The 144,179-nt window shown below is 38.0% G+C and overlaps 6 protein-coding genes across 13 annotated transcripts in view; 3 read left to right on the top strand and 3 right to left on the bottom strand.

Moving 5' to 3' along the window:
* Positions 1–13,441: 13,441 nt before the first annotated feature.
* dpm3 (dolichyl-phosphate mannosyltransferase subunit 3, regulatory) lies at positions 13,442–15,399 on the bottom strand. The gene is made up of 2 exons (XM_020932846.2): positions 15,358–15,399; positions 13,442–15,120 (listed from the first exon to the last, which is right to left on the bottom strand). The coding sequence occupies exon 2, from the start codon at positions 15,074–15,076 to the stop codon at positions 14,798–14,800; it is 279 nt and encodes a 92-aa protein (XP_020788505.1). The 5' UTR covers positions 15,077–15,120; positions 15,358–15,399; the 3' UTR covers positions 13,442–14,797.
* Positions 15,400–47,151: 31,752 nt separating this feature from the next.
* trim46b (tripartite motif containing 46b) lies at positions 47,152–87,322 on the bottom strand. 8 transcript variants are annotated; one of them, XM_055157311.1, is made up of 13 exons: positions 87,251–87,322; positions 86,690–86,749; positions 67,733–67,994; positions 66,934–67,111; positions 64,468–64,666; positions 63,960–64,106; positions 63,570–63,665; positions 62,362–62,615; positions 59,545–59,666; positions 57,649–57,987; positions 51,479–51,708; positions 49,598–49,665; positions 47,152–49,223 (listed from the first exon to the last, which is right to left on the bottom strand). In XM_055157311.1, exons 3-13 carry the CDS (start codon positions 67,986–67,988, stop codon positions 48,761–48,763), a joined length of 2,352 nt encoding a protein of 783 aa, XP_055013286.1. In that variant the 5' UTR covers positions 67,989–67,994; positions 86,690–86,749; positions 87,251–87,322; the 3' UTR covers positions 47,152–48,760. The 8 variants fall into 8 exon arrangements, with proteins under 8 accessions (XP_055013286.1, XP_055013287.1, XP_055013285.1 ...); XM_055157312.1 differs by lacking the exons at positions 86,690–86,749; positions 87,251–87,322 and adding an exon at positions 80,964–80,999; XM_055157310.1 differs by lacking the exons at positions 86,690–86,749; positions 87,251–87,322 and adding an exon at positions 80,742–80,946.
* Positions 73,681–76,502, top strand: LOC110167288 (protein S100-A10-like). The gene is made up of 3 exons (XM_020932621.2): positions 73,681–73,839; positions 75,108–75,249; positions 76,250–76,502. Exons 2-3 carry the CDS (start codon positions 75,121–75,123, stop codon positions 76,406–76,408), a joined length of 288 nt encoding a protein of 95 aa, XP_020788280.1. The 5' UTR covers positions 73,681–73,839; positions 75,108–75,120; the 3' UTR covers positions 76,409–76,502.
* Positions 87,297–88,632, top strand: LOC110167289 (ictacalcin-like). The gene is made up of 2 exons (XM_020932622.2): positions 87,297–87,434; positions 88,328–88,632. The coding sequence occupies exons 1-2, from the start codon at positions 87,297–87,299 to the stop codon at positions 88,469–88,471; spliced, it is 282 nt and encodes a 93-aa protein (XP_020788281.1). The 3' UTR covers positions 88,472–88,632.
* Positions 88,633–90,692: 2,060 nt separating this feature from the next.
* snx27a (sorting nexin 27a) lies at positions 90,693–115,546 on the top strand. The gene is made up of 13 exons (XM_020932592.2): positions 90,693–91,080; positions 94,528–94,753; positions 95,337–95,529; positions 95,829–95,893; positions 96,748–96,852; positions 96,988–97,066; positions 98,119–98,282; positions 101,776–101,865; positions 103,677–103,826; positions 104,384–104,512; positions 108,525–108,584; positions 108,727–108,775; positions 109,943–115,546. The coding sequence occupies exons 1-13, from the start codon at positions 90,794–90,796 to the stop codon at positions 110,011–110,013; spliced, it is 1,668 nt and encodes a 555-aa protein (XP_020788251.1). The 5' UTR covers positions 90,693–90,793; the 3' UTR covers positions 110,014–115,546.
* A 23,635-nt stretch (positions 115,547–139,181) lies between these two features.
* Positions 139,182–144,179, bottom strand: part of chrna11 (cholinergic receptor, nicotinic, alpha 11) — a 44,675-nt gene continuing 39,677 nt past the window's right edge. Inside the window, exon 11 of the mRNA XM_055157441.1 lies at positions 139,182–139,913. Within this exon, the coding sequence (XP_055013416.1) occupies positions 139,182–139,913 (732 nt within the window). The remainder of the gene's footprint in view (positions 139,914–144,179) is intronic.

Genomic DNA, 144,179 nt, shown 5'->3' with positions numbered 1-144,179 from the left:
TACCCACTCCACAAAACACCCGAAGCAAATCTATTATTACACCAGACTGTCCATTTAAATGTCTGTGTTGATAGAATAATGTTTGAAATAAAACTAACCTTGCATTGCATGAATCGTCGTATGTTGAGGGACTATTTTCTCATGTATCAGTCCGCCGCTGCTAAACTTTGTATCAGGAAGTACAACTCGCTGCTGCTGCACAGACATAAGTCCTTCAAATGCAAGGTTGGTTTTGCTTAAATTTACCTAAATTTATTCTATCAACACAGACATTCACATCAACAGTCTGGTGTAATAATGGATTTGCTTCGAGTGTTTTGTGGAGTGGGTAAGACTGTTTTTAGTGGCAGGATAACTATGGCCATTGACATGCACTAGCCTAGCTTGAAGATAGAAAGGTTTAATCCCATACTGTGAAATATTCCAGACAAAGCAATAACATGTTCACGGAGAAAAGCATTTGACGGACCCTATATCAGAAAAGTTACACAATGCACTTTTAAAGAACACTATAACAATCAAAATAATGGGTGAGTCGACATTTAAACAACACAAAACTAAACAACAGAGACACAGGTGTTTTGTTTTGTTGTTTTTTTTGTTTTTTTTGCTATTTAAAAACTGAAAAACACAAGATTTGCTGTTGAACACTGAAAGAAAAACTATCATCAGCATCATTATTCTTAACCAAAAAAAGTAGATGTAATAGGAACAAAACGACACAACACACGTATCAGGAAAATCAGATTGTAGTTTTTATAGTGGAATAAAATGTTCAGACAAAACAAAGAATTACCTTTTGAACAACATAGTATCAAGACTGTGGAGTCATTTTCCCATTAAACTTGAAACTTTACACTTTGGAGACAATGTAAACTTAACAAAGTCACAGTTGAAAAAAGGAAACAAGGCAGATTTTTCAAGGACCAAGAACATCACAGCAGAGTAAATTCATTACAAGAGACAACAGCTCCGACTCGGGCTGTGTCATGAAGAGATAAACGTGGGTTTGCTAACAAGCTGCAAAGTGTGAACTGTGACGAGACCACATTAAATTATAACAAGAAATAAACAAACTTGTGTTCTTAGTATTTCAGGTAAATATGGGTAATTAACTGTGCACCACATAACTTTTCTGGCTTTTCTGGCTTTTTCAGTCTAACTGTTGCAACCTTGTCTCCATAGAGATCTTATTTTGTGCCTGGAATGTTCCATAGTATATTAAACTACTGGTAGTTTTCAGATTTTAGAATGTGATGTGGTGTATATTCCCAAATGGGGGCAAGGGTCAGATTTCCCGATTGATTACATTGTGCTTTGCCATGAACTATCCAAAAGGTAAACTCACAAATGATGAACCTGGTATTTTCTATTATTATATACACCCCACATACAACATCATTTTACATTTTAAGAATTGTAATTTTAGCTGCTCTAAATCTGTATTAATTAAGGGCCTGTTTACATGAGAAAGCTTGCAGGTAAAAATGACAAAATATTTTATTGGAAGTGCTTTTCGTTTAGATGGTGGCAGCGTTTTTGGAGCTTAAAAACGCAAAAATTTTAAATCACCCTCCAGAGTGGAAAAGTTGAATGCACTCCGCTGTAGCATTTCCATCTATACTGCCCAAGACACAGAACTCTGGTCAGATATGCTCACATCGCGTACGCATTCACATCACACACATCACCGCCTAATGTCACCACCTAGCCACCTGGCATGCATACCCAATCAAATTCCATACACTTTTGCATCACCGTATGTACGCAGATTTCCTCCCGAAAACATTCATCTAAACTCAGAATAAAAAGTGAAGACGCGACGCCACTTTTGCGTCGTTTGTTCAGACCGTCATCATATAAACATAGCCTAATATTGTCCTATAGAATGTTGTTATGTCGCCTGAAACCCAGCAATTATCTATTTCCATGGAAAGAAACAGATGACACTGCCAGGCCATGTCAGGTGAGATCTGTGGAGAGGTGACACCACACACAGTAGGAATGCAAGTCAAGGTATTCTAGCAAAAGAAAACTGAAACTGAATAAATGCAAAATCGAAATGTTTAATGCCATACTGTGGACTAGAAATGCACAGATGCTGGTATCGGATATTTGCACCGATATTGACAATTGTGATGGATTAGATATCAGTTCCAAGATATCTGTTCAGCTGATATCTCATTTTGGTCTATGAAGTGGTGTAATAAGATGAAAGCCCTATTCACATGGGATAAATATACAACCTGAAAACGTCTGGTAATTTGCAAATTACCGCGGCCGCCCCACCTCTTTGTTACTTGCAGCGCGTTCGCACGGGATAAGCAAAGTCTGTAAATTACTCTATTTTACTGACACAGAGACTGAAAGAGAAAAGAACACAGAAAGAAAAGAAAGAGATAGAAAAGGCGTGCAATTACAACAACAAACTCTGAGATGCAGATTCGCCCGGGACTAGTATTATCACCAGACATCTGTGTTTGGCGAAATATAGTCGGTAATTTGCAGTGGAATTTTTACTTTAAAATTTACAGGCATGAAGCATTTGCACTGGATTAAGATCTCAGGCATTCTCAGCAATAATTACAAATCACCAAAGGTCCCCCGGTCATACTAATCCCCTGCGAATAGAGCTTTACTGACCAATCTTGCCCCAAAGCACCTTGTATTATTCAACTTGTATTTTTTTTAAAGCTGTTCTGTAGTTATTTTAAATGATAAATAACAATTACAAACACGTGTAGGTCATATTTAACCTTACACCTTTTGGGTTCAAAGAAAATAAATCATATTTTCAGTTTCTGCCGCAGTATTGGTTGAGGTATCAGGTATTCCAGACCTCTCATGGATTCTGACAACCCACCAGAAAAGTGACATTGTACAGTCCAGTAGATTCAAACTTTCCAAAAGATTCCCCACACCCTGCTTAGGACGTGAAACACTACTACTCAACAAATCATGCAACACAAACCTGTTTCTATGAGCCCCTGTTGCATCTGAATATGTTTTTTTATATCCTGTAAGATCGAGAATAATAAAAACTCTTCTCTAAAACACATTTGATTTGTGAGAGCATCTTTAGATTCGGAAAATGATCCAATAGCAAGACTCTATAAAGCACTAAAAATGAGGCATGTATGACCCATAGAGAGAATCCAGCGGGTGTGAGGGGGCCAGCTGGACTATCTCCACTACATCTGACTCAGCCCTCACTATCATCAGTACACATCATGCTGGTCCCTGTGCGCCTGTAGCATATGTTAACCCACTCCAGAGCACTGTTACTGATAGCGTCTGCCTTACAGGGCCGCTGGGAGCCACGCTAGCCTTATTGTAGCTATTTGTAGCATTTATAAGCTCCCAACAAGAGCTCTGAGTGCAGTAAGTATGAGAGCATGTGTTTACGAGAGATACCATGTCCTGACCTATGAGTGACATTTTACACTCATTACTTTTATGCGGCCATCGGATTAACAGTGATGTTGTATTCCTGTGGCTGAGTGCCTGTAAAGCTCAGGGTGAGACAGGGGGCAGAGGGGCAGGGGGCAGGGGGCACAGACGCACAGGGGGGCAGTGATGGGAAGAATACTTTGACATTGTAGTTACAGGTACTGAATACAGATACTGCAAATTTCTTTATTAAACTTAGATGTTAAAACTTATCAGGTTATTCATCTTGTTTTCAGATTTATTATCTACTTACTAGTTCTTAGATGGCTTAATTCTAGTCTAGAGGTAGTTTATTTTAAGATAACTTGTCAAGAAAGTAGTGAACTTATCTGCAAAGACAGATAATTTCACTACTTTCTGATAGATTTGATTGTTTATAGCTTCAATTTTGGCCAAGCTTTTTTACAGTGTGTATACTGAAGACTCAGAATACTTTTACATCAAGTTATATTAAAGATGCAACATAGTATTAAAAACTGTTTTTAAAGCAGTTCCTCATGCACACACATGCCTCGCCCTCAGAGCAGTGTTATTTACTTTCTCACTGATTCTGTGCAGTTTGAATCTGAAATTACCTGATCAAGCACCATAGTGGTATTGATTTTACAAAGTAAGAGAATACACGTGAATACAGCTACATGAAAAAGTAACTGTACCTGAATACATTTACTCTGAAAACATATTCTCGGTACATGTATTCAGTTACTTACAGTTACTATACAAATCAAAAATGGAGGGTTAAAATTTCAGGGTGAAACATTTCAGAGTTGTTTTTAAAACAAAAAGTGTTATTTTAACTCTTTGAAAGTTAAATGAATGTTCGAGTTGGGGTCGTTTGCCAAAGTTGACCTCCCACCCACCACTTAAAACTCCTGCAAAAGAAGACCAGTTTGAATCAGTTTTGTTCATAATTTCATCTTAAATTAACTAATATAAAGTGGAAAAATAAAACACCTCTGTGTGTTGTTTAGCAAATTCAGGATAAACATACAAAGTGTTGTATGTTTGAAATTTAGTACTGTGTTAGTTAATTAACATTTCCAAAAATGCTAAATTAACTCTTGAACAGATTGGACTCATATAAACCCTGAGAAAATGTTAAAATTGATTTTGTAAGAGCCAATTTTAACACTCCACTTTTTGCTGTGTACAGTGGGGCAGAGGGGAACAAGGGAACATTTCAGTTTTAGGGCCAGTGTCAAAGGTCGAGCTCCAGATAAAACTTAAAGCAATCTATGTTTGGACTTAAAATGATTAAAGATAAGCTTTTAACAAAATGAAATGCCCCCTCCCAAACTCTTTATTGTCCCTTTTTGTCCTCGATATGAAGCCTTATTCATGGCAGGTAAGTCATGGTTTGAACTCACTTGATTCAAGATCAAATAAAATTGTTAGACACATCCAAATGTTACTCAGTTAGACCCATGCACGTCTCCATTGGTGTTTAGTATTATTTATTCACTCTAACTTCTACTCAAGCTACTGTGCCTACTGGACAAAAAGGTTAAATCGCGTCATTTTCATTACCAAATTTGTTCTTGAAATTACTTTTACATTTTTGTGCATGAACTCAGACCCCAAAGGGAAAATGTATAGGCTATGATATTGGAACATTCAATTTGAAAACTACAACTAAACCCCAAATCTCTTAACAGTAACAGTAGCAGCAGTAGCAGTAAAATTGCATTGGCAGATGTTTATGCAGGAGTGGGCCGACGGCTAAAAAGGTTTGGCACAATATCTAAATGCACTGCACTTAAGTGTCTGTAGACCCGGGTGACGGAGGGGTCAGCAGGGGCATGTGGGGGGGTCACCTCTGTTTAGTGCATGTGTCAAAAGCCCAAAGTCTGCTGCTCCAAGTGCATTTTGGGACGCTGCCATCTAGACCTGGCCACAGCCAAAGAGGGGTCATCCGTCTCGGTCCAAGTCATGCTCCAGCTTCCTGTTTGTGTTTAGAACCTTTTGGCTCCTCGCCTCTGCTCCTGTTTGAAAAGTCTTCATTTGTCATCATCTCGTTCTGTTGTGTATCCGCTGTCTGAGCGTCTGCAGGGACGGAGAGTGGACTGAAAATGTGTACTCAAGTAAGACTGCAGGTATGCTTAATAATGTGCTCAGTCACAAGTACTGCTGCCATATTTGTGCTTAAATAAAGGTAAAAAAGTACATGTGCAAAATGCTAGTTACTTTAGCTACAGGTGATGCAGTATGAGGGCCTGTTTACACGAGAACGCTTGCGGGTAAAAACAGCAAAATATTTTATTGGAAGTGCCTTTCATTTAGACGGTGACGGAGTTTTAGGGGGCTTAAAAACACAAAAATCTGAAACCACCCTCCAGAGCGGAAAAGCTGAATATACTTCGCCATAGCGTTTTCATTTACACTGCCCAAGACGCAAAACTCTGGTCAGATCTGCTCACATCACGTACACATTTACGTCACATACATCACCACCTAACATCACCACCCACCGCCTGGCATGCATACCCAATCGAATTTTACACACTTTTGCCTCACCGCATGCACACAAATTTCCTCCCGAAAACACTTATGTAAACGTGGAATAAAAAGTGAAGACGCGACACCACTTTTGAGTCTTCTGTTCAAACCGTCATTATATAAGCCTTTGTAAGAAGCAGAGACAGTCCAGAGGCAATGTGGACAGGCATAACTCGGTAACTTAAAGGGCCATATATTCTGTTACACCTTCATGTGGTAATACAGGAAGAGCTCAGTTGTGTTTCTAAACTCCATACACCTTCACTAGAACCATATGGATAATTTCAGACCTAGAATTGCCAATCTCTACAGAACTAAAGCTAAAACTACCACCATATGACATCACAAGATGAAACAGAGCATTTTGAGTTCAGCTCAGATTTGTAGTAAATTTGCATAATATAGGAGGTTTAAATGAACTGGAGTTACTACAATTACAAGTACATGTTTAAAGATCACTTAAAAAATAAAATAACTCAAACGTGAAAGTACATGCAGTAAAGTTTTAGAACACCACACTTTTTCCAGGTTTTTACTGTTTACTGTTGACCAAAATGTATTCTAAACTTTTGATTCATGAAAGTGTCCACCTTCAGTAGATATAACAGCTGAACACACTCATGGCATTCTTTTTACAGAAGAAATTAAATATTCTTCAGAAAGTTCTGCCCAAGTCTGTTGCAAAAGTTCACATAAATGTGTGGCACTTGTAGGTCGCTTCGCTCTTCTGTCTCGTTTATCCCAAACCAGTTCGATGGAGACTGTGCTGGACACTCCATGTTTTCAAGTTTACCATCTTGTTCTTTTTTCCTGAGGTAGTTTTGGCAGCGCTTGGACTTGTGTTTTGTTATCGTTTATCTTTTTTTTTTAACCTCTGCCTGTTCAGTTTTTACCTTTGTACCGTTTCAAGCTCTTCACTAGACTTGCACAACTTGAATTGCAATAAGTAAATGGAAAAATGATGGTGTTCTAAAACTTTTGACCGGTAGTGTGTTTGTAATCGGTTACTTTCCCTTGTGCCATTCTGCATGTAGATGAGATGTGCGCTGGTCTGTTTCGTGTCTCGATGTGTTTTGAGGTTTCTCTGTGAATGGTGTGGGTGGGGAGAGGCCAGGGGGAAGTGTGTGTCTTTTCTGTCTTTGCTACAGAATCATAACCGCTCATTTGTCAGTCCGGCTCGGCTCTCGGTCTGCTGAGGTGGGGTTTGCTCCCAGCGGTGTCAGTGTACGTCCACCAAATGTTTTTTATAGTGTCCAGGGTTTTGAAAAAAGAGTGATAGAGAGGGAGGGAGAAAAAGGAGGGAGGCTGGGAGAGAGATGGAGAGGGAGGAGGGGAGAGAGAAAGGATGGAGAGAATGAGAGACAGAGAGAGAGAGAAAGAGTGAAAGGGAGAGGGAGGGGACAAAGAGAAAGAGAGAGAAAAAGAAGGGAGTGAGAGAGACAAAATGGTGAAAGAGGGAGAGAGAGAAAGAGAGACAAAGGAAAGAGAGAGGGAGACAGAACAAGAGAGAGAAAGAGAGAAAGGGAGAGAGGGGGAGAGAAAGAGAGGGCAGAGAAAGAGAGGGGAGAGAAAGAGAGGGATAGAGAAACAGGAGGGAGAGAGGGGGAATGGAGAGAGAAGGAGGGAGAGAGAGAGAAAGAGAGAAGAAGACAGAGGAAGGAAGAGAGAGGGAGACAGAGAGAGAAAAAGACGGAAAGGGAGGGAAAGAGAGATAGATGGGGGAAAGAGAGGGAGAGAGAAAAAAGAGGGAGGGAGGGAGAGAGAGAGAAGATGAGAGAGAGGGAGAGAGCAAAAGAGACAGAGGGAGGGAGAGAGATGGAGACAGAGAGGGATGGAGCTGGAGAGAGAGGGAGACAGAGAAAGAGAGACAGAGGGAGGGGGAGAGAGAGGGTGACAGAGAGAGAGAGAGACAGAGGGGACAGAGAGAGAGGGAGCGAGAAAGAGAGACAGAGGGAGAGAGAGGCAGACAGAGAGAGAGAAAGAGGGGACGGAGAGACAGAGGGTGAGAGAGAGGGAGACAGAGAATTAGAAAAGGGAAAGGGAGAGAGAGAGGGGAGAGAAAGAGAGAGGAAAAAGAGGGTCAAAGAAAGAAGGGGTGAGAGAAATTGGGAAGAGAAAGAGATAGATAGAGAGAGAGGGAGGGAGGGAGAGAGAGACACAGAAAGACACACAGAAAGAGAGAGAAAGAAAGAAGGTAGAGAAAGAAAGGGAGAGGCCGATTGATGGGACAACCTCTGCTCTCTCGCCCCCTCACTCTCACACTCCTCTCTCAGCAGGAGCAGCAGGTGAACACAAATGGACCCGTGTTTTCAAATCAAAAACAGACTTTCACTTTCTCTATCGTAAATTCTGCTGGTACATTTCCACTCATAAAACGATAAAGTCACACAAGGGAGAGCACAGTTGTTGATGTTAAAGAAACGTCTCCAAACATTTGTGGTGTTTGGTTGTCTGGTCAACAAACAATGTCACACAGTATAATTTCCTGCCTTTTTCAAAACAGGATAATGGTCAAAATACCAAAAGAAATGTCAAAGTTGGATTTTGTAAGTTGTAGTAAACAGAAGTAGTTATATTTCTGTAACTTTTTTTATTCATTCACTGGACAAACATCTGGACAAGTCTTAACAACTAGTTTATTGTAGATCTCTGAATAGGTTTTGACTTTTGGGGAGTGACGGCATCTTATTTAAATGAAGTACAAGCAGTATTTCTTAACATTTTACCAGTGGTGAAAGGTTACAAAGTACAAAAGTAAAAGTACAATACTTAAGTACAAATGTTGGGTATCTGTACTTTTTACTTCTACTTCTACTCTATAGATTGGACTGAAAAGTAAAAAGTACTTTTTTAAATATATTGAGACCTGCTGAAATGGCAGAGACTTTATTTTATTTTTTGAGTTAACGTCCCAAATTTTAGCAAACCAAATACACAAAAGCAGCTCGACAAATTAAGAAATCAATTGAATCACTTAAAATCTGCTGCAGTCTTTTTCAAAATCATTACATTTCATCCTTTAATTGTTCTAAAAATCTCTGCAAAATACTTTTACTTTTTACTCTTAAAGTACATTTTTAAACAGCTATACTTTTACTTTTACTTAAGCAACAAAATTGAGTTGTTCATTCACCGCTGTATTTGGCCAATCCGTTTTGTTTATGTGATTGTGAGAGATCTGGCTGTTGTGATCGGACTGTTAAATAAAACATAAATAATATCTCAAATACACTGTGGCTTTGACTTCTTTGTTAGTAAACACAAAGTGATTGTATTTTTCCCTTGAGAAAGTCACGACTCAGTGAAGTCGGATGTTTTCACATGAAAACAAATGAACATGACTTACCACTTTGTGAAACAAGAAAGAATAAATAATACAACAACAGAAAAACCAGTTTCTCTTTCAACTCTCTGTGACCTGCCAAGCTTCCTTAAATGGCCCATATCTCACTGTTTCCCGATCTATCTGTTATAATGTTGTTTCCTCATCAAAAAACATACATGGAGTCGTGTTTTGTTTCAGTCACACATGATTAACTCACAAGCTGAATATTAAGGCTGAGTTCTCCTCTCAAACAAAAACACTCTGTTCCACTTTGTGATGTCATGTGATAAGCTTAGTGAGTTTTTACACCCATACTGTACGTTTGGAAGATTTCAGCTCTGGAATTCGCAATCTGTACTGAACAAAAGTCAAAGGTAGTTGTTAACTTGAAAACTACTGCTTCATAACATCACAAGGTGGAACAGGGCCTTCTGAGCTTTGGAGATGTAGACAGACTAATAAACCAGGATTACCGTTCTCGAAAGTGTGAATGAAACAAAACACAACTCCAGGTATGTTTTTGACATGACTTAAAGCTCCTCAGAGTCAGTTTTGCTCGGTATTGGACCTTTAAATGACCTCCTGACACCATCATGAGTTTTGCAATCTCTGTGCAAAACTGACCACGATAAGCTGATAAGTTCTGTTCTGATAAATGAATGCAGTGTCACAGTGTAGCAGCTCTATAAAGTTGCACAAGTCCATTGAAATGCAGGGTGGGCTTCTCTCTGTTTGTGTCTCTGGAGAAGTGAAACCTCTCACCTTTGAGTTAAAAGTGTTGGCTGGCTCAGACGCTGAATTACTGAACGATCATTATTATGGATCTTGTGAGTGACTTAAGCTACTGTTCTGTCCTCAGAGCATCCTCTTCTACGCAAGATATAATATGAGATCGGAGCAACTGAAATAATGGTGGCGATTTTCTCTGCACTTTATGTGGTAAAGACTTTATTTCTTAGTGAGAATTTGTGAGGACATTTGATTGAACACACTTTTGAAGAATTATTGACTTGACAAAGCTGAATAGAAGTCCTTACTCTATGAGAAAATTCTTCTGTATTGTATAAAACCATCACAGAAAGATGATGAGAAATACAGGACTACATTCATACCATACTCTGTACAACTTTACCACAACTCACGCTTATGTAAATTTAACCCTATCAAGCCTATCAATCATTATATCATCTTTGCACTGTTTTTCCTAACGATATTTAATTTTAACCTGTACATATACACTACTGGTCAAAAGTTTTAGAACACCACACTTTTTCCATTTTTTTACTGTTTACTGTTTACTGTTGACCAAATCATATTCTAAACTTTTGATTCATGAAAGTGTTCACCTTTGGCAGATATAACAGCTGAACATACTCGTGGCATTGTTTTGTTTTGTTTTTTTTTTTGTTTTTTTTACAGCAGAAATCAAATATTATTCAGAAAGTTTTTCCCAAGTCTGTTGCAGAAGTTTCCATAAATGTGTGGCACTTGCAGGTTGCTCGGCTTTCACTCTTCTGTCCAGTTCATCCCAAATCAGCTCGCTGGGGTTTAAGTCTGTGCTGGACACTCCATGTTTTCAAGCTCACCATCTTGTTCTTTTTTCCTGAGGTAGTTTTGGCAGAGCTTGGACTTGTGTTTATTTATCTTTTATCTTTTTTTTTAACCTCTAGCTGTTCAGTTTTTACCTTTGGAAACTGGAAAAATTAGGGTGTTCTAAAACTTTTGAGCGGTAGTGTACATTTATATAATTGCGCCTTATTTGACACCAGTCTTTTGCTATTTTTGCTACCATTTATATTTCTGCTCTTTATTATAATATTGTGATGTGTGAGCTACTGTGTGTCTCTAAAGTCCTGTGGAAAGAACTGGAGTTATGTTTAGTTTCACTTTTTATTAGTTTTATTTTCCCCTGAAAAGTTATATTTAGGCTTTTTGGCTACATATTTATTGAAGTAGCATTTTCTGATTGATTTTATTAATTATAGGTGCACTGTGTAACTTTCATTGAATGCTTTTCTTCATAGAAATGTTATTGCTTTGTCTGGAATGTTTCACAGTATGGTATTAAACCTTTCTATCTTCATTGAGACCAAACTAGACCAAGTTAAAGGTCACATCTGTGGAGAGGCAACTCCTTTCACAGTCAGAATGTCTTTTTCTAGGTATTTTTGAGCTACAAAAACACCTGTAATTGTATAAATGTAAGGTAGAACTGTTGAATGTCATACTGTGGAATATTCCAGGCAGAGCAATGACATATCCATGGAGACAAACACATGGCAGACCCAACACCAGAAAAGTTGTGCAGAACACCTTTAAATTCATATTGTATTATTTTAACAGAACTTGTGTTGCCTCTGAGAAAAATGCACTGCAATAAAAAGGCATCTAATGTTTTGACGTCATTTCTGATATCAAAAGTATGTCACATTACATATTGTACTTATGTAAAAGCAGTGGGTTAAGTGCAGACTAGAGCCCACTTACAGTTATAGGTTTGACATAAAGGATTAAAACAGAACTCTATGTTTACTGTACGAGGTCTAAAAATACCACATGGCCTGAACTGACTCCTCTTTCGTCTGCTATAGACAAAGACTCATATTACACAATTTTCCTATTCCTATCTATGTTATAATGTTTTTTCCTCATCAAAAACGTACCTGGAGTTGTGTTTTGTTTCGTTCACAAATGTTTAACACATAAACCCTGCAGATTTAGGTTGAGTTCTTCTCTCAAACAGAAAATACTTCATGTTCCACCTTGTGATGTCAAGATAAAACGTAGTTGTTAACTTAAAAAATACCACTTCATGACTTCACAAGGTGGAACAGAGCATTTTGAGCTTTAAAGATGTAGACAGATAAACAAAATAAAGGGTTGTTCAAGCATGAGTGAAGGACACAAAACACAACTCCAGGTATGTTTTTGAGGACGTAACAACATTATAACATGGCTTAAAGCTCATAAGAATCCATTTTGTGTAATATGAGCCCTTTAATTTCAGAGATATCATTTTTTTGGGGTAGGATAATTACAAAGATGAATGATGAACTACTTCACATGTGGTTATACGAGCAGGAGCAGAGCAGCAGACAGAGGGAAGTCTTTGGTCTAAGTGCCAAAAGTAGAGCATTTTCTGGTAAATAACAGGTTGGCTTTCATCGGCTGCTCTTGTAACAGCTTGCAGACATTCGCGGGGGGCTGACGTCGCGAGGCTTGATACCAGACTCAACCAGAAGGCACAGAAAAGAAAGTGCCAGTTCGTGTGCGTTCAGAAACTACGTGGAGATTCTGAAACCATTTAATGATACCTTTGGTTGGGCTAAGCTTTGTTTGAAAGAGAATGAGAGCAGCTAGCCTTTTAAAACCAGTACAAAGGGACACAGTGAATAAACTCAAAAAAACATATTATCTCACCAGTGTTTACCTCTGAAGGGAGAAAATGGTGGAAAATTTTACATGTTAAATTAGATGTGAGATTTGTCTTTTTGAGCATAATAAATATCATATTTCATACCATACTCTATACAACTGTGCAACAACCCTTATGTAACAGAAAACCCTATGTTCTGTCAATCATTATATTATCTTCTTTATAACCTCATGTATACTGCTGAGATATTTGGATTACTTATTTTCTATTTTATTTTTAATTTTACATATACATTTATATAATTATGCCTTATTTGACACCAGTGTCTTGCTATTTTTTGCTACTTTTTTAGAATTTAATATTATCATTTACACTTTTTGCTCTTTGTTATTATAATTTCATGTGATGTGTGAGCTACTGTGTCCAAATCATTTCCCTTGTGGATCGTTAAAGTTTGTCTTTTCCAGTTTCAAAAACTCGAAGCTCTTTACATCTAGAAACCACTCAACCACTCACCCATTCGCACACACATTCATACACCAGTGCATACAGACACTGGGGTGAGGTGTGTCCATAGCAGCTTTCGCACAGACCGCTCAATTAATGATAGATATATTTTTTTATGTCAAGAGTGTTATTTGAACCACCAACCTTCAGATCAGTGGACAAATGCTCTCCCAACTGAGCTACAAAATCCTCAAGCAAAAATGTATCACATGAATTCCTCCATGTGCATCGCCTGACCTTGTGAAAATCTATATTTCTCCACATGCAACACAAAAAAGAGAATGAAGAAAATAGCCTTGAATTTAATAAGCATCCACAGAACAGCCACAGGGCACATGTCTGCAAGTGGACAAAGGAATGTACATGTTTGGAGATAAAAATCTTGAGACATCCATACATACAACAGACAACATCCCCAGTGTTACCCGTGTGAATCATGTCACAGCAAAGTACTGTAAGCCTAGACTGGTACAAGACTGAGAAATGTGCAATGTATCTGTGTGAAACTGATTATATCTTGGTTACACAACTACCAAAACTGACACTATTTTGTATGGATTTCGTTTGTCTTTTTTTTTTTAATCTGCAACTATTTCTTAACTAGCAATGACCTTGCTTTATTGTCTAACAAATGTATCAAACAGACAGTGTACAATATATTTCTTAATGATGCACTATGTATTTTACTGATAGAAGGTGGATTTACCAGAAATGCCCCACAGGATGGATTTTAACTCATTTGAACACCCAGGAGAGAAACAGGTAAAAAAAAAAACAACTGCAACTTAATGTTACAAATGTTTAGTGCACTACTGTGGAACATTTCAGGCAAAGCAATAACTCCATGGAGACAAGCTGGCTGCCTATCCTCTGAGAAGTTACATAGTACATCTTTAAAAAACCCCATATTACACTATATTCTGATCTATGTTATAATGTCATCCAAAACATACCTGTAGTTGTGTTTTATTTCATTTACACATGTTCAAATCCTGCATATTTAGGCTGTGTTCTTCTGTGATGTGGAAAACACCTTGTGACGTCATGTGGTAACTACAGGATGTGCTCTACTGTGTTTTTTTAAACTTTGTACACCTTTATTAGAATCATCTGAATAATTGCAGCCCTGGAATTGTCAATCTTTACTGAACTAAAGGTAAAATGTAGCTGAAAACTGTTGAAAACTACCTCTTCGTGGCATCACAAGATGGAACAGAGCATTTTGATCTTAGAGATGTAGACAGACTAATAATAAAGGGTTACTTAAACATGTGTGAATGAAGTAAAATACAACTCCAGGTATGTTTTTGATGAGGTAACATTGTAACATAGCTAAAAGCTCACAAGAGTGTAATACAGGACTTTTATAATGTTTGTAAAACTCATTTTCAGTCCATATCTACTGTGACTGCACATTTCATTTTAAGCCTAGCTATATACTGCATTGAATGCATTATGAATAATTGCAGTCTATCTGAACTGGATATCTGTAAACAAACGCTCATGGGCTTCAGGGTCACATTAGCTAGCTTTACAAAAATATTTCTATTGTTCCATCACATTCATATTTCGTAACAAACATTCTCTGCACAGCATTGGACAGGAGAATTTCCAGTTTTTGTCACTCAGTTCTGCAAAAGTTTTCACATCTTTAATCCCTTTTTCCTCAAGTCCTCTTTGGCTTCCTTGATCTGCTCCTGTAGCTCTCTCGCAGCCTCGTCACAGTCATTAAACGTGGCCACTCTGTACCCCACCGTGGCCAGGGAATAACAGCCGAAAGACACGAGCAGGTACAGGGGCATGGGCCAGGCCACCTCCCGGTACGTGTCCGGTAATCTGAGCTCCAACAGGTCGAAAGAAACCACCGCCCAGGCTACGAGGATCACCGTCACTCCAACCAGCCACTCCACCAGTTTAGTCATGGCGAGAGGTATGTCCCGGGACCCGATCCGAACCAAAAAACACCCTGTGACAAAAGTAAAACATGTAAACAGTGAATAAAGAGAAGAAATACTGAATGAATTATTGTCATGGACTAGCTCCACATCTTAGCATCGCGTTATAAACAGACTTAACACGAAAAAATAAGATTCATAATTGCGCATAAAGGGTGAGAGAAGTTAAGCAAAACGTACAAGCCCATAAAAGTCATAGATTTAGTTGTGGAAACATTAAATAATTTGATTGATATCCAGATATTTACCTTCTCTCAAACGCCAACTCAGCCTTGCGCCGGCTTATGACGTCACAACTAGCGGTGCATCATGGGAATCGTAGTTATTATATTTGGACATTCAAAAAGCGTATTTTTGCTATGGGTTTTTGCTCATATGCCACCACACACCGCAAGTAAAATATTTTAAACTTGTTTAATAGCTCTGAATGAGATGAAATCTTTTATAAAATACATTGTAGTGAATGAAGATCATTCTTGTAGGCCTATTTTTTATATACAATCTTCAAGCAATATTGTGTAAATTTGCTGCATTCTTGTGTATAATAGAATGTGTATACATGACCTGACACTCATTCTTCCTCCTCATGCAACACAAGCTAAAAAGAATCCAGAAAATAGCCAGAATTAACAAACAGAATTAACTTCTATGAAACAGCCACTATCACCTATAATGCATTTTAATATAGCTATTTCATTATAATAACATGACATTTTAGCAATTTGTTAAAAGTGGTCTGAGTGTGAGAACCTTTTTGTTCTAACATCTTAAATGGGGCTCCCAGCAGGGCAGTTAACCACAATGGACCTTTAAATGCCCCTCTGTGCCATCCTCTGTAATTAGAGAAAACAATTTTGATAATTGAATCACCATTAGCACTTGCTGAAAGCTATCCACGAAAACAAATGTTATTTCAAAGTGAGGAATTCGGCAGCAGATTCATTAGGGGCCGGTGTGGTGTGCTTTTTTTAGATCTCCTTGTTCCTTGAGGTGCAGATGGGGGCGCGCCTGTTCGCTCGGGGTGCTGAACTGTCCAGGTGCAGTGTTAACAGCCCTCCCCAGGGTGAAATCAGCAGAGACAGGGATGTAAACATGAGTCACTTTAGCTGCCAGGGAGAGGTCAGAGAAGAGACACTAGATATAAACACCATCACATCCAACAAACTGAAGATGGGACTATTTTTAGGACAGCGCAGTTCATGTTTGGTACATCAAGACAAGTGGTAGCTACTTTGTAAATATACTGTAAATAAATCTCCTGAGAGCATTTTATAACCTAAACAATTCGAGTGACCTTTGAGTATATAAATTGAGGGGTTTCGTGATGAAAAATGATGGTTGTAATGCATATGGTAGTGTGGATATACAGGCAAGGACAATTCTCTAAGGCCCTTGTTTGAGCTTTGAGGGATTGCCAGGTATACTTTTAATAATGTGCGATTTTAGTTCAAAGTGACAATATAAATCTACATCTGTTATAAAAACATGAGTACACTTTAGTACTTAGTTTGCAGCTGTAATGAGTTCCAGCTTTCATATATTGAACGGTAAGTCGATATATATTTGTCAAGACAGGTCTACTCTGACCAAGAAAAGAAACCAAAATCACCACTGTTGCAAAATCCAGTGAACCAGAAAGTTATAGCACCAAGGTAATTTCTAAACCATAATCTGGTTATTTTTTCGCTGGTTTCTGCCACAAAATTATTTCTCCAAAAAGTGTGCAGTGACTCATAAGAGGTTGAAAACACTGCTCTATTGCCATAGTAATAGAAGTAGAGCTTGACCGGGGTTAATTTGCTCCACTATAATGAAGATTCTGTATGCATGAGAGCTGCCTGGAGTGAGTTTTTGTTGTCAGGGAGCCAGGGTTAATGTTTTCCCAAAAAGATTTAAATATTTCTATTATGATACACATCTGAAAGGGTTTTGTTTCATTCACACATGTTTAACACACAAACCCTGCATATTTAAAGTTTTTTTTCTCAAATAGAAAACACTCTTCCACCTTGTGATGTCCTGTGGTAATGCAAGTGTTCCACTGTGTTTTTAAACTCAACAAACTTCACTAGGAATGTCCAATCTGTACTAATCAAAACGTAAATGGAGCTGTTAACTTGAACACTACCGCTTCAAGATAATTACATCACAAGGTGGATTTTGCGCTTTAGAGATGTAGACAGACTAAGGTGTACTCAAACAAAACACAACTCCAGGTATGTTTTTGATAAGGTAATAACATTTTAACATGGCTTAAAACTCACGAGAATCCATTTTGTGTAATAGGGGACGTCTAAAGCAGCACTGACTCTATGGTAGCGGCTCAGCTTTATCTATCAACATCATTAGAGGAAGACTAACATTAAATATTTAGAAACACAATAAAATATGATCATTATTCACAGATTTTGGCAAGAAGCATTTGTCATATATTCATTTTTCACAAATATATATACATACCCTGTGGTGTATAGGTTTTCAGTTTGCTTATGTAATGTTTAGGGTCATTTGTTAGCCTATATCTTGTAGGATTGTTGAAATACAGTATACGATCTACCATATGGGGTGCATTGTGGGATACCTGCAGATCTCCTTCATCAGAAGACAGAACAGATTGAGTCATTAATTTGCAAATAGACACCCCCCAGAATTACACTGTATCATCTCCTATACATCAGGGTGAGTGTGTGTCCTGGGCAGTGCAGCAGAAGTTAAGGATGTGGCCAAAAAAAATGCATATTGATATTTTGTGATACTTATCTAGTTGATACACTATCACGAGATGCTGTTTTGATTTATATCCCCATAAGTCCATAAGTATTCTTTTTTTTTTTTTTTTTGGTGGATTTAACAAAACTTTTGGCAGTTGTGAGAGTACTTTCTTTCTGTTGCTAATTTAGTGTCCCATATTAAACTATTTTCTGTGTTATTGTTAATGTTATTTCCTCTTCAAAAACATACCAGAGTTGTGTTTTGTTTCATTCACACCTGTTTAACACATACACCATGCACATTTAGGCTGGGTTCTGCTCTCAAACAGAAAACACTGATGTCATGTGGTAATACAGGAAGCGCTCCACTGTGTTTTTGAACTCCATAGACCTTCACAAGAGTCATTTGGATAATTTCAGGCCTGGCATTGCCAAACTCGACTTAACAAGAAGTAAAAGGAAGTGGTTAATGTTAGTTGTAATATAAAGTAGTACACTTGTGGTGTTGAGCTGAATGGGAACAGACAGTATTTCTCTGAGTATTCCAGTGCCAGATTATCCCAGCTCGTGTTCCCCTGCACGAGAGCGGAAACCTGCTCCAGCCGTGAGGGGCCTGGCAGACACAACACCACAGACTGGAGTGGGAGGAGGGAGGAGGGGGGAGAGAAGAGAGAGGAGAGAGGCACATGCACTATAAGTACAGGGGCGGGAGGAAAACTATTCATTTGGATTGGATGAGTGGATTTGTAATTCCTGGATTATTCCTGGTTTATGTCAGTTTAATTTAGTCCCAGATCGTTCTTTAGGTTTAGTGCAATTTATGGATTACATTTTACAACCCTCTCAAATTTGCCCTTATCAAATATTGTCTGGCTGCTCTAGTCGAAAATACATTCAAACAGACAGAGTGTGGGTGAGGTGTCTTGTTTAAAGGTGTATTGTGTAATTTGTCTGCAGGAAGGCCCCTCACCTGCTTGTCTCCATGGAGATGTGCCTAGAATGTTCCACAGTATGGCCATAACTCTATGAATCTCCACGGGAACTTGCAAGTCAAATTACAGGTTAGATTTTTGGAGAGGCGACCCACTCACAGAAAGAATGAATGTTTTGAAAGGTACTTTTGAGCAATAAATAACACCTGTAAGATCCATTCGTTTAATAGCATACTGTGGACAATATAAACCCAAATATTTCCACGGAGACAAACAGATTGCGGACCCTCTCCAGAAAAGTTACGCAATGCACCTTTATGGACACAACAGCAGTAAACAATTCCATGCATACAATAGTATATTGCCACATTTTATTCCGTTTGTCCTAATGAGTTTGTTGTCATTTACCTGCAACTGTGAAGGTCTGGCAGACTCTGTGAACAGACTGAGAGTGGGAGGGAGAGGGGAAAACATGTTAAAAAAAAAAAAAAACAACAAAAAATATTTTATTGTGATTGTACAAACAAATCCATACATTTAAAATCAAACACACACACATAAATCTACATCATGGCTCTTGAAATAGATCACATATTTTAATTATAGAGTTAAATGATATGCATACAGTAGGACCATGACAGTGTGGGTGGACTCGGCGTGCTTCCATGCTCTGGGCAAAGCATGAGAAAATTAATGAGCAAACACGGAGATACTGACAATGGAGAGAGTGTGAGGGCCCAGAGAGCTTTGGTCAATAAATCAATCTGTCTCCAATCTGCAGTCCAGTGAAGTGGTCTAGTTAAGGCACTGCAAAAACATATTCGGATAACCCCTTTTATTCTCAGAAGAAGTGAATGAAATGCTGCCTGCAAGACTCGCACAATAATTAACCAAAGATATGATCAACTGTTTATTGCACCTGTCTGACGGGTGGCCCCCACACAAACAAAGGGAAATGAGCTCCTGCATTCCCCTAACTCAACTGTCTGAAAACTTTCAGATAGAACTGGCCTCAAAGATGCACTGCGCAACTTTTCTGATGGAGGGTACGCTACCTACTTGTCTCCATGGAGATGTTGTTGCTTCCCTGAAATGTTCCATAGTATGGCATTAGATCTATTTATTTATTGCCTATTTATTTATTGCAAAAAAATGCCAAAACTTGCTTACAGAGAGTAGTTGTTTCTCTTTAAATGTAACCAGTAACTTGATAACATAACCTTTATTAAGATAGATAGAGGTCCATGGAGTGGACCATTACAGGCAAGGAAATAACATCTCCATGGAGACAAGCAGGTGTAAAAGGTCAAATTTATATTAGTGATGTTTATTTCTCTGTCCACGTCTGATCACTAATCAATAGGGGCAGATGGTCTGACCAGGCATTGTGTCATTATAACTCAATGGTAAATGGTCACATTCTGGCTTTTCCACCTTCAAGGTGCTCAAAGCACTTTATGTCAAAGAACCACACACCAATTCACACAGCAGCATACACAGACACTGGGGGTGAGGAGGGTTAAGTGTCTTGCTCAATGACACAACAACAGGGGAGGCAATAGATCAGTTGGTAGAGTGTTTGTCCACAGATTTGAAGGATGGCGGTTTGAATCTGGATCTCTACATGAACAAAAAACATCACTGGTTGAGCGGTCAGATCCACTGACTGACAGGTTGGCGGGGCGATTCTAGCTCTCACAGATGAATTCTGTTGTTGTGTCCTTGGGCAAGACGCTTAACCCACTTTGCGCATGCATGTCTGTGTATGAACGGGTGAGTAGTTCCTTGTTGTAAAGCAAAGGTGGAAGATGGAAAAGTGCTATATAAAAATGTGACCATTTACCATAACAGCATTCATCTGTGGAAGTTGGAATCTCACCAGCAACCTGTGGGTCAGTGGATCTGACCGCTCGGCCAATGATGTGATTTGAATGTGTCTTTTTTTCCTCTTTCAGTGCATTAAAAAAATGTTTAAACTATTAATACTTTTACTTAAGTAGATTTTTTTCATATGGTACTTTTACTTCTACTTGAGATTTTTTTTGCTCTGGTATCTGTATTGTAACAAGGACTTCTCTCACCACTGATTGTAAATGAAGGGCTATAACCATTGTTTTGTGAATGACATTTCAGCAGAGCCTGGGAATCTGAGGCGGTGGTGGTGGCCTCGGCTCACAGTGGAGGTGCAGACAGAAGCCAAAGGTTGAGCAGAGAGGAGGGGGGAGGCGGGGTCTGGGTCTGACTGGTGCGCAGGTGCAGTTTGAACAACCACTGACCTTAACGCTGCATTAAATCCAGCTGTTTCTTCTCTACCACTTCTCCCCAATTCCCCCAACACCTCGGACCCTGCAAGAGGCCACGCTTTGCACCTCTGTTCCCACCACAAGGGGCTCTCATTCAGGTTAGAGTGCGAAAGACAGTGAGGAGAGATGGAAACGCCAGATACTTGATATACGCCGGTTCACGAAAATACATGGACTCTGTGTGATTCCACCCGAAGAGAGGGAGATGGGAGTAGCAGATAAAACAGGAAAAGTGGTAATGGAGATTTGTGTTGACATTATCTTGTTGGTTTTGTCAATATTAGTCAAGTGAAAGGTCCAGATAAGAATGTGTGGAGCAGAGCTGTGAGCAAGAGGGGATCAAGATAATAGTGGAGAAAAGGCTACTTGAGAACTAAAGAGATAGAGAGCAGTTGTGTTAGTCTTGGTTTAGTTGTAGCTAAGTACTGGTTTAGTGGTTTAGTTCTGGTTTAGATCTTGTTAAAACTAATACAGTAATTGCTTGAATGGCCAATGTTATTTTCTGATCTATCTTATTAAGTTGCACCAGCAAAAAAAAAAAAAAAAAAAAAGCCTAATGAAGAAGAAAAAACATAACAAGTCGCACCCGACTATAACTCGGACTTTTTTGGGGAAATATATTTTATAAAAATTACCGAAGTCTCAATCTCACTCCAAATCTCTAAATCCATTGAATTCTTCATCCTCTGTGTCACTTTTGAGTGACTCACCAACCTCCAGAGTTTGTGAGAAGTCCAGGCTTTGTTGATCCATCCAATGACTTCCAGGAAAGTTGCATGGCGCACCCTCCCAGTTGTCACAAGTTTCTTGCTACAAACTTTCTTTCTGCTACTCATTTCACTACTTGCAACTTGTAATCTGCAAAATATAATTTTCTTTTTAGGGGCTTTTGTGTTCAGTCTTCTCAGTTGTATTTATTTGTTAAATTTTTTGATTTTCAGTGCTACACAAGTAATGGTGCGATCTACTGACATGATACCAGAGAGGACAGTGTCTCTTTCTGCAGGAGACATGTGCAGTAGGTCGCGAACTGACAGTGGTACAGGAGTAATAGTAGTAGCAGATACTGACACACAAGCCTAGAGCCTCTTGCAGGTGTCGGTATGAAAATTTTAATATATAAGTTCGCACCGGGTTATAAGTTGCAGGACCACCTAAACCATGAAAAATGTGGCGACTTATAGTCCGAAAAATACGGTATGTTATAATGTTGTTCCCCCATCACAAATATATCTGGAGTTGTGTTTTCATTCACTCAGTGAGTGTGTGTGAATGAAACCAAACAAAACTCTGGGTTTTGAGGAGGTAACAACATTACAACATGGCTAAAAGCTCATAAGAGTTGATTTTGTGTAATATGGGACCCTTAAATGAAACCAAAAGAGAACAGAGACTAGCCGATTTTTGTGCAATGAATAAGGTTAAGGTTATGGTCCCAATAGGGTAATTTTTCCTTTGCATTTGACACATTCTGCAGTACCACTGGGGCAGTCTGTCAGAGGCAGTCAGCCTATGGGGACCCATTTCCACATCTTGAGCTGGGTCTGGTCAAGACTGTATCAGCCAGAGGATTTTACCTATTGTGCACACTCTGGGTTAATGAAGCAAACCAGAGCACCCAGAGGAAACCCACACAGACACTGGAAGAAATATGCAAACTCCACACAGACCGGAGTCAAACCTGAAACCTTCTTGCTGTGAGAGTGCCACTCAGTCACAGTGAATACAGCAGGGGTTGATGAAGTACTTTCTCAGTAAAATTACAGATACAGGGGGAACAGTCACTCAAGTAAAAGTTAAAGTATCACATGAAAAAATCTACATGAGTAAAAGTATCAAAGTACCTGTTTAAAAATGTACTGAAAGAGTAAAAAGTAAAGTAAAGTGATTTTGATCATGAGTTTAGAAGATTTTAAGTGATTCAGTTGGCTTGTTAATTTTTCTAGCTATTTTGTTTTGTGTGTGTTTGGTTTGCTCAAAGTTGGAACATTAACTCAAATTAGTTAACAAGTTAATTTTGTGTAATATAGGACTCTTAAAGGTGCATTGTGTAACTTTGCCTGGAAAGTTTCACAATATGGTATTAAACCTTTCTATCGTCTTGGAGACCAAACCAGACCGTGTTACAGGTCAGATCTGTGGAGAGGCTACCCTTACTCATGGTCAGAATGCTTGTTTTTCTAGGTATTTTTGAGCTATAAAACCACCTGTAATTGAATAAATGTAAGGTAGAGCTGCTTAATGTCATACTGTGGAACATTTCAGGCAGAGAAATGACATATCCATAGAAAGAAGCAGGTGACGGACCCCCAACCAAAAAGTGACATAGTGCAACTTTAAGTAGTCCTGGTTTTACCCCAGTTACCCTGAATAAATCCTGGTTTAGACCTGGTATTGAGTAAGAAGTCCTTAAATCCCACATAGGAAGAGGAGAGAGGTCCTTAGCTGTAGTGGTGTTGTTTGAGATAACAATAAGCTGTGAGTCTGAACAACAGGAACACTCTGCTTCCTGGAGTCCAGACTGGGAAAGGGAAGCCGTGAGTAAAAGTTCGTCAGTTCGTTTCCAGGAATATTTTGGAGGAGAGAGAGAGAGAGACAGAGACAGACAGAGAGAGAGAAAGAAAGAGACAGCCAACATACTTCATACATTAGTGTTGGGAATAGATCTTGATTTCGGAAAAATTAACGGAGACAGTCTGGCCAGGTGACAGGTGAAGTCTGGTTCTCTAAAGATATCTGATGAGACGTAGCCCGGAGACACGTCAAGACTCATTATTGCTCACAAATGTAATTGGGTCATTTATCTCACGTGGATTAGATATTGGTTTGACATGTTCTCTTTTCATTTAAGAAATATCAAATTACAGAAAGTGAAAGGACATACTGTGTACTTCAATATGGCAATTGTCAATGTAAATGTAGAGATGTAAAAAGCCATGAGGCAAAAGAAGGTCTGCTTAGTTGTTTATTTTTCTTTTTTTTACAATAAAGCATGTTACATCATACAGTACTTTAAAGGTAGCCAGACTGGTGCCACCTAGTGCCTCCGCTGAATTTCATTTCTCTCCAGCAACTGTCAGGAACTGAAATACACTAGACGGTTTGCAAGAACCCCGGAAGTTGTAGACCGCACACCAGCCAATCAGCAAAGAGCTGTGAAGCCATGACTGGGTCCCTTTTGTGGCACAGCGCAACAGTTTACAAAGCGGTCAAGATGGATGTAGACAAAGCCATACATTCTGTGTTGGCAACAGTTCCTGAGATCTAGGATTTAAAGCCGGAACAAAGAGAATGTTTGGTGAATTTTATCAAGGGGAAAAACTTAATTATTCTTCTTCCTACGGGATTTGGCACATTACGTACATCACAACCAAATAGCAGCGATTGGTTAAATAAAAAAGGTCAGGCGGTTTCCACAAAGTGAAAGTGATGAATCAGGCTACTTGAAAGGTGCATTATGTAACTTTTCTGGTGGGTGATGTAATATCTTTGCCTAGGATATTCCAGAGTATGGCATTAAAAAAATATGTCTTGTATTTATTCATTCACATGTGTTTTTATTTCTCAAAACTACTGCATGTATTCTTATTGTGAGGGGGCCCACTTTTCCACAGATCTGACCTGTAAGTTGGCTCTTCAAGTTGGAAATATTTTACATAATTTTGATTTGAAAATTGATCTTGGTTGTGTTGTTCTCATTCACGAGACCATTGCCCATCTGTCTCCATTTTGTCCTCTTATGTGAATGAATGCCCCTGTGGTGTGGTGGGCCTTGTCTTGTTGACGTGAATGATTTTCCACACTAAACAGAGCAGGAATGCGTGCTAACTTGTGTGAGAGTGAGCCTTTGGGAGACAGCTGAGGTGACCCTATCTCAGTCAGGACACGGTGGATGCAGAGGGGCCCATCAGGGGTCCCAGCTCGGCACTTTAGAGGTTCTGACATTCGGACGCGCTCGTAAATATACTCAGGTCAAGATCACACAGGGAAAGCATGTGTGTCAAAGAGATTATACAGTATTAGTGCTTCTCAAAGTGTGGTATAGACGTGGAACTTTCAGCTCTTTTATGGGATCCAAATCATTTTGATCTGTTCATTTCAAAGAACCATTCAAAACACTGGCTCCTTTGGTATGTATTTATAGGACAGTCAATGTGAGAACTCATTTTATCTACAAACTAATCACAGAGAGAAATGCCCAAGGCTCAGATTTGTTTAAACTGGTTCAAACTGAGAGTGGGAGTGTGTTTACACTTTGGAATTATGCATAATCAAAATAAAACATTGCCCTACAATAATAACAAAATAGATAAATAAAAATGTTATTATGATGTCTTTTTTTTTGGCACAAAGCTCTTACTCATGTTGCGTGGTCCTGTGCTGTGTTGGTTCATCTTTAATCAGAATAAAAATGTGTAAAAATTGGAAAGAAAAATATTTGGTTCTTTTTAAAAAATAAGATCCAGTTCCAAACATTTTAAGTTTTAAATTCATATATCCTCTAGCCAATCTTGGATAGTTTAGCATTGTTTGACTTTGGGGGGAGAGAGTCCAGCACCTGCTTGTCTCCATGGAGATTACTTTGTCTGAAACGCTTCACAGTGTGGCATTAATTTTATCCATCTTCCATTCATTCAGTTATGGGTGTTTTTATTGCTCACAGAAGATGCACATCTACAGTCAGTGGATCATCCTCTGCACAGATCTGACTGGGATCTTGGTCTGGTGGCATCTCCTGCCTGATTCCATGGAGATGGTTTAATACAATACTGTGAAACTTTCCCAGTAAAGCAATTACATTGTCATGGAGACCAAAATGTAGGCAAACCTTACACCAGAAAAGTTACATAGAGCACATTTAGTAGTGTTGATTCAATGTTATTTCAGTTAAACCCTGATTTATTCCACTGAGACAGTTGGAAGGTTGAAGTGATACATAAAACATGCTAAAAGACAGGCATATGTTAGTAGTTATAGTGACTAAATGTAGTGAAATAATTGAAAAAATCTCAATTCAATCATTAATTTCACAAAGTATAGGCTACTTTATTCCACATATCCCACTTCAAACCCATCATCATTTTGTAAACCCAAAACTCAGTCGGTCCATTGCAGTCTAGAATTGTATCTCTTTACCGCCAAGCTACTTCGTGGACATCAACACATTTTAATCAATATTTAGCCCCTCTGGTCTTAGGAGAAATCAGATGTTAAAGGGAATAGTGCAGTCCAATTTAAAACAAGCACAAAATACCAAAACTGTAAGTTAAAATATTTAGTAGTAGTAGTGCTGGTTAAATTATAATTGTCATAGAAGTAGCGGTACAAGTAGCAGCAATTGAAAACAACTACAGTAGTAGTAGTAGTAGTAGTAGTAGTAGTAGTAGTAGTAGTAGTAGTAGTAGTAGTAGCAGCAGCAGATTTAGTAGTAGATGGTTTAGGATTTGGTGTTGGTGTAATAGGAGTACAAGTAGTAGTAGCAGTAGTAGTAATAGTAGTTTTAGTAGCAGTTATAGTAGTAGTAGCAGTAGTAGTAATAGTAGTTTTAGTAGTAGTTATAGTAGTAGTAGCAGTAGTAGGAGTAGTAATAGTAGTAATAGTAGCAGTTTTACTAGTATTTGTAGAATTAGTAGTGGCAGATTTAGTAGTAGTAGTAGCCTTTTTAATAGTTGGTGTTGGTGTAGAAGCAGTACAAATAGTAGTAGCAGTAGTAGCAATAGTAATTTAAGTAGCAGTTAGTAGTAGTAGTAGTAGTAGTAGTAGTAGTAGTAGCAGTAGTAGTAGCAGCAGTAATTTGACTAGTAGTTGTAGAAGTAGTAGTAGCAGATTTAGTAGTAGTAGCCGGCGTAGGAGTTGGTGTTGGTGTAGTAGCAGTACAAGTACTAGTAGCAATAGTAGTAAAAGTAGTTTTAGTAGTACTGTAGTAATAGTAGAAGTTTTACTAGTAGTTGTACAAGTAGTAGTAGCAGATTTAGTAGTTGTAGTAGCCGTTTTAGTAGCATTTATAGCAGTAGTATCAGTTAAAGTAGTAGTAATAGCAGTTTTAGTAGTAGTAGCAGTTATAATAGTAATATCAGCACCAGTAGTAGTAGTAGTATTAGTAGCAGTAGCAGTAATAGTAGCAGTAGTAGTAGTAGTAGCAGTAGTAGTAGCAGTAGTTCATTTTAATGACATCCTTTAACTCTTGAAGTAGGAGTAAGGTCACTGTGGGGTGAGTGTGTGACTACTGTAAACCACATGAGAAAAGAGCACTTGTTTTGCCCTTCTGCCCCATGTAAAAGACTACACCTGTTCAAGCTTCTGGGGTGACAGTTTAGGAATCTAACCCCCAACCCGCCAAACACCACCCAAACCGCCCTCCCACCCACACCTCCTTTTTAAAAATCTACATCTCTTTGCCTTCTACGCTGTCCCAACACATCTTGTCACAAGGCCCTGGTTCAGCATTGTTTAGTAGTAGCAGCAGCAGCAGAAGTAGCAATAGTAGTAGTAGTAATAGTTGTAGTAGTGGTAGTAGTAGTAGTAGTAGTAGTAGTAGCAGTAGTAGTAGTAGTAGTAGTAGTAGTAGTAGTAGTAGTAGTAGTAGTAGTAGCAGTAGTGGCTGTAGTAACAGTAGCAGTAGTAGTAGTCGTAGCAGCAGCAGTAGTAGTAATAGTTGTAGTAGTGGTAGTTGTTGTGGTAGTAGCAGTTTTAGTAGTAGCAGTAGTAGTAGTAGCAGCAGTACAAGTAGTAAAAGTAGCAGCTGTAGTAGCAGTTTTAGTAGTAGCAGAAGTAGTAGTAGCTGCAGTGCAAGTAGTAAAAGTAGTAGTAGTAGTAGTAGCAGCTGAAGTACAAGTAGCCACAGTTTTAGTAGTAAGTGCATTACAAATAGTAGAAGTAGCAGCAGTTCAGTAGCAGCAGCAGTAGTAGTAGTAGCAGCAGCAGCAGTAGTAGTAATAGTAATAGTTGTAGTAGTGGTAGTTGTTGTGGTAGTAGCAGTTTTAGTAGTAGCAGAAGCAGTAGCAGCTGCAGTACAAGTAGTAAAAGTAGCAGTAGTAGTAGCAGTTTTAGTAGTAGCAGTAGTAGTAGTAGCTGAAGTACAAGTAGTTGTAGTTTTAGTACTACTACTAGAAGTAGTAGTGATAGTTGTTTTAGTAGTAGTAGTAGTAGCAGTACAACTAGTAGTACCTCCCCCCCTCCCACACCCCCTTTTTGAAAATCTCCATGTCTTTGCCCTCAGTGCTGTCCCATAATGCATCTTGTCACATGGTCGTGGTTGGGCATTGTTTGCTGACCTTTTGAAGACGTCATTACTTATTATATTCACGCTTCGGATGTTTTGCCCCCTCCTCTCATAACACCTCCCCCTCTCCCCATGCACTGCAAAAACAAAATCTGAGCTACTAATGACGTTAATTGAGAACATTTGATTTTATTTGAGTAGATTCAACTTGACAAGGAAAAATAAATGTTTTTCTTTGGGGTTTTTTTGTGTAATTTTTCTGCTTTTCTCTATGGAGATGTTATTGTTTTGTCTGGAATGTTACACAGTATGGTATAAAACTTTCCCACCTTTATTTATTTATTTATTTATTTGCATGTTTGTTTATTTCATTCATACAATATAAAAAGACATGAATGAAAAGGAGTAAAAAGAAGAGAAATCATATGATTTCTGCCCCTTTTTCTCTTTTCAAGACAAAACATCAACATTGATGGTTACTTTAAAACATTTTAAAACAGTACATTTCAGTTCAGGCACAATTATTAATCAGTCGCAAACATAAATCTTCACTATTATGCACAACATCTAAGTTTCCTTTTTCATACATACACATTGCACACGATTTTATGTGGTTTTTTAATCTTTGTGGAGACCAAATCAGACCAAGTTACAGGTCAGATCTGTGGAGAGGCAACCCCGCTCACAGTCAGAATTCCAGTTTTTTAGGTATTTCTGAGCTATAAAACGACCTGTAATTGAATAAATGTAAGGTAGAGCTGTTTAATCTCATACTGTGGAACATTCCAGGCAGAGCAATAACACAATAACATTTCCATGGAGGAAAAGCAGTAGGGATGTAACGATATCCAAATCTCTCGGTACAATAATATCATGATATGTATCTCACGGTACGATATTTATTACGATATTTTGAAGAGGCTAATATAATTGTAGATAGGACTTTTTTGCTTTTAAAATACTTAGACAAGAATTTAGTGTGAGTTATTTCTGTCATAATCTCAAGAATTCTAGTAAAAAACATATTTCTGCATGTTGTCTGTGCTGAAATTAATCATGGGATATGTAGTTATGTATGTTTTTTAACTGTTGCTACTATAAAAAAAAATTACATTTAAGCAAAGGAACTTGTGATTCGATATATTGTGACAGCCCACGGTATTATTGTGAGATTTTTGACGATACAATATCACGATATTTTGGTTATTATTACATCCCTACAATGCACCTTCAAGTGTAGCCAGATGCATTTTTAAATTTCAAGTACAAAAAGTTCATTGGAAGAACATTTTTCTAAACTTTTTTAATTCAGGTAATCTTAACTTCACCAGATTTCTGTTTTTGCAGTGTAGCCCATGTCGCCCCAGTGTGTGATCCGATGCTTTGTGTCAGCCATATATAATGAGCAACGGCTAGTTTCTTCATCCATTCTAACCTACTGGACCAGAGCACACTGTCCTCTGTCGTTAACGTTATTGACAGTGGAACTAATTGGCACACAGAGGTTATGAGAGAGTCTCCCCCTTGGGCTGTTTTAAAATGGAACGCGCTATTTCCTCCAACATCTGATACAGAGCGCAAACCGTAGTATTGATTATGTATGTGTTAATGTAGGTCATGTAGCAGGGCTGGAAGCTGAATCGGTACATGTCTAGACCGCTGTGGATTGTATCGTCTCATTTTATGTTTTTATAGTGGTAATGATGATGGAAACAATACAGTTATGAGATAGTTATCCAAATCTCTAGGTACAATATTTTCTCTATATGCATCTCAGGATACAATATTGATTTTGACATTTTGTGGAGGGCAGCAAATTTGTGAACGCGCTACTCTTTCCTTTTAAAATGCCATGACAAGCCTTTGGTGCTGTTATAATACAAAGAATTAGGATTTTAAAATGCATCATAATAATAATACATTGTTTCTTCATGTAGTCTGCACTGAAACAGCAAAGGATCATGGTCTATGTAGTTCCGTCTGTTTGTTTTTTGTTTGTTTTTTAGCTAATACTGTAACACAACAATGAATTTAAGCAGACTTGTGATTTAATACATTGTGATTTTTGACGATAAGCTATCACAATATTTGATTATTGTGACATCCCTAGAAAGTACTTAAAATACTAAAACTGTTAGGCCTAATTCTACTATTACCTTAACCCTGGTTTATAGTACTGTAATAATACTGCTATGACTATTGCCCTTTTTCTGATACTTACTAATACTGATACTGCTTTCATACACTGCAAACATACTTCTCAGATCTGTTGCATATTTACACACAACTGCTACTATAATGAAACTATTATAACTGATTATTATATTAAGTGAAAATGCCTGCATATTAAAGGTACAGTATGGATACAGTATGGTGAGGGGTCAGGCTTGGCCTCAGATGCTTTGCCTGAAACATTCCACAGTATGGCATTAAACATAGCTGTCCTTATTCACTTACTGTATAGTACAGATCTGACCTGTGGCCTGGTGCTGTCAGAAGCTTGTCTCCACGGATCTAGATCTGGGCTACGTTTCTATGATGACGGTCTGAACTGAAGTGGCGCTGCGTCTTCCCTTTTTGTTACGCATTTAGACAAACTTTTTTGGGAGGAAATCTGCATTCATACAGTGATGCAAAAGTGTGTGGAATTTGATTGGATATGCCTGTCAGGCAGCTAGGTGGTGATGCTTGGTGGTGATGTATGTGACGTAAATGCGTCTGCGACTTGGGCAGATCTGACCAGAGTTTTGTGTCTTGGGCAGTGTAGACAGAAACGCTACGACGGAGCGTGTTCAACTTTTCTACTCTGGAGGATGGTTTCAGATTTTTGTGTTTTTAAGCCCCAAAAACACCATCACCATCTAAACAAAAAGCAATTCTGATAAAATATTTTGTCTTTTTTTTCCCCGCAAGCATTCTTGTGTAAACAGGCCCTTTGATTAAAGGTCATGTATTATGCAAAATGTACTCATGTCAGAATGTGGTTACCTCCTCGAAAACATACCCAGAGTTGTGTTTTGTTTCATTCACACATGTTTCAGCAACCCTTTATTTAGTCGGTCCATACATCGCCAAAGCTCAAAATGCTCTGTTCCACCTTGTGATGACATGAAAAACTGTAGTTTTCAAGTTAATGGATGTCTTTAACCTTTTGTTCAGTGACCAATTCCAGGGCTGAAGTTATCTAATGATTCTAGTGAAGGTGTCTGGAGTTTAAAAACACAATGGGGCACTTCCTGTATTACCATATGACATCACAAGGTGGAACAGCCGCTCTTGATCACGCTTTGCAGACACCCTGCTCCACGGGTTCGCGGTTCTCTTTCTTTCGCTCTCAAGCCCAAGATTAGTCCAGGTTTAGTTCTGCTTAAGACCTGGTTTAGACCTGGTTCAATCAATCAATCACTCTTTATTTATAGAGAGCTTTTCATACAAAAAATGCAACACAAAGGGAGGTTTAGTCCTGGTTTAGACCTGGTGTAGTCCTGGTGTAGCCCTGGTGTAGTCTTGTGTTTTGAGCTTGACAGAAGAACTCAGCCTATAACTATTGTGTGTTAAAGATGTGTGGATGAAACAAAACTCCAGATATGTTTGCGATGAAGAAACAACATTATAAAATAGATCAGGTAATAGCATAATATAGACCCTTTAATGCTATTTTGTGAAACATTGCACTGAAGCTAGCAGACCCTCCCCCAGAAAGGTTACACAGTCCTTTAAAGAGTATAGTTTCTTTACATAATTTTGAACATCCCATTGATTTCAGTACATGGACTCGTTGTTGTTCTTTTAATGAGCCCCTCTGTAAACATGCTTCAGACAGACAAACTACACAGCTACATTCTAAACTCATTAACTCTGCTCCATGCGTGTGTGCTTCACTGGCCGACCACGATGCCCCCTCCGGACCCTCATTATGCTCGCGATCGTCCCTCTGTTCCACTAGATTAGCCACAGTAGCGCTTCGGTCACATGACGCTGTGCTCCTCTGATGTCCATTGATTTTTGCAAACTAATTACAGCCCAGTTTGTGTGTAAACGTGCCACAGTTTAATTACTCAAAAAGTCGATATATGTCAAAAGCAAAAGCAACATTTATTTTAAGGAAGATATTTACAGTAGATATAGTATGACCTTTTGTTTTACTCCTCTTATTTTCACTGTTTTACATTTTGTAGCCTATATAATTAGTTTATTGGTGTAAATGGTTCATTAAAAAAAAAATCACTTTTCTGTTTTGAGATTATGATTTGATTGAAATATTAACATTGTAGCATTCACATTTGGGAGTAGACTGAAAAAACAAAAATTCAATGATTCTAGAGATTCATTGTTACAATATCGGCATAATCGATATTGATGGATTAGATATCGGTTCAGTCAATATCTCCTTTTGGTTGATAAATTGCTGTAAAAAGACGATTTACTAGTCGATGTTGTTCCAAAACACCTATTTTTCGGTCCGTATTTGCTTTAAAGGTGCATTGTTTAGCTTTTCTGGTGGAGGGTCCATCACCAGTTTGTTTCTATGGATACGTCAATGAGCTGCCTGGAATGTTCCACAGAATGACATTAAACAGCTCTGCCTTATGTTTATTCAATTACAGGTGGTTCTATAGCTCAAAAATACCTAAAAAAATTAAATTAAATTAAATAACAGACATTCTGACTGTGAGCGGAGTTGCCTCTCCACAGATCTGACCTGTAACTTAGCCTGTTTTGGTCTCCATGAAGATAGAAAGGTTTAAGACCACACGGTGAAACATTCCAGACAAAGCAATAACATTTCCATGGAAGCATTTGACAGATCCTCCACCAGAAAAGTTACACAATGCACCTTTAAAGTATTGGCACCGGTATCGGCACAGAAAACGCAGGATTGGTGCATCACTGGTCTAAACCAGGCTGGGTCACAAGATACAGGCCTACAGACTATTTTGTTCTAATATTGCTGGTTCAATTGAATGTTGAAAAGAAAAAGAAATGGGCTAAATTTTATGTCCAAATAGGCGACTTACAGAGATGTTTGGGGGTTTTTTTTGTTTTTTTTTTGGTGATTAATTTACGGTTTTTCATTGTTTAAAACTTGAGTAATACTAATTGTTCATAGAGACTAGATCACTCAGTCAACAATAAAATATCCTCATTAATGTTCAATAATGGTCAAATCCACCTTTATTTTGTGATTTATGAATAATGTCTACTGACTTTGGTTGTGAAGGTTTGTGGCTAAATGTGTTTGGGAAACACTGGTCTAAACAAATGACTTGAAAGACTTTATACATAATAAGATCCCATGACAAAACATTGAATCATTATTACCCAATTACATCTTTTGCAATTTATGTGTTGTGACATAAGATTTCAACGGTGATTTCTCTTGCGGTTGTGCTTGTATTTACTGTATTTAACCCAGAATGGAATAAACTTTGGGATGTTTATAGCGATCAAAGAGAAGGTTGCATTCACACACTGTACAATATAGAAAGGTCATAGCAGCACCTTTAGCCATCATTGACTTTGTGCTGAAAATGCAAAAGGTCAAGGATTCCCGGATTATGGATTTGTGGAGGAGACGTGGTAATACTCTGAAAGCTGATTGCGAGACGGGGCGGTTGGTCATTGCACATAAATGTAGATGATTAGGTCTGACTCTCCTGTCTACAGGCTACAGATCTCCCAAGTGCTGGATTAAGTACTCAGTTTTGTTAATCACAGATAGAGAGGCAAAAGATTACGCATGTAAAAGTAAAAGTATCACATGAAAAAATCTACTTAAGTAAAAGTATTGAAGTACTTGTTTAAAAATTGCACTTTAACCCTCTCAGGCTCAAATTAATTTTTAGTATCAGGAAAAATCTGATATTTAGGGAAAATTATAATATGGGGTAGTAATATACAATTCTGACTTTTTATGTAAGTATTTTGCACTTCTGGCAGGCCGTTTGTGTGTAGCCATTCTTGCACAGTCTGCATCGTCCATGTTTATCAGCATGGATGGGAAAAAAGGCTCCTGAGTAAAAAAAAAGCTCATATAATATGGATGTGGAGTAAGTAGGTACTTGGAATTTAGCTGTTGCAAATCTGCAACGCCTGCCTGGAGAGGGTTAAGAGTAAAAAGTAAGTATTTTGCTGAGATTTCTAGAATAATTAAAGTCTCAAATGTGGTGATTTAGATTTTTTTTAAAATAGCTTATTTCAAGTGATTCAATTGATTTCTAGTTGTTTATGTGTATTTGTGTATTTGGTTTGTTCAAACCTCAACTTAAATGTGTTAAAAATAAGTCTCACTCATTTCAGCAGGTCTCAAACCATAAGGAAAAGTACTTTTTACTTTTAAATTAAGAGCTAAAATGTAGTGGAGTAGAAAGTACAGATGCACATTTTCAAATGAAAGTAAAAGTAAAGTAAAAAAGTAAAAAGGTAAGTATCCACTGTAAAATGTACTTTACTTAAGTACAGATACCTAAAATTTGTACTTAAGTATTGTTTTACTTTTGTACTTCTTAACCTTCCACCACTGCATCACCCTCCTCCTCCTATAGCTGCTTTCCTGATCATGTATTTATATCATAGTACATTTGTAAATAATAAAATGCAATAAAAACACCCAGTATCTTTCTTTTTTTTTTTTTTTTTTTTTTTGTTCTTGTTGGAAAACTTGAGAAAAATTCTTGAAAAAGAAATAATAAATTCTGTGTGTGTGTGACTCAAATGTGTGTTGTCGGTATCTTGGGTCCCAATGCTTTTTAGGGACATTATTGACTTCATTCATTTCCAGGAGACTGATCTTATCCTATTGCTACTTGCCTCATCTAAACCCTGACCTTAAAGGTGCATTATGTAACTTTTTTGGTGGAGAGTCCATCAAATGCTTGTCTTGTTAAACCTGTCTTCAAGGAGACCAAACCAGACAAGTTACAGTTCAGATCTGTGGAGAGGCAATCACACTTACAGTCAGAATGCCTGTTTTGAGGGGGGGGGGGGTTTTGTTTTTTTTTTTTTTTTGTTTTTCTCTCTGTTCCACCTTGTGATGTCATGTGTTAATACAGGAAGTACTCCACTGTGTTTTTAAACTCCATATACCTTCACTAGAATCATGTGGATGCTTTCAGCCCTGGAATTGCTGATCTTCACTGAACTAAAGGTAAAAGGTGCTGTACACTTGATAACTACCACTACATGACATCACAAGGTGGAACAGAGAGTTTTAAGCTTTGGAGATGCAAACAGCTTAATAATGCAGGATTACTTAAACATGTGTGAGCAACAACAAACAAGGTCTACTCTACAAACTCTAGGTATGTTTTTGAGGAGATGCCATTGCTTAAATTTCTCAATTTTGTGTAAAACAGGACCTCTAAAACTGCACCCAAAAAAAAGGAAAAATCAACGAAAATAAAGTATAAGAGTGTCAATATCAGTTATGTTTGCCCCTCCCCCTCTGTCTCCTGTCTCTCAAACTTCAGACAGGACTTGACCTCTATGAAACAGGACCCTACCCCTGACCCCCCCAGGGTACCTGCCGACCCCTGCCCTGTCCTGTCAGAGCATCTGTGGCTCTCAAGGTTTGATGTGGTAACAGGAGTGGTCCGACTTCACAGCGTGTCCCCTTGACCCAGATCAAATCTCATGTTCCCACTTCATCCCTCAAACAGCCGTCAGGGATCACGATATGTTTAATACGTCTACAGGCTGATTGGGAAATTGTAATTATTGTTATTTGTTTATTATTGTTTATTATTATTGTTCTTTATTTTATTGGAGTATTTGAAATGCAAAAAGCCGAAGTCAGTGGAAGAGTATGAACTACCTAAATAAAAGTACATAAGTCATTATTACAAAATCACTACTCTCACAATTTATTTATTTATTTATTTATTTCAAAGTCTACCATTTTTATTAGTTGTACTGCAACTTATGATATTTATACACCTACTGTAAGGGTCTACAATGTTCCAGTTTTATGTTAGCAACTTCATGAGTTTCTACTTTATAGATCTGGCATTGGTTTATTTGCTCAGATGCCCTTCCTCACACATTCGCTCCAGACTGTGACCACTGTTTATTGGTTATATAAACAACTCTTTCAATTCCATCAACAAAACTGTGAATCAGGTTAGACCTCTATAACTGTATTCTATGTCCAACTTTATGTAAGCTCGTTACACTCAATCTTTCTCTCTTCTCTCCTCTCTTTGTTTCTCTCAACCCCCTCTTTCTCTAATCTTTTTACCCTTCCCCTCTCTCCTTCCCTCCATCTCCATTTCTCCCTCCCATTCTGTGCCCCCTTCTCTCTCCTCTCTCCCTTCACCTTTCCTTATCATCCCATTCTCTTTCTCTCCTCCCTCTCTCCTTCTTTCTCCCCTCCTGGCTTCCCCTGGCTCTCCCTCTTTCCCCCTTCTCCCCTCTCGCTCCCTCTGATGTGTGCACAGCTGCTCCAGACACCTCAGTCCAGGAAACGTGTGCTCCGCTGATTCCCTGTTGACATTCGGGTTAGACTTTTGCCTTTCCCTTTTTCGTACAGAGCAGGTATTTTAACTACACCGGGGCAGCTGCTGGTGGGGTCCGACTCAGCATGTTCTGGCCGGAGCTGAGCCAACTTAAAACAACTCTGCCTCCTGTCCCTCACTCTCCAAGTGTCAAAACTTAAAACTTTATCCCAATTTGTGGCTTGTACCCCATGTGCAGAGGCCCCACAGCTGTGCACCCCATTTATTTTCAAGAATTTTCTGTCCTACTTGCGCCAAAAATTTTAATTCCCACACCTCGCTTTTATGGGAACTATAATATTTCTGTTGTTAAGTTACAGTAAAGGAATGTACTTGTATCTTAAGCTATGCCAGACTATTTAAAGTAGTCGCACCTGAAAGCAGTGCATTGTGGTCTAGTCAGTTTTACACACTCAAAGCGAAATTGAGCGTTTTATTGGAGCAAACCTGTGAACCGTTTTATTCTGAAGTGTAAGGGACAGTTTGGAAAGATGTGGTATACAGACATTGTCGCTATGGGAACACTAAAAGAATATACTCATTTATTGTTTTTCATTGTGTGTGTGTGAATTTGTCATTTTTCAAGTAAGAATGAAGACAGTTTAATGATGTATTTATATAAAACTGAAAGTCTGTGTTTTTCAATGGAAAACCCACTTGGACTGAAGATGTGTGATATACTGTTCATCTGTGAAATAATGACTTAAAAGTACATCTGTGCTCATGAAGGTTTTATAATTGTTTTGCCTTGAATGTTCCAGTAGCCTTATGTATCTCCATGGAAACAAGCAGGTGGCATCACCAGGCCGTCAGATCCTTATCAGGTTAAGGGTCAGATCAGTTTCTTGCTCACATTAACAATGCATGGTTTTTGTGTGCGTGTATGTGTGTGTGTGTGTGTGTGTGTGTGTGTGTGTGCGCGCGTGTGTGTGTGTGTTTTTAAGGTTCTTAGGTTTAAAGCCATGTTGTGGAACATTTCTTGGTGTCTTGCCTTTTTGAGGAAAGGGGATAAGTGGACCCCAGCCTGATACTGAGTCCTTACAGATACAGAAATACAGACAATGTGTGAAAAATCCCTCAGTCGTCCTGGTAGAATCCATGGCAAAAGAGAAATTCTATTTGTCAACTGGACAAATGTTTATTTTTACCACATCTTTCCAAACTGTCCGTTATACCTCAGAATAAAACGGTTCACAGGTTTGCTCCAATAAAACGCTCAATTTCGCTTTGAGTGTGTAAAACTGACTGTACCTCAATGCACTGCTTTTAGGTGGAACTACTTTAAATAGTCTGGCACAGCATAAGATACAAGTACATTCCTTTACTGTAACTTAACAACAGAAATATTACCGTTTCCATAAAAGCGATGTGTGGGAATTAGAATTTTTGTGCCAAGTAGGACAGAAAATTCTTGAAAATAAAGGAGGAGCACAGCTGTGGGGCCTCTGCACGTGGGGTACAAGCCACAAATTGGGATAAAGCTTTAAGTTTATTCATTTATATTTATCAAATAAACTTTGTCCAGTTGACAAATTGAATTTCTCCATTGCCAAGTATAGACAATGTTCAAATTAGAGTAATCTTTTTATAGTTACACTATAACAGGGGTCTCCTGTAGCTCGGGAACTGCCAGTAGCTCTTCAGCCCCTTCCAATTAGCTTGCAAAGGGATTTATGAATTCTATATATTGTGGATAATAAGCAAAATCTGATTAATTACCACTGTATCATTTTATCGGTGCAACTTGGTGCACTGATAAATGGATAATAGTTTATGTTTTATAAGCATCTATCTGTTCCTCATCTAAGGCTTGCCGTGGCTCTTATATTTACTCAGTTTTTTTGCGACTGCTGATCTTGGTAGCTCTCTGGCGTTTTTGTTTCGTAAAGGTAGCTCACTGGAGAAAAAAGATTTCAGACCCCTATATACCTGTTATTGTTTTTCCTGTAATGTTCCTCAGTATGACAACAAACATATCATGCAATAATTCAGGTACTGCTCAAAAACACCTAAAATTACATTCTTACTGTGAGTGGCGTCTCCTCTCCACAGACCTGTCCTGTTACTTGACCTGGTGGCTTGCCTTCACGGAGATAGAAAAGGTCAATATCATACTGTGGGACATTCTAGGTAAACAATCTCACAAAAACAAGAGGATGAAATAAAGTCTTAGTGCACCTTTCAGTAGTTTTAAATCTAGTGGAAAACTCTTTGTGTTTGTCTCCTATTCAGTAAGCTGTCCTCCTCCGGCCACACCTGCTCGGACCAATGCCACCTCTCATTACAACAAAGCACTGATTTATTAGACAGTTATGCAATCCCCTGTGCTCCACCTATTACACAATATTATCACCGTTATAAGACGCTCATTCACAAATCCAATACAGGTGGAGATTCCATTGGCGTAAACAGTCCCAGTATTAGCCTGTACTCACACAGTGCACTGGGTTACTCCACAAGCCCATATGCAAATAGAATTACTGTCACCCCTCATTTATTGTGACCGGGCAAGATGGCCGCTCACTACCCCCTTGAAATCCTCTTAGCCAACATTTAGCTGATTGATTTTTTCCCCTTCTACCTCGATTCAGATTATCAATGTGATAAAAGTGGGAGGTGGTGTATTATTAATGGAATAGAGTCTCGGTGGTGGGATAGATGGAGCTGTATAAATCTTTTAGCAGTGGAGTCTGGAGGAGTAATATCACAGAGCTGTTATTGAATTTAAGGCAGGGCATCGTGAGTGAGGGAATAAACAGCCACTGATTCAATCCTGTCACACAAATAACTGGAGGGCATACGCAGACAGAGCTGGAGACTCCTGGGCTTATGACGTATTAATAATAAATACACGCTGACTAAAAATATGACACAATATTACACTGATGTGCTGGGAAAAGTAGTCCCAGAGTCACTTTTGAAATTTATGCGTTAACTTTTATTTTGGAGAGATGATTTCTATATTTCAGGAAATATTATATTAAATTTATTCATGTTAAGATTGATTTAAAATGCAAGCGATTTGGGTAATGGTTGGCAATATGAAAATTCTCGGGTTGGGGGTTCGCCAGCTGCTTGTTTCCATGGAGATGTTATTGCTTTGCGTTGTAGTGTTGCACCGAGCATCTGCACAGAACTGACCTGTAACTTGTGATGCTTCATCTGCTTGTCTCCATGGAGTTTAGGAGATTAGTACGTTGTTTCTCAGGACATGTTTTGTTTATTTTGTGCTTATCTCTTCCTGCAAAACCTTATCTAAAAATCAATTGTAATTATGATGCCAGCAAAAAATATTAAGTCAGAGGTCCTTCCATTATTAAATCATACAATACTGTCTGTGCAGAGGTTTTGAATCTAATGTCTTGCCATCTATTGATCCAATCTCATAAATATATTGTGTCCTTAGTGTTAAGTGTGCTGAGCTACAAAACTCTTAGCTCTGAACTTGTCCAAACTTCCTTGCCAAAGCCTGATCTTGTCGGATGTCAGAGGCTAAGCAGGGCTGGGCCTGGTTAGGACTTAGATTGGAGACCGCTGGGAAAATCAGGTGCCACAGTGGGGAGCCAGTGGCAAAGACTGTCAGTGTGTCCTTAGCTAAGACACTTCACCCACATTGCCCTACATGAAAAGTGGTGTGTATGAGCATGAGTGTTGGTGGTAGTCAGAGGGGTCGATGGCACAGATTGGCAGCCTCGCTTCCATCAGTCTGCACCAAGGCAGCTGTGGAGTGAATAAATAAGCCATGAAATTAAGACTAATTTAGGACTATATAGGACTAATGCATTGTTATTAATCATTTGAAGTTTTCGTAGCAAAAATTATGCTTTGTTTTTTCTATCTCACCAAATATTTTTCCATTTTTCTAGTCTAGTCACAACGAAACAGTCTATACCATACTTCTATACCACAATTTACACTTTAGTTTGATCAACAAAACTAACCCTTTTCCACATGTAGTTAAGATAAGACAGTGGCGCTCCAGATGGCTCTCCCCTGTGTCCCAAGCTTTCACTGTCTAAACTATGGCAAATGATGGAGATTATGGGTGATTCCAGAGTAGGTCTTTAACGGCTGCCCATGCTGTGTTCTTAATACTCAGGGCAGGATTACCCAGACCCTACATGTGGTGTTGTGGCTGCACACCCCCTAACAGACTGAGTCCAAGCTGTTACAGATTTAAAGAAGAGGTGGAGGTCTATACCATAAATTTACACTGGATATAGTGCATATGTATCTGCACTTTCTACTCCACTATATTTTTAAATCAGACTGAAAAGTTGTTTTTTTTTTTTGTTGTTTTTTTAATTGTTTTGAGGCCTGCTGAAAAGACTGAGATTTTATTTTTAACCAGTTCAAAGTTTGATATATACACAAAAAAACAGCTAAGGACAAAATATTGAATTGAATTGTTTGTATTGAACAAAATTCTGCACAAATCTGTATCAAAATCAGTACATTTGAAGCTTTATTATGCTAGTAGATCTCAAATGCTTTTACTTTTTACTATTTAAATACACTTTTGAATGAATACTTTAATATTTTTACTTAAGGAGATGTTTCATGTGATACTTTTACTTGAATATTTTTTGCTTCAGCATCTATAATTTAACAAAACTTCCACCAATTCAAAGATCTGAGGTACACAGTAATATTTTTATTTCTCTGTAAGAAAGACCCTTTGGCTTAACTTCTGTATTATTCTTCTGGTATTTTCCCGCTGTGGTTTGAGAAAGTCCCCCGGCAGTTTCGCCCTGAATGTGGGTCCAATTAAACACATATGTGGGTTTTTCATTTCGGAGCCTGTAAAAAGGTGAACTGTGGCGATTTACATTGCATTTACATAAGGAATGCTAAGAGGATACACGTGGTAGGTGTTAATGTTGAGATTAAAAGCAGATGGTGTACTACGCCATCAAAACCAGTTAGAGCTTTGATTTTGGAATTGACAAGTTTTTCAAACAGACAAGAGCAAACCTGTGCAGAGATACAAGTGGTCTTTTCAGTGTTGTTTTACATTTACCTGAACACAAAGCCTTGGTAATTAGGATTAAAGAGCCAATATTACACTATTTTCTGATCTATATTATAATGTTTCCTCATCAAAAACATTTCTGTGGTGTTTTGTTTCATTCATGTTTAACACACAAATCCTTGAGAGTTCTTCTCTCAAAGAGAAAACATTCTGTTCTACCTTGTGATGTCATGTGGTAATACAGGAAATGCACCACTGTGGTTCTTAAACTTTGTACACCTTAGAATCAATTGGATGACTTCACCCCTGGAACTGCCAATTTATACTCAATGAAAAGGAGCTGGAGCTGTTCACTTAAACCACAGCTTCATGACATCACAAGGTGGAATGAGCACAAGGAGCATTTTGAGCTTTGTGGGTGTAGACAGAAGAATAATTTTTAAATTTTAAAAATGTTCAGACATACTGAATGAAACAAAACACAACTCCAAGTAAGGCTGGGTATCATTAAGAAGTTGCCAATGCAATACATACGATACAGTAGTGTAGTGAGTGTGGTACACGGTTGTACACCGTCCACCCACTTCCCCCAACATGAGATGTAAAAAAATAACAAATATAAAATAGCCTACAACTGAAATGTCAAAGCAGAGCTACTGATAATGGTGAAACAACCTGCATAGGCTCATGATATCTGCAGTACTGTCCTATAGAGACCTGAGACATGAGGGACCAGGACTGAACCAGGAGGACTAAACTAGGACTGAACCAGGACTAAACCAGGACTAAAACAGGTCTAAATCAGGACTAAACCAGAACTAGACCTGGTTTAGACCTGGTTCAGTCTTGCTTCAGTCATGTTTAGTCCTCCTGGTTCAGTCACGAATCACATACCCCCACTTGAAAAATCCCCACTACACCACTGGTTAGGGTTGCCAAAAATGTTCCACAATATGGCATTAAACTTATCTATAAAACATTTCTTCAATTACAAGTGTTTTATTGCTCAAGAAATATACTGAAAAAGATGTATTCTATGTAAAAGGCAGAACTGTGACATATTCTTCCTTTAGGGTGGACTTGCCTCACCACAGACCCATAACTTGGCCTGGTGGCATTACCTGCTTGTCTCTATGGAGATTGAAAAGTTGAAATGCCAGACAGTGGAACATTCAGGCAAAGCAATAATATTCATCATGGAGGCAAACAGAAAAGTTTAGCAGAGCACCTTTAAATGATTTTCTGTGGCATTACTGAACAGGCCGGCCAAATGGACACAAGCGATCAAAACTACATTACTTCAAATGCATTCCACATTTAAATCTCTTTATGACCTATATATTTTGGCTGTGTCCAAGCATAGAACTTCTCATCTGTGTCCAAAACCTGTGCATGACAATTCTTTGACTGCAAACCTTGACAAATCATCCAATAAGACCACTCCCACAGAAACATCCATAAATATATTTTTTCATATCTCCTCTGCTCTTTAAATCCAGCTAAGTCACGGTTTGCATGACATACAGGGCCCATGTTTTATAGCGTGTGTCGAAGTGATTTAGTGCTTACACCTATGCAGCAAAAAGAAATGATATGAGAATCACCCTGTATTTGGCAGTGAATGTTTAAAAACTTGGCTGGTCCAGGCTTGTTTCAATATGGTTTTGTTGCCCATATGTAGTGCAACGCACGTTCTTGTTATGGTGATGTACGAGTTTAAGGCAACCGATTTCTGCATAAAAATATTTATAGTGAAATAAACGTCCAAGGAAATCAATGTTTTAATTTCACTTTTTCTGTTCTTAAAGTTTTGTCAGTTTGAGTAGTAGTAGTAGTAGCGGACATATTGTTTAGTAGCGACTGGAAATTTCAGGGCTGAAGTTACCAAAACGATTCTAGTGAAGAATTATGGAGTTTAAAAATGCAGTGGAGCTCTTTTTGTATTACCTGTGTGTTCTCAGCGTTTAAACTCAGCCTAAATATGCAGGATTTGTGTGTTAAACATGACTTCATCTGTTCATAAAGTTTTCCCGGGTCAAAAAGATATCCTTACTGCCCTTACGAACTGCTAATAAGGAAAAAGGAACATTTAAATCTATTCTGACATTGTGGGTAAATTTGAAGTTACAAAAGACAATATTTAACAAACCAGCCCAAACATGTCCAAACCAAGGCTTGGTTGGCAGCTCCAAGCCTGGGCCCTCATACATTTTAATGCGCTGGCCTCATTCAAACAAGGACAATGCAAAGAAATAGTGATGTATAAAAGGATACGCCACATTTTGTCCTTGGCCCTTTCCAATGTAATGAAAATGTAAATGAAATAGTACAAGCTCTAGTCTGGTCGTGTTATGACTGTGTTCCCCAGTATCATTAGTAGTAAGTATATGAAAAGTGATGATTCATACACAGACACAAAGCAGAAATTCACACTTCATGCAATCTTCAAATGATTTATCACTCAATTGTAAATATAAGAGCAGCCACATTCTATGGAAATTGGAGATGGAAACGTACAAGGACTATGTATTTTCATATAGCAATGAATAACTTAACTATAACTTACTATATTTGCAGATATATGTGTAGATATAGTCTGGTAGCAGTAGTGGTATTCGTGGTATTAGAAGTACTGTAATTTGGAGTGTCTTGATTTGTATTTTGTTGCAGTTTCATTCCTGTTTCCAAGATAACACTTCACTTATTTTTACTGATAAGAGCAGTTTGAACCACACAGTCACCTACTTTACTATAGTCGATTTTATTGCGGATATGTGTAGTAATAGTCTGGTATCAGTAGAGGTATTCGTGGTATTAGAAGTACTAGGGGTGTAACGATATTCAAGTCTCACAATACAATATCGTCACGGTATGAACCTCACGGTATGATATTTATTGCAATATGGTGGGAAAGCTCATGATTAGGGATGGAACAATATCCAAATCTCTCTGTACGATATTTTCACAATATACATCTCACAGTACGATATTTATTGCGATATTTTGTGGAGACTAACAAAACAGTTAATATGCTACTTTTTCCTCTTAAAATGCTCTGACAAGACTTAATCCAAAGAACTAAAGAGAACTACTTAAAAGTGCTTAGAACTGTTATTTCTTCTTGTAGTCTGCACTGAAATGGAGCCAAGGATCATGGTCTATGTAGTTCCCTCTGTCTTTTTTTAGCTATTGCTGCACCATAACTCTTAATTTAAGCAAAGGGACTTGTAATTAGATGTATTGTGATGGTCCACAATATTATTGTGAGAACTTTGACAAGACGATACCACGATATTTCTGTTATTGTTACATCCCGAAGAAATACTGTAATTTGGAGTGTCTTGGTTTGTATTATTTTGCCGTTTCATCCCTGTTTCCAAGATAACCCTTCACTAACCCCGTCACAATAATTACTATACCCACTTATTGCGGGAACAATATACAGTAATTTGGGGTTTATCGTAGATTTTCGTTCTGAAAGTGTGGAGGTTTGGGGTGTCTTTGTTGTAATACAATAAGATTTGAGCTGTAAAATGTTGTAAAAAACATCTTCTATGGTTTTCTGCGGGGACATTCAGTTCTTTATATGTAGCAGCTCAGGCCTTTTCATGACACTGTCTATTCAAAATGGTTTACTCGGATTATCTTGCATTATTGTTTTTGTGTCTGACGCATAAAGTAGTTTCAGTATTATCTTTCATTGCAGTATTTCTCTGTAACAACATATCGTGCTTAAAAATTTGTTATTGAGACAGGCCAACCCTTCACTTATTTTTACTGATAGGAGCAGTTTGAACAAAAGAGTCCTATTTTTTCTTTTGCTTCACATAGTTTCTGGAGAATAGTGGTAATAGGTGGTAGGGCTGGGAATCATTAAGAAGTTGCTGATACGGTACATATCCGAATACATAGGCCACGATACATATATATCACATATCTCGATAAAGTGAGCTTTCAATTCAATATATTTCAAACCGATTCGATACAGTTCAATTAAAAATAAAGCCTAACTCAAGTCTGTCTTTGTTAAACCATTTTTTTGTGCAAAGTTAATATGAAACAGTGAATATGTCAAATGTGTTTGATAAAAATGTTTCCTTCCTCCAAACAAGCAACAAAACAGTCGCGCTGTAACAAAATAATTTAGCAAAATATACCAAAAAAGTATTTCTAACATATTTTCTTTTTTCAATATATTTTAATAATAATTCAAATACTTTTTATTTATAAGTACAATACAATACAAAACTGGATGACGGCATGAGTGGTTATGTAGGGTAGGACTGTCTCATCATAGTCACAGTGATGTATAAGTACAGTATAGCTTACTTTCTGAGTAATGCCTCTGTCTGCTTTCCAGCCTCATGCCAGTTCACTTGTAATCGAGGTCTGTATTGTGTGCTGCTGCCCCCTAAAGGTCACACCTGGAACACTTTTCAAAACACATTGAAATAAATAATAAAACCAGACAAAGAGACAACAGCTTTTTAAATGTAACCACTGACATTTATTCAGTGTTAATTTTATTTTGCAAACATTCTGCCAGCAGGTGGAGTTTACATATCTGCTAATTATTTCATAGAAGCGTTAACTTAAAATCATTCAAGCCAGGCCAAAAAAACTGAAAAGTACTTACACTTTATAGGGAGACAACCTTTTAGCAACAGCCTGTGAGATGGTAGCATTTTCAGTCAAAATTCTCTCTCGCTCTCATGCCAAAACATACAAATCATGCTCACCCACTCGCACTAAATTAAAATTGCACAAAATAAACAGCGCAAAGCAGTGATTAGCAATTAGCAATTTTAATTACAGTATTGCCTCGTTGTTTCTTTCTACCACTAATTCACCACTTACAATCTGCGATAACAATAATAACTTTGGCTGGTTGGGTGACTGTTAGTACACACCACGAAATGTCATCTAAAGTCTGTTTCTGTTTCATAAAATTTGTGTATTTCATCACGTAATATATTTAAAATGAAAGGTCCTATATTACGCAAAACCGACTCTTTAAGCCATGTTTTAATGTTATTACCTCCTCAAAAACATATTTTTTTGTTGTTTTCTTTCATTCACCCATGTTTGAGTAATCCTTTATTATTAGATTGTCTAAATCCCAAAAGCTTAAATTGGTGCGTTCCACCTTGTGATGTCATGTGGTGGTAGTTTTCAAGTTGACAGCTACCTTTTACCTTTTGTTTAGTATACAGACAAAAATCCCACACACCGTCTTACTTGCAAATTGTGAGATTTATTAGGACAAACCGTGCAACGTTTTGGCACTAGGCACCTTCATCAGGCAAACAGGCAAAGACAAACCTGTTTGCTTGATGAAGGCCTAGTGCCGAAACGTTGCATGGTTTGTCCTAATAAATCTCACAATTTGCAAGTAAGACGGTGTGTGGGATTTTTCTCTATGTTCTTGGGCTGCTCCCTCTCTTCCAAAGCACCCATCTCAAGTAATTGATGTGAGAAGTTCTCATTCTTTTATACGTTTTGTTTAGTAGAAACTGGCAGTTAGAGGACTGAAATAATTCTAGTGAAGAAGCACAGAGTATCACTTCCTGTATTACCACATGACATCACCAGGTGGAACAAAGTATTTTCTGTTGGAGAAGAACCAAATACAGAAGCCCAAATATGCAGGGTTTGTGTGTTAAACATGTGTGAATGAAATAAAACACAACTTCAGGTCTGTTTGTGATGAGAAAACAACATTATAACATAGCTCAGACAACAGCGTAATATGGGCTCTTTAAGGTACAATAAGCTTTAAGCATCGGTAATGGCTTTCAACAAGCAGGGCACAGTGAATCTACAAGTACAACAGCTTTATAAACTTCTGCCATAAAGCGAAAACTACTAAACGGCCATATTAATTACATATCAAGTGTTGGTTGTATCACTTTAAGCAAAAAATCTGTGTTAACAAAACGTAAGAAACTTAATTACATTGCATATTGTTGCTATAGAAACAGTTCTCGTATAAATTAAATCAAATACAAACTAAATCGCTGAGATGTGTAACTTTCTCAAACTAGCGGATTATCAGGCATTACATTATAGCCAGTGAACATACCAGACTATAATCAGGGATGGGAAAAATGTATTTATCTGAGTGCTGTATTCTGAATACTAAATTGTAGAGTACAGATGTAGCATGGTATTAAAAACTGCTTTATATTTGTTTCACTGTTCTGCATTTATTTATCACTGATCAGAGAAGGAATTACACATGAACTCAACGATATCCATATTTCATGGTTTGATATTTTCTCGACATACATCTCAAGGTACGATATTGGCATTATTTTGTAGAGATGAACAAAATTGTGAATATACTCCTGTAGTATATGTATCCTCAGTATATGTATTCAATTACTTCATAACACTGACTACAATTTATGTAGCTATAACTTGGACTTTCGCACTTTTGCTGCAGTCAGAGCCAGTTATCTAGGTTTCAAAATGCCTTCCTTTGTCTTCGAGCACATAATTTCAGAGAAGAAATGTCCAATACTCTATATCTAGTATATCTAACCCACTTGAGACGCAGACTCTCGCATCAAAGCAAGAAGCAACTGGATTTTGATAGACTCTTTCTGTGTGGAGTGTGTCAGGATGACCTTTTGTACCAGTACTGCTATCCTACCATCATTTTACTGTGTACTTGAGTCACTTTTTAATAAAGTTGTAGTTCTTGCAAGTTTTTAGACGCCATACTTTTACTCATACGTGAACGATATATTTTACAGTAAGTTCTGATTACTGTTTCCACTGAGACTAAGTCTTGCACCACTCCTTTAGATATGACTGTATGACTAATTAGTATTTCTACTTGAGTAATATTATTTTATTTTTATTTGAGTTAAATATTTGGCTACTCTACTCTTATATACAATGTTAGATAAAGCACATAAACAAAGTAGAACCAGAATGAAGAGAGTAGTATTAGTAATTGTGACTATAATGTAATGCCTGATTGGAGCACACCTCATATTTAATCTATCTCTTTCTCAGTTGTTATTATTAATGCTGTTAATATTCGAGACGCGTGGTTGGATGGTCACCCTTCTCACCGGCGTCTGATCTGCGTTCCTATTGGCTACGAGCTCCTGAAGTTGCAGAGCCCCGCCCCCGATGAAACAAAAGGCGGGGCATACTGGACCGGAGCAGTCCACATGCCCCTCCCACAGCGGCCTCAGCGAGTGGGCATCGTAAAAGGTGACCCGCCCCTTCTCGAAATCTAGGCACACGCCCAGTCGGGGGGGAAGAGGGTAGGTGACTCCTGTGGGTGCTGAGGGGGCGTTGCCGTTGGCGATGGAGTCTCGGGTGCCGTTGCCATGGTTGTTGTTGCTGTGGTGATAGTTGTGCTGGGGCAGGTAGATCTTACCCATCCCCATTGTGAGGAAGCAGAAGGGAGGGGCAGAGTCAACGCCGTCTTCTGCACCGCTGTCATGCCCACTGTCTGGGTCATAGCTGGAGGAAAAAATATATACAGTTTAGTCAAATGTGTATGTATCTAAAGTTGAAATAATATAAAAACTTTCATTGCTACAGTCTTACAATCAGACAGAAGTGGTGTGAATAGTGAATGGGGTAATAAATATAGTATATGGGTAAGAGATTGCAGAGGATAAAGTGGCCAGAAAGGAAGAGAAGACCACAGAGGAGATTTATGCATTTACTAAAATATGTGAAGTTAGTTGGGGAGTAGTTTGGTTTGGCAAGATACAACAAGGGAACAGCCAAAATAAGAACAACTTTGTGTAGTTCATATTACCACTCTACTAATAAATCTGTTATTATGTTAGATTTACCAGTTAGTATTAGATCTTGTATTTGTCTCTTACCGTGGACTGGCCATGTCTTGTGGAAGGTGGAACCACTCCTGTAGTTTGGACTCCAGACCTACGCCCACCTGTTTACAAAGAAAGAAATTATATATAATATTTAAAATGAATTCTATAACCAAAAGTGGTTTAATCCATTCAGTGTAGTGAAGATTGCAGCCATTGGAGAAACAAAGCAGCCACTTCACAAGAGGATGTGCCAACACAGGTGAGAGCACAGCAGTGGACCTCAGTCTGCTGTTCATCTCCACCTAAAAGCCACGGGCCACTCTTTTGAGGATAGTGAGGTACAGATCTTAGCCAGACAAAAAAAATTGTTTTGAGAGGGGAGACAATGAGGTTATGTTTGTTAGGAAAGACAAAGAAACAGAAATGGAAGTCTCAGACATCATCTGTCTTCCATTTACAACTCCATCCTCAAACCTAAATCAAAACTAAGAAAACAATAGGGATAGCCAGGTCAAGTCCAGAGGTGTGAAAGACCCATTATGGCCCTGAATGATTCTGCTAACACAATCCCACACTCAGTGCAGTTCAATAGGCCTAGCTACAAACAGAAACTGTAAACAAGTAGGTGTGTTAGTTTCAAAGTAGTTTCAGTGTAGTTAGCTCCTCCCTTCTGACAGATATAAAACAGTGCCCACAAGCGTCTGACCAGAACTGAAGAAGCAGCTTGGATGGGCAATGAAATGTATTTGGCCAAAAAAATAAGTTTTGTCCAGTTGACAAACTGAATTTGTCCTTTCCCATGGATTCTTCCTGGATGACTCAGGCATTTTACACATGACTTCAGTTGTTTGCTTGATGTTTGCTTACAACCTCTTGTGTATAGCTAAGATATTTTTATTACTTATTATTTTATTTTTACTTGTACATACACACACACATATATATATATATATATATATATATATATATATATATATATATATATATATATATATATATAATTATGCTTTATTTGACACAATTGTTATTTTTTTGCTACTTATTTAAAATTTATTATTACCATTTTTATTTTTTTCTACTTATTATAATATATTGTCATGTGTGAGCTACTGTGTCCAAGTAATTTCCCTTGTGGAAATATTCCTCTCAATAAAATAACTGATTTGGAAAATAATCCACATTTTACCTATTAATATGCTGAACTCTGAATGTCATTTCTGAATCTCTATCTGAAATGGAAAATTTGAGTAAACATGGCAGCGCTTCATTCATATTGTGTTTTTATCAAATTATGGTACAATGATGGCACTGGAGAAGAGCTCACTAGAAAAGCATTAGTCACAGCTGAGGGGGATTTTTAGCAGCAGATGCATTCGAAGAGGTGATAAACGCGTCTTCACACCAAGAGATGGAGCAGTCTAGACATCTATCAGGGCGCGTGATTGAATTTATAAAAATGGCGTCGCAATAAAATAATATCATTTTGTAGTGCTTTGTTTAAAATCGAATGTGACTTGGTGTATTTCATGGCTCACCTATCAGTTTAAAACACAGATGCAACTCCCAAACTATTTACTATGGGTTTCAGTCAAATTACTTTTTCCTGCTATAGACGCCATTTTGACTTTTGACTATTCAAATAACAGATCAGTTATGTTTTGAATTGTTTATTTTTTTATTTCATTATTTTGTATTTATTATAGCGACAGGATTGTGTAAAAACCTAAATGAATTATGCTAAATTAATATAAGCAAATGAAACAAAACACTAATCCAGTAGGCAACAACATTACAACATATCTTAAAGCTCAGAAGAAACAGAACTTTTCAGCACAGAATTTTTCAGTATCATAATTAACACTATTACTAAAAATCATGTTAAATCTTTGGACGATACGTACTATAAAATAATAAGATAATGTGTGTTTTTACCTTGACCAGGTAGGACCCGGGCTCCACTGAGCATGCCCAGTAGTGCCGACCCTGTGTGATGGCGACATCCCCCACCAGAAGGTCAGAGGTCAAGTGACAGGAAGTGAGGGCGTGGTCAGCGGCCTGAAGCAGAGACAGTCCCGGGACACTACGGGCGCAACGCTGCTCTTTAGTCACTACGAGTCGGTCGGCATGGAGACCCCAGCGAGAGTCCAGGTAAAAGTTTAACACTGTGGGACAAGGACAGGGGAGACAAGGAAGAAGACAAGGAAGTAAGGAGGTAGGAAAGACAGTTAAGAACACAACAGGGCTATATACAAAGAAGGAAGGGTTTGATTTCCTTGTGTTGCTGGAAATTTAACATTGGCGATATTGATGAAAATTTATTTTGCAAGTTTTTTCAATTGTCCCAGTAATAATGATCACATCCTATTTGTTTGAATACATTCAAAATCTGCTAAAAATCTGTTTCCAGTTGACTTAACATTAAGAAATTGTCACCCCTTTCTCTGTAACTGCTGCAGTGAGCTTTGCCTTAAAATGTTTGTATTAACCCGCTCTTCATGATCCTGGTGTTTTTATTTTGCCATTTTGTACATTAATAAACTCCCCTTCCTAATATGAAACATGGCTTCAAATTTGCTCCTATAACCGTTAGCATCGTGTAAGGCTGTGCAACTGATCGAATTTTGATCGCGATTTTGATTTGTGTGTCAAACGATCTCTAAACTCATATAATCGAGTTGAAATGATAAGCTTAACAAAGTTTATTTTGGGACATTTTTAATATAAATAAGTAAATATATATTTTTTTTAATACAGAGATTGTAGAACAGTTGGATATATAGTTCATTTTGGATACATTTATGTTTTTCTATGCCTTATTTCATGTTGTTTGAATAATCGTGGTTTCAATATTGACCAAAATAATCGTGATAATGATTTTTTCCATAATCTCGCAGCCCTAGCATCTTGAATCCTTTGACTGGAGCCGAACTTTATGGATGACGTCACACTCATTTAGTCCACTTCTTTATATAGTATGTGTGTTTGCCTGGTAAAAGTTTTTAAATATCACTTTATATTATATAATTTTGGGAAGATTACACTGCAAGTTTATTCTTTCAGTTCATTTTTGTTCACATTTTTCTATCATAGATCATAAATTGTACTATACTATACTGACATACCTACAGAACAATTTTGATACTAACATAAAGCGAATATATTTCCTATCTCATCTGACAATTAAACCCTTTTACTTGTCACTTCGTAACTGTTCAGAACAATAAAACAGATGTATTTGTACCACTGGCAACACAAAGAAATCAGACAGTAGCAGCAGTGGGAGGAATCGACATTTACGGGAGAGAGAGTTGGAGTAGGCATGCGCCCCTCCCACCACCACACGATGACTCAGGGAGAAAAAGCACATATTGAAAAAGGCCTTACAGTTGGGATTATAGAACAAATACAATTAACAGAGGATATATGAGCAATAGCAGAGGGGAGAGAACCAGCCTACGGGGGACACCACCAATCACTTCATCACTAAAACCACTGAACGCTATGGGACCACGGATTTGAACTGAGATCCATGTGGTTAAGAGCCTCGTCTTAACAAAATGCAGACCTCAGCAGCTTTGGGGCAGGTACGGGAGAAGAGAAGGTTCTAACAGGGTGTAATGAGGATACACAACAACAAAAAGAGCTGTGTGGGAAGTAGGCCTGATGGATGGTTTGGGTTAAATGTCAAACTCAAGGCCCTCGGGTCAAAACATCTCATTTTGTGTAGCAATAAAATTAAATTGGGTTATTTAAAAGCAGCTTGTGTATGCCTATAGGAAGCACGCATTTACAGCCTGAAGTACAGTATAGTAGACTCACAGATTACAGTATGTGAGTCTGTAAGGCCACTGGAGTCTGAATGAACCATCTTATAACTCTGAATGCATTTCTGTATAATGCACATTATGGTTATTATTACTTGCAAGTCTGATTTGAAACTAAAATCTTCTTTTTCAACATTATGATTTGCAAACAAATATAAAATAAAAAATAATAATAACTAGGAACTGGGAATACTGAAATGCTGGTAATTTTTGTCTCACTCATAGTACTCCTACCAGAGCTGGGACCAAGTCATTGTTTTGGGAGTCTCAAGTAAGTCTTAAGTCTTTGACCTCAAGTCCGAGTCAAGTACCAAGTCAAATACAGGCAAGTCCAAGTCAAGTCCTGAGTCACTGGCCCATAAGTCCAAGTCAAGTCCAAGTTGTCTGCTTTGAGCTTCAAGTCATTTCAAGTCTTTAACCAAAGTAACAAGTATAGCTTAGATTTTTGCAATTTATACAATTTAAAAAATAATTTGTTCTTTAAAGTTACAGCACATGAGTGTTTATATAGATTTTCAGAAATGATAATTTTTTCCTTTTTAAATGTCTTGACAAGAGTGCAAATCTTTATGGTCACAACAGAAAGAGTCAAGATTTAAAAGTGTTTAATAACAGTTATTTTGTTAGCTAGTCTAAGCATCAAGCCATCTCAAGTCACAAGGTTCCAGGCCGAGTCAAGTCTCAAGTCACTGACCTTCAAGTCCAAGCTGAGTCCCGAGTCTTAGTCCATTTTATCAAGTCTCAAGCCCTAAAAATAGTGACTCAAGTTTGACTCCAAGTCCAAGTCCAAGTCACAACTTGCAAGTCCCTCCTCAGGCAAATGTATCTATTTTCTATAGTATTTAAATTATATATTATATCTGTATAATGAAGATTTAGTCCAGGTCCAGCCATATGGTGAAAATAGTGCATTAAAATGTAAGTTTATTCTATTATTCTTTGTCTTCACTTCATCAGCTTAATTATTTGGCTGGTCAGCTGCATATCTGTAATAAAAAAAATTTAAAAATCCCCTTGAGGATGAATACAAGTAATCCTGATTCAGTATCAACACACTATATCAACAGACTCTGCAGCTGTGATAATAATGTATTTTGAAATATTTATTAAACTAAAATGTCATGTCTAGGGCCGCAGCAGGGTTAATGTTACCTTAACCCTGGCACATTTAGAGAATTAAAATATCTATTGTACTTTGAGATTCTATAGCATTACATTAGATCTTGAAAATCTAACTTTGAATCAATTATTATACACAAAACAAACATATTAATGAAATCAGAGTAGTTATTATTATATCTACTAGTCTGATTCATTGTGCAGAGTTTGACAAAGGCGGTTAGAGGAATGGGTGGGTGAGTGGGTGGTCTTCTTACGTTCAGAGGAAGGCAGCAGAGTGGAGCTCAGTGGATGACATGAACAAAGCTGAAATGGAAACCGTATATGGACAGAAATAAAGAGAAGACACAAGCGATGATGAAGGTAGAGAGATAAAGAGAGGATGGACAGAAAAAAGAAAATTATTAAGACGTCTTTTCAATGGGAGCCGTTTCAGATGATATTATTGTGTGTATTGAGATGAATGGGCCTCAGGTGACAGGTGCTAGGGGAGGATATAATGAGCTAGTGTTGCGCCTGTCATGTATCTGTCACTATTTTAGACTATTAAGAGTTTTAACTACGGATTAAAGAAATGCTTTTACACAACTGCCTGGGGAATAGGAAGAAAGGCCTTTGATATGAGATACTTTTAGGTTAAAAGTTATGTTTGTAGATCAGGCTAATTACAGTATATTTAACCATCACATACAAAGCTGCCATTGTTATAGGAAGATAAAATGGTATACTGTGAAATGCTTTCGACAAATTGCTTGCACCAAATCTGATTTGAACCTAAAATATTCTGAAAAAGATTTCTGGAAGTTCTTGCAGCTTGCAAAAAATGGGAATACAGAAATATTGGTTATTTTTATCTCACTGTTTTCTGTAACACTATAACACCTAAAACTATGTATCTAGTGTAGTGTACATCCAATGTAATTGTTATGTCCATATCAAATGAATACATAAATATAGATAAAGGGGACATTACATTACTTATTACTAACTGTGTCCAGTCAGTCCTATTTTGTATCTAAGAGTTTTTTCTTTTTATCTCAAACTACTCTCCAACTTAAGGGCCAATGTTTCACTGGTCTATTCTGTACCGCATTGCTGTAGCTCCTCTTACAAAAGTACAACTTTAAAACAGTGTTTTAGCTCCTGTTATAAAAGGTACAACTTTAAAACAGTGTTTTAGCTCCTGTTACAAAAGGTATAACTTGGCAGATTCTGTGTTATCGGATATTATTGGAGTCTAAGGTTAACACTGAAAACATTACAGGAACTCTATAGTAGCAACATTATTAAACAGCTTTTCAAAAACTAAATTTCTTTTCAGGGCAAATCTCTTGGCACCAGTTTAATGTACTTTATTATCAGGCATCAAAATTAATTAAAAAGTGTCAGCTTTTTATATATAACTTCTTTCTTGTCGCTGGCAGCCATTTTGGGCAAGTGCCTAAAGCCAGTTTAATCAACAACAGCTTATTTGAAATCAAATTAATGAGTTTTCTAATCCCAGACTGATTTACATTTACTCTTAACGGGATGTGGAGTGTTTCTATTTGTCTGTAAACACATTACACATAATATACTGTTCATTTACTCATAGTTTGTAGACCTGTGGTAGTTATGGAGTCAATAAGCACACATTCATTTATATTTTACATGAAGTTGTAATGGATGGGATTTTGTGTACTATTTTACAGTTTATTTGGTTAGTTGTTTTTGTAACTTATAATTATAACTCACTTTATTGCTCATTACAACATTTTACTGAGTGGCTTAATTGTTGTGTAAATGTTGTCCTTGAGTGCCCAGAAAGGTGCCTTATAAAATTCAATTTACTTTATATAAACTATTTGAGTTGGAAGCTTCTCGAAACATATGCTTCTACACTTCGTTCTCTGTTAGGTTTGAGTTCAGTATTAAGCAGTCTACAAAATGGACTTGTACCTGTAATAATTATAATGGTTATAATAGGCCCCCCACCTGCTCGTCTCAACACTATGGCCTTAAATTTATCTAAACTATAAGAGTCGACACTAAGAATGCATGTTTTCAAGGTATTTTCTAGCAACAACATACACCTGTAATGGAATATTATGCAAAATAGATATGTTATACTAGTACTGTTTACTTATATCTTAATCTTAAGTCTGTATATTTGAGCATTTTTGACTCTTTGTTATTATATTGTGATGTGCGAGCTACTGTGTTCAAGTTATTTCCCTTGTGGATAATAAAGTTTGTTTAAAGGTGCACTACACAACTTTTCTGGTGGAGGGTCCACTACCTGCTTGTCTCCATGGAGATGTTATTACTATCCCTTCAATGTTCCATGGTATGACATTAAACATATCCATCTAGCATTTATTCATGACAGATGTCTCTATTGCTCAAAGATAAAATAATTCCTGCTTGTCTCTTGATAGACAGGTTTAATCTATACTGCGCAACATTCTAGACAAAGTAATAACATTTCCATGGAGACAAGCAGGTGGCAGACCTTCTACTACAAATGTTACACAGTGCACCTCGAAGTCTAAGTTTAATGCCATACTTTCAGGAAAGGCACTAAAATCTCCAAGGTGACAAGCAGGTGACAGCCCTCGACCAGAAAAAAGTTACATAGAGCATCTTTAAAGGTCTTATATGATGCAAATTTACTCTTGTGAGATTTAAGCCATGTTATAATGTTGTGAGCTCCTGAAAAACATACCTAGAGTTGTGTTTTGTTTCATTCCCACATTTTGAGTAATCCCTTATTGGTCCGTCTCTATCTCCAAAGCTCAAAATGCTCTGTTCCTCCTCTTGATATCATGAACTTTTTTACATTTAGTTCAATAGAGACTGGCTATTTCAGGACTGAAATTATCCAAATGATGCTAGAGAAAGAAGAGTTTAAAAACACAGTGGAGCACTTCCTGTATTACCACATGACATCACAAAGTGGAACAGAGTGTTTTCTTTTTGAGAGAAGAACTCAGCCTGAATATGCAGGATTTGTGTATTAAACATGTATAAATGAAACAAAACTCAGCTCCAGGTATCTTTGTGATGAAGAAACAACATTACAACATAAATCAGCAATAATAAAACCTCGAAGGTGACAATCAGGTGGTAGACCTCGACCAGAAAAGTTACATAGTTCAACTTTAACTCCATGTGTCCTACCTGGAGCGGGAGGAGTATGCAGGTACACCTCTTCGCTGTAGTCTCCATAACCCGCTTTGTTACATCCTCGGACTCTCAGCACATACACACTGTCCATCTCCAGACGGTCGATCACAGCGCTGCCCCCGGTCACCTCATCCATCCTCTGCCAACCCCAGCGGGCAGCAGACAGACCCCCCCTCATGCCCCCGCGCGCCCCTCCTCCTGGGACCACCCCACGGCGCCGATACTCCACCGAGAAGTGCCAGGCCGGGGCAGACTCTGGGGGCAGACGCCAGCAGAGGTACAGCTGGTCGTAGGCTAGAGAGCGCTGGGTGTCGATAACCGGGGCCTGAGGAGCTGAGAGAGAGAGGGGGAGCGAGCGGTATGATGTGATTAGGTTAAATAAACACCTTCTTCATTTCAATAATAATATTTACATACAGCTTGTAATTTTTGGGGGTCAAATCATAGACTGTATATATAAATGGACATCGACTCTGTTTCCAATTGACTTTACAGTGAAAAATTGACACCTCTCTCACTGTAACTGCTGCTGTGAGCCTCACCATTGTAGTCCTGGTGTTTCTATTTCACTATTTTGTCCGTAAATAAATTCCTATTCTCAATATGGAACTAGCTCCAAATTCGCCCCTATAACCGCCAGCCTCGTGAGCTTCATTTGACTGGAAATGAACAATATGGGTGACGTCACAGACAGCCTATGAGTTAAATTTATTTATTAGGACATTTCACCTGTACATATTAATACCTCGTTAATAGTAAAATGCGTAATAAGTGCCTAATTACATCTTTGTTAGTATTTATAAAGTACTTTCAATGCATTTTAGTCTAAGGTCGTATTTGGTAAGTATTAAGCTATGAACCGTTTTCTTCCCATTATAGTAGTGAGGATTACAATAGATGTTTCTGTACATACACTGAAATCTTAATAAGCCTTAATAAGTGTTTGATAAATACCAACTAATAGCAAAGTAACAGCTAATTAGCAGACTTATTGGCACTTAGTAATTGATTAATAATTGGTCCGTGAACTAAAGTGTCACCCTAATAATGAATGACTATAGAAAAAATCCCCCTTTTTTTTTTTTTTTTTGGTTTTCAGACTTTACATGTAGTTTACCCACAGTTTCACACTATACTACAAACTAAAATATTTACAAAAAAAAGAAAATATTTATGTTTCTTCAAAGCTATATTCAAATGGTGGGATTATAAAATGGGACACAATGGAAGCAACAGTAAAGAGCCATACGTACTTTATGTGTTTATTGGGATGTAACTATATCCAAATCTCACAGTACGATATTTCTTGTGATATTTTGTGGAGGCTAACAAAATTGTGAATATGCTACTTTTTCCTTTTAAAATGCCTTGAAAAGACTTAATCCAAAGAACTAAGATTTAAAAGTGCTTAGAAGTGTTATTTCTTCTTGTAGTTTGCGCCAAAACGGAGCAAAGAATCATGGTCTATGTAGTTCCTTATGTTTTTTCCCTATTGCTGCACCATAACAATGAAACTTGTGATTTGATATATTGTGATGGTCCACGACATTATTGAGAGACTTTTGACGATATCATGATATTTTGGATATTGTTACACCCCGAGTTTATATGTTTATTCCAGGTATGTTTTTGATGAGGAAACAAAATTATAAAGTAGATCAAAAAATAGAGGCCCTTTAAAATAAGAGAATATTTCCTTGATGTTGTAAAATCATCCTTCACCTTTAATAGCCTCTGTGGTGCACCTCTTCACCCAGTTTTAGACATAAACCTGGATTTCCTCCATACCGAATCTATGTAATCAGAGGAAACTATTCACTCCCTTTCTGTCTTATCTGGCTCCTCGAATGCACCCGCCCCATCGTCGGGTCTTGTGATTTTGAATGGTACCTTGGATGAAGTTCAGGTCCGTGAGGAGTTTGAGTTCTTTAGACACATCCAGCTGAAAGTGCCTGAACGAAGGATCCGCCGCCAACGTGAAATGCTGCAGATTCTCGATAGCTTTACTCAACCTGTGACGAAGACAGAGGAGGTGAAGGGAGTGTTTATTTAATGTTTCCCAGATGTGAGCTTCCCTGATAAGGCTGTTGAGAAATAACAAAATGTACTTCTTAATGTGCTTACTGTTTGGATTTGTAGCTGCTTTCCATATTTGGAGTTCTAGTCTACACTGAGTTGCATGTGAGTAAAAGGATGCAAACTTAGGACATTTTTAAAACTTGTTCAGCAAATCGTGTATGTTAAAGGTCTTATATCATGCAGTATTGACTCTTGTGAGCTTTAAGCCACGTTACAATGCTGTTACCTCATCAAAAATACCTGGAGTTGTGTTTTGTTTCATTCACACATGTTTGAGTTTGGTTTATTAGCCTGTCTACATCTCCAAAGTTGAAGCAGTAGTTTTCAAGTTAACATCTAATTTTTATGTTTTGTTTAGTAGAGATTGTCCAGTCCAGGGCTTACGTTACCCAAATGATTCTAGTGATGGTATATAGAGTTTAAAAATACACTCGAGCACTTCCTGTATTACCACATGACATCACAAGGTGCAACAGTGTTTCCAGTTGAGACAATAACTCAGCCTAAATATGCAGGCTTTTTGTGTTAAACATGTGTAAACTAAGAAAAACACAACTCTGGGTATGCTTTTGATGAGGAAACAGTAGCATAGCTCAGAAAATACCTTATATGTGTCCTTTAAAAAGCAGGTTCATGGTTCAATCCCCACCAGAGAGTACATATAACTATTGAGTACATCGAGCAAGGCACTCAACTAATTTTACCTTTAGGGCTATATTTGAAGATGGTGAGAGGGAATTGCTTATGATGGTCCCAGGGCAGTTGTGGCCAGTGCTTTAAATAAAGGTGCACTATGTAACTGTCCGGTTTGTCTCCAAAGAGATATTATTATTTTGCCTAGAATATTCGACAGTATGGCATTAGAGAGAGGCATTCCTAGTCACCCTACTCATTTTTGCATGAGAAGCACAGGTAATGGAATAAATTCAAGATAGATACATCATTTAATATTGTACTGTGGGGAGTGTTTGTCCACTGATCTGAAGGTTAGCAGTTCGAATTCCGCTCTCGACGTAAACATCGTTGGTTGAGCGGTTCCAGCTCCCGCAGGTGAATGCTGTTGTTGTGTCCTTGAGCAAGACCCACCTCGCCCCTTGTGTCTGTGTTCACTGGTGTATGATTGTGTATGCGAATGGGTGAGTTTTCCTTGATGTAAAATGTTCTGAGAGCCTTGACAGTGGAAAAGCACTGTATAAAAATGTGACCGTTTACCAGCAGCAAAGCAATAACATCTGCATGGAGACAAACATGTGACTCACCCTCCACCAGAAAAGTTACATCATGCAGCAGTAATTACTTGCAAAACAAATCAAATGCATTATTATCATATGTTATATTTATAGTTTTTGGGTATGATGAATTCAGGTTTTTTATTCTTGGCAAAGTAAGACATTAATTGGTGATTTTCTAAAATGTAATGTAAGGGCCAGATTTCCCTTGTGATTGTGTTGTACTTTGCCATGAAATATCCAAAACTGCTTGTGTATATGTTTCTCCATAGTAGAGTCCTACACTACCCACGAGACCCAACGCAAAATGTGTGCGGTGCGGGACACATTTTGAAAGCTCATTAAGGGCGTGAGCGGGTGGGATGATACACTGCAGTCCCGAAAACTAAATATGAGTGTAAAGTAAAATATTCAAATGATGAATGTATGCCTATCATGCATAATTTGTGCTGGATATTTTATTTGGCCTTAATAAAAACATTTTAAGCAGCCTAAATTTGATTATGTAGTCTAATCTCGCACATATTTTAGACAATTCCTTTCTGCTTCTCCGTGTTTGATAGAGCTTAAGAAAGCAAACGTTCCCATCTTGTGGGACTTGTGGACAGAAGCAGGACAAAATATTGTAGGTGTGGGCTAGAGCAGGACTGAAAATAACAATTCTTTGCAGGAGTGGGACAAAAAATTCAGTCCGGCGCAGACCTCTACTCCATGGCCTAGCACCAAAGTACATCTCTGACATGTTAGTGCCATATGAACCGTCTCACACTCTGAGGAGCTTGAGGACCAGCCTCCTGCTGGTGCCCAGAGTCAGAACTAAACATGGGGAGGCAGCGTTTTAGATTCATGCAGCTAAAACCTCGAACAGTCTTCCTGAACATGTGAGAAGGGCCTCTACTTTGATGCTGTTTAAATCCAGGCTCAAAAAGGTTCTGTTTAGCTGCGAATGACTGGAAGGTTTTCCTTCTGTACTCTTCTCTCTCATTTCATATCTCTCTCTCTCTCTGTTTAATTTTATGATGATTATTTATGTTTTGAATTGTTTATATTGTCATTTTTAATGTATTTCTTCTTCTGTAAAGCACTTTGAATTACTTTGTGTACGAATTGTGCTATACAAATAAACTTGCCTTGCCTAAACTCACAAATGTTGAGCCTGTTTTTTTTCAATTAGTGACTAAACCCTCAAACTCACTGCATTACAACATAATTTAGCATTTTAAGTTGTCCCCATCTGTATTAATTAGCATTGTCCTATAGAAAGTGGTGATGTCATCTCAAAAGCAGCAATTTTTACATAGCAGAGTCTGAATTGTTTATATCAAATGGCATGTTATCACTCCTCCAGAATTACCCCACTCTCTCTTTAAGCCCACACATCTGCTGGACTGACACGGACCTGTTGTGAGTTTGGCGCGCTGCCTGGACGAAGCAGGGCTGGTCAGTCTCCTTAAGCAGCTCCTGGGTGAACGCCATGAGTCCGGCGTGCTCCATCAGGCTCCGCCTCTCCGAGACCTGCCCCGCCAACGCCTCCCCTCGCCTCTGCCTCGCCCCCTCCAGCGCCTGGGTCAGGGATGAGTGACGCTCCGCCAGGGCGGCCGTCAGGTCACGAATGCTCTGAGCCAGCTGCTCCCGGGCTGATACACTGTTCACCTGGAGAGAGGGAGAGAAGAGAGAGAGAAGGAAGGAAGGAGAAAGAGGGGGGGGGGGGAGAGAGAGAAGAGAGAGAGAGAAGAGAGAGAAGAGAGGGAGAGAGGGCGGGAGGGAAAGGAGAGGGAGAGAGAGACGGGAAGGAGGATGGGAGAGGGAGGGGGATGGAGAGCACATGGGAGAGACAGAGAGGAGAGAGAAAGGGCCATGGTAGAAGGACGGAGGGAGAAATAGAATGAGAGAGAGTGAGAGAGAGAGAAGGATAGAAGGAAGGAAGGAAGGAAGGAAGAAAGGAGAGGGAGAAAGAGAGGGTGAGAGGATAAGGGATGGAGAGAGGGAGGGAGGGAGGGACAGGGTTTATGTGCAGTATGACATCATTAGGAAGAAATACTTTCAGTGATAGAGAAAAGTACAAACTGACAAGTAAGAACACTTCTTCTCAAAACACTTTAAACAAGACACTTTGAACTTTTAGCCTTCACTTTACTATATTTTTGTATCTTTATTATGTTCATCTTTTTAGTTTGTTTGTTTCACAGTGTCAATAATGTTTCTTGATACTTTTAGTATTTTATAACTCATGTCCATTGTTTATTCATGTGGTAGTTATAGGTTTTATTGGGCTTTTAGCCTGTTTTCTATTCTCTTTAAAATATAAATGGCAAAAAAACTGAACAAACCTGAGTAAAGAGGATTGAAAACATATAATCATTATGCATTATTATGCATAATTTATTCCTCTTGTAATAAACATTGGCAATGATGCTATAGTGCAATAGAGTCCTAACTGCCTGAAAACCAGAGCTTAACATTAATCATTATCATGGACTTTCCCAATGTTATAATGTCTCTTTTAAAACAGGAGACATTTGGCATAAATAGGATAAGGACCTCCTGTTGAGTGTTAAGCAGATATCTGCATTAAATCCATGTATTTTCTCTGTAGGCTTTACTAACCTCCGTCTGGGTGATGGCGCTCTCCAGCTGTGTAATCTGAGACAGTACGGTGTCCTGGTTGGACAAAATGTAGTTCATCTCCTTTGTAATCTTCTCCTGTTAAATTAACACAAATTCCCCAGAGTTAGACTTTTGGATGCACAAATATGTTACTTCCTAAGAGCCTAGCAACTGAAAGCCTTTCTTTACTGCCCTCTAGAGGCAAACCTGGGGAAATATTTCTGAATTGTACTTTCTGCAGGACATATTCATGTTCTTGGCAAAGGGTTGAAGGAGACTGATGTGAATTTGTTTTTTCATTAGTTGCATTACACGGAAAGTCTTTGGCAAAAAATGAACAGTAAAAGCAGTGATGTAATGTTTTATTTGACAGCAGAGACTTGGTCGTACCTTGAGCGCCTGATAGGCCTGGGCCACTGGGAGTATTTTGTGTCCTCCATGAACTCTCCGCAGTTTACAGAGTGAACACAGGAGACGCTGACACGTCCTACAATAAAACTGCAGCTTCTCCTGATCGTGCTCCGGACACGTCAAAACCTGGGGAAATGATTTTATAATTACTTTATAACATAATTCAATTTTTCATTTGAATCTCATTTGTGCTGCACCCAGTGCTTCTTTACAAAAATCATGTTGGGAAGTTAAAAAACAAAGCAAAACACAATTTCTATGATGTATGTATTTGTGAGAGTACATATACATTAGCATTAAAATAATGGACAGCGTTAAATGGACCCAATTTTTATTCAATCTTTTTTTTTTTATATTGATGTAGATAGATAAAAATGATGTGATTATTTTACTGCCCATAAAAAACAGTAAAGCACTGTCTCCACACACATGGCCTCACTTGTGCTAATTCAATACTGATAGATTTAAACAAAGAGTTGAGCATCACCTTTGGTCTGAAGTTGAGTGTGGGCAGGATGTGCTCGTGCTGTGCCCGCGGGGTGCCCCAGGGGTGGTACAGCTTAAAACACTCGTTACAGAAGTTTGCTTTGCAGTCAGCACAGCCCTTTGTGGCTTCCAGCGCGTGAGGAGGTTTACAAAACTGACACATGACGGCCACATTGCCCAGACTCACAGTGTGACGATATCTGAGCAGAGAAACATACAGCATACAAAAGCATTCGGTTAATACAGAGGAAGATTTAATAGGTACAGTACATTCTAACAACAAAGGATAATTATGTGAACTACTTTTAGAGTTGAAAAGGTTTTGTGTCTCATCCAAGAGTCTTCGTCAGTTCTGAAGAAATACAGTAATAAAACAAGAAATATTAGAATTTACAGCAGGTAACACATATCATTTTATACCTTGCTGGATAATATTAGACCACAAGCAAGTGAACTTTTGTCCTCAGAGTTGAATGATTTATCAGACACATGAAAATGTGTAAGGATTTCAGGTAGGGTGCAAGGGATCAAAACTGCTGTAGAAAATTGAGCCCTAGATTCTCTTAAATTGTATTTTAAAAGTTCTATATGACATAAACCTGACTCTTGTGAGCTTTAAGTCATGTTATTAATGTTGTTACCTCCTGAAAAACATACCTGGAGTTAAAATCCTGTGTTTTGTTTCATTCACACGTGTTTGACTAACCCTTTTTTATTAGTATGTGTATATCCCCGAAGATCAAAATGCTCTGCTCCACCTTGTGATGTCATGAAGCGGTAGTTTAAGTTGACTTTCTTTTACCTTTTGTTCAGTAGAAATTAAATATGCAGGGTTTGTGTGTTAAACATGTGTGAATGAAATAAAACACAACTCCAGGTATGTTTGTGATGATGAAACAACATTATAACAGATCAGAACAGGTCATAATTCAGCTTTGCACATTTTCTACATTATTTGCTAAATACTAAATATTGTGGAAAACTGACTCATCTATAGCTCACTGACTTGAAGTAAGAAACTGTCACTGATTCTATGACATATACACATTCAAAGTAGAAGCACTGTATCTTGTGCTCTGGGTGATTTTACATGTATAAATCAGGACACCACAAAATCCATTTCAACAGAGTGATGACTCCACTTAATTATCAGACTGTAAAACACACATTCAGCCATAGTAGCACCTTTCTGTAGCTCCACTTGAGTGTTTCACAGCTGAGCCACCCCTCCTGAGTCATCACAAGCACTGCTATTTCACCCTCTTTAGAGTCATTATATACGGCCTGTGGGCTAACATAAGACATTACATTATGGTCATTTACTCTAATTGAGCTCTGAGTTAGCTACAGTAGTTAGCAATAGTAGTTTTTTACTCCACTTGTGTATTGCCAGAGCAGGTTCATCTCTGTTCATTCATTTTACTGATGATGACTGGCCACACCCCACAAAGATGAAAAATGTAATATAATCCTAGTTTGATGGTGTGTGTAAGTGTGAACGCAGTGGTAATTTAACAGTTTTCAAAGCAAAATTAAATCATTTCATATAAGGATGTAACGATATCCAGTTCTCACAGTGCAATATTATCACCATGTACAATATTTATTGTGATATTTTGAAGAGGCTGAAAAATTGTAATTAGATAGGGCACTTTTTTGCTTTTAAAATACCTTGACAAGATTTTGGTGTGAATTATTTCCATCATAATCCCTAGAATTCAAGTAAAAAACATATTTCTTCATGTTGTCTGCACTGAAATGAATCAGGGGATATGTAGTTTACGATGTTTATAAGTTGTTGCTATTATAAAACCATGCATTTAAGCAAAGGAACTTGTAATTCGATATGTTGTGACAGCCACGATATTATTATGAGACTTTTGATGATATGATATCACAATATTTCAGTTATTGTTACATCCCATTTCAACTCAATCTATACTCTAAAAGTCACTCTAAATGTAAAGATGACAATAAATGTGAACGTGAAATGTGAACTATTAAAGGTCCTATTTTACGCAAAACTGTCTCTTGAGAGCTTTAAATTGTGTTAGAATGTTGTCACCTCTTCAAAAACATACCTGGAGTAGTGTTTTGTTTCATTCACACATGAGAAACTCTGCTTTATTAGTCTATATCTCCAAAGCTCAAAATGGTCTGTTCCACCTTGTGATGTCAGGTAGTGGTTGTATTCAAGTTAACAGCTACTTTTACCTTTTGTTCAGTAGAGACTGACAAAAAACACAGCACTTCCATTTGTGTGTTAAACATGTGTGAATGAAACAAAACACAACACGAGGTATGGCTGTGATGAGGAAATAACATTATAACAGAGATCAGAAAAGAGCTAAAGATAATATAGACTCTTTAAAGTGGTTTTCTTATCACTATAATTGTTCATTCAAGATTGTATACTGTCTTATCCTCAGTATCCTACACATTTTATTCTCTGTTATAACAAGCCCACCTCTCCACTATCCTCTCCAGGGTGAGGTTTCGGAGACATTCGGCCAGGCCCCTCTCCCCCAGCTCCACGTCTCTGCGACAGGTCCCACAGGGGAACATCATGATGAGAGGGGGTCCATCTTTACGCCTCCTCCCACCATAAGGAGAGCGCTGCAGGGACGGAGAGGGCGGGTGCGGACCTGTCGGGCAGAGATGAGTGCAAAACAGATAAATAAGATGTAATAAAGAAAATGTGAATATTATTTATATTTGGATCGATAGTTATTTTTTATCAAACTGTTTTATTCCTACCAGTTTTGAGACTATTTAGACTTAAAGATGCACTGCGTAACATTTCTTGTCTCCATGGAGATGTTATTGCTTTGCCTAGAATGTTCCATGGTATGATATTAAACATATTCATCCAGCATTTATTCATTACGGGTGTTTCTATTGCTTAAAATTACAACAATTCATTCTGTGAATAGAACTGACTCTCCACAGATCTGGCTTGTAATGTAGCGTTGTGATGTAACCTGCTTGTGTCCCTTGTGGTTTAATCTATACTGTCGAACATTCTAGAAATTGCAAATGCAATTGCATTTCCAATGAGACAAGCAGGTGGAAGACCCTCCACAAGAAATGTTACACAGTGCACCTTTAATGTTTGTTATCTATGATTTAGTCTTAATTTTGTTTTGTCCACTTTGAGAATTTTTCACTGTTTGGAGGTTTAGTCTCAGAAAGTAAAACTGTGAAACAAAATGTTCAATGAGATACAAACTAAGGCATAATAACACAGGCTGACATGTAGTTTTTACCTGAGCGTAGCACCCGGTCTATGGGCCTCTGGTCGGCCTTGGGCGTGGGTCTGCGTGCCCCCCGTGGAGAGCGTGTGTTGGGGGTAGATGCTGGTGAGTTGGGCTCTGGGGGCAGGTCTGGAGGGGGGTATCCATTTGCCACCAGGACCTCAGAGGCACACATGAGGCAGACGCTGTGCTGGCAGGGCAGGACCACGGGCTGCTTCACGATGTCCTTACACACGGGACAGTGCAACTCATGCTCCAGGCTCTTCATGTTGGACTGTAGGGGGCAGCAGAGAGACAGCATGTTTCACTGTGTCTTACTGAAAATATACAAATCAATCTGGTAAAAAGTAAACATGAATATGACATATAGATTTTTTTATTTTTTTCCCCTGGGGGTTAGGGGTTGTAATTTGTAATTTCTGCACCACTGGCCCAGTCCTCTTCCACTGGCCCCTAAATTAAGTCAAATGGTTTTTCAAAAAAAAGAAGCAGACCACTGATTTAAAGTATTTAAGTTCTTCGTTTTAACTTAAAATTATACTACATCAAGCTAAAGTATTCATTTTCATTTATATTAATACTTATAATATGGTTCAGTTGTCAGCTTTCAGTTTTCATTTCACAAAGTCATGTTGCTGATTTATACAGACTAGTTCCTGGGATAAAAATAGACTGAGCAGAGAGGACAGAGAAGAGCAATGAGATGTCCTCAGCAGGACACAGGGCGAGATTCACATCAAATATGAATAAAGACTGAATCAATATTTCAAACTCAAAATGGAACTCAGCAAATCCAGCTACAACCTTCATAAACCGGCAGAAAAGTAGAGTTTTTCTTCAAACCGCATATTTAGAATGAGTTTTGTTTAATTTTAATGGTGCACTTTGTAACTTTTCTGGTAAAGGGTCAGTGACTTCTTTGTCTCCATGGAGATGTTATTGCTTTGCCTGGAATGTTCCACTGTAGTATGACATTAAACTTACCTATCTTGCATTTATTTTACAGGTGTTTTATTGCACAGAAATATCCTCAACCACCTGTATTCTCACTGTGGGATGTCCCTCCATCTGACCTGTAACTTGGTCTGATGGCATCACCTGCTTGTCAGTGGAACAACTCCAAGTACTGTGGAACATTTCTGGGCAAAGCAGTAACATCTCCATGGAGACAAGCAGTTGGTGGACCCACTATCAGAGAGATCACGTAGTGCACTCTTAAGAAAGACTCTATAAAACCCTGTACATGTTACTTTAGAATTAAAACAAAGCAGGGCTGCAATGAAAAGACCAAATGTACATTAAGTGTATAAAGAGTAGTAGTAGTAGTAGTAGTAGTAGTAGTAGTAGTAGTAGTAGTAGTAGTAATAGGAAAGGTGTTTAATAATTAATTAAATAGGTAGATAACAGTATGTAGGTAATTTGTATGGTGTATTGACTGTATTTTAATTGCTGTTGGCCCCATTTATAAGCCAAGGCCAGCTTCAGGAGGTGGTCCATTTACAAAATGTATTTGCTAAATTATGCTTAATGTTTTTACTGTACATTTTTGTAATTTTGTAATAAATAAGATAAATGAGACAAGAACATTAAATAGTAAGAATTAAATCCTAATTAAACTGCAAATATCTGCAGATCTGAATAACTTAAGAGTATTTACTTCATTTTAGAGACAACATTTTCTAATCACAGTTTTACGGGTGCAACATTTTTAGTATTTTGACACCTCACTCTGCCTCACACTTTACCATATGCCGTGTTGTGAAGACAGCCACATGAGATTTCACTAAGGCAAATTTTGTTCATATTGTTCTAATGTCCTCTGATAATTTACTGCTTATTGGCTTTATTACTCAGCTGGTCCATTTGGCTTTAGTGGGTCAGTGCTGAAGCAGCCTTCTGTCTGTGAGGATTAGAGGTTAAAATACATGTGAGGCTCAAGGACAAGAGACGGAGAGAAGGGCAGACCAGCTGCAGGACTGAGAGAAATCTATTCACTATTCTATTATTTTCAATCTATAATAGTCCATATCAGCCAAATTATATTAAAGGTGCACTGTAACTTTTGTGCTTTAAGGGCTAATATTACAATATTTTCTCATTTATGTTATACTGTTGTTAGAATCACTTGGGTAATTTTAGCCCTGGAACTGCCAATGCCGACTGAACTAAAGGTAAAATGTGGCTGTTAAGTTGAAAACTCCCATTAACATTAACATTATAACATAGCTTAAAGCTCACAAGGGTCAATTTTGCATAATAAAGGACCTTTAAGATGGCATTGCTTTGCCTGGAATGTTTTGCAGAGTCCAGAGGACTTAATTGTTCAAATAAAACTTAATTTTCTTTCTTAAGAGTGCATTCAGGCAACTGGTTAGGCCAAACTAAATATCGGCCTCTGCTGGAGATTTATGACTGATAGCCAATACGCTAAAAACGGCAAATATCTGCTAACCAAGGTATTAACCTTATCTGTCTGCATGGACAGAAGCAGGTGACAGCACCAGGCCATGTTACAGGTCAGATCTGTGTGAGAGGCATTAAGAAAGCAAGGTATTATTCTTAATACCTTATGCGAGGTAGACAAGTTAAATGCTGTACTTTGGAACATTACAGGCAAAGCAATAGCAAATCCATAGAGGTAGGTAGTGGTCCCTCCTCCATAAAAGTTACATAATGCACCTTTAATTGGCAAAATTGCTACTTCAGAATCCAAAAAATAATAACAGATTCTGTTATTGCAATACAAAACAACCTAAAATGCTTTGCCAATACTTTGTTCACTGATACATTGTCCTTTGGGGAATACATCTGTTTGGACAATATAGCAGTTACACGATGTAATCAGACACTCCTGTACTGTGGCCGGGTGCACCGTTAGGATCGTGGCTTTATTGATCTGTTTTCAGGAAACTGCAAAATGCCAAAACAATATTGACCATTTAGATAAGGATACCTTCCAATATTAGAAACTTGTTTGTAAATGTTGAATCACATTATATTAAACATACAAAGGAATATAAAGGAACACTCATTTCAAGACACCCCAAGAGCATTGCAGTATTCATTTGCTCAATACTTGGGTGGTGGTGGTAAACTCCGGATGTAGCTACAGCTGCCCTGGGGCAGCCTGACAGACGTGAGGCTGCCAATCTGCAATATTGACACCTCTGAACACCACCAATCACTCACTCGCCACATTCAAGGCACTGTGGGTGAAGTGTCTTGCCTAAAGAGAGTATATTGAGCATGTTAGAGCCACTGTCGTCCCAGTGACACCTATTTCTATACCTATAGCATCTCCCATAGCAACCAGGCCCAATCCTGTTAAACTTCCAAGATTAGATGAGATCATGCACTGTCCACACGGTATGGCCACAATCATTTCCCCTTTCAAACTAATTTAAGATGTTGTTTCCATTCACTTATTAGTCATTGACATTACATGCAAGCATAACATATAACGTATTTTCTTGATCATTCTTCCATGAAATAGGTCCAAACCAAACAAATCTATATACAACTGTTAAAAACAAAGTTTAAATGTATGCATGAATGTTTTTCCTAACTATGGACAGAATAATATTGTGTCTGTGGATTTGGTGTTGAAAAAAAGAATAAATAAAATATGTGTTTGTGCGCAGTAAAGGAGGTTAGGAGGACATTTGTACTGAGTAAAAACTAGGACACTGGGAGTTTGTGAGGGAGGTTGACTCTGTTTATAATGTGATGTGGCATAATCTTATCACAGCAGATCACAGAGTAGCCTACAGGAGCCTCACTGTAGAAAGGGCTAATGCCACTCTGCAAAGTGACTCAAACCCCTGATTCATTTGTAATTTGAGCTATTATGAATATGATTATAGCTTGTATGACAATTTACCCATTTTTGACAGAATGGGGTTACAGTGAATGATTAGACCTATATTGAGATGGTACATAATTGGCTTAATCAAAATAACCCACTTTTTCCCTCTGTAATCTCAGTGTGTCATTCTCCAATGTCAACTGGGCCCGTGACGGTCTGTGCCGCTTCTTTAGCATTTAGCCTGTCGCCATTTCCCTCTGTTCAAACATAACTGCACATGTCCATAAAAGCTACAAGAGTGTTCATGTGTGGACACAGCAGAGCGCAGAGGGCAAAGCAGCGGGACAAAGCAGAGCCGGTGTCGTGGCGCTGCGCGAGAGATGCTGCATGCGTCGCGTTAGCGCATCTTACCTTCACCTGGAACCTAGGCGCCATGACAGTATAATAAAGTATCCAGGCTCAGCGCTACAGAACACGGCAGCTCAATAAAAGGGGAGGGGTCTGAGGGGCATAGCTCTGCAAGAAATCAGCGAGGAACGCATGAGAAATAAGGCCACGCGTAAAATACCGGGCTGAGAAACGTGCGCGTGTCCACGGCACTACGGCCCATTGTTCACACTTTGCGCATGATGCTACACTCAGCAGGTTTTGCTCTGGTCAAGGAGCAGCAGTGTCCCGCATCCCGTCTCCATGGAAACCAGCATCTGAGAAACGTGTCATTTCCCCCTATCTGGAGCTTCAACTCACCATACATAAGGGCCAAAATGAACCTGGCCAAATAGGTCTTATGTTTTCTTTTATGTGGGTTATTATTTCATCTGCGCGAGGCCCAGGTTAGAGCTGGATGTGTGTGGTTCCTGATTTATGGTCCATCATGAAAGACAGCGGGCCTTACGTTGATAGGCTAAGTGTTTTAGAGTGATTTTAAGCGATACACACACTCACTGAGATTAAATCAGATTTATGGGCATGTAGTTAATCAGGTATTTTTGCTTCATTGATAATATATCGTTTCTAGAACATGGCCACGCGCGCATTACTCACGTTGATGCGGCCCAAAGCTTCCGTGGTCGGTGGAGCTGCTTTGACGTCCATCTCTGTCACTTGAAAGAAAAAGCCACCTGCTGTTGGCATCATCTGGGAATCAGCGAAGAATTCAGGCCATGGGCCATATCATCCACTGCGAACGGTCCGGCTCCTCGCGTTTGGGCAATTAGCTTGTTGAATACGCGATCAAATTTCAGATTAAATAACGAACGGATGGTTGACAGTCATATTTTCCTAAAATAAATGAGTAAATAAGAAATCAAGCGTAGTGTGGATGAATGTGCCGCTCACGTCAGAGCGAATACCGCTGGAGAGACGCCTGTAGCAGACACCCCGCCCCCTCCAAAGCCGCCGCGGTCATGCTGCTGTCATGGATGTGCGCAGCTTCATGAGAAAAGACAAATCAACATGATGGCGTCTGGACAGTGCATTTAGATCTTCTATACACGTGTAGCAACGCTCAACGTGAGGATGTGTTTCTCTGGAGAATGCAAACATCAACAAAACAACGATCAGAGGGAAAACACCCTTTGATGTTTGATGTCTGCAGATATTTAATCATGCACATAATGTCCACCAGATGGAGCGCTTAGCACAAGAACCATAACGCAAAGTACGCTCACGGACCCAGAGATCATGTACGCAAAAATAAATAAATAAATAAATAAAATACTAAAAGGGGCAAAATTGTTTAATTATTATTTTAGGCTACTTACGTACTTTAAATGGGTAATGTTTCGGTATAGTGTTTTATTTTTATTTGGCACAATTGGAATTGATGCAATACCCCAACCTCCCCACAAGGTGACACCCCTTCTCTTTGCTTTATTATAACGCGTTCTTCAAAGTTCCTATGTATTTCTGGTTGTCTATATGAAATCTTTTATAGCTGATCTCTAAAGTGACAGATTGGTGCCAGAATTCACGAAACATAATTTAATATATTCAACATTAAATTGTGTTTAATCACACAATCACGTGCGTAAAGGACATAGTTTGGATGTAAGCTGCTTAGTTTTCCTTTCCAAACTTTACTGTCCTCTACACGTACGTAAAGCATCTTTGTAAACATATACTTGTGACTTACTTACTACAGCACTTTTCTAGTAGTTTCTTTTTTTAAAGGGTCCACTGTTCACAGCCTGTCTGACTCAGAGCGCACAGAGTTCGGGGCGGCGCCTTGGTATAAAACCTGCGCAAATCCAAATTCCACCTCCCGAACGCTCCTTTGTGCTCACGCTACGTGCCTCAGGCTTGTCCCGCTCCGGTAAGAAAAACTATAGTCTACTTTTTTATCTGTTGGTAGATATTGCCTATTATTTTGCACACAGTCTCTACTCAGTGGGAATGTGAGGAATGTATGAGATTATGTGCTAAAATCTGGTATTCACAAGTTTACTGGGAAACAAGGAAGTTTGTTCATATTCAAAGTACTGCCTCAAGTCAGTCTGTTCTGTTGTTTATGCGTGCTTATGTCTGGGTAAATTAATAGAAACTTGATTTGGGAATATTTTGTGGTCTAGACATTGCTAGTGAATATAGACAAATACAAGGCTCAAATAATAATGTATTGATAATTATAAGTTTAAAAATAGGCTGGTCTGGTTTGATGCACTATATCAGGCTATATTTTTTATTTTTTTATCTTAAGGGTCATACATTTATCTTTAAAATTATCCTATAGTGATAGTGCTGCTTCACCATAGTTCATTTAAGTTAAGAAATATATGTTTATGTAATGATATAAAGCCTGTCAGGGTGTGGTGTAGACTGGCAAGCTCACACAAGTCTAAGTAAGTCTTTGCCAGCTCAGTGTTTGTTTCTCCAGATTCCAGCATTTCAGGGCCCCTCTCCATTGTTCATCATGTGACCCCACCGCTCAAACAGTAGTCATTTCAGTCATTGGAAATCAGTGGTTGATTTTTTTATAAACAAGGCTGGATGAGGTTATGCATGGTGTAATCTTCTAACAACTTAATAACAGGCTTCTTCCTGGGAGTGTTATGGGTAGGACACTTGGACCAAAGAGCACTTCTCCTTTATACGCTCAAATACTTCAATAAGAAATGCAACTAAAAGAGGAGAAACTCTTGCTCTGTACTTTTTGCTTCTTAAATGGGCAGACCAATCTATAGATAAAAACCAACTGATTGCCAATATGCTTTACACCATTCCAGCAGTTCAGGTTTGGGCATTAAATGGACACTTGCATAGAAAAGTGCAGTTATGTAATAAGGAGTAAGAGTGAGGAAATGGATGTGCATCTAGTTCGCACTTAAATTTAACTCATTCAGTGAGCAGCGAGCCGATTGGAGAAATGGGTGGAGGGGTAACTCTGTTTGAAGAGACAACTGCATTAAACAAAGAAATAGTGAATCACAATAGCTATATAATAAATAGCAGATTGTCACAGATATGAGATTATGATACGATTTTCATCATCACATCACCACGCCTTATCTATATATTGCACACTCAATACAGCCAGTGAGTAATTATTTTGAATTAATTTAACATTATTTCATGTTTTTTCAGTAAAGAATCAACCATGCCTTCAGAACTGGAAAACTGCATGGAGGGCCTGATCAAGGTCTTCCACCGCTACGCCAAAAACGGAAATCTCAGTCGCAAAGACCTGCGAGAGCTGATGGAGTGTGAGCTCTCCAACTTCCTCAGGGTAAACCAAACTGTACTACTTAAATGGATGGTTTTCAGATTCTAGACCATGGCGTTATACTCTCAGATGGAGGGCAAGAGCCAGTTTTTCCTTTAATTACATTGTACTTTGCCATGAAATATCCAAAATGTAAACTCACAAATGTTGAACCTGATAATTTCTATAGCTGCCCTGGCCTCAGAACTCACTGTATTACAATAATAATCTGAGTTTTAACACAATCAGTTTTAGCTGCCCCCATCTGTATTAAGTATTATTGCCCTATAGAATGTTGTGGTGTCATTAACCCAGCAATAAAAGTGGTTCTCAAGTCTTAGTATTCAGAACAGATGCTACCACCAAAAACTCTATGTGATTTTTAAAGAAGACCTATAAAGTACCTAGTATAGTGTTTGATGCTGTAAGAGTAATTTCATAGTTTTTCTACGACAATGACAATAAAATCTTGAAACTAAATCTACTCTAGCGCTGAACCAAGTATGAACTCGAGCTACACAAAGGATGAACTAGATCCCCCTTGAGTATCAATGCAAGCCACTTTGTTTATATAGCACATTTCATAAACAAAACAGTTTCCAAAGTGCTGCACAAAATATATAAAAAGCAATAAAATGGAAATATCAAATAAAGCTCTATTTAACTCCACTAGTACTTGTCAAGACTAAAAAAGACTAAAAAAAAAACAACTAAAAATATCAATAAAGAAAGAGGTAAAAAAACAAAACAAAACAAAAAAACACAAAACCAGAAAGCATAAAAACAGAAAATCTAAAATCACAACTCGAAGCATCTCAGTCGTTTTATTATTTTTTTTCTGACCGGCCCAATCACAGAAATTTGGTGGCCCAGACCAAGTCTCACCTGGGCCCCCCTGTAATATAAATTAATAGGAAGAGTGTCCTATTCTGGGCCCCTAAAACCCTGGGGCCAGGACAACAGACTTTTTTGTCCCCTCCTATCTACTGCCCTGTTTTCTGATTGTGCATTTGTCTAATTGCAGTCTCAGAAGGACCCTGGTGCCGTGGATAAAATCATGAGGGATTTGGATGCAAATGGAGACGGGCAGGTGAACTTTGAGGAGTTTGTGTCTCTAGTTGTTGGACTTTCGATCGCCTGTGAGCAGTGCTACCAGATGCACATGAAGAAAGGAATGAAGTAAAGAAACCAAACAACAGAAGAAGAAAAGACCAACTCATTTCACAGTGTTTTTTTGTTTTGTAATTTTGATGATTAAATATGCTGATTGTTTCAAAGTGTTGTGTCATAATTTATATCATTTAACAAATTCAATGAGTTTGTAAGGTGATAGAAATTGACAGCATTATCTTCTTATAGTTCCTTTATTTCGAGAGATGTCACAGCAGGACAAACACAAAGTGACACAGAGCTTAATGTGGCCTATACTATTTGAGCTTAAGATTGACTCATACAAATGAAGAATGATGCTCAGAATCGAGTGGGAAGAAGTAAGGCTTATTTTTTTAACCCACTCCAGTGTTAAAATGTCACAAGAGACAACAGCTTTGGTGGTACATCTCTGGTTTGTGAAGGTGTATGAAACTGAAAGGGCTACAGTCACAATTAACAATTAAGTTGTTCACACACAATGATCCAGGTAAATAGGACTGAGTCTTCTAAATATATATATATATTTTTTTTTTTAGGTTTAATGACAGTGTAGACCAGGGGTATCAAACTTAAATTCACAGAGGGCCAAAATTAAAAAATGGGAATAAGCCATGGGCCAAACTAAATATTAACTGAAAAATAATAAATGTTTAATAACAGTTTTGCTTAATCATTGAATCCAGAACAAGCATAATATGAAATAATAACAAAATTTTAAATAAATAATGTCTCTATATCCTATCTGTAGCTGGAGGGCCAGATCTAATACATACTGAATATGATCTCCAGGGCCAAATATAATTATACTGCGGGCCATATTCGGCCTCTGTGCCAGAGTTTGACATGTCTGGACTGGTGTAGACTATAGGCCTATTGTATTACATAACACATTTGTTTCAAAAGATGAAAACAATTGAACATATTTTAAATTGCATAATACAATTATTAAGACTAGAGAATTTGGTAAGAGAGCGTGACGTCACCCATAGCTTTCAGCTCGGGTCAAATGAGGCTAGTAGTTATAGGGGCAAATTTGGAGCACAGTACAATATTACAAACATTATTATAAAAAATTTAAGACCAAAATGACGAGGCTCACTGCAGCTTTTACAGAGAGAGGGGCAACAATATTCTAATGTAAGTCAATTGGGTCAGAAGGAGCCTTAAGTATGATCATTTCCTATTTGGAACACATCAGCGCATTAGCTGCTGTATGTCCATTTATGTATACAGTCTATGGTCTAAATAGAATGTGTCATTTATTTTCTGATTTGAAGTGCAATAAGGTCATTTACCTTTTTTCACTTACAATAATGCCTGTTCCACTGGCAAAATGTTTTTCAAGATAAATACACTTAAATCAAGTTTATTTTCAGTTTGACAATCTTAATTTTGCACTCTCAACTTAAAAATATGTGAAAATAGCCATATTGGATCAGTTTCCTCAACGGTGTCGATTATTAGAAGTATCACTATTTTCATTACCATAAATATTTTCATTGGCTTTATTTAGTGATGCATGGTCCAAGTCCCTGCTCCTGACTACTTACTTCTTCCTCCAGTGTGATTGAAGGCTCACCTGCTGTAATCTAGTGTTGTCTTATGGGTGGGTGGACACTGAAAGACAATCCCATGTTTTATAATTCCTTCTTATCACTGCCCTGAGGAATCTGCAGAATGTCCCAACCATAAACACACCCTTTGTAAAGGAGGTGTTGAAACTCTGTGACCAATGTGATTAGTTGGTGCAAGATAATGTGGAACTTTAGTCATTGTGTGATCGATTTTACACAATGTGTCGGTACTACTACTGCTACTACTACGACCACCACTACCACTAATTGAATCTCTGTGGCTACTGTGATTAATTAGTTAGTGAAGATAAAATTGATTTAGCCATCATGTTCTCACAGGTAAAACTAGTATGAGTGAGGAGTGATCAAGTATACTACAAATACTCCCACTAGAACTGGTACTGCTGCTACTACTGTTACTTCAGTGCCAAATACTCCAGTTGTTACTACTACTATTATTATTCCTTCTTAGTGTGAGGTAAGATCAATAGATAGATAAGAGATAAAAATAAACATAGTGTTTTGTATCTCAGAGATAAAAGACTATAAGCTACTATACAACTGTCACCAACCATTATACTGAGCTCCTAATACTACTCCCTATGACTCTAAGTACACAAGACATAAACGCTTCTACTATCAATACTGTAACACTACTACACTACTACTACCAATACTGTATCACTACTACACTACTACTACCAATACTGTAACACTACTGCTACAGCTACGTTATGGGGAACACTGGGAATACCAGGTGCCACAGTGGGTCAGCAGACACTTGACCCACATTGCCTAGTGTGAATGTGGTGTGAGTGAGGGTTGGTAGAGGTCAGAGGGCACACACTGGCAGCCTCACTTCTGTCAGTCTGCCTCAGGACAGATGTGGCTACAATAGCTTATGACTATACCAAGTATGGTGGGAATGAATAATGCCTAAAATGAATCTGGAAAAGCAAGACAAATGCATTATTATAGTTACAAGTTGTCCTATCGCTTCTTGCAGCAACAATAATACATGTAAAAATAAATATTATACTGTGTAAAATTAGTTGGATAAAGAACAAGTCTACTTCAACCATGACTACAATGATTACAACAACTACAACTACCCCCCACCATACTTCTTTATGGCCTACTATTTCTGCACTGGCAATACCCTGGTGCTACTAAGAGTACTGCTTCTTCTCAGGGTTTGGACAAAGTAACAAAAATGACTAGGGCTGTCTGACTCAGAGACCACAGCATATCAGCAGCTCTGTGCAGTTTTTTCCATGAACTCCCTCGGATGTGTCATGGTGTGGTGGTGAAAGCTGGAAAATAGCAAAGAGGAAGAGGATCGCCCCATGTCCTAACCAAAACATTTCAGAGCGTTTTTTGCATTTTAATTTAATCTTTCTTTACCAAATCTCAACGTATACACAGCTGTTACTGACTTAAAGTGAGTCTGTTGTTTTGTATTCAGTAAAGCTGCATGTACTGTAAATAAACACCAAGTCGTAGCTGGAGGAAGTGTTGCCTATGAGGTCAAACTGAGGGAAAATCCATTGGGCTGGGCCTGTTTCTAAGGGCAACGGCTGAACCTAACAACATCAAAACAGTGCGTTGCTAACCAAAACTCTGAGCAACGTGTCGTTTTAATACTCATGTGAGGAGGTTTGATCTGATGAAGGAATGTGATTTATGGGATGTTTTGAACTATTTGTGAATTATACAAACTTAACAAACTCCAGTAATCAGTAAAATCTTTTGACTGTTGTATTAATTGTTTTAAAAGGCTATAATGTAGAGCTGAGACTAATTAGCTATTGACAAGAACAGAAGAAAAGCAGTTCATAAAATCTGGGTCTCCAAGTAGGTTAATGTAACATATAACTTGACTGATTATTGAGGTTAACAATATAGAATATGTCACATTTCTGGTGGGAACTGCGCCACTTACTTGTCTCCACGGAGATATTATTGCTTGCCTTGAATGTTCCACAATATGGCTTTAACTTATTTATCCTGAATTTATTATTATTATCATTATAAGTCTTTTTAATTACGAAATACCCTGAAAAACGATAGACCGGGAGTCACTTCTACACAGATCTGCCTGTCACTTGCGAGGTCACCAGTTACACATGAGCATATTTAATAAACACAGAATTTTACTGACATTGGATAAATGAAAATTGTGCATTTGTCAGTGAAGTCTAATATGGGTCCAATAAACCAAGTGCTACACAGAATATTACTCAAATGTAATATCATGGTTTACAGCACTGTACTCGAGGTGTGATCAGTTATGAGGCACATATCAACAAAAGATGCATTATTAGATGAAATAAATAGATTAATGACAGATAAGGTGCCCATATTATGTGTTGTATATGGGGCTTTTTATGACTTAGTTTACAGTTTAGTTATGTCACAGGATTTGCATGAATGATCTGAACAAACAAGAGCCTCCACACCCTCAACAAACTGCTCTTTTCTACACACAGATTGTACTTATATATACTGTCTATGATTCTACACTCTCCAGCTACGTACTAGTATATTAACAGCTTTACTTTTAACAGAATCTTTTCACAAAATATGTTCATCATAATGTACTAAATAGGCCTACAAACTATTGCAGAAATGTAGTACTCAGTATCAAGGATCAATACAACTGCACATAAAGAGAGGAATGAAGTAAAAGATAGAGGATAGAAATTAGAAAATAGAAGAGATGAATACATTCTTATTTGTTTGTATTCAAAGTGTTGAGTCATAATTTACATAATTTAACAAATCACTGACCTGTAAGGTAATAGTAACTGAGAGCATTATCCAATATGTCACAAGAGACAACAGCTGTCGTACCTCTCTGGTTTGTGAAAGTCTATGAAATTTGTTTACAGACACTCTTTTGGATAAACATTTAAGTCAGTACCTTCATTTTTATTGAGGCTGAATAATTGCTACAAGTAAGCCTGTTAGCACAAGGTCAATCAATGTACTTTGTATTAAAATCCTGCTCACCAGTTATGTGCCTTGCAGATATTAAGCTTGTATTCTGTATTGTAAGAGGAAATCACAAGACCCACTGCTCTAGGAAATTACACTGTCACTACTTTGGCTGTCCACTAGAGGGCATACAAGTTAAGAAAATGGAGATTTGTTAAGTAATTTTCACTGCGTATGCCAGTTGTTGTACCAGATGTTGCCTACCACCAAAACGCCACAACAATTTAAGTGCATGTCCTATTTTGGTTGGATTAAGCAAGTCACAACTGCAAAACAATGTCTAAATAGAACTGACAGTTAGTTTGCATTTGACTTCTGTCTGTATGATTTTTACTTCATTGCAATTTAGATCATTTGTAAATTAAAAGCTACTGTAACTTGCTCTTAAACATTGGGGAGGCATTAGAGATTTGGGACCACACAGAGATAAACAAACCAAGGCAGTTCTAGCTGAAGTTTTGTCCCGTGTGGTTGGATGCGGTGATTCATGTGCACAGGGAGCTGAGGGTGAGTCATGGATGAAGTATTGGAGAGAAGTGATCAGATCTCAGACAATAAAAAATATAAATATAGCAGTATAATGGTCTTCATCAGTCTCAGTAACTTGTTTTATTCCTATAATATCACACAACTGTATCTAATATGCTCTAATATAAAGGTGCATTGTCTAACTTTTCCATCAAATGCTTTTGTCTATGGAGATGTTTTGTTTTGTCTGGAATGTTTCACAATACAGTATTAAACCTTTCTATCACCATGGAGACCAAACCAGACCAAAGTTATAGGTCAGATCTGTCAAGAGGAAACCCTGCTCACAGTCAGAATGCCCGTTTTTCTAGGTATTTTTTAACTATAAAACCACCAGTAATTGAATAAATGTAAGGTAAAGTCATACTGTGGAACATTCCAGGCAGAGCAATGACATGTCATAGAAACAAGAAGGTGATGGACCCCCAACTGAAGTTACATAATGCATACAACATTTTCACATTAGCAAAGTAAAGTTTTGCTTTCTCAGTACTACTAGAACTGAACCAGGTCTATAACAGGACTATTACAGCTCTAAATCTAGGTCTAAGACAGGACTGGACCTTTGCCACAGTTGTTCTAACCCAAAAGAGCACAAAAATGTGGATGAAACAGAGTGTAATTTAACTAAAGAGGAGTCTGTTTACACTCAGAAGGAGACAGTCATATAAAAACATATAATCAGCAGGACTATGCACTGGTGCCTACATCCAGAGGAAAGTGATCACCATCCTGCAAGCAAATTAAAATAGTTTCGATAATGTAATAAAACAGCTAGCCAATGTACAAATAAAAACAGATGTCGGTGCAGCCGGGTGGTTAGTAAAAATCTAACTTAGAACTTTGAGTACACAGTGGAAACAATGCACTAAATAGTTTCTTGTGAGCTTTAAGTCATGTTAGCTAATCAAAAACATACCCACAGTTGTGTTTTGTTTCATTCACACATTTGAGTAATCCTGCATTATTAGTCCGTCTACATCTCCAAAGCTCAAAATGTTATATTCCACCTTGTGATGTCATGTTTGGTGTTAGTTTACTAACAGCTACCGTTTACCTTTAGTTCAGTAGAGATGGGAAATTCCAGGGCTGAAATTATTCAAATTATTCTAGTAAAGGTGTATGGAGTTTAAAAACACAATGAATCGCTTTCTTTATTACTTCATGATATCACAAGGTGGAACAGGGTAAAGGCTGTGCAATTAATCGAATTTAGATCGTGATTTCGATCTGTGTGTCAAACGATCTCCAAATTCATAAAATTGAGCTGAAATTATTTAAAGCTTAACAAAGTTTAGTTTATACTATATTTAATTTATTTCTTAAATGTAGAGATTGCAGAACAGCTGGACATATAGTTTATTTTGGATCCATTTATCTTTTTCTGTGCTTTATATCATGTTCAAAGTATATTTTATTCATTTTATGTTTTATACATCGCAAAACTGCTCTAAGGTACATATTTGTAGCCTATATTTATCTTCAATTTGAAAATTTTGTGTAAATTATCAATAACAAAGTGTTTTTTTGAGAGAGAGAATTACTAAATAAATGCATCTAAACAGCAATCGTGATTTCAATATTGACCAAAATAATCGTGATAATGATTTTTTCCATAATTGAGCAGCCCTAAACAGCATGTTTTCTGACTGAGAAGAACTCAGCCTAAACATGCAGGGTTTGTGTGTTAAACATTTTAAAGAAAACACAACTCCAAACAAATAGCATAATATGGACCCTTTAACAAGTAATCAAAAATACTTGAATTTCCTTCAGGCTGCTTGGCAAACCCATCACGCTGTAAATGGCTTCGACTGAATCCTCTGTAAAACTTGCCTCTCCAGCAAAAATAAGGAGGGCTTAACTCTGAAACCAGTATGTCTTTGTCTGTAAGACAACACATTTTTAACAATAAGAACAATGTAAAGACCGTTGTGGTTACTTAGGCGACATACATGTGCATACAGGTGTGTTTACAGTGAAAAGCTATATGACTTGTTATCTTAAACTTGAGGCTTTTAAAAAGAATTGTGCATTGTTTTTAGTAGAAAAACCTGCACATTTTGTCTGAAGGGCCTATATTACACTACTTTTTGATCTGTTATAATGTTGTATCCTCATCAAAATCATACCTGAATTTGTGTTTTGTTTTATTCACACGTTTAACACACAAATTCTGCATTTTTAGGCTGAGTTCTTCTCTCAAATGCAAAATACTCTGCTTCATTTTGTGACATCATGTGGTAATACAGGAAGTGCTCCTCTGTGTTTTGAAACTTCATACACTTTCATTAGAATTATTTGGATAATTTCAGCCCTGGAATTGCCTATCTCTGCTGAATAAAAGGTAAAAGGCAGCTGTTAACTTTAAAACCACAATTACATGACATCACAAGGTGAAATAGAGCATTTTAAGCTTTGGAGATGTTAACAGAGTAATAATTAAGGATTACTCATGTGTGAATAAACAAAACACAGCTCCAGGTAGGTTTTTGTGGAACATGGCTAAAAGCTCACAAGAGTTAATATAGAACCTTTACATTTTCTTTTGTGGATGTTCTCAAAAAGTGCAAAGCCTCTGTCTCTTTAATAAACATGCTTAAAAACTTTTTTTACTGACGGAAGATGGCTGACTCACTTTAATTACACTGTGGCCAAACCAGGGAGGAACCAAACATGCCCAGTGCCATTTCCTTTATACTCAAGCTATCATTTACTTGTAATATGCCTACATTCTTCAGGCCCTACTGTATTGTTGTAGAAGTAGTACTAGTATAGTTTTACTGGTTGATGATAAGTTATTTGCTGAAATTTAATGCTGCATTGTGTAACTTTTCTGGTGGAGGGTCCGTCACCTGCTTTTTTCAGTGAATATCATTGCTCTGTCTGGAATGTTCCACAGTATGACATTTAACAGCTCTACCTTTACATTTATTCAGTTGCAGGTGGTTTTATGGCTCCGAAATACCTAAAAACAGGCATTTTCACTGTGAGCAGGGTCGCCTCTCCACAGATCTGACCTGTCACTTGGTCTAGTTTGGTCTCCATGAAGATAGAAACGTTTAATAACATACTTTGAAACATTTCCATGAAGAAAAGCAACTGGTGGACCCTTCACCAGAAAAGTTACACAATGCACCTTTAAAACAAAGAAAGGTTTAATATAACTGTACTACATGTTCTGTTTTGGTATTAGTGGACATGTATAATATTTTTTTGCCTTTTTACTGTGGACCCCTTCTATCCTTTGCATGCAAATCTGACCATTTTGAAGTTGCATGAATAGTCACTAGGCTTTTGTTGAGATTTATTACCAAAGCAACAATAAAGCGATTCTTAACAAGTAAATGAAAAAGACATGGAAACACTAGAGACACTGAGGAACAGAGAGAGAGAGGAGGAGCGGAGGAAAGGAGGAGAGGAGGAGAGAAGGGAGGGAGCAGGGTGTGGCGAGGTATATAACATCGCCTGCATCTTCCGCTACATCACTACAGACCATCCAGAACTCCAGTCTGCACGCCCAAAACCCAACTAAGGTGAGTAGATGCAACAAGTATTGTTTTTACGATAAAAGATGTTTCTAGAGTAAAGTTTTCATGCAAAGTTATAGCCATGCAAGTGAAATCAACTAGTGATTCTCAAGATGGAAATGGAACAACTTAAATACAGAAGAAACCAAATGGAAAATGCAGAAGTTTATTTGTGCATGGCAACTGAGACTTTTGTAAGGAGAAGTAGGTGTGATATGGGCACTATTTTAACGTGCAGAATAAGAAAGATATACATTGCATTATTCTCTATCACGTTAAACAGGGTGAGTTAGCACTAAAAGTTTAAAAATGCAATAATTTTCCTAACAAACTTGTATTAATAAGACATTTGAATGCAAGTATGCAAAAGTCAAAACTAAACAGTGATGCAACACTAGTTTTAAACATATTTTCTTTTAGAGACACTGTATTTTTAAGTACTTTTCAGAATTTTGTAGACTACATTCCTGGTTAGTAACATAAAACAATTGCCTTTATGGTTCTGTTGATTACTGCTGGAGCATAAAGCACTTTATCATTTATCAAATATCCGAATAAACATGCATTATTAGTAGTTGCAATAGTACAAGTAGTAGTAGTAGAAGTAGGCCTTATTGTTGCTCTCATCCTTACTTCTTAAGCACTGACTGATACCAAGTCTAAGTCTAAAAGTTACCATGGTGATACACAGTGCATCCCTAACTATGATTTCACCTATTTGTCGGATATGTTTACTTCCATTGTTTCCGCAGAGCTACCCCCACGAGAGGTCCCCCTTCTCAACCTGAACCTGCTCCCCCGGGTCTAACAATGCGCGTGGAAAAAAAAAACATTTAAATAAATACAAGCTCTAACTGTTACTTTGGGGACAATGGTTTCATGTCACGTCCTGCGTTTTACCTGATCTCACTCAAGGCAGATGCAGATGTTGCCAAAGAGATGCATTGTGTCATGTATGTTAGAGACAGGGGGTAACAGACTGTGAGCAGGTCCTGGTGGAAATGAATCTATTTCTGTGCTGTGGAAAACTGGCAGGCCTGTTAGACATGGCTCCCTGGCTCTGCTACACAAGTGTTAAGTAATAAAGCTTTTACTATATTATGTAATAATGAGGTAAGAGGGAAAGAAAGGCTAAACTGCAAATATTATACACTTATAATTGTCCAAAATTCTGCAGTTGATCTTTGATAAAACTTAACTCAAGTTTGTGAAATTTATTACTACATGTATCTGTTAAATTATGCTTAACCATGATTAAAATGCATGATAATTAAATAAATAATTAATAAATATGAGTCAGACAAGTGAAAAAGGCCCATTGCTTTTAAGGATTTTATCCATGGGGTTCAGAGTGATGGAAATCTATAGCAATTAACAATTTACAAAACTAAATATTATGGCTTTTGAATGAGCAAAAGTACTCAAAATATCAGCTATAAACAAGAATCTGAAACAGAAACAAAATGTAGCCCACAATAAAATTCTCAAGTTAAGATTTGGGCCCAGATAAGTGTCTGAAGAAAGTGACTCATAATTTACAGCAGTGCCCACTCTTTCCTCTGAAATAACTCACATGTCTGACGGCCCTTGAACCACTCCCTGCAGTCTGGTCTAAATGTTTCCTTTGTTAACTTTATTGAATTTAACCACAACACTGCATGATCCGAATGTAGTGAAACTTACCCGTCCTCGTGCTTGCCTCTAGATGGCGCCAAAGCAGCATTTGAGAAGTCAGGTCTGAATCTTACAGAGAGAATAGAATACAAGGCAAGGCCAGTTTCAGTTACATATTTCTTGATGTTCCCCTTTGTTAGCTTTACTAAATTTAACCACATCACCACATGTTAACCCAAATGTTGTGAAACTTATCCGTCCTCGTGCCTGCCTCTAGCTGGCGCCATAGCAGCATTAAAAAATCCGGCTCCGAACCACAGACTGTAAAAGGCTAGTTTCAGATATACATTTTTTTCTTGCTTTCATGTATCTAAAAATATAAAATAACAAAGATTCACTTGAATAATTGTTTAGAATTATTTTGCATTTATTATTATTATTATTTAAATTTATATTGTTGCTCTTTGTTATTATAATAAATTGTGATGTGTGAGCTACTGTGTCCAAATAATTTCCCTTGTGGATCAGTAAAGTTTGTCTAAGTCCATAATGTTGTGTATCCTTCTCCACATACATTATGCCTTCTTTTGTAACTTTTCTTCAATAGAATGGTCATTAAGAGCTTCTCACCAATTATTTTATTTACTGTTGACTTGTTGTTTTCCAGACTCCCATCATGTCTGACGTCCAGCAGGCCATGGCTCTCCTCATCACTGCCTTCAATAAATATTCAGGCAAAGAAGGAGATAAGTACACTCTGAGCAAGGCCGAGCTCAAGGAGATGCTACAGAACGAGTTTGGAGATTCACTCGGCGTAAGTCACCCACAAACGTCTACAATACAAAACACAGTATGGAGGAATAGAAATTTGGCTTAAAGGTGCACTGTGGAACTTTTCTGGTTGGGAGTCCACCACAGACTTTTTTCCATGGAGATATTACTAATTTGCCTGAAATGTATCACAGGATGCAACTCATCTATGTTGCATTTATTCAATTACATGTGTTTTACTGCTCAAAAAATTGCCTGGAGGCATTGTAGGCTCGTCTCCATGCAAATATATAAGTTTAATGCCATACTGTGGGACATTTCCTTGAAGACAAGCAGGTGTCGGACCCTCCAGCAGAAAGTTACACATTGCATCTTTTACACATACCAAAGTGAAAATGTAAGTGGTAGTGGAGCTGAAAAAAATGTATTAAGACTCTGACTCAGCTCCACAATCACTCACATTTCCAGGTTGTTATGTGCTAAGATCAGTTTGTTCCTTCATGTCAAGTGACCTCATCCCAGAAGTTGCTCCTGTGTCTTACATCTTTCTATCTTCTAGTTGTAAAGATGAAAAAAATACTATACGTACTGGCTATTTAAAGTAATATACATACACATAACATGCATCTTTACTGGGAGTGGGCTTGCATCTCCACAAACTTGCCTCTTATTTGGCCGCCTCCTCCAAACTGTTTCCATAGAAATGTTGTTCCTTTGGTTATAATCTTCCACAGCATAAAACATATCTATCTCCATGGAGAACATTCCTAAGTATGGTTTTTATTTTCTGTTTCCATGGACTTATGCAGTTGACTTTCCACCTCTAGAAAGTTATATACTACCACTTCAAGTATTTATAAGAGTACTCTTTCTAGATTCAAATGAGCTGTAAAATTCCATTGCTTATTGTCTTGTTCATTTTTTCCCCTCGTACAGAAGGTGAGTGATAAGGCTGCTCTGGACAGCATCTTCAAAGACCTGGACGCAAACAAAGACAACAGTGTGGACTTCAGGGAGTTCTGTAATCTGGTGGTGTGTCTCACTCAAATGTGCCATGAGTACTTCATCAAGAAGAAGTGAGAGTCAGCGCCATCTACTGGCCAGTGCACATAACCCATGTAAGCAATGGTGCTTGTGAAGGAAAACATTTTATTTTAAACTTGGATACTGATTATACAAATTGTGAATAAAATTAATTTGACTGAAATACAAAGGATAATAAAATAAAATTATGTAAGTACTATTATGTGTTGTGTGCTTTATCATCATGTGAAAATCAGTGTAGGCTTAATCCAGAGAAATCGAATGAAAAAATGTTTTTTGAGAGTCATCTGGAATTGGTTTTAGAAAGACGTTTCATTCTTCTCTCAAGAGGAAAGGCACTGTCACATTGGTAAATGTTATTTGACATTTTTGAAGGATCAACCCTGGCTAATAGAAACAATATGCCAATACTAATGACCCTCTATCTGGAGATTTTACATGTATCTTCCAACCATGGAAGTATAATAGCATCTTATTATATCGGTTCTTATTACAGATCCCTTGTCCCAACCAAAAGATATACAAAATGTTTATGTCATGTTTATGTCCTATATGGTTGTTACTTTGACATAACCTATCATCATTTTACTTTCACTTTAAGTGTGAAGACTTTTACAGTCACTGTCACCACTTAGCAAGTTTATAGATTTTATCTTAAGGGTCTTCCGGTAAAATAAATAAAGGCTAAAAATAAAACTGAGTAGGCCAACTGAAGTCATAGTTACAAAAGGTTCCTCTTCAGTAATATAGGATTAAAGGTAATTATATCTTTTAAATGCAAACTGCACGTAATTTGGATACTGTGGCTATAGGCCAATACGTATTACTTATTTCATTGATGGGTACATTTAAAAGGTCCTATATTACACAACATTGACTCATGTGAGCTTTTAGCCATGTTAGAATGTTGTTACCTAATCAAAAACATACCCAGAGTTATGTTACACATACTGTATTTGAGTAATCCTGTATTATCAGTCTGTCTACATCTCCAAAGCTCAAGATGCCTAAAATTCCACCTTGTGATGTCATGTAGTGGTAGTTTTCAAGTTTACAGCATCCTTTTATCTTTACTTCGGTAGAGAATGGCAAATCAGGGCTAACTGAGTGTTTTCTGTTTGAGGGAAGAGCTCAGCCTAAATTTGAAGGGTTTGTGTGGTAAACATGTGTGAATGAAACAAAACTCAAGTCTGGGTATCTTTTTGATGAGAAAACAACATTATAACATAGATCAGTAGCCTAATATGGGCCCTTTAAATAACACTGTTTGATTGTTTACTTGTGCAAATAGCTTCTCTACATCCCAACTGACAAGCTAATTATCTAAAATGTTATGATTTCAAACAGTAAGTGCATGTGTCTGTCACTGGGTCATTATGTAACGAGAGGTGCTCACTTACCTGCTGGTGTGTTGACAACTTGAAGGCTTTCATTCCACCGAGTGCTGATTTTAGAGATTTCTGGAGCATTGTGTCTTTATGTTAAAAGACAAATAGTGTCTCTAATGCACCGTACATTTTCTATCTGTAAGAAACACAAAAGATAATGTCAATCAGATCACAATCATATCAGTTGTTGGTATGTGCAGTCACAAGGCAGTAGTTACAAAAATGGGAGGAAATAGGGGTGTGGGCTTGAGTAAAAACATGTGAGGCTCACAGTGACAGAAATTAAAACAATTACAATCATTGAAATTAATGTGTCCCCAGGGAACAGTGGTGTGTTAGGTCTGAGGTAGTGGCTCAGAGGGTTATAAATAGAACACAGCCAAAACAGGAGCAGAAATTCATTTACCTCAATTAATATAAATGACACTTTAGAGATGCAGGTAGGGCCCATCTAGTAATTGTAATTAGAAAATGTAACTTGTCTCAACTTGGGCGAGTTTTTGGGGTAATCATTATGCTTTAGAACAAAGAAATAATACTAAGCAGCGTCTTTTTATTATTTTTTTTTCTTAACACAAATTGCACAATCTATACTTTATAAACACGCTCAGTGCAGAATCACTTCCTGTATTAGGTAACAATGGACTAGACCGATAACAGAATCTTTTACACGTTTTCCTTCTCACGTCAGACCAGGTTCATCCTAACGCACCAGGATCCTGCTGAGACCAGGGGCTGAGACCAGGGGCTGGGACCATGGGCTGGGACCCGGGGCCAGGCTGCGTCCTGCGGGACCGCCCCGGAGCTCACGTGACCGGGCCGTGTCCCGTGACGCACGGAGGGGCGGACCGTCAACAACAGCGGTCTGTGCGTGAGTGCGTGCGGCGGAGACACAGCGAGTGTTGTTTTGAATTTACTAGAAGACACCGACCGACCGACCGACCGGAGGGGGGTAGGGCTCGTGGATAAGATGGCGGATGAAGGCGATGAAACTCGGCCAGCTTTTCCCTCAGCGCCCCGGAACGGCCCGGTGGTAGGCTCCGCTACGACTACGGTAACCTCTGGTCCTCGGGTGGTGAGGATCGTCAAGTCCGAGTCCGGTTATGGGTTCAATGTGCGCGGCCAGGTCAGCGAAGGCGGCCAGCTCCGGAGCATTAACGGGGAGTTGTATGCACCTCTGCAGCATGTGAGCGCAGTGCTGCCCGGAGGAGCGGCGGACCGAGCCGGGATAGCGAAAGGAGACCGGATCTTGGAGGTGTAAGTAGGCTTCTCCACACACATTAGCCTGGACATTAGCAAGGGATGCTAGCTTCTCTTCAGCGCTACACTTGGTGCATTTCAAGCGTGTACTGTCCTGCTCAGTGAATGCAGTATTAAAGGCACACGGGGTCATGGCACTTGAGTAACAGCGTGGTTTTGGACGCTTTATGTGCTGTAAAAGATGATCGAAGCCAAAGTAAAGGCTACACCAGGCTAATGCTAATTAGGGAAAGGGAAAGCTATCCGCCTTACATAAGTTGGATAACAGGCTGTGCATGTTGATTAGCTCTGCTGTTAGCCTTTAGCTGCTCAGGTAAAACACATCTCCTGAGCCCAGTTTGCGCAGTGACTGCCTCGGGATGGATAAAACATGAATTCATCCGTGTTTACATCTACTATCTGTTCAGGTCCTATGGCTGCTGTGTTAGCTGCAGTCAGAGCTGTCATCTTCAGCATCTTCATCATGTGTCCCACTTTATTCAGACTGCCCCGTGTGTGTTTGCATGAGGTTTGCATGAGGGCTGTAGAAGTTGGCTTTAGTCCTTTTTATACGGTACACCATGCACCTGTGCTTTTGTTCAGTCATCACCATAAAGCAGTGAGGAGCAAAGGAGCCATTTGTACACGGATTGTATAAATATATCATCACCATTTAAGCAGGCAGGTGCTGAATTGACACAAAAATAGGGCTGTGTTTTTGCTGTGGTCATGCAGGTGGCTCTAAAACCACTGTATGCATAATTTTTGTACATGACCCAGTACTATCAAATCATGTTTTAGTTCATCCAGATCAGATGATATGATCCAATGGAGAAGAGAAACCTAGAAGAGGGAACAGTCTTATTGGCACTTGCTGAAGCATCAAAAAGTTTCACTCAACCTGCATTTTCAGCTTCACTGCTAATCTTGTACTTTGGTCATATGACAGAAAAGGTTGTAATCATGTGACATGTCAACCCGCTCTGCTATTTAAGAAAAGATCATTTACTAAGGATAAGAATATGAAGGGTTTGGTAGTGGTAGTTCAAAGCTTTGTATATTTGAAAAAGACAAATAATGACATCTTAAGTGTTCAAGTTAAGTGAGGCCCATTTGTCTAAAGCCTGTGTTTGCAATATTATAAACATTGGTTGTGAATTCCCTATTTTTCAAAGTGCAAAATAGGTTACAGTTCTTTATGAATTATAGGCTCAGAAGGAAGAAGGTTTAGAGAGATTGTGAGTGGTAGGCACCAACACAGGATATCTAGAAGAGATGAGAGCTTTTCGTTTCAGATTTAGTTTGATGGTCCATTAACTGCCTGTTGTGCTGACTAGTATCCAGAACATTTGTGCGTCACTGGTTTGTATTTGTAGTTGACACATAATAGTTGAGGACAAGGGCTTGTTCAGTCATCAGGATTCAATAAGACAGGCTAGGCAATATGACAAAATTTTAACTGTATTTAATGTAGATTTTTGATTCTGTGTTGACAGACTTTGAATCACTGCCATTCAACACAACAAATGAAATGGTCTCTGCCTTTAAACCACATTTTATTTTAACGCAGGAGAAGAAGAATCCTGTATATTACAAGTGGTCTTGAAAAGGTGTGAGCTTTCAGTGTTCATATTACACAAATCTGACTCTTGTGAGATTTAAGCCATGATAGAATCTAGTTACCTCCTCAAAAACATACCTGGAGTTGTGTTTTGTTTCATTTACACATATTTGAGTAATAATTTTTTATTAGCCCAAAGCTGAAAATGCTCGGTTCCATCTTGAGATGTCATGAAGCTGTAGTTTTCATGTTGACAGCTTTATCCCTTTATCTTTCAGTAGAGATTGTTAGTTCCAGGTCTGAAAGGAGTTTTTGTAGTTTCAAAACATAGTGGAGCACTTCCTGTATTATCACATGACATCACAAGGTGGAACAGAGTGTTTTCTGTTTGAGAGAAGAACTCAGCCTAAATATGCAGTGTTTATGAATGAAACAGAACACAACTCCAGGTATTTTTTGTGATGAGGAAACAACATTGTCCCACAGATCAGAAAATAGCATAATATGGGCCCTTTAATAGAACACAAAGTGAGCGGTGCTGCTCCCCCACTGTCTCTCACAGGAGATTAGCTGTGACACCTGATGCTGGAGCCATCTGTGGAGAACTCTGCATCAAAGCCCTGGACACATTAAAGGAGCTGCTCTGGCTTAGCTCTCCTTTAATTCTCATCATCAATAAATAAAGTGTGAAGAAATACAAGTTTACTTTTCTTTGAGGGGTGGGGGGGTGGGGGTCCTGTTCAAATCTGTCCTTATCCTCTGCGAAGTCCTTTTTTAATCTGTTTAGGATGTGTTCCCTTGTCCTGGTTTGCTCCTGGTTTGAATCCAGTTTTAGTCCTTATTTAGACTGTAGTGGAGTTTTTGAGATTCCATTTAGTAAATTATTTGTTTGGCTGTGGCCCCCTCTATTTAATATATCCAATCAGTAAAAGCATGATCATACTTGATGTAGAAATTAGGGCTTTTCTTGTATTATGATTGTGTTAAAATATTGGTATTGTTTATAGGTAATTCAAATTGCAATTTTTTTTACCAGATAAAATGAAATCTAATTGAACATAATGACTGATCATAATGTTCAAGTATGAATTATGAATTTCATATTTGATCATGTTGCACAATCCTACTTTGTTTGCCCCGAGTGTTGTTCTGAGCTTCTCTTATTTCGTCATGTGTTGTGGTAGCAAGTCTCCAGCCGGGCCGGTTGTCTTGCAAGGTTATTTCCTGTTCAGGAGTTTTGATATATGCTATACTTTTGATTACCCCACTTTCATGTCTTGTTTGTCACATCCTTTTCTCTTATTGCATCTGCTCCTTTCAAGTCTTATGTATTCTCATCACTCCCATAAAGCCTTATCTCTGCTTTGCCTCGTGCCATAGACTCTCTTAAATTATGCAAACTAATTGACCTCATTACCTTACCTACGTTGGACATAATGTTATTTCTATATCAGTGAGAAGGAACATTGACCATTGATGCACAAAGCAAGTAAATGGTGGAGTGTAATGTACAGTGAAGTGAAACAGGTTCATTGTGAAGGTGATTTTGACAGTGTTTTGTTTAGCTGTTCATTCTAGTGTGTAAACCTAAGTCTTTTTTTTTTTTTTTACCAGTTTCAGTATAGTCTCGGTTTAGCACATTTTTTTCCTCAAAGTGTCAATTGTTTTTGCTTGTATTTTTTTAGTTTCAAATACTTCATTCAGACCTAAGTTATCATCGAGAAAGCCAAATGTTTTACAAGACACTCCTGATCTGTCTATAGTGGACTTTTATGTGATTTGTAAAGGATTTCGATTCTTTTATTTTAAATGTGCTATATAAAAACCTTGGCTTGATCTCATGAGTCATGCCCACCAGTCATCTTCAGTCACCTAATCTTGTTTCATTTCCTCTGGTCCCACAGAAACGGTGTGAGTGTGGAGGGGGCCACACATAAGCAGGTGGTGGACCTGATCCGGGCGGGGGAGAAGGAGCTGGTTCTGGTGGTGCTGTCCGTGCCCCCACAAGAGGCCGAGGGGCTGGAGGGGGGCGAGGAAATTCAGCCCAACTACGACTACAGCGACAAGCAGGCTGTGCCCATCTCTATCCCCACATACAAACATGTGGAACAGCACGCCGAGCGGTTTGTGGTGAGTGCATTTCACTTAAACGTTTTTCTTATTATGGGTTTATGTTTTCCTTAATAGGTGCAATTTTGGGGTCTTTTTATGGTTTGTTTTGTTTGAATTGTTGATTGCTATGGCAACATTCCCATTTTTCATCACTCTGAAGCCCACTGATTTTGTATGATGGATTAGAGTTAAAATTCTCGCTGAATATAACTGTTAAAAACAAATCCCACAGAATTCAAAACAATTGTTTCATCAGTGTTGACGCTAACATGACCTATTATAAAGAAAAATGTTTCTAAGTCCTTTTTATGATTCTCAACACAGTTCAACTTCAAATGAAAAAAGTCATTAAAACAAAGCCGTGGCATAATATTCTAATCAGAATATCTAAAATTACAAAGTTACACCCATTGACTCAATAGCACAAGGCGGGGACCCAGACATTACTATTTATCTTGGACTGCAAAAATAATTGAAATGATTTTGAAATGGCTTTTCTGCACCCACTGATGTGACTGTAGCGACAGTGTTGAAGATATTTGATCTGATAGTTTGTCTTTCACAGCGTCAATTTCATTTCCTGTGATTTTCTTGTCTCCAGGTCTACAACGTCTATATGTCCGGCAGACAGCTGTGCTCGAAGCGTTACAGAGAGTTTGCCATTCTACACCAAAACCTCAAGAGGGAATTCTCCAACTTCAACTTCCCCAAGCTCCCTGGAAAATGGCCCTTCTCCCTCTCCGAACAACAGCTGGACGCACGACGCAGAGGCCTGGAAGAGTACCTGGAGAGAGGTGGGACCAGATCTAAGGATTTGGTTGGAATTAGGACAGGGCAATATTGACAAACATTAAAGGGCCCATGTCTGGTTTTTTGATGTTATCATGTTGTATCTTCATCAAAAACATACCAGGAGTTGTTTTTTATTTCATTCACACATTTAACACACAAACCCTGCATATTTTGGCTGAGTTATTGCACTGCTGTGGATAGGACCTTTCTTCTCTCTTATGTCGGCAGAATTTCGTTAATATGTGGCATTTGTGTCCTTTTCTAATATGGTTTATTCTGATCTTCATTTCTCTGTTTCCAGTTTGCTCCGTGCGTGTAATTGGGGAGAGTGACATCATGCAAGAGTTCCTGTCTGAATCCGACGAGGTTTGTCATCCTTAGAACACAGAAATGTCAATAAGTGAATCCAGTGCAGTTGTCTGGAAACTGTATATTTTAAACCAGATATATTTTTGTTTTGTACATGTGGATATAATAACTTGAACAAATAAGAATTTTGATAACATAATTAGCCATAATTCCCATTTATGGTGATTATTTTAATTCAGACATTTAATTAATAATATCCAATAAAGATTTGCAGATCTTTTTTCTTAAAAGGCCCATATTAAGCTATTTTCTCATCTATGTTATAATGTTGTTTCCTCATCAGAGACATACATGGAGTTGTGTTTTGTTTTTTTCACATGTTTAACACACAAATCCTGCATAATTAGAATATAGAATATAGAGTTCTCCACTGTGTTTTTAAACTCTCATACACCATCGCTAATTGCCAATCTCTACTGAATTGAAGGTAAAAAGAGCTGTTAACTTAAACACCGCCACTTCCAGCATTTTGAGCTTTAGAGATGTAGACAGACTAATAATAAGGGGTTACTCAAAAATGTGTGAATGAAACAAAACACAATGAGGTAACAGTATTGTAACATGGCTAAAAAATCTCAAGAGTCGATTTTGTGTAATATGGGACTTTTAAACATAAGTAACTTTTCGCTGAACATTCTGGTGTAACAATGGCCATTAACCTTGTTGGCAATTATCACAATTATACAAAATGTTCCACAAACAATAATTGTCAACCCTTTTCATCACAATAAATTATATCGTTTATTGTCCCATCCCAATTGGAGAGAGATACTAATGTTAGAATATAAATTTTGAATCAGCATGTTTTTAAAGTGATGTAAAATACTTCTTGTTTTCTGTTATTTTTGTAGAATTATAACGGTGTGACAGATGTAGAGCTGCGAATAGCACTTCCAGATAAGACCACCATTTCAGTGCGAGTCCGGAAGAACAGCACAACAGACCAGGTGTACCAGGTGAGCTCACATGACCAAACTTCACAAGCTTTTTTTTTCCGTTACTGTTTAGATAGTACTTTATGTTTTTACAACCTCATAATAGCTCTATAATAAAACTATAATGTCTAACTCTCAGTTTTGTATTTGCTTTAGGCATTAGTGTTGAAGGTTGGCATGGACAGTATTATGGCGAGCTACTTTGCCCTTTTCGAAGTCATCAACCACTCGTTTGGTAAGAACTGCTTGGGATATTTGAGTTTCAGTGTCAGTTGCCCCAGGATAGTGACTATTACTACTGTCTAGTTAAATCTAATAAGATGTTTCCTACTTGGAACTTTGTGTAAATAGCCAATGGGTATGCTAAAAGAAACAGTCATGGATAATTAAGTGTTAAGTTAAGCCTTTGCTCAGACCTAGCGTTCAGTTGCAACCAAATGAAGCTCATCGAGGCTGGCAGTAACCAGGGACCATATTTGGAAATCCGAGCGCGAAACCAAAAATTCAATCAGGAGCGAGGCCGTCGAAGGTAACACCCTTTCCCAGGTTGATTGACACTGTAACTGTAACGAAGTGTCAATCAAACTGTTGCTTGTGCTAGCGAGAGCAACCTCGGGGAAAGAAGGGATCTGATTGGTCTGTTATTACTGTTCATATCTTAATTTAGGGACAAAATGGTTAAATAGAGGATCATGTAGAGTGGGCAAATGCAATTTAAGACCAAAATGACTAAGCTCACAGCAACAGTTGCAAAGAGAGGGGTGAGGATTTTTCAATACAAGTCAATTGCAACCAGAGCTCAAAGGAACCATTTCCCACGCTCACTTCCTATTTGGAAGGCGGCGGATAGTGGGCCAGCTATTTCCATTCATACATACAGTCTATGACAAAAACAAAAAGTCACACAGAAATGGTTCTAACTAATATAACTCCTAACTATATTTAGCTTTTATGAGGAGGTTCATTTAAGGAATACTTATATCATCAATAAGTAAGATCCTTCCATAATACTGTTCAAATAGAAATAATCAATTATATATAAAACAATACAGTCTTCCACGTTAATCCTGAAAAGTCAGAAAAATTGCCATCTTTGAAACATTTTTCATAATAACTGATGGGAAATACTAGTTTTACTTCTCATTTTCAAGGTGCAAAGCACTAACTAGAAATCAAATCATTTCTAAGTAAAACTGGCACATATTTATTCCAAGTGCATTTACCAGAAACAGTCCCCAGCATTCATTTGTGTCTTTGTTTCATTCTTTTGTTCTTCTTTTGTTCCAGTTCGTAAGTTGGCCCCTAACGAGTTCCCTCACAAGCTGTATGTGCAGAACTACACATCGGCGGTGCCGGGGACCTGCCTGGCGCTGCGCAAATGGTTGTTTAGTTTCCAGGAGGAGGAGCTTCTGCGGGACAATCCTCTCGCTCTGCACTACTGCTTCCACCAGGTAATCACTGCCCCCACTCTGTGTACAGGCCTGTTTGGGGTTTAAAGATGCACTGTGTAACTTTTCTCATAGAGGGGTCCACATTTGTCTCTACAGAGATGTTATTGTTGGTCTGAAATGTTTAACAGTATGGCATTAAACTTATCTATATCCATGGTGCTCAAGACAACCAGGCCAAGTTACAGGTCAGATATGTGGAGAAGCGTCCCCATTCACAGTAAAACAAAAACAAACAAAAAACATGCTTTTCAATGTAAAACAATAAAAACACATAAGTGAATAAATGGAAGGTAAATAAGCTTATAATGCCAGCCTGTGGAACATTTCAGGGAACACAATATCATCTTTCTGAAGAAGCTGAGAAGTTGCATAGTTCACCTTTAAATTTTGCATATTTCTTATTATTATTTACGTGCTTTAACCAAACTGCACTTCTCAAAAAGCTATATGGTTTGTGAATGTTTTTCCTCCCATTATTTTGTATGCAATTTTTGTTTTGTCTATTGTTTGTTTACCCTTACTCTTTGCTAACACTTAAGAGAAATTTTAACAAAGCCGTCACCTTGTTTCTATGGATATGTCATTGCTTTGCTTTTTCTACAATATCCAATGGCTCTACATTATACAATGCAAATTTTTCTGATCTGGCGAAGATTTTAAAACTTATATCAGGTTATTCATCTTGTTTTCAGGTTTATTATCTACTTACTAGTTCTGAGATTGCTTAATTCTTGTCTAGAGGGAGCTTATTTTAAGATAACTTGTCAAGTAAAATTATCTTGCTGCATGGACAGATCATTTCACTACTTTTAAGTCATTTTATGATCGATTTAAGTGTTTATATCTTAAATTTTGGCCGAGCTTTTTTGCAGTGTATTTATTAAATGATAGTTGGATTTATAGCTCAAAAACACCTTGAAAAACAGGCTCTGACTGTGAGCGGGGTTGTCTCTCCATAGATCTGATCTGTAACTTGGTGTGGTTTGGTCTCCATGAAGATTGAAAGGTTAATACCATACTGTGAAACATTCCAGACAAAGCAATAATGAAGAAAAGCATTTGACAGACCCAACACCAGAAAAGTTACACAATGCACCTTTAAGTATCTTATAGCCACATGTGATTTAACAAGATAAGTAATTAAATGTTTTTCTAGCTTGATATTACCACAGTATTTCTTGCTGTCTGACATGTTTACACAACTCTACTCAAGTGTTTTTACCCCCGCCCCCATGCCCCCCTCTCATGGCTATCCAGCATTTACTCTCCTAAACTATCCATCCTTGAGAAATTGTAAACCACATTTATTTAATTAACATTCTTTAGCAACAATAGCCATTGCCTTAAGCCATAGTCTTGACAAATGAACTGTAGTTACCTGAAGCATTCGAGGAATTTAAACTTGCATAGTCTTCATTTAAGCAACAGCACGCCATATATCACTGTGTACTATCAGCCTCCTGACTCAACACAACTATTCAAAAAACACTTGAATGTGCCCACTGTAAGAAACTGCAAGAAGAAAAAGATAAATATGTTACATTATTTACAATATTGCTCTTACATTTTTAATTGCTTCTTGTTTTAAGCTTAGTTATTTGTCAACAGTGTAAGAAACCTAAAGGTGCGCTATGTACCTTTTTGACCTGTCACATGCTTGTGTCTATGTCATGCTTGTCATATGTCATTGCTCTGCCTGGAATGTTCCATAGTATGACATTTAATAGCTCTACTTTACATTTATTCAATTACAGGTGGATTTATAGGTCAAAAATACCTAGAAAAACAGGAATTCTTATTGTGAGCGGGCTTGCACCTTCATAGATCTGACCTGTAACTTTGTCTGTTTTGGTCTCGATGAAGATAGAAAGCTTAATACCATACTGTGAAACATTAATTTGCCAATGGGGTAAGCAGCATTTCCCACAGATTTATACTAAGACTGTGGTGGCACAAGCAATCCATATTTTAGTCATTTTATTGAATATAATATTTTGATGTATAAATGTGACTTATTGCCTTATTGTTTACAGATAAAAATGATTGCCTCTATATTTTTATCATAAAACTACAAGCATAAAGTATAATCTGTTTTACCAATTTTTTGCTCAGCTAGACTTTAGATTATGGGGGTGAAAATTAGACTATGGGTAGACCATAGATCATAGTCTCATCTTAATGGAAAACAGTGGGTAAGAAACTTGTCCTGACCAGATCTTATTTCTTATACAAGGTACATTATGTCATTTTTCTGGTGGGGGTGTGCGCCACCTGCTTGACTCCACAGAGATGTTATTTCTTTACCTAATGTCCCATAGCATTTATTTCATTGTGGGTGTTTAAATTGCTGAAAAATACATAAAACACATACTGTCTGTGTGTGTGGATCTGACTGTAACTTTGCCTGGTGGTGCCACTCACTTGTTTAATGCCATACTGTGTAACATTCAAGGCAAAGAAATAAGATCTTGATGGAGACAAGCAGACGTCTTTCCCAAAAAAAAGTTACATGATGGTATATTTAGTACCTTTACCGTTAAAATATCTTAGTACTAGGAATGTAACGATATCCAAATCTCATGGTACGATATTTATTGAGATATTTTGGAGAGGCTAATATAATTGTAGATGGGACACTTTTTTTGCTTTTAAAATACTTTGACAAAATTTTGGTGTGAATTATTTCCATCATAATCCCAAGAATTGAAGTAAAAAACATTTTTCTTCATGTTGTCTGCACTGAAATTAATCATGGGATTTGTAGTTCCCTATGTTTATAAGCTGTTGCTACAATAAAACCATGCATTTATGCAGAGGAACTTGTGATTTGATATATATTGAGAGCAGTGTGAGACTTTTGATGATACAATATGATATTTTGGTTATTGTTACATCCCTACTTAGTACCTTTAAGGGATGTCATGAAATACAGTAAGTCAATTTTTCTAGGTTTTATATGGTCCAATATTATGCAAAATTGAGTTTAAGACATACTGTAATGTTGTTGCGTCTGGTCTACTGTATGTTACAATGTTGTTTCCTTATCAACAACATACTTGGAGTTTTCTTTCATTCACACATGTTTCAGTAGCCCTTTATTATTATTCTGTCTACATTTCCAAAGCTCAAAATGCTCTTGTGTTCAGTTTTCAAGTTAAGACCTCCTTTTACCTGTAGTTGAGTCGAGATTGGCAATTCCAGAGCTGAAATCGTCCAAATGATTCTAGTGAAGGTGTATGGAGTCTAAAAACACATGAAGGGTTTACATGTTAAATGTGAGTGAATGAAACACAACACAACTCCAGGTATGTTTTTAATGAGGAAAAAACATTGCAACATAAACAAGAAAACTGTAAACCCAGATTAATATCCTGAGTTAAAGTCATATATTGCGTTGTTGCAGTTTGTTGTTGTTTTTTTCTCTCTCTTTTGTTTATATTTGGGGACTTGATAAATGGTGTTTATCTCTCTCTCTTCCTGTGCGCGTCTGCAGGCACTGGACGATGTGAAGAAGGGATTCATAAAAACAGAGGACAAATCCTACCAGCTGCAGAAACTGGCAGAGCAGCGCAAGATGGCCACGGTCAGTCCCACAAACTCCTCTTTGTCTGGACCGGGAGCCTGGTTCTGAATATATTTTATGCTAATGCTAAGGCTAGCTCGAGCCATCTCCTGAAATCTACAGGAGGATCAGCCTTTTTCTATTAATGCCTTTTGTTTTAAGAAGTGAGAAACGCTTCCACATATCAGTAGGAGTTGATAAAAGAACAAGTTATTTAGAGTGATTATGGTTTATTGCTTTGTAAACACTACTTAGGAATGACTACACCAGTGCACCCCGCCCTAACTGACTAGAAGAAATCCGTCTATAAATGTTTAGCTCTACAGTCAATAGCAGTTGCAGTGTCAGCATATTTACTATTATTAATTACTGTCTAAATCTGATTGTTCTTAAGATAAGTATTATTTATATCATATTAAACACATGTTCCTACTGGATATTTATGGTTTATGGCTAGTCCCTTTGTTTTTGGTAAGAGAAAGTGACATTTCCCAGCCCTGATAAGTCAAATGGATGTGCACAAGGGAGGTTGTCTGAGATAAAACCTCTGCATACAATTAACAAAGGAAACCATTGAAAACTATCAGCAGATCATGTTTGTAATGCAATACTTCTGTTCATTGTATATCTCAAGTTCCTCTTCACCTTTTTAACAAACATAATCTGACTTGTGTATCACTTTATAAATACCCATACTTTAGCTCCGTTCTTAATAATAATGCATTTTATTTACATTTCACTTTGAGTTTCAAATACGGTTAGTTAAAACCATTTATCAAAGTACAGAATAATAATAAGAAACATTAAAATAGTATTTAAAAGTCCTAATAGTTATTTATTTACTTGTTTGTTTATTATTACTTTGCTTTGCTTAGAATTTTCTACAATATCTTATACACTGCAAATTTCTCTGATCTGGCCAAGATTTTAAAACTTATATCAGGTTATTCATCTTGTTTTCAGATTTATTATCTACTTACTAGTTTTGAGACTGCTTAATTCTAGTCTAGAGGTATTTTAGGATAACTTGTCAAGTAAAATTATCTTGCTGCATGGACAGATCATTTCACTACTTTTAAGTAATTTTCTGATAGATTTAAGTGCTTATATCTTAAATTTTGGCCGAGCTTTTTTGAAGTGTATTTATTAAATGACGGTTGGTTTTATAGCTCAAAAATACCTTGAAAAACAGGCTCTGATTGTGAGCGAAGTTGTCTCTCCATAGATCTGATCTGTAACTTGGTCTGGTTTGGTCTCCATGAAGATAGAAAAGGTTAATATCATATTGTGAAACATTCCAGACAAAGCAATAATGAAGAAAAGCATTTGATGGACCCTCCACTAGGAAGGTTACACAATGTACCTTTAAGTATCCTATGGCCACATGTAATTTACCAAGATAAGTAACTAAATGCTTTTCTAACTTGATAATACCACAGTATTTCTTGCTGGTTGCATAACTGTCTGCCATGTTTTGACAACTCTACTCAAATATTTTTACTCAGAATTATGCCCTCCTCTCATGGCTTTCCAGCATTTACTCTCCTAAACATTAACACAATATCCTGCTATCTATTTAGCAGAAAAATTCTCCCTCCCTTGTTGTGCAGCCCTTGTCAGGTCAAATATTTGTCAGAACTGGGTTAAACTCTATGATTTAAAGATCCAGATACAGCTGCACACATGCAAATACACCCTAAATATATTCAGTACGTCTTCTTTTCATATAAAGCATCTTTGACTTTCTTGAAAAGCATGAAAAGTGTTATGTATTAATAAAAGTAAATATACAAATGAATAAAATAATAATTCTCTTTCTCTCTCCCTCTCAGTACTTGAGCCTTTTGCGGTCATGTGAGGGCTACAATGAGGTGGTGTTCCCTCACTGCTCCTGCGACTCTCGGAGAAAAGGTCACGTGATCACAGCCATCAGCATCAACCACTTCAAACTGCACGCATGCACCGAGGATGGCACGCTCGAGGTCAGACTTTCAACTCTGTTTTGTCCAAGGGTTATAGAATGAAAATAGAGTGAAAAATCAGACTGTTGCCGTAGTGATTAACAATAGCAATATTATTATACCTACTAAATGAGGAAAAAGTGCTCACAATGTTGCATGTAACAGGAGGTTGAAACCATGTATATCTTTTAAATTACTTAATGTCAGAAATAAAGAAATGAAGCCTTTTTTTCTTATTAAAAACAAACAACATAAAAACATAATGCTGTTAAAATGAACAACATATCTTTTAATTTATGGCATGAAATGTCCTATGTTACGCAAAATTGACTCTTGTGAGCTTTAAGCCATGTTAGAATGTTGTGAATGAAACAAAACACAACTCCAGGTATGTTTTTGAGGTCACAAGGTCTACTGTAATGTCAACCAAGAATCATTTTTTGTGAAATTTTGACACAATAAACTATGAAAAAGAAAATACAACTACGTATGATAAAATCTGAGCCACAGGCCAAGATTTTCATTTATCGTTTAATGAATTATTATGACTTTGTGAACACTGTGTCTGTTGTGTTCAGAATCAGGTGATTGCTTTTGAGTGGAGCGAGATGCAGCGCTGGGACACAGATGAGGAGGGCATGGCGTTTTGTTTTGAGTACGCACGAGGAGAGAAGAAGCCAAGATGGGTCAAAATATTCACTCCATATGTGAGTATTCAAACTTGACTGTCATGTCTTCCAAGCAGGTTTAATTCATAATGACTATGAATGCAAAGTAAGTCCAAATATAACTGCCTTATTGTTGTAAAAATGACTCAAAATTGTAGTATGTATTTATTTGTGTTGATTTATTTAAAGGTGCATTGTATAATTGTTTTGGTGGAGGGTCCATCTTTGCTTTTCTCTATGGAGATGTTAAAACTTTGTATGGAATGTCTCACAGTATGGCTTTAAACCTTTCTATCATCATGGAAACCAAACCAGACCAAATTAGAGGTCAGATCTGTGGAGAGACAGATCTAATCCAGAAAAACTGTCAGAATGCCACTTTTTTCTATGTATTTTTGAGCAATAAAAGAACCTGCAATTTAATAAAGGTATAGCTGTTTAATGCCATATTGTGGAACATTCCAGGTAGAGCAATGATCTCCATAGGAACAAGAAAGTGACAGACCAAAAGGTTACATAGTGCACCTTTTAATATTGACATAGCAATTATATTGGTTGAGACTGGATGTGTTGTTTTAAGTGCAAATAGCACCTGTCCATAGTGGCTTTTAAAGGGGATTTAGAGTTCATAAAGGAATGTTCAAATTTGTACACAAATGTAAACGGTTAAATAAGACATAGAGTAGACTCAAGGCACATTTCAAACATGTGAGAGCCTTTTTGGACATGTTTAGGTCAGTCTGAGGGTTTACATCAGAGGAAGATGCATATTTTGTATAGGCCTTTTCCAAGTGTTTTGCGAGTAAAAGATCAATTATAGTGAGTTTGTTATTACAGTCACTTCTAGTTAATCTGAATTAATCGACTACTAAAATTGACTAACACATGCCATTTAAAAACATGTCTTGTCTGTAACTAGAGAAAAACAAGAATATATACTTCATGATTTTGCAAATATTTGACCAATTGTAAAAAAAAATAATAAAATAAATTTAAATCTTAGAAAAATAATGGTTGCCCTAATAGTCACCGCTGAACAACAGAAAAACTGCATATATTCATTATGAGATGGGAACAGGCCTGTCATGATTTCAACTTTGAAGCATGATATATTATTGCAACAGAGAAAAACGTTTATTAAATATACAATGTAATTAAAAAATATTCTGAGCTGGAAAAAACATAAAACAGAATTAACCTACACTCATAGAGGTTACTTTATCAACCCTGTACAGCTCAAATCTTGGCTTGTTGAATAAAAAATAGCAAAAACCTCCCCACTATAGCAAAGAAAATGTGCACAAGATGTATAGTGAGCTCCAAAATATATTGTTCCAGCTGTAATTTGTTGAACCCAAAGTCGATAGAGTAATTATCGTGACTAGATGGGACTGTGACCTTTAGAAGTCTTCAGTAATTGTTTTTTTTTTTTTTGTTGTTTTTTTTGTAAATAGGCAAAATTCTTGTGAAAAGAGTTTTATCTATCTGTAGCATCTTGTTCCAGCAGCAGTGATAGTGTTGTATTGCTAAAATATGTTGAAAATGAAAGAAGCAGAGAATTCTATTTTCACATTAGGGAGCATTCTGTCCAAAAAATAGACTTAGACAAACTTAATTGACCCATAAGGGAAATTATTTGAACACAGTAGCTCACACATCACATATATTTTAACAAAGAGAAAAAATATAAATGGTAATTCTAAATAAGTAGCTAAAAATATCAAGTGACTGGTGTCCAATAAGGCATAATTATGTGTATGTGTATGTGTACAGTCCCTGACAAAAGTCTTGTCGCTTATCCATTTTGTAGAAACAAAAGCTGATAACTTGACTTCAAATTAATCGATAGGTTTTAGAAATGTCTCATATGAAAGCTAAAACATTCCCAAATTATGCTTAATAAACTAAAATAAATTTGCTTCACTGAAAAAAGATTGATCATTTAATGAACACAGAAAGGTCAGATTTTGGCAAGACAAAAGTTTTGTCGCCTACAGAAAATTGAACAAATAATTTACATCAAATACAAAAATATGTTGCATAACGTCAGTGAATTAAGTAGTAGTGCTGTGAGATCCATATTTAATATATTGTATGACTTCCATGAGCTTGAAGGACATATCCATGCGGTTCCACAATGATTCATACAATTTGTTGATGAAGTCATCAGGAATAGCAAAGAAAACAGTCTTACATGCCTCCCAGAGTTCATCAAGATTCTTTGGTTTTACCTTCAATGCTTCCTCTTTCATTCTACCCCAGACATGCTCAATGATGTTCATGTCTGGTGACTGGGCTGGCCAGTCCTGGAGCACCTTGATCTTCTTCGCCTTGAGTAACTTTGATGCAGAGATAGAAGTATGCGATGGAGCACCATCCTGCTGCAAAATTTGACCCCTTTTATGGTTGGGAATGTAAGCGGTAGCTAATACTTCTTGATATTTTAGGCTATTGATATTGCCTTCCACCCTGCAAATGTCTCACACACCCCCATACTGGATGTAACCCCAGGCCATTATTTTTCTGCCACCAAACTTAACTGTTTTCTTGGTGAATCTTGGATCCATGAGGGCTCCAGTAGGTCTCCGGCAATATTTGCGGCGGCTGTGATGTAATTCAACTGAGGATTCATCTGAGAAATCCACCTTCTGCCACTTTTCCAGTGTCCATCCTTTTAGCAGGCTGTGGGCCTTGGCAAATGCCACACGGTTTTTTAATTGCCTTTTGTTTAGTGCTGGTTTCTGTGCACTGATTCGACCATGGAGGCCATTTCGAGACAGAATTCTACAAACTGTTGTGGTTGACACAGGGACTTGAGGTGACCAGGCCTGGTGGAGTCTGCTGCAGTGGAAAAGGGGCTGGCCTTGGATTTTTGAATCAACAAACGGTCCTCCCGAGCAGTTGTCTTGCAGGGTCTGCTGGACCTGGGCTTGTCAAAAACATCTCCAGTCATTTCAGATCTTTTTCTTATTCTTTGTACTTGACGTTGAGACACATTGAAGGTGTCACCACCTCAGCAGTGGATCTGGTCTTCAGCCTCTTGATAATTAATGCTTTGGTCTCAGGGTGGATCTTAGGCATGTTGTCAGAGGTCAAGTTGCAGTTGATGTGAAGGTCTGGTGTGCTGGGGGTCTTTTTATACACACCCACTAATTGATTGATCAGTAACTGATCACAGGTGAGGCTGTAATCTAGGATTGGGTGCATCATATGACAAGGCAACAAGACTTTTGTCTTGCCAAAATCTGACCTTTCTGTGTTCATTAAATGATTAATCTTTTTTAAGTGAAGCAAATTTTTTTTAGTATATTGAGCATAATTTGGGAGGGTTTTAGCTTTCATATGAGACATTTCTAAAACCAATCGATTAATTTAAAGTCAAGTTATAAGCTTTTGTTTCTACAAAATGGATAAGCGACAAGACCTTTGTCAGGGACTGTATATGTACAAGTAAACATTAAATACAATAGAAATAATTCATAAAGATCTCAGCAATTAATCTCAGCAATATCCAAGAGGTCATAAGGAAAACCAGACAAAGCTGATATTTGATGATTAGCAGGACATAGGGTTATCTTTTACAGAAGGGTGAGTTGTTGTACAGTTGTATGGAGTATGCATAGAGTGTATTTTAAAAAAAAAGGTGGACTAAATGAGTGTGAAGTCAACCATAGCGTTCAACTCCACTCAAATGAAGGTCGCAATGCTCACGGTTACAGGGGCGAATTTGTAGCCAGACTCTAGATTATGAATAGGATTTTTCTGGACAGACAAAATAGCAAAAAAAAACAAAAAACACCAGGATCATATACAGCAGGTTAATGTGAATGTTTTTAGACCAAAATAACGAGGCTCACAGCAGCAGTTACACTGCTATATTTTTTCAATGGGAGCTGGGGTCAGTGGGAGCCAGAATTGCTCCCATCAACGTGACAACAGGTCAAATTCCTGTGAAAAAGGCAGAGTATTATATATCTGCAGTATTTTGTTCATGAAGTGGTGGTAGTGTTGTATTGCCAAACTAACAGAGCTGTTTTTCCTCCTGTCCCAGTTCAACTACATGCATGAATGCTTTGAGCGAGTCTTTTGTGAACTGAAGTGGAGGAAGCAGGTACGAACCACTCCTTTCCTTTTTGAATCTCAAAGTGTCTGACTCAGAGCCAAGTTTAATAATAGCCTGTTTTTCGCTTAATTCCCAAAGATACAAATGTCAAAGTCTGTAATCATTTATTTAACCTTCTCCTGTGCTGCAGGTCGAGGAGGAGGCTTCGGACAAAGACAACAAGAACTGCAGCAACAATGGTGAGTGAGGAGGAGAGTCTCAAATGTAGGATGTATGAGTTTTATAACAATGGTGGAAGAAGTACTCAATTTTACTACTTAAGTCAAAGTACAGATACCAGAGTAAAAAAAGCTCGAGTAAAAATATCACATGAAAAATCTACTTGAGGAAAAAATATTAAATTACCTGTTTAGAGTAAAAGAGATTTTGAGATCTTATAAAGCTTCAAATTGAGTGATTTTGATACAGATTTGTGCAGATATTTTTCCCCTGACTGTTTTAATTTGTATAATTTGTTTGCTCAAACTACAAATGTGTTGAAAATAAATCCTCCATCATTTTCAGCAGGTCTCAGAAAAAATACTTTTACTTGTCCAGTATAAAAATGCTCACCTGCTCTCCTAAAAGTAAAAGGTATTCACATTATAATGTATTTAAGTAAAGTACAGATACCCAAAATGTACTCTACTACTTTTACTAAATGTTTTTTTTGGTTTATGGATATAATTTTGAAGACTTAAACATATATTTACAGATAAGATAGTGTAGAGAAGATCGAACCTATTATTTATTACTATGGCAAAATGCTACATATGGATACGCATTTTATCCCTTTTTTTTGAAGACAAAGAAGAAGAAACATGTGTTATCACAATACAAAAACACCTAACTCAATTTTGATACTAAAGAAAACCTTGATTCCCCAAAGATAATAATAAGATATTTTTGCTAGACAATAGTAGTAATTTTCAAAACTAAACAACTAGTGTCTTTTTATTTTTATACTTGATCTGTTGTAGATGATTACAATCTAAACTTCTAAGGGAGATGTTCAGTTTTGTTCTACTTTTTTGATTGATGAGTATCTAGTTTTAATACTCGTTTTAGCACTGATTAGAACCTGGTTTTCAATCATTCTGACAACCCCACAAAAACTGGCTATTTAAGTTTCAAATTTTCTAATCTATTTTACCACTTTGGTGCAGCTACATTAGCGGATTTAATCTATAAAAATCGCAGGTACTTGCAATATTTGTCTAAAAAAACATTTTGGATATTTCCATAGCAACTGTTGCCACTGGAAACCATCGTCTGTGTTGTGTCTGCGTTTTTAATTGGCGTTCTCTCGGTGACACAAGATCCAATAAAGTAGGTCAGTGATGGATGACTTCTGTGTGTATTTGCAGAGTATCTTCCACCATTGGAGACACAGCAGAAGGGATGGCGCCACCTAGGGGGCGAGATTGCAACGTCCTAAAACCTTCCATCTGCCCTCATCTTCTTCTCCAACTAGAAACTGGTCCACTAGCATCATCACCTCCACCCGAGAGAGAGCGCCATCTACAGACATGGAGACGAGACTGCGCTGGTCCCATGCCAAGGCAAAACAAACAAAAGAGACGGATTTGGGAAATAAAAAATTATAAATACAAACTCAAAATTCCTGGGATACTCGAATGCAACACGGTCAAGCAGCAATGAAGGGACATGGACAGGAGCCAACCTTCATATCATTCACTAGATCTGTCTCTAGATCTCATATAAGCGTCTCTTGTTTTTCTCAACTTCCCCGTAGAGAGAATGGGGCAGTAGCAAAACGCCCCTGGGCTCAAATGGAGGACTTCAAAGCCAAACGTAGGCGGCAGACATCTTGGTTCGAGATCTCTACAGCCTGTTTTTGATCTCCTGTCCGACGAGGCTAGAAGAATGAAGTCTTTTTAGACCGCGATGGAACGACACTGATGCTGCACACTGACATAAAATGTTTTCTACGTGGCATCAGATTGAAAAAAAAAAGATATATTTGGGTGTTCTGAATAGCAGGATAGAAGACTTAACATTCAAACTGCTATTATTAATCTTATTTTGACTCTCTGTTGTTTTGCTACGGTTTGTCACTTTCGGGCAGTTGGCGATGTTGTCAGTATAGTTCCCCTTTAAGTGTTTTCTTCGGCTAACTGTCCACGGCCCTCAAACTCGTTGGAAACTGAAGTGTCCCAGATTACAGTACACGTATAGAGGCTGACTGACGATTGGAACTAAGCTGTGTTTCTCCAAGCAGGCAGCAGAGGGCAGCAGAGCATAAGGATGTTATGGGGGGATGGTTTGAGCCGTAAAGTCCTTATTTAAGAGAGGATCCCCTGGGCGCAGTAAGCCGGCCTGCTAGTATCACTCCTATACGTTAACTACAGCAGGGGCGTAGGGGTGTGCGACCAAGCAAAGAGATGGTGCCACTAGCATACAGAGTTATGCAGGCGACTGTCTACTTCAGAATTCAGTATTATGTAGTTATCTATGTATGTCTAGTCAGTTTTAACACTGGTATTCTTTCCTTTAAAGGTCCACAGCGTAACATTCCTAGTGGAGGGTCCGCCACCTGCTTATCTTTATAGAAATGTTATTTAATGTCTATAGAATGTTCCACAGAAGATTAAACGTATCTGGCACAAGCAGGTTACAGCATTACGCCACATTATAAGTCAGATCTGTGGAGAGTCGCCCCTATTCACAGAAGGTATTACTGTATTTTTGAACAACAGAAACACCCGTAATGAACAGATGCTAGATATGTTTGTATAAAGCAATCACATCATCAAAACAAGGAGGTAGCGAACCCTCCACTAGAAAAGTTGCGCAGTGCACCTTTAATTTGAGGAGCATTTCATGTTTGTTGCATAAAGATGATGCTATAGTCTATTTATCTTATGTCTTTGGTGTGTAGAACGCACTGTTATTTTTTGGAGACTGTAATAATCGCTGATCAGAATATTAATGCATTCAATTCTCACTGATGCAATAGGTTTGTTTATGCCGCTAAGGGCTATAATTATTACTGACTACTCCGGCTTCTTCCTGGCAACCAAAAACCAAAAAAAAACGCACAGAAAGAGCTGAAAGAAAGCAAGAAAGCACGCACGGTTCAACTTTATGAAAATGTCCACTTCAGTTTTGCTTCAGTAGTAGTTTTAATGCATGATTTGCTTGCTGATCTGTTTGTATGTGCGAGGGGGATAGACGGATAGATGTGCGTGTGTCCTTTTTGAGTTGGTAACCTTGTGGGCTCTGATTGGACTGGCTGTGCGTTGCATTGCGAGCCAGCAAATGAAGACGGGATTACCAAGTGTGAAGACGGCATGCAGATTGAGACAAATGAGTTGGCGCCCCCTGTTGTCTGTGTCATTCAAATTCTCATGCTTTTTACGGCGTACCACGGCTGTCATAACTGGCAATGATGCCTTCTTTAGTCAGGTAGTTGGCTCTAAACAGAATGTTGGAAGACGTTCAATGCTGAGTGGATATTTTTTACTTTACCTCCATGTTATTATGAAAGTAACAGACTTATTTTTACATGTATTTTATTCTAGCTCAGCCCACATACTGATCTATGTTTGATGGCAGATGTTTTTTGTCATTTTCTTGGCTCTAAAGAGGCTTTTAGCTGCTGTTGTCAAAAGTTGTGGCGTATAGCAAGAACAGGAGCTGAAAAATGCTTGTCTAGAGGCTGTGTGGTCATTGTGACAGGCAAAGTAATGTTCTCCTTCGTGAAAGATGACATCTCAATTGGGCCTGTTCAAGCATAACGCGTTTATTCCATTGTAAAAGAAATGGGTGACGGAGGCGCAGTCTGGCCCAAGCTTTTCCAGCTGCAGCTATCGGTAACGGTCTCCAGGTTCTATCGTCGTGGCAATAATGGTTGTTGCCGTGGCAGCAGCAAACCCGACAACAGCAGCATCACTGTCTTTTTTTTTTTTTTTTTTTCTACAATGTGATGATGTCAAAATCCCAGATGGAGAGTAGGAGTCAGTAGGTGAAGCGCTATTTTTAAGAGAAAAGTCAGATTTTTTTGCTGCTGGTGAACAGATGGTAGCACTGAGGAAAAAAACTGCAAGTTATCTTTTTTTTTTTTTTTTTTTTTTTAAATTTGCCACAAATTAATTATCTTGAAAATACAATCAATTTCACCCCTAATTTTTGAACAGTTTTACCAAACGATGAACAATTTTCCAAAATATAAAACCAGATTTGTTGGGGATTAGGTCATTAGACATGTATCACACGTTTTTGAAGGCACACTTATTAAATATTGTAATATATTTTAGGTTTGTTTTGTTTTATTTGAGTACCACTTTCTGTTTCACATCAAAAATGTTCTACACCGTTAAAATGCTAACTATAAACTTCACAATAGCTTCCAGTAACGATTCTTGCCTCCATGTCTTACTATGGGCCAATGTTATGACTTCAAAACCAGCTCCCCTCTCACTATGTACTTGAGGCAGTGTTTTTAATGTTTGTCTTCTCTGTGTGGCTTGTGACGCTGATATGAAAATGCTTTGTGGAAAAAAAAAAAAATCTTGCGGTTTAACTTTTAGTTTTTGGTTTCTAATAGGGCTGCACAGTATTTTAAAAACATGCAATAATGTTTGAGATCTCTTGAAAACTGATGGCCGATATTTTGAGACGCTACTTTGAAAATTGATGTAGAAAGTTGCATCAAAGTAGAAATAAATTAATATATTATGATTAATTAAAAATATCGCTTTACCGCTTAAAATGTGTTGGCAAAAAATATTGGTTCACTTTGTATTTTAATTGCAAGCTCAAATAGGAAAATTATTTAAAAGTGCACCATGTAACTTTTTGGTTGGGGGTCTGTCACCTGCTTGTTTCTATGGATACGTCATTGCTCTGTCTTGAATGTTCCACAGTATGATATTAAACAGCTCTAGGTCACATTTATTAAATAACAGTTTGTTTTGTAGCTCAAAAATACCTAGAAAAACGGGCATTCTGACTTTGAGCAGCACAGATCTGATCTTCCACAGATCTGACTTGTATCTTGGTCTTGGTCTGGAGATAGAAAGGTTTAATACCATACTGTGAAACTTTCCAGCCAAAGCAACAACATCTCCACGGAGAAAAGCATCTGATGGACCCTCAATCAGAAAAGTTACACAATGCACCTTTAAATATTTCTCAAATGAAAACCTGAACATTGCCGCAGTTTAGTTTGTTGCCATAGGAACGTTGTAATTGATAAGTTAAAATGAATTTCTGATTAATTGTTGTTATACTATGCAGCCCTCGTCACAGTGTATTGAGTTGTTTGATAAAGTCAGTAATCAGTATTTCAGGAGTGGACACAAAAACAAAACTGAATGTGAACGAGTCCTTATCTTTTAATAGTCGACCCGTGATTGGTATTTTAAATCCGTTTTGTCCGTCTGACGTGTTTTTGTACCGCTGGACGTTTTTTCATTATGTATCTTTGTGGACAAAATATTCAAAAGGTACATGGGTGCATCATGGTTCTCACAAAATATCGAAACGTATTTTGCGTAAGCCTCTTGAAAAAAAGTTTGTCACCATGACAACCTCCGCTGAACCTCATCGAAGTGTTGCTGTTGCTATAGTAATATGCTCCGACTTATGATTTCGGTCTTGTATAAGGACTTCACTAATCAGCCATGACATTATTTGACCAGTGACAGATTCAATTAAGTGCAAAGATGAAAATTATGAGCAATTATCGGTTTATAAAATTATACTTTTGGACCTCAAAGACACTTATAGAAGGGTTGGGAATCAATGGGTCCCTCACGATTCTATACTTGATACATGGCTCACGATACAAAATTATCACGATGTGGCGATAATTGATATATACATTGTTATTTATTGCTATTTTTTAACAACCAAATCTCTTTTAGCAACAATATTTCTTTGTTAAATCACTACTTGTGCAAAGTTTGATATGAAATGGATTTATTTTATTAATCAGAACAGTGAATATGTGTATTGCAAAAACAAGTTTTCTTAAACTAAATAAGCAACAAAATTGTAGTATGGTCACAAAAAACATTGCTAAAATATACACACAAAAAAAATACTCTTGGCAATATATCAACACAGCAGCCCATGATAACAACAGTATATCACCAAATTTAGTACCACGATATAGCTGTATTTCAATATTTTTGCGTACCTCTGTAATTTATTGAAACATTTTACCCCATGGACTGCAAACATTTGATTATTATCCAGTAAATTCCACAGAAATATCAAGAAATTATTTTGCCCAAACCTGTGAATTTAAGGCATTTAAAAGACAAAATGTAATTGGCTGGAGAACTGGGTCATTCTGCGGTTGTTTGGATCTGTCATAGTTACTCCAGTGGTTAAACAGTGGTGGTTATAATGTTATGGCTGGTTGGTGTATTGACTGTTTTCTATGAAGTTTCTGGAGACTTTGTGTAACTTTAGAAAATACACCGATGGCTGACCTCTGACCTTCAGCAGACCTTTATGACGGGTGGATGTACGTGCAGTTTAACTTAAAGTGTTTTTAGCCTTTTTGTGTCTTTTGCGTTGACACTATGATTTACAACTAGACTGATTGATTAAATGCATTGTTTCTCTGTCTGCAGCATAACCTGTAAATAGTTTAAAAAAGTTAAGAGAGTATCCTTTCTGACAAAAAATGCACTCTTGTTTCTCCAAGACTTTTATTTATTTAAGCAGAAATTATGACCTTTGGGGAAATTATAGTGTAAAAATGCTAGCGGCACTGTTGATCTTTCGATTTTATGCATTAGGTTTGGTTGGTCAAGCTAACTTCACAAAGTCACGTACTAAAGGTATTGTTAACAACTGATGCAGGCCACAAAATGAGAGTTTTATATCTAAAACACAATGAAGGTTTACTAACCAATGTAAGAAAAAGGTTTAAAATGTTGTGTAGAGTAATAAATTGTAACAATATTTTAAATAAAGTTATATATATTGGGAAATATCTTTTGTTTTTATTTTTTTCTCCTGGTTGTGCTATTCGGTTAGAAAATGGATGAGTATCAAGAAGGAAAACAGTAAAAAGCTGTCAGCCCTTCACCAAGGCTTTGGCCCTATCTCGCAATGTAAAAATCTGAGTACAGAGAGTTTAATCAAGGCATCTTATAGGTAAATATTCCACAGTAGCATAAGATTTTGCAAAACCTATAGGCTTAGAAGAAGTAACATATATCCTCTTCTAACATGAAAACCCATATTATTCAATATTCTCCAAAAACATTACATGCAAAATATTAAAAGTCCTACGCAAAATGAGGATGAGGAGCAATGAAGATACATTATAACAATGATCAGAAAATAAAAACAATAGCCACTCTGTACAGGATGGTGCTTCATGTTTCTGGAACCAGCCAAGGTCATTGAAAACATTGTCATGATTTATGTATAAAATGAGGTGGTGGTTAAATGAGCCATTAAAAGTAAAAGCATTTTTCACCATAATTTTTTTTAACATATATTACTATTTTTTCTATTTCCACTTTACCAATTAACTTTGCCAAATAATAAAAATCAAGTGACTGCAGCTGTGGCTGGCATGTGAAATCAAGTTCTGAAACAATAAACATGAATAACCACAGACACAGAGATTTAAGAGAACAACATAATGTTAAAACAATTTTGGTTTTATTTTTTCATAATGCAAAGGGTAATATTTGGAGGGGCTTTAGTGCTCCTTTACTGCGGCCGCTCCTTTTGCATGGCTGTACTCTTTCACTTTCCCAACAAAACTTGAGAAGACGTATCTCCTCTCGTGCTGAGAAGAGATCAGAGCACAGCTTTCGACAGTTTCTCATTTTCTTTGAGGGTTACATCTCCACCAACTCCAAAATTAGTGGTTTGAGAGTCTCTGCAGGCCTCTGGATCTGACCTGTTTGTGTTTTTCATCTCAGTGATTAAACTGCCCTGTGCTTTAATGTCTGTATTTGATTAAAATGTGTGAACTTTGTTACATAAAAACAAACTGCTTCATGTTGGCAGTGAAATTTTGGTCCGATTTAAAAACATGTTTTCGAAGAAGAGATGAACTGATATCAGAGAAAGGGATGTAGAGGAGAGAAATAGACAGATCATTTACTGAAGATGTCCTGAATGTTTGTGTAATCAAAGTTAAAGTCTGTACCATCTCCTAAGTATATTTGGGTTTAATTGTGCCTCTCTCCTTTGGGACTCCACGCTGTCACGGCCACCTCTTTAAAAAGACATAAGGCTGACTCCATCACTCAGAAGGGACCAATTAACTCCTCAAAGTTAACCACGCCTCAGTAAACTCCTAATGTCTGCAAATTAAGAAACTTCTACAGCTCCATTGAAAAGGGTAAAGTTTTCCTCAAGATGGTGAATTTGCTCTGCACTAAAGAACACACAGTGAACTTGACTCACAGCAGAATGAAATTTAAATGAATTAATGCCATATTTAACAGAGGTTAGTTCTGTTTCTATAGAAGCAAGAGTAAAGGTTTTTTATGTATATTGATACTTTGCCATGACATCATGCTGGGGGTGTTCTACATGTATGTGTATGGTGGAATCAATTCATCAGTTACCATGCTATAGCAAACACTGCCAAAATGTTTCTAGACAGTTTGAAAACTCAAGTAAAATATAAAATGGAGTTAAATAACATATTTTCAAATCAATGCAAGACTGATTCATCAGCCGGTTTCACTTTGTGGAAACCATCTGACCTTGCAGCATTAGGATTCATTTGCTCGATGATATAGGCGGGTACTTTTGTATTTAACCAGTCACTGCTATTTAGTCGTGATGTATGTAATGTGCCGGAATGCTCAGCGGTGTCCAAGTAATTTCTGGTGTTACAGCTCTTCGTTCACTGATTTCTGGGGTTCTTGCAAACCGTCAAGTGTATTCCAATTCCTGACCTAGTTGCTGGAGAGAAATTAAATTGAGCAGAGGCACTAGGTGGCGCCGGCTACAAGTGTTCATGGTCCTGTTTAGGAGTTTGATTTTCAACCAAAAAGGAGAGAGACTAACTGACTGGGCATGGACATGATGGCAAAGCAGTTAGCACTCTCACAGCCCCACAGCAAGAAGGTCCTGGGTTTGATTCTAGGGCTTGGCTTTTCTGTGTGGAGTTTGCCTGTTCTCACTATGCCTGCATAGGTTTCCTCTGGGTGCTCCAGATTCTCTACCACTAAAATCATGGACAATAGGGTCTCCTGTGGGGCCAGGACTCCCCTGAAAAAGAGATTCCTAAGCTCAGCTGGACTATCCTGTTAAATAAAGGTCAATAACTGAAAAACTGTTGGCTAATGGTAGCTGTGTTGTGACTGTAAAGTTTTCTGAGGGACTTGATTAAAAGCACAAACCATCTCACCTGTTGTAGTTCCAGCTAAATCAGTGGTTTATGGTCAGACAGATAAAGCTCAGATTAAAGTCTAACAAAGCCTCAGACAGAGCAGTGCCTACTACTGAATATTGATCACATCAGCTGCAAAGTATCAATAACATGAGTAATATTTTCACGTAGTAAATCACAAAGCTGCAGTTCTGTATATTACTTTTAATATATGTAAATAAAAATTCCATTATTATTCATATGTTTATGCAGCTGAGAGCTCTAAAAGCCTCTGGGAACATTTCATGATAGAATGTATTTAAAGAGCTCATATTACACTGTTTTATTATTTATGTTTTAATGTTGTTTCCTCATCAAAAACATACCTACATGGAATTGAGTATTTTTTTCACACACCAAAACCCCACCTTGTGATGTCATGTGGTATTTCAGGAGAAGCTTCATCGTGTTTTTAAACTCCATACACCTTCACTAGAATAATTTGGATAATTTCAGCCTTGTAATGGCCAATCTCTACAGAACAAGGTAAAAGGCAGCTGTTAACTTGAAAACTACATCCAGTTTTTCAGTCCTAAGTACTTCTCACCTTTGTTCTGTCAGGGCTGAAATCTGTGTATTTTTAAATTCCAAGTGTGTCCTTGTTATACTGATGAAGTGGGAGGTAATTATGTAAATGTTCTTGCCATGTGTTGGAGGCAGTGGGATGTTTGATTCTTCTGTCGATGGTAACAGGCTGATCTCTGCCTTTTGTCTCCTGAAGCTTTTCACAAACGCCAAGAACCACTTTAAAACCAGAAGTGAATTAACTGGCCTTGAAACTTGGTCTGTCTCATATAATTCTGACACGGAGATAGTTTCTGCCCGTTTCCTCTCTCTCTTTGTCTCTGTCTCTGTCTCTTTTTCTTTCTTTCTCTTTCTCTCTTTTTCTATCAAGCCAAGGCCAAGACGGCTGGTGTGTGAATTAAATTTAATGCATAAATAGTCTCTGTCTCTCTTTTTCTTTCCCAGTCTCTCCATCTCTCTCATTTTTCTCTTTCTCTCATCCTCACTCTGCCAGTCTCACTTCCTCTCAGTCTCTTTCTTTCTTTCTTTCTCTCTCTCTCTGTCAGTCTATCTCTCTGTCTTTGTAGTTCTTTCTGTCAGGACAAGGCCAAGACGGCGGGAGTGTGGATGAAATGTAATGCAAACATAAAGGTCTCTCTCTTTCTTTCTCTTTGTCTCTCTTTGTCTGTCTCTCTTTCCCCCTCTCTCTCTTTTTCTCTCTCTCTCTGTCAGTCCATCCCTCTTTGTATGGTGGGGAATATGTGGATGAAATTTATAAAGGTCTCGCTCTCTTTCTGTCTCTCTCTCTCAGTGTCTCCATCTTTCTCATTTTTCTCTTTCTCTCATCCTCGCTCTGTCAGTCTCAGTTTCTCTCGCTTCCCCCTCTTTCTTTTTTTCTCTCTTTCTCTCAGTCTCTCCCTCTCTCTCTTTTTTCTGTTTCTCACATCCTCACTCTGAGTCTCAATTTCTCTCAGTCTCTCTCTCTCTCTCTCTCAGTCTCTCCATTTGTCTCATTTTTCTCTTTCTCTCATCCTCAATCTGTCAGTCTAATTTTCTCTTAGTCTCTCTCTCTCAGTCTCTCTCTCTCTTTCTTCCTCTCTCTCTCTCTCTGTCAGTCTATCTCTCTGTCTTTGTAGATGGATGAAATTTAATGCAAAAATAAAGGTCTCCCTCTTTCTTTCTCTTTGTCTGTCCCCTCTCTCTCTCTCTCTCTCTTTTTCTCTCTTTCTCACATCCTCAATATGTCAGTCTAACTTTCTCTTAGTCTCTTTGTCTCTTTCTTTCTTTGTCTATCTTTCTTTCTCTCTCTCTGTCAGTCTATCTCTCTGTCTTTGTAGTTCTTTCTGTCAGGCCAAGGCCAAAACGACAGGAGTGTGGATGAAATTTAATGCAAAAATAAAGTTCTCTCTCTTTCTCTCTCTCTCTCTCTTTCTCACTCAGTCTCTCCATTTGTCTCATTTTTCTCTTTCTCTCATCCTTATACCCTGTCAGTCTCACTCTCTCTTAGGCTCTTTCTTTCTTTATCTTTCTCTCTCTCTCTGTCAGTCAGTCTATCTCTCTGTCTTTGTTGTTCTTTCTGTCAGGCTAAGGCCAAAACGACAGGAGTGTGGATGAAATTTAATGCAAAAATAAAGGTCTCTCTCTCTCTCTCTCTCTCTCTCTCTCTCTCTCTCTCTCTCTCTCTCTCTCTCTCTCTCTCTCTCTCTCTCTCTCTCTCTCTCTCTCTCTCTCTCTCTCTCTCTCTCTGTCTATCAGTCCATCCCTCCTTGTCTCTCTTTTGTCAGCCCAAGACTAATATGGTGGTGCATTAAATTACAAAGTGACAAAGAAAAAAGCAAACCCAACTGTGTCCAAGGTTTGTGAGGCTGTACATTTAAATGAGCTGTTTAAGAAAAAAAGGAAAGAAATTGGTTTGTGTAACTGAAATGATCTATGAGAAGGAGTCTGTGATTCACTGAGCAAGACACCTCCTGAATTTTGCCAATATAGTTCAATATCGACCAGTGTGGGACTGGAGAGGTCAAAGGTGAAATTCGTGTACACGTACATCTCCCTGTCCCAGAGCAGTCGCCTACAATTTTACCAACAAGTATGAAGAAGTGTTTTTGACTTTTCTTCACAAACTGATACTTAACTTAAAGGTGCACTGTGTAACTTTTCTGGTGGAAGGTCCATCAAATGTTTTTCTCCATGGAGATGTCACTGCTACATCTGGAAAGTTTCACAGTATGGTGTTCAGCCTTTCTATTTACATGGAGACCAAACCAGACCAAGTTACAGGTCAGATCTGTGGAGAGGTGACTCCGCTCACAGTCAGAATGCCTGTTTTTGTACTTATTTTTAAGGTATAAAAACATCTGTAATGGAATAAATGTAAGGTAGAGCTGTTTAATGCCATACTCTGGAACATTCCAAGCAGAGCAATGACATGTCCACAGAAACAAGCAGGAGACGGACCCCCTACCAAAAAAAGTTACAGAATGCACCTTTAATGAAAATGATTAAGTGATTTGTAAATAAAGTAAACCTGAATTATTTCTTATAATTCTGAATCATAATGTATAAAGTCTGTGTTTTATAAAGAGGCCTACTGAAATGTAGTTTAGATTTGTTGTATATTGTGAGTCTTCTCGAAACCACAAGGCCAAATGCTTCAAGAAAGTTCTCAATTAAAGGTCCTATATTGCACAAAAATTTACTCTTGTGAGCTTTAGGCCATGTTAGAATGTTATCTCATCAAAAACAGACCTGAAGTTGTGTTTTGTTTCATACACACATGATTGAGTAACACTTTATTATTTATTAGTCTGTTTACATCTCCAAAACTCAAAATGCCATGAAGTCGTTTTTAGGTCAACATGTACCTTTGACTTTTTGTACAGCAGAGATTGGCAATTCCAGGGCTGAAATTTTCCAAATGACTCTAGTGAAGGTGTATGGAGTTTGGAAACACAGTGGAGCACTTTCTGTACACTGCAAAAAAGCTTGGCCAAAATGTAAGATATAAACTCTTAAATCTATCAGAAAATTACTTAAAAGTAGCGAAATTATCTGTCCATGCAGCAAGATATTTTTACTCGACAAGTTATCTTAAAATAAACAATCTCTAGACTATTACGCTAAGCTGTCTCAGAACTAGTAAGTAGGTAATAAATCTGAAAACAAGATGAATAACCTGAAATAGGCCAGATCAGAGACATTTTCAGTGCATTACCGTACGACATCACAATGTGCAACAGTGTTTTCCTGTTTATGCAGAGTTTGTGCGTTAAACATGTGTGAATGAAACAAAACACAACTCCTCTTATGATTGGGATGAGGAAACATTATAATATAGATCAGTAAATAGCGTAATATGGACACTTTAAGGTATAAACTATACAAGATGATTGATGAGTCACAAGCTGGTGTTTTCAAGTGATATCGACACAGTCTTACTCCCACTTTTGCTGCTATGTGGATAAATACTTCGCAAACAATGTTGTAACTGACTGAGCAGAGTGAATGAATACTAAGAGGGCTACAGCTCCTAACTGCAGTGAGCTTCAGGAGAGAGAACAGAGCAGTGTAACAGAGTGAGGCGAGAGATGTGGACCTTCTACGAGAGAGGTTTGCGCACAGGGAGCACAGCGGCAGCCATCTTTGAGACCTCCTACATGCTGGAGGCCCCTCAGGCTGTTTACTCCCGTCAGAGGATAAACAGGCGCAGTGGTACAGACAGGTGCAGAGACAGGTGCAGAGAGGAGAAAGTTAAACTGCAACGGACTGAGAACACAGATCAAATAAACAAATATGCAGCTTTGACATAAATATTTGGTAACCATGACGTTAGGCTATTTTCTGATCTGATATGCTTTAATGTTTCCTCAAAAACATACCTGGAGTTGTGTTTTGTTTAATACACAAATCCTGCTCTAAAACAGAAAACATTCCACCTTGTGATCTCAGGTGACAATACAGGAAGGGCTCCACTGTGTTTTTAAACTCCATACACCTTCACTAGACTCATTTGGATGATTTCAGCCCTGGAATTGCCAATTTCTAATGAGCTAAATGTAAAAGGAGCTGTTCACATAAAGACTACTACTTCATGACATCACAAGGTGGAAAGGGGCATTTAGAGCTTTGTAAAGAGAGTACTAATGCAGGATAACGCAGACATGTGTGTGATGTACTAACAGCTTTCTAACATGGATTAAAACATCAGCGGGTTTCACTTTGTAGAAACCATCTGACCTCACAGCGTTAGAATTTGTTCGCTTGACGGTAGGCGGGTACCTTTTTTATTTAAGCAATCGCTGCTATTTGGTCATGACGTATGTAATGCGCTGCTAACGGGGCTAACTGGTATATTAAGCTTTTCCCAAATCCCACAGGAAGAAGGGCAATAACGTCTTTCCCCTTGAAAAAATTCACCAAACATTCTCTTTGTTCCGGTTTTAAATCCTCGGGAATCGTTGCCAATGCAGATTGGCTGGTGTCCGAACTCGCATTTCTGGAGTTTTAGCAAACTTTCTAGTGTATAAGATTCCTGATCTGGTCGCTGGAGAGAAATGAAATTGAGCAGAGGCACTAGGTGGCGCCAGCCTGGCTAGTAAACAGACTAATAATGAAGGATTACTCAAACATGTGTGAATGAAACAAAACACAACTCCAAGTATTAAAAACTTTGCCACTTTGCCCTGACAAAGACCATCTTGCTGGTCAAAAAGCATTGGCATCCCTTCATGCAATAAAGGACTTTTAATATATTCAGTCAGAGTGCCTCAGGTTTGTATCTTGCCCACTTTTACATTTTCCAGTAAGGGTAACTTTCTGTTTTAAGACTACGGTTTTAACCCTTTCAGAGCACCTGTACTGCTATTTTCAACTCTTTTATGACCCAGTGAAGCGCTCTACCTCTTTGTCTTCATCTGACAACTCCAATTATGTTTTTGATGAAGTAACATTCTAACATAAAGCTCACAAGAGTCATTTTTAATGTAATATAGGACCTTTAATGGAGAACTTTATTGAAGCGTGTTGCCTTGTGGTTTGGGCTAATGTTTAGAGACTCACAATAGACAACAAATCTTTAAAATAATAACTACATTTCAATAGGCCTCTTAATAAAACACAGACTTTATACATTGTGATTCAGAATTATACCATGTTTCTGATGAGGTAACAACATTATAACTTGCTCACAAGAGTCAATCCTGTGTAATAACCTTTAAACTTAATTTTGGATATTGATACATTTAGCTGTTCCAAAGCCAAGCGTCCAGCCAAAAATCCATGTATCTGAATACGAGCTACTACTGTAAGTGCCAAAGGGTTTGTGAGAGCTAGAAATCAGTTTGATTTTCACGTCTGGAAAATCTGGAACACCTGTGGTTTTTGACACTAGAATCCTCAACTTATTTTAATGAATTAGTAAGTCAATCTCATTAATTATTTTACAATAAATCAAAACGTTTTTACTTGCAATGAGTTTCGAGAACTTCCAAGTTAGCACCTCAGCAGGAATCTAAATGTTAATGTAATCCTGAGCACCTCTTTGCTAATGCTTGTGGTGGACAGCTGCCTGTATAATTCTGTATAATTCTGTATATTTTGGCAGAGAGGAGGTGAGGATGCCTTTTTCATTAGAGCAGTATTTTGCTGAGTTCAGGTTGTCACTGTCACTTCAGCACCTTCACGCACTAATTTGTGATGAGCTCTGAAAAACTGGAACTTTTAATTGGCAATATTGTTAACACCGGAGGGCTGGAGCCGAGCTGTACTGCCTGAGGTTACAATTAATAGCACAGGGAGAATACGGAAGTTATTCTCATGCAATTTGTAAAATAAAGCTACATTATTAATTATACAACCTCATCTGTTCTACTTCCAATATTACAGCATATGCATAGGTGAATGTGAATTGTGCCAAAATACATTTATAGTAAAAAGAAAAAGTCGAGGCACTGCGACTGCATGAAAAGTCCTTTAATATATAAAACAGGACTAGCTCGCTCTTCTTTTTAATGTCTGTAAGTGAAGTTTTTTTCCACTGTGATCCTGAGGAGCACCTGACCTGAACTTTGATTGACCCACTGAAGTGCTCATCTTCCTCTCTTTAATATATTTCACACCATTTTCCTAGATGTATTTAAAAGTGCTTATGACTTATGAGGTTAGGTCTTTTCTATTTTTCTCATTTTAATGAAGGTTATAATTTTACCTCCTGGTTGGACATGGACAGCAGTTATGACTTACTAACCGGTGTTCAGAAGTGAATACATGTACTGAGAATACATTTTCAGAATACTAATTTTGAGTAACTGTATTCCGGTACAGTTACTCTTTCATTTGGTGGTTTTCACTATAAAATCAAATGATTACATGACGGTACTTGATCCTACAATTTAGGCTCCAAACTGCACAAAACTAGTAAAAAAAATATATGAAACACTGTTTCTGTGGTGAATGCATGTGTGATTTTTTCTTCGCCAGTTAGTGATAGGAAATTATTTAAAACTGTGAAACATATATAAAGTTGTTTTTAATCCTGTGCTGTGTCTTTACTCTATAATTTAAATGCAACTTGATGTAAAAGTATTCTAAGTGTTCAGAATACAATAGTCTCATTGGTGCATGTGTCAGAATACACTACAAAATACATTTTAAAGGGTCATGGCAACTTTTCTTAGCCAGGCTGGCGCCACCTAGTGTCTCTGCTCAGTTTCATTTCTCTCATCTCTCTCGAGATGTATGTAGAGGAAGCCATACATTCTTTGTTGGCAAAGATTGAAGATTTTTTACGCTTTGTTTGCTGTTGTGCTGGCAATTACTTGAACACCACTGAGAGTTCTGGCACATTACATATACCATGACCAAATAGGAGCAACTGGTTAAATAAAAAAGTACCCGCCTACCGTCAAGCAAACCAATCCCAATGCTGCAAGGTCAGATGGTTTCCACGAAGTGAAACCAGCTGATGAATGAAGGCTAAACTTTACTAGTGGAAGTTCAAATGCTTTTCTCCATGGAGATGTTATTGCTGTGTTTGGATGTTTCACAGTATGAACTTAAACCTTTCTATCTACATGGAGACCAAATGAGACCAAGTTACAGGTCAGATCTCTGGAGAGGCAACCCCAATGACAGTCACAATCCGTGTTTTTCTACCAGTAACTGAGTAAATATAAGGTCGAGCTGTTTAATGTGACACTGTGGAACATTCCATTATCCTTAGAAACAAGCAGGTGATGGACCCTCCACCAGAGAAGTTACACAACACACCTTTAATGCAGATATTCAGTATTCTGTAAATGTATTTTCCCCATCACTGTTACCAGCACTGTCTTTTACACATTTACCCTTTAGATAAACAGTTGAACATTACTTTCACTTGTAGTAGTTTGATTTGAAATCCCCCACCCCCTGTCAGACTGAAGTAGTGGTTCAGTGGTGAGAGTGGTTAACACAGTGGTCAGGCCTGAGGCAGCTCTGCTAAATCCACTTAATGTGCACTTTATCGAAGGCTCAGAGAAAACAGTGTGGGAGGCTCCAGCCTGCCACTGTCTGTTATCTACTCTTTCTGATAGTCACACTGTAAAAGGGAATATCTAGGTAAGTAATAGGTCCTGTATTACACAAAATAGCCTCTTGAGTTTTAATCCATGTTAGAAAGCTGTTAGTTCATCACACACATGTCTGCGTTATCCTGCATTAGTACTCTCTCTACAAAGCTCTAAATGCCCCTTTCCACCTTGTGATGTCATGAAGTAGTAGTCTTTATGTGAACAGCTCCTTTTACATTTAGCTCATTAGAAATTGGCAATTCCAGGGCTGAAATGATCCAAATGATTCTAGTGAAGGTGTACGGAGATTAAAAACACAGTCGAGCACTTCCTGTATTATCACATGACATCACAATGTGGAACAGAGCGTTTTCAGTTTGAGAGAAGAGCTCAGCCTAAATATGTAGAGTTTCTGTGTTAAACGTTTGAATGAAAAAACACAACTCCAGGTATGTTTTTGATGAGGAAACAGTTATAACATAGATCAGAAAATAGTGTAACATGGCCCATATTGCACTATTTTATTTCAAATTACTTAAATTATGAACATTTTATTGAGTAGATTCAACTTGACAAGTGAAATTATCTATTATTATGTCAATGAAATAAGTGTGTTTGTCTTAATTCAAGCAACATTAGATTATGTTTCTTATTTTAAGTGCAGAGAGTAGTTTTTCTTATCTTAAATGTAGCAAGATGTATTTTCATATTTTAACTACAAAATGTCTTTGATAGTTTTACTTGTCAAGTAAAATTTATTCAAATCACGATAAAACTTTCTTAATTTAAGTAATGTTAACTTGGCTGGATTTTAGTTTTTGCAGTGCTGGCCAAACACAATTAAAATATGGCAAGTTTGGAGAGGCATAAAAGCATGTATTGATTTTGTTGATTTAAAAGTACATTTGATCTTCAACAAAATACATCTGTATTACCTACATTTTATTTGTTAATGCATTAATGGGTGGGTTTTTGTGTTCCAGGCAATGGTAACCAGGATATTTCCTACTTCTGACTTGAAAAAATACCTTGGAACGCAGCTCAAACTAGAGATAGACTGACATATCGGTTGGCTGATACAGTATATCGGAGCGATATTTGGACTTTTTAGTGCAAATCTCCAGCACAGGCTGATATTTTTTGTTTTGGCCGATCCACTGCCTAAAAAATACACGCCAAGCCTTATTTCAGTGCGAAAAGATAACTGTTGGAAAACATGACTACACAGCTCTTAGTGCAGCAGAATAATTGCATATTTCAAGAAAATCGTTCACTTTGGTATAAAAGCATGAAATTTGCTATACTAATGTGCTGAAAAATGTGGTTAATTACATATTACCATTGTAAATGTGCCATTTTGAAGCCCAACTTTGTGCTCTAATAAACAGTGTTTTATGTTTTATAGGCATCTAACTGTCTCCAAAGGCTCGCCCTCTTTCTTATAATCATCTCAATTTCTTGCGGTTGCTAAAATGAGTAGCTCTGTGGCATGTTTGTTTTGTGAAGGTAACTCATCGAAGGAAAAAGGTTGGAGACCCGTGTTCTAAGTATGTCTTGGGTCATGAAAGGGCATCCAGCGTAAAACATCACCACATCACATTCTGGTCTGTGGAAATGAATGAATGGAGTCCTTGTGCATGCGGTTTAGGGTTCAATTCCCCACATGAAGCTAACTACTGTCGGCTTTGTGTTGGTTTTTATCCAAAGAGAGTCTCCCAGCGAACAGAATAAATTACCTGGTTTCAATCTATTGTACATGAAATAGCTCAAATGCTAAAATTGCCCTTTTGATCCAGACAACGTTTCCCATTTGAGCGCTAATTTATGCCTGCGCAGCTTCTGACATTTCAAAATAACGCTGCTTTTCTTTTTGTCCTAATATGCCCCCCGTAGCCCGCGTCCCATCTCCTCAGGCCTTTAATGACTTCAATACAGGTCTCAATTGACTCACTTTAGTTTCAGTGCATGAAGCGTCAGTTAGGCGGAGGACCCCTGGCTTATTGATAAGGGGCTGGACGCCTGGTATCCACTTAACCTTGTGACCGCGGCAACCCGGGACGGTTAAACGGCGGTCTGAAAAGTGACTGCATGTGGCGAGGTGGAATTACTCAAGCTTAACGACACATCTGTAAGGGCGCGTGGGGGGAGAAGGGCGCGCGGGGGGAGGAGGGCGCGGTAGGGGCGGGGATACATCAATCACGGCCAGTGGGCACCTCTCCGGCCCCCTCTGCCTCTCTCAGCGATATCGACCGGCGCTTTGGGGCCCGGGTAATTAAAAGACATTGATCTGCCTTCGCCGCAAGATGTTGGGATGCCATGAGACTACACGGCGCGCGGGGGAGAATCTGGCTTGTGAGGATCATAACATGGTTTTATATGTTAAAGTATCACTGGAGAGGAGGAGCACGGCCGTTCCCAGTGCAAATAATGTGTATAATAAAATGGTAAACTCATAAGCCGGGCCAATATCCTGCTCTGGAGTCATTGACACTATAGGTCTGTAACGAGATGACATCAGGCCTATTGCTTTTGTGTAGTTGGATAAATGGATAATGAACCAAGCTGCCACTAGCTGGCTCTACACATACTGTATATTTTCATGTATATTTTCATACTCAACGTAAAGTAAAGAAGGCTTTGTTTGCCTAGAAAATCCAAAATCCTCTACTGTCATGATTTTTTTTTTACACAAGTGAAACCAAGAAGCTCATTGGTCACCTATCATTTACAAATAAAATCAAGTTTCGCTCACCTCAGTTTAGTTTTTTGTTCATTGATTCTACCAAAATCTGCAATGTTTTTCAGTCCCTCATGATTCCTTTTTCTATTTATTAACAGCCTAGAAATAAGCGCTAAAACCAGCTCTCTGATTGGCTGTACTTACACTTTGCCGTCTTAAAAAAGCTGTTCTAAAGCCATGCTCAGTTTCGTTCTTTGCTCATTGATTCTGCAGAAGTTTGCAATGTTTTTCAGTCCCTTGTGATACTTTTTCTTCTTTCTTTTTTCCTTGTATTTGTTTTGATATGGACGGACCGTGCCTGTCCCTGATTGGCTAATCCACATGTCTGAACTCAGGAAGATTCACCAGTGACCAGACTCACAACTTCATAAAGTATTGAAGAAGTGTGTATTCTGGATCCAAGGCAAGGGCTCCATTTTAGTAGATTGGTTTATATTAATTGAATTTGTCATTAAAATGGGGTCAAATGTGTGTTTTTAGTGAGTGTAAAGTCTCCTCGGTACCATTGCTCCTGAGGATTTTATATGAAGATTTTATGTTTCCCAACCTCTGTCCTTCAGCTCCTCCACTGGCCAGTAATAGCCTGTAAAATCACAAAATAAACCATGTCGTATGTGGACTTGTCTCTGCTTTATAGGTATGCAGGACACCATCTTCTTAGCTTTCATATTGTCCCATCAATTACCCACTTCTATTCCATGAGCGTTTTGGCGTGCGGTCTAACATCACAGTTTTTAGGTTTGCGCTCTTATTAAATGGAAATTGGGGATGAGAAAAAACAATAACAGATTGATTTTACATGCCCCCAAAGCCTATCTTCCCCCTTCTTCTTCTTCTCCTTTCTCTTCTTTTATTCCGTCCGAGTGAACACCGTAAATCTAAGTGCCGCCAGATTGCCAAGCCTGCACATTTTTCGACCTCGCAGAGAAACAGCCCATCAAATTGTGGACCTTGGACTCACAATAAATACCCCATGACACCTTGTGGGACCAGTCCGACCATCCCGGGGTGGTCCAAACAGCCGCTATCATGGACACAAACTGTTGATGGACATCGAGCAGCGTTCCTAATTTTTGTTTATTCCCTCCTCCCTCCACATGGCGTGATCTAGAGCGCTGGCCTCTGATTGCAGCTTGGGAATGCTCTGCCCATCGCTCCTGCCTCTGTCCCTCATAAATCGGATGAATTACTCGGGACGGCCCACCATCCCGCCATTAACCCTCCCCCCTCTCTTCTCGCTCCTCTCCTTCCTCTTCCTCCCGAACTAGTGATCAATTAGGGCCCTGTCCAGCTCGCGGGGTGCGTCAGCAGTTTGTCCTCCCATCCTCCTGAACCTCACCATGTGTCATTCTTCTTCTTTTGTTCAAATCAGGTAGAGGGACACGTCAAGCTGAGCACTATCAAAAAGGTAAACAGTGTAGTAGCAAACAGTCAGTGTTGGAAAGTATACAAGAACACATGTACACAGAATACGTATTCAGGATGTTAATTTTGAGCACCTATTCTGGTACAGGTTGGTGGTTGCAGACTACAGTTATTTTCCTTAAATCAAATGAATACATGGTGGTACTTGATCACACAATTTAGGCTCCAAACTGCACAAAAGTAGAGAAAAAAATATGAAACACTGTTCTTGTGGTGAGTGCACGTGTGATTTTTCCTTCTTCAGTCAGTAATAGGAAATGCATAACAAACAGTGAAATCCTGTGTTGTGTCTTTACATATAACGTAAATGCAACTCAATGTTAAACTATTCTATACAGTTCTCTGATTGACACATGTATCAGAATACATTACAAAATAGATTTTAATGCAGGAACCTAACCGTTTTCAAAGTATTCTTCCCAACACTGCTGACAGTATTTTGTAAAAGTAGAATTTGGTGACAAAATGAGACTGCTGCAAGCTGTCTGCAGCTAATATTTGTCATCAACCTGGAAGTAAGTGCCAAAATACAAAAAAAACTCTCCAATTGACTGAGCTTGGGGGTTTCACTCTAGTTTCACTTTGCTGTCTGAAAAAGCTGTTTTAAAATTGAGCATGTGCCCCAAAATGAATGCATATGGATATTAACAATGGGCTAAAACATTTTTGAGCACTAGGGACCAGTTAGACACATTCAGCCTACCTACTTTATCCTTCCACTGTGTGAAAATCAGGTACCCCATGTCTAAAACGGGGTCATTCCTATGTTCCCACAGCTCTATGTTCCCTCAGCCCTATGTTCCCTAATTTCTAAGATTTTTCTTATTTCTAAGATTTTTCTCAAAATGAAACTCAAATTCGAGTCAATTTTATTTTTATACTGCATTTAAAAGGATGATTCATGATTCATCTGTAGACAACTCTTGTAGGATAAAAGGTTGGGTGTAATTGACTACCAAATTGGAAAATGCATGGGGATAAAATCTGATGCAAATTGTTGATAAAGGAAATGTGGGAACATAGGGTCTACTTTTGGGAAAAAAAAAAAAAAAGAAAAGAAAGAAATGAGGGAACATAGGGCTCTGGAAACATAGGCACGCTCCCTCTAAAACAATGTACTTACAATATGATAAACTAAATAACGTGAAATAACATGTAATTAACAATGATGTAACCATTACTATCATGTAAGAGCACGCTGTTACATAGCAAAGTCTGGCCAAAAAGACCTATTAAGACTACCTGATTATTTTTATATGTAGAATACTTCAGTTTGAGGCATTGTTGTAATATTTATCATGCCTCAAAATTAGCATTATCACTGAGACACAAATTAGTCTTTCTAAACACTGTGTCCTCCACTGAAGTATTCATTTTATCTGTGTTCTTTTGTTGACAGTGAAATCCACCCACAACTCCCTGTTCACAGCCTTATCTTTAAATATTTATTTATTTTAGCATAGGATGACCAGAATTTCAAAATAAAAACTGGGACATCCCCGGTTTTTTGGTGGTTGGTAATAATAAAATTGTGAAACGAGTGTGTAATTAAGGAAAACTGTTCTGCACTCGGCCCATTCATGACTAACACATGAGTCAGTATAGTCATATTTTCTTTGTGTTCTGTCATTTTTAAGCAGATTTGTTGTATTTTACCTAAACAAATTACATTTTATGCCTCTATTTACTGTTGGCAGGTGTCAATTGGTCAAAAATAGAGACATGTGGGACATTTCTTGTATAAAACTGGTACAAATCAATAGTTTGGGCTAAATCTACTGTGGCAGGGGACACAGGGCTCAAAACTGGGATAGTCCTGGGTAAATAGGGAAGTCTAGTCATCCTATTTTAGCACGACTCAGCAAATCCTCATACAGATAAAATTGGACAGGAAGTAGTGACGCAAACAGTGAGGTTGCCTGGCGCTACGGTGCACAGTCTATTTAGGTTAAGCAGGGAGTAGAATATTTGTGACACAATTCAGTCAACAGAAAAACATAGGGATCCAATCAAAGCTGGTACAAAAAGAATAGATTTTTATTTTTTAGGATGAGAAATGCTCTGTACACATTTGACAGGTTTGGGTGTTCTGTGCTAAAGGGAAAACATCTGAATCCCAGCTTTTTCCAACACGACGTTTTAGAGACAAATGTAAAATGAACCATAGCACAGCAAACAGCACAGGTCAGGAATGTACACCACACACACTGGCCTTTCTGATTGTCTACAAGAGAAATATTCAAACAAGCTCAAACACATTTTAAACAACAGAAACAGAGAACTGAATCCAATACTGAACGTGACAGTTTGTACATACCGTTGTAAACATCAGATATTGGAGTTCATTCAGATACAAAAATCAAACCAGTCAGCCATATTGGAGAGACAAACCATGTTAATCTGATAATAGTCCCTTCGTCCCGCCTCAAAATCTCATGTAATAAAGACACAGTGTAGTAAACCTTCACAGTGGGTTGCTCTCCAGCACAGACCAGACTAATCCAGTAGCATCACTTGTACCATCAGGCTAGAGGCTGTCATTTCAGATAATTCTGGTCATTATATTATTATAGATTCTTTATAACTCATTTAAGACAAGGGGTGGGACAAGAGCATAGACAGTATAAAGAAATGGACTAAGCGAGTGTGGCGTCACCCATACAGTTTGGTTCCAATCAAATGAAGCTCACTGAGTAGGGTGACCAGATTTCAAAATAAAAAACGAGGACATCCCTGGTTTGAAATGGTTGGTAGTAATAAATTCTGAAACAAGTGCATAATTATTGAAAATTGTTATGCACTCGGCACTAATGTGAGTCAGTATAGTCACATTTTCTTTGTGTTTTGGTCATTTTTAAGCAGCTTTTCAGTTTTATGCTTCTTTTTACTGTTGGCAGGGGTCAGATTAGTGACACCTGGGACATTTCTTGTACAAAACTGGGACAAATCACTGGTTTTGGATAAAACTGGGGCTGTCCCAGGTAAATAAGGACGTCTGGTCACCTTATCAGGCAAGCGGTTACAGGGGCAAATTTGGAGTTGAGTTCCATATGAGGAATAGGAATTGACAAAAAAGCAAAATAAAAAAAAAATCTGGATCATGTAGAAGAGTTGATACGAAATTTTTAAGACTAAAATGAGGAGCCTGACAGCAGTAGTTACAGAAAGAGGGAGTGACAGTTTCTCAGTACAAAGTGAACTGAAACCAGAGTCAGTGGAGCCAGAAGCATACCCATATTCGCTTCATATTTGGATGGCAGCGGCTCCCAGGTTAGCTATGTCCATTTATATATACAGTTTATGGACAATGACAACAAATTTTGGCCTCACTATTTATTTATTTACTTTACTTTACTTTAATGCTTTAGCTGTCACTGTCACATTGCTTTTAGTAACAGTTTCCAAAGAAAGGTAACTCGCTAGCCCTTAATCCCTTTTTTGTCCAATCAAAATGTCTCAAGAGATCTTGTCCCATCCCTGCTTAAGACCAAATATTACATTCAGACTTTATCACAGTGACTTTTTATGTTGAGTCTAGACATCCACTACAATCAACCATAACATTATGATCACTGACGAGGATGTGGGTGAATTCTATGTGCTAAAAAAAAGGGAAAATTAGCAAGTTGATGGAGTTAAATGTTTTATATTACGCAAATTTGACTAATGTGAGATCTAAGACATGTGAGAATCTTGTTACTTCCTCAAAAACATACCTGAAGTTGTGTTTTATGTCATGCACACATTTGAGTAACCCTTTATTATAAGCCTGTCTACATCTCGAAAGCTCAGAATTCTCTGTTCCACCTTGTGATACAGAACAGATTGGAACAGAGTGTTTTTTGTTTGAGAGAAGAACTCAGTCTAAATATGCAGGGTGTGAAAGTTGTGTAAATGAAAGAAAGCACAACTCCAGATATGTTTGTGATAAGGACAGAACATTATAATCAGAAAATAGTGTAAATATGGGCCCTTTAAATAAGTGGCAACTAAGCAAATTAAGCATGTCCAAAACTGCAATTTTGAAGGGATTTTCCAAATTGCAGTGATCGGTATCAAACTGACCCGAGAACCAAAGCTATATGGTCATAATGTTACGCACAATTGGTGTATTTTGTATTTGTATTTAATAATATGGTAAATTGTTATAAAGATAGAGATGCCTCACTAAAATTATCCAATGTTGTTTGGTCAAAACAAAACAGAAAGAAAACCGTTTGAAATTGGATTGGTGACAAAGAATCCACTCAACACATCAGTTTCCACTTATATCATGGCCACTTCTCATCTGTCTTTGCGGTTTCAATGTCTCAAATTATGATTTCAGCTTTGGACACTCCTGGGGTCAAGTACCAGCCAAAAGCCCTGAGGAAATTGGCTCGGTCCATCACAGAAAGTCATATCATATTTGCAGTTAATCCAAATTACTGAAGTTGAATGTTTGAACTCTTAAGTGAGTTCACATCACAACGTTATTAAAGTCTGGGCATTGATTGACACAAGCCTCGTTAGAATAAGAAAATGTTCTCTGCTGCTTCTGTGCACAATATAATGCACAATTAACAAGCAGAGTTCTTTGTAGATGCTATTGGATTTTGACTAGAAAATTGCACTGAAAACTGGCCTTTGTTTCTCATTAGCCCAGGGTAATGCTCTCTCTCTTATATTGAAACTTACATAAGACTTTTGAACAGTAATCCTCCTTATTCATCACTGAAATCAATTCTAGACAGCCAGCAGCAGAGGAACTTTTTAAGGAAATTGTCCTTTGAGAGAAAAAAAAAAAGAAAAAAAAAAAAAGGAAATATTTGGCACTTGAGTAGGATCAACTGAACAAAACAATGGCATTAGAAAAAACAGCAGGATTTTACAAAATATCTGGTAATTACATTGGAATATTGTAGCTAAATGCTATTTGACTATTCTGTATTGGCTTCTACACTACCACACTCAAAAGGTTAGATTCTTTGAGACATTTTAATATGTATCAATTATACAGAAAACTATTTATAGTTTTTTGTGTCACAAAAATACTATATTGACTTGTTCAGTATTTGATAGAACAGTCATTTTGGGGGGGGTCAGTATTTGTCATAAGTACTTTTTCTGTGTACTATTGGGGAACATTATTGTTATTTTTCTGTACTAAATAACTTATATGTTGGCAGGTCTATTTATAGTATTCATTGACAAAGGTTTGATTTGTTCACTCTGGGCTACAGTACACAATTGGTATTGCAACATGGGGTTAATCTTTTCTCTCACAGGAAAATGTTAAATGGGATAACATGTTAATAAGTGCTTGATTTAAGTAGTATTTGTCTTGATTTGAGTATTCTAGTATTTTGACTTAAAACAAGAACAATAGTACAAGTATTTATTATTTTTTTTATTCAAGTGCAGTAGCGTTTGCCTCCTCATTTCAAGTGAGAAAATGCATGTTGTTTTCTTATTTAAAAGGCGCACTGTGTAACTTTTCTGGTGGAGAGTCCGCCATCTGCTTGTTTCCATGGAGATGTTATTGCTTTGTCTGGAATGCCAAGGTAAAGCATTTAAGCTTATCTATCTTGCATTTACTCCATAATATGTTTTTTATTGACTTAAAAAGCTTACTGTGAGTGGGCTTGCCTCTCCACTGATCTGACAAAACGTGGCCCTGTGGCGTCAACTGTTGTTTCCGTAAAGATAAATAAGTGTAATGCCATACTGTGGAACATTCCAGGCAACATCTCAATGGAGAGAAGCAGCTGATGGACCCTCCACCAGAAAAGCAAATCTTGTTTTATAACAAAATGTTAAAATGTACTCAAATCAGCATAACTATACTTGATTCAAAGTTTTTGTGACTTATTATCTTATTTAAGACTGTCGTTTTGAATAACTAGGCTCATTTTAAGATATTTAGTTCTCCTAATATTAGACCTACTTTTACAAAACCAGTTATTTTTACATGTTTCATTTCATGCTCGGTATTTTGTCTTTCGTGTGTCACTGTTGAGACTCCCTACACGTTTTACATTTATTCCGCTGTAATAGGAGCTTCATCTCGCTCATAATCTCTGGTTGAATATTATCGTTTAACCTCAAAGCTTTTAAGTCGTCATTTTATCATCTCGAATTGCATTAGTGTCTGGTCTCTCTGAGGATGGAGCGGAAATTATTCATGAATCCTACGAGTCCAGGAGGGAGCCCACATAAATCTCATGTAAGATTCAGAGCCTGTGTAAATCCTGGGATAAATTATGTCGTTTGTAGCTCCTAAGATTCATTGCAACAGGTTAAATTAGAAGCCTTTAGATCTTATTAACAGGCATATCATGATAATAATGATTTTTCAAGTGTGATGTATTGCTAGACAAAATATTGTGACGTATGATAATATTAGGGACCACTTTATGCCACAAACAGTACAGCATAATAATTCTCATAAACCTTGTAAATAAATTGAGTTAAAATACAAAAAATAACTCAATGAAACACAACGTACTTCAGAAGAAACTTGTGTTAGCATTAATAACGAGTACTGTAACTTATGGTGGGGGGTCTAAAACTTGCTTGTCTCCATGGAGATGTTTTGCTATCTATCTTACATATTCAACTAGAGATGCTGTACTGCAAAAAAACTAAACAAACAAAAAATATATATATTGAAATCATGCATTCTTATTGTGAGGGCTCACATTTTCGCAGATCTGAATTGTAACTTGGCTTGGTGGCGTCACCTGCTTTCCACTATGGAGATAGAGAAGTTTAATGCCAAACTGTGGAACATTATAGGCAAAGTAATGCCATCAAAAGCAGGTGGCATAGCTTACACACTTTACTGTAGTACAAGGAAAGGGCTAGAACTTGTAAAAAAGTGAATAAAATTAATATTGAACCAAAAAAACAACTATTGTTAATTTGTAATTTATTGAACAGAAGTTGATTAAAGGTGCCTTGTGTAGTTACAGGTCAGATCTCTGGAGAGGCAACCCTGCTCTGAGTCAGAATGCCTGTTTTTCTCAGTATTTTTGGGCTATAAAACCATCTGTAATTGAATAAATGTACGGTAGAGCTGTTTAATGTCATACTGTGGAACATTCCAGGCCGAGCGATGACAAATCCATAGAAACAAGCAGGTACCCTCCACCAGAAAATTTACAAATTGCACCATTAAGTAACTGAGTAATTACTTTGATATGTTTGCAGGTGACTTTCTGTGTTCCTCAAACTGTTGTGGCGCCCCTCCTGGCCACTAGCCAAAACTGCATGCCTGCTTTATTTGGTTTGCCCGACTTAACAAGGGGCATTACTGTGTCTGGGCTTTTGATCTGTGCTGATTGCTGCAGATAAGTTAAGGCCATGGACTAAAAAAAAGTGGGCTTCATTTTTTAAAAGCTTATTAAGACTGGAAGATAACCCCATTTTTTCAATTTAACGGATATTAGCAGGAAGTGCGTAAATAATAGATGAGGACTGCTGCTTGACGCTAGACTTCTAGATGTCCGTACACAGCTCTGGAAGTGTAGAGAGAGTACTGCAATTTGAAGTACTTCTTACATTTCTTAGTCTGACATTCACAAGTCTCTGCTTGTGTCAAGGGCTGCAGTGAGAGATCTTTCAGTTATGAATTCAATAAACCAAATATGAACCAGAGAAAACTTATATAAGTCTGTGCAAAGTTTAGTTAAAACGCCCTATGCTCCAGGGATTGTATCGCCTGCTTGTTTCCTTGGAGATTTTTTTCCTTGCCTGGAATGTTCCACAGTATAGTATTAAGTGTATCTGCCTCCATGAAGAAGCATGTATCACCACCACACCAAGTTACCAGTCAGATCTACGTGAAGGCGACCCAGTTCTCATTAAGAGTGCAAGTCATTTAATGTATTTTAGCTTTAAACCAACTGTATTTGAATAAATGCAAGATAGTTTATAACCATGGCAATAACATCGTCATAGAGGCAAATAGGTGGCAGACTCACCAGAAAAGTTACATTGTGCACCTTTAACATATCAAAATGAAAGTCTTCATAGTAATCATCTATAAAGGTCTATATTACGCAAAACTGTTGTTGTTTTTATTCATTTTTAAGGTGCTTTGTGTAACGTTTTTGGTGGAGGGTCCGTCAAATGCTTTTCTCCGTAGAAATGTTATTGCTTTGTCTGAAATGTTTAACAGTACGGTATTAAACCTTTCAAACCTCTCATATTAAACCTCCATCTTCATGGAGACCAAACCAGACCAAGTTACAGGTCAGGTCAGGTCTGTGGAGAGGCAACCCCATTTACAGTCCAAATGCCTGTTTTTCTAGGTATTTTTGAGCAATAAAACCACCTGTAATTGAACAAATGTAGGGGGCAGACCCTCCACTGGAAAAGTTACACAATGCACCTTTAACCATACCAGTCCTGATGCAGTAAGTCTCATATTTTATATCTATAACTTCCTTATCTTGAACTCACATTCATAGTCTCGTTTTTCTTTATTGTGTGTCCTTGTAAACGCCTCTATTCACTTTTGCTTCTAATGTTTTTTTCTCAACTTGAGGGACTTGTTGGCGTTAGCAACAATATAAAACACATATTTCCCCTGACTTCTCTCTCTGCTGTCTGCCTGTCTCCTCTCTCAATCTTTGCTTCAAGAGCCTTATTATCTGAGGTTACCGGACTGATTTTTTCTTTGTCCTTTAGAGCTGGCTAATCTTTACTTTAATCTTTGGGGGAAAAGGTCTTTTGAATTACCCACAATTCATTTCACCTCCAGCTGATAAAGCACCCTGGTCGACCTAATCTTGTTTTTTGCGTCACTACCTGTCCGCTTTCTCTTCGGTTTTCTTCTAATATTTCAAATACAAAACATGATGTATTGCAAAGAAAACCATTTATAATTTTGCTTCCCCCCAGTTCCTCGCGATCAGCAATCAAAAAACAGCCAGCGGTCCAAGAGGAAATTGTATTATTTCCTTGGATCAGGGCCCTCATAGTTCACCAACCTGTATTAATTTTCAGCCTTATTTCTTCTATCAAACAAAATCCTTTGAAATAGCCTCCACAAAGTTCGGCGCGGACATGAGAATAGAAATGGTGCAAATTATATTGAAGACACTGAACGCCACCAAACAAAGACGGTCGATTACTGCTCCAGCAAACTTCCACTGGTCTGCCATGCTTTCTGTCTCATCCTGTTCGCGAAATCTGTCTGCCATATAGCGCACCTCCTCCAAAATCGCCTGGAGCTGAGGGTCCCCTATCCCAGAAGTAGAGCACCCTCCCAGCCCGCCGTGTCCTCCTCCAAAACCCCCTCCGCTGGATACCGTACTGGGGCATCCTGTGTCCAAATTGGGAGTGGGAGGGGGCGGCGAGCTGCAGAATTGGGAGGGTAGGTGCGGAGGTGGGCTTCCTGCCACTCTCGGAGGTCCTGAAGTGAGATTTCTCTGCACGGCCTCGGAAAGCAAACTTGGGTCATCCATGCTTTGAAAACCCATGTATAATAGGTTGCCATTGTTGTTAGCGCTGGTTTGGGAGTGGAGGTGGGGGTGTCCCGTGTGCAGGGGTCCCGTCTGGAGGGAGCCCAGGTTTTGTGGGTGCAGCGGGTGCAGGGTGGGGTCTGGAGGGTTGGGGATGCTGCCGCTTTGGGAGCCAGAGGAGCAACGTCGAAGGTGGGGGGCGCAGGGGGGACGCTCGGGGTCATCGTTCTCTCCCGGGCGTTTCATTCGTAAAAACCAGGCAACCCACTGCAGCAGGACGAGCCGCACCTAAAGACAGACAGAGAGGCACATGGTGAAAAAGTAGTAAATTATGAAAATAGAAAGAAAATGTAGTAACGACTAAAAGGTGTACTTTGTCACTTTTTGTTTGGGGACGTCACCTTCTTGTTTATATGGATATGTCATTGATTTGCCTGATATGTTCCATAATATAATATTAAACGGATCTACCTTACATTTATTCAATTACAAGTGGATTTACAGCCCAAACTGAGCGATGTTGCCTTTCCACAGAGCTGACCTGTAACTTGGCCTGGTTTGGGCTCCATGATGAAAAGGTTCAAAGCTATAAAGTGAAACATTCCAGACAAAGCAAAAATATCTTCATGAAGAAGAACATTTGATGGACCCTCCATCAGAGAACTTACACAATGCAACTTTAATTAAAAATAAAATGGTTTAAAAGAATGTTTTTTTAAAGAATATAAATATGAAATTGAAAAAAAATGGTTTATCAAATAAGTATCTACTAATCAATATACTATTTAGTGATTAAAAATGAAGAAACACAAAGACAGAAAGAATATGTGATTGCTTAATTCAGAAGTTTCTTAATGATAAAAAATAAGGACTGTTGCCATAGCAATTTAAAACAAACAGGCGCAATCAGAGATAGCAACCTGGTCCCCCATGACGCATCAATGGGGGCAGTTCATCACCACGAAAGCCATCTTATGAGGAGCCCAGCCAATACCCCAGTAATGTGTGTGCCAACTTGTGTGATGATTGGGTGAATATTTTAGCCCGCAGATGGTTCAGAAATTGCAGAAATTGACCTTTAAATTGACCCGTGTGACCTCAAATGACCCTGGATCGTCACCAAACTTTTTTTTTTGCGGCATTGGGCACAGGGGCTTGACCCACGTACCAAATTTGGTGACAATCGGTCCATAAATGGTGGAATCAATGGTGGACAGACACACAGACACAGAGGGTGAATACAAAACCTTGTCAACCCTTCGGGGACCAGGTAAATACAGATTTTGACTGGAGAACTGTTCTAAAAATGGGAAGCTCCAAACCATGAATACCAGATGTCAACTTTTACCTTATATTATAAAATATATTACATTCTTTACGATTCAAAAAGAGAATTAATATTAATGTAAAACAAAATGAGAAACCAGGTGGAAAGTTACATTGTCAGAAATGGTCACATTGGACAATGAAGAAAATCCGCTAAATGGTTTACATATGTTGTGGAAATGCAGGAGGATTAAAGACATAGAACAAATGTACAGCATGTATGTAAATAGGGAGATAAAGAAATATACTTAATCTCACATAATCCTATTTAATCCTGCATAGTCCTCTCTTTTGTAAAACACACTGAATAAAAACAATTACACTGGGAGACTTATTCTGTTAAAGCAAACAACTATTACTCATGAACTGTACCTTAAATAAAACATGTGGGCAGAAATTATATAAGCATTTAAAGGTGCACTATGTAACTTTTCTGGTGTAGGGTCTGCCATTTGCTTGTCTTCATGGAGATGTTACTGCTTTCCTGGAATGTTGCGCAGTATGGCATTAAACTTATCTATCTTGCATTTATTTAATGACAGGTGTTTTACTGCTTTTAATGTGAGCAAGGGAGCCTTCCCACAGATCTGACTTGTACCTTAGTCTGTTAATTGAAAGGTTCAAGTTAAATACCCCATGTGTCATGATATTGGCAAAGCAAAACATCTCCATAAAAACAAACAAGCGGCGAAAATAGAAATGTTCACCTTTACCGTTGAGTATCGTTCACCTTTAAGTGAGTTCAACGGGGCCAAATAGTGAAATTGCGATGTATTTGAACACTAATGAAGTGACGCACTATTAAACCCGGAGCTTTTTATCGGCTTGTTGTACTTGTGAGTCTGAGGGCTGCATATAAATCCATTAAGAGGAAGCTAAGAGCAGCGCGCATTGAAAAACGCCCACACGTCTCAACCTTCACCACATCCGCGCGGCGAGGCTGGCACTGTCATTTGTGTGGAGACAGAGGGCAGAGCGCAGTCTCCGGCCTTGGGTCTATCCTGTTATGAATGTAGCCAAAGATTTAAGTCACTGAGGGAAGTTTAACACTGCCGAAGACTTTCTCAGAGGCTTTTAAGGACAAGAACACGGTTATGTTTTAGTATTCTATAAGAGACATAAAATATATGTCTCCAGTAATTACAATGGTTTAATTTGCCTTAATAACTCATTAATAAGTACTTAAAGAAGAATATTGTGCATGAGTATGCAATTCACTTTTATTATATGATACCCATGGAATATTAGGATATAATTTGAACATTTTAAAATGCAATATTCACCTTAAATGACTTAATGAAAGAAACAGGTCTGCTGGCATCCATGTTAGAAAACTGCAGTGCCCAAGAAATAAGAAAATACAATAAAATTGGAAAACAGAGTCAGTGCAGAGCAGTGGGCATGTCCCAAAGGCATGAAAATGGGGGTTGATCTGAGCAGACATCTTGAACACAGGAGTACAAATATTGCTCAAACATGCATGGATCACACTAAATACAACTTTGAAAGGGTAAATGAGAAGGAAAACAACTATAACATGGTTAAAAGTGCTAAAAAAGTTAAATTAGCGTAATACGCCATCTTTAATTTGTATAATAGGTCTGCTTTAACTAATAAAGAACAGTTTATTAAGATTGATTAAAACATAGTAACTCCTAACTCCTAACCTTAACCCTCAATGAACAAAGCCTGAATCATTCTCCAGTCTTTGTTCAGGCCTTAAGGCTGACTACAAACACACTACAAAAAGCTATGTGGACTTCTCTTAAAAAACAAAATAACTCCATGGTTTGAGTCCAGACTCTTCTCAGAAGGGACCGGCTGGTTAGGAAGACAGATAAATGAATCCTGGATAAAATGTAGACCAGTGCAGTGTTTACAGGGTTATATTCATCTTCATACTTCAGAGTAGGGATGGGCATGATTAATCGATTAATCGATAATTGATCATTAAGAATTTCCATCGATTACGTTCATTTTAATCGACAAACCGAATGTAGGTTGCTGTGCGTAGCGTGACCAAACAGGGGTCCGTACATGTAGCTCTGCACTCAGAAGGAGCGAGCAAACACAAACAGTAGGTCAGTCTGCAGCGTGCCGAAGCACAAATGTGTATTTAACGATGATTTGTACAAGAAATTCCACGCTTTCTGTTGCGTTCGGGACAAGTGGGAGTCCATGTGCACAGTGTACAAAGCAGCACATATGTTTCAGTGTCCAGTATGAAGTGAGAGTCGCGCAATGTCGATGACGAGTCCCCACCTCCCACCCCCCGTACGGTGTCCTGGTTTTGACAAACGCAAATCTGGTCACACTAACCTGTATTCCACTGAGTCATGTCTTTTAATCCGACAGAAATTGACCGCATCAGCGACACAAGAGCTGTAGTTTTATCTTCACTGAGTTTATGCAAATTAGCGATGCGGTTTTAAGTTTTCGTTTCTGTGAGAGTTGCGCAAAACTGAATTTAACACATTATAATCTCAAACGGCTGATGTGGCTCTAGAGTCGTTACGGTTTATATGTCGTAAAGTTGAATTTATTTATGCAGATTAGTAGTGCAGATAGTAATAATAATGATGATCATTTTAATATAAAAACGTTAATGATGAATCAATAATCGATCGTTAATTCTTCCAACGATCGATTAAGAAAATTTCATCGAATGCCCATCCCTACTTCAGAGTATAATGTCCTGCAGAGACCAAGTTTACGCATTATTACGACACAATGTACCAGTAGGCTATATCAGTTTAAACACTTCAATCAATTAATTTTCTGGCCCTGTTTTTATATGATTTTCAAACTGAATTTTGCTCTTGTTCAATTAGTATCCAAATAATTTCCCTTCTGGATCAATAAAGTTTGTCTAAGTCTAAGTTGTTACATTCACAAGATGAAAGATGAAATTATGTTTTACTGAAATAATGAGTCTAACCTGTCATATGGACTTTAAGGTTAATTAGGATGTTGTTACTACAAAGTAGTCACAAGGCAATTAAAACAATCAATCTCCTCTTTAAAATAATATTCAATTTTTATTTGCAGCTTCAGACCAGCAGAGTGCTGCTTACTCAAACATGACAAACAGATGGTCCCCCTGCGTCTGATGAGCACGTCACACTGACTTGTTAATTACCCCAGGCTCATGTTTGGGGCAGATACTGGGGCTTTGTGCTGCTGCTTTCTGTCCATGGTGCAATTATGAAGTAGCTGGTCTAATGCCCT

Source organism: Boleophthalmus pectinirostris, unplaced genomic scaffold (genome assembly GCF_026225935.1).
Source record: "Boleophthalmus pectinirostris isolate CB_2022bp ecotype Guang Dong unplaced genomic scaffold, ASM2622593v1 HiC_scaffold_21, whole genome shotgun sequence".
Taxonomy (NCBI): Eukaryota; Metazoa; Chordata; class Actinopteri; order Gobiiformes; family Gobiidae; genus Boleophthalmus; species Boleophthalmus pectinirostris.
The sequence above is the reverse complement of the archived record's forward strand: the minus strand, read 5'-3'. Positions and strand labels throughout refer to the sequence as shown.

What these genes read in the sequence shown, in the direction of transcription:
- dpm3 (XM_020932846.2), bottom strand. Translation starts at nt 15,076, where the DNA reads ATGACTAAACTGGTGGAGTGGCTGGTTGGAGTGACGGTGATCCTCGTA.
- trim46b (XM_055157309.1), bottom strand. Translation starts at nt 72,662, where the DNA reads ATGATGCCAACAGCAGGTGGCTTTTTCTTTCAAGTGACAGAGATGGAC. An exon ending in AGACCGGGTGCTACGCTCAG is followed by an intron (nt 67,112 to 67,732) that starts GTAAAAACTACA and finishes TCTGCCCGACAG; the next exon opens with GTCCGCACCCGCCCTCTCCG. An exon ending in CACTCAACTTCAGACCAAAG is followed by an intron (nt 64,107 to 64,467) that starts GTGATGCTCAAC and finishes TCATTTCCCCAG; the next exon opens with GTTTTGACGTGTCCGGAGCA.
- LOC110167288 (XM_020932621.2), top strand. Translation starts at nt 75,121, where the DNA reads ATGCCTTCAGAACTGGAAAACTGCATGGAGGGCCTGATCAAGGTCTTC. An exon ending in AGCTCTCCAACTTCCTCAGG is followed by an intron (nt 75,250 to 76,249) that starts GTAAACCAAACT and finishes GTCTAATTGCAG; the next exon opens with TCTCAGAAGGACCCTGGTGC.
- LOC110167289 (XM_020932622.2), top strand. Translation starts at nt 87,297, where the DNA reads ATGTCTGACGTCCAGCAGGCCATGGCTCTCCTCATCACTGCCTTCAAT. An exon ending in AGTTTGGAGATTCACTCGGC is followed by an intron (nt 87,435 to 88,327) that starts GTAAGTCACCCA and finishes CCCCTCGTACAG; the next exon opens with AAGGTGAGTGATAAGGCTGC.
- snx27a (XM_020932592.2), top strand. Translation starts at nt 90,794, where the DNA reads ATGGCGGATGAAGGCGATGAAACTCGGCCAGCTTTTCCCTCAGCGCCC. An exon ending in AGTCATCAACCACTCGTTTG is followed by an intron (nt 97,067 to 98,118) that starts GTAAGAACTGCT and finishes CTTTTGTTCCAG; the next exon opens with TTCGTAAGTTGGCCCCTAAC. An exon ending in TGCACTACTGCTTCCACCAG is followed by an intron (nt 98,283 to 101,775) that starts GTAATCACTGCC and finishes GCGCGTCTGCAG; the next exon opens with GCACTGGACGATGTGAAGAA.